General features: G+C 45.1%; 4 protein-coding genes across 6 annotated transcripts; 2 read left to right on the top strand and 2 right to left on the bottom strand.

Annotated features, from left to right (window-relative positions):
• Nucleotides 1-34888: 34888 nt before the first annotated feature.
• Nucleotides 34889-57452, bottom strand: SNAP47 (synaptosome associated protein 47). 2 transcript variants are annotated; one of them, XM_030944024.1, is made up of 5 exons: nucleotides 57431-57452; nucleotides 46380-46849; nucleotides 43702-44186; nucleotides 39407-39528; nucleotides 34889-37393 (listed from the first exon to the last, which is right to left on the bottom strand). In XM_030944024.1, exons 2-5 carry the CDS (start codon nucleotides 46788-46790, stop codon nucleotides 37125-37127), a joined length of 1287 nt encoding a protein of 428 aa, XP_030799884.1. In that variant the 5' UTR covers nucleotides 46791-46849; nucleotides 57431-57452; the 3' UTR covers nucleotides 34889-37124. The 2 variants fall into 2 exon arrangements, with proteins under 2 accessions (XP_030799884.1, XP_030799885.1); XM_030944025.1 differs by having other exon boundaries at nucleotides 37147-37393; nucleotides 46297-46849.
• A 114-nt stretch (nucleotides 57453-57566) lies between these two features.
• Nucleotides 57567-70351, top strand: JMJD4 (jumonji domain containing 4). The gene is made up of 7 exons (XM_030971745.1): nucleotides 57567-57672; nucleotides 59687-60190; nucleotides 61923-62088; nucleotides 63290-63415; nucleotides 65162-65429; nucleotides 67183-67329; nucleotides 68145-70351. The coding sequence occupies exons 2-7, from the start codon at nucleotides 59932-59934 to the stop codon at nucleotides 68454-68456; spliced, it is 1278 nt and encodes a 425-aa protein (XP_030827605.1). The 5' UTR covers nucleotides 57567-57672; nucleotides 59687-59931; the 3' UTR covers nucleotides 68457-70351.
• On the bottom strand, nucleotides 70041-115386 carry ALS2CL (ALS2 C-terminal like). Of its 2 annotated transcripts, none has more exons than XM_030971743.1 (26): nucleotides 115169-115386; nucleotides 106023-106140; nucleotides 105002-105194; nucleotides 104020-104085; nucleotides 102978-103143; nucleotides 101755-101883; nucleotides 100124-100243; nucleotides 98664-98740; nucleotides 98048-98114; nucleotides 97383-97582; nucleotides 93521-93586; nucleotides 92306-92404; nucleotides 91147-91305; nucleotides 90002-90113; nucleotides 88404-88481; nucleotides 84767-84885; nucleotides 82629-82802; nucleotides 81477-81570; nucleotides 80148-80305; nucleotides 79029-79091; nucleotides 77318-77491; nucleotides 76277-76319; nucleotides 76000-76061; nucleotides 74241-74390; nucleotides 71888-71984; nucleotides 70041-71648 (listed from the first exon to the last, which is right to left on the bottom strand). In XM_030971743.1, the coding sequence occupies exons 2-26, from the start codon at nucleotides 106135-106137 to the stop codon at nucleotides 71586-71588; spliced, it is 2844 nt and encodes a 947-aa protein (XP_030827603.1). In that variant the 5' UTR covers nucleotides 106138-106140; nucleotides 115169-115386; the 3' UTR covers nucleotides 70041-71585. The 2 variants fall into 2 exon arrangements, with proteins under 2 accessions (XP_030827603.1, XP_030827602.1); XM_030971742.1 differs by lacking the exon at nucleotides 115169-115386 and adding an exon at nucleotides 108568-109530.
• A 5189-nt stretch (nucleotides 115387-120575) lies between these two features.
• TMIE (transmembrane inner ear) lies at nucleotides 120576-131283 on the top strand. The gene is made up of 4 exons (XM_030943329.1): nucleotides 120576-120766; nucleotides 123725-123842; nucleotides 128502-128651; nucleotides 130913-131283. Exons 1-4 carry the CDS (start codon nucleotides 120680-120682, stop codon nucleotides 131281-131283), a joined length of 726 nt encoding a protein of 241 aa, XP_030799189.1. The 5' UTR covers nucleotides 120576-120679.
• Nucleotides 131284-142724: the final 11441 nt, after the last annotated feature.

Here is a 142724-nt window from a genome sequence, read left to right as displayed (position 1 = left end):
CCATCCTGAATTTTCCACAGATTCCTGGGCTGCTAAAAAATGGTCGAGTTCTGACAGGAAAATTGATGAAACCGGAAGTTCTCCCCAGCCAAAAGGAAGTTTCACCACCAGCTCTATTCCAATATTAGGATTATTTTCTCTGCGTGTGGATTTTATGGAAATCTGATTGAAAAATATTGAAAAATATTCACTGGATCCAGGCATTTCCTCATTCCTTATCCCACAGAAAATTGGGACCGATAGAATCATCTTCTTGTCTTTGAGGGTATGGAGGGAAAAACAAGAGCAGAATAATTTGTCATGGTGGGGAACGGCTTGAAAATGCCAGAGGTCAGGAATAGATGGGATTTTGGGAAGGAATTCCTGCCTGGGAGGGTGGGGAGGGGCTGGGATGGAATTCCCAGAGCAGCTGTGGTCTGCCCCTGGATCCCTGGAATTGTCCAAAGCCAGGCTGGATCACTCTGGGATGGTGGGAGGTGTCCCTGCCATGGCAGGGGATGGAATTTGATGATTCCTAAATCCCCTCCAACCCAACCCATCCTGGGATTCTGGCTCAGACATCACCTGCCCTCCAAATCAATTAGGATTCATTTACTTATTCCCAGATTTTTAGGCTTTGTGCGGAAGCCCAACTTTCCCATATCCCCGCTGAATTTTTATTTATTCACCAACCCCACATCTGCCCTCCAGCAACTCCAAGAGAACTGAAGGAAAAACCCCAAAAAAAGAGAGGAAAAATGAGTGGTTTGTCTGGAAATTTATAGGGCACAAAGCCCTGGCAGCTCATGGAACGAGAGCGGGTTTAACTCCACCCTGGGACTCGTGAGGAGAAATCAGAGACAAATCAGCCCTGGGAAATAAAGCAGGGACTTTTCTACCTGTGCATTCCACAATCTCCAGCCATTCCCGCTCCACCCAAAGGCTCCAGGTGGATTTTATGAGGCTGGGGATGGATTTGGAGCCTCGGGTCAGGAGTTGAATTTCCAGGGCTGATGGGATTTGCTGTCGGGACAGCCCTGAGGGGAATCCTCATTAAAACAGCTCCGAGCCACACGTGGAGCTTTACAGCTCCTGGAAGGAATTCCAGCCCTCCATCCAGAAAAAAAGGATTGCTCCATGCTGGAATGACAAATCTGCTGTGCTGCAGAGCCTTTGGAAGTTTGGGAAGCCCAACCTGAGCCGGTGATAATTAACACCGTGACTAATTAATGCAGTGATGTCACGCAAGGTTTGTGATGCCTGGGAAACGTTTGGAATGTGAGGAATGGGTGTGGCCATGATATTTTCTGAAAAATCCTTTTGCCAGGATTTTCCTCCTGAGAAGCTGAGAGGCCTCAGGAACGAAATGTAAACATTGATTATCTGCTGCTGTGGAATGCAACAGGCGCATCTGTGATTGGTCTCAGGTGGTTGTTTCTAATTAATGGCCAATCAGAGTCCGGCTGGCTTGGACTGTCTGGTCAGTCACAAGATTTTGTTATCATTCCATTCTTTTCCTTTCAAGCCTTCTGAGGAAATCCTTTCTTTTGTTCTTTTAGTATAGTTTAATATAATATATATCATAAAATAATAAATCAGCTTCTGAAACATGGAGTCAGGATTCTCATCTCTTCCCTCGTCCTGGGACCCCTGCGAACACCACCACAAATGGGATTCCACTCCAGCTGTCAATCCATGCTCCGAGGCTGGGAATTGGTGGGTTTTGAAGCTTTCACCCCAAGGATTCCTTTTCCAGGAAGGGAATTCCGTCTGGAATGGAGCCCTGAGGAGTTTGTGTCATTTAAATTCCAGCATGGATGGAGGATCCCAGAGAATCATCCAGAACTACCCCAATATCCAAGGGAATTCCATCCCAACCCTGCTTGGGATGTGAGGAATGGAGGGAGCTGCTCCTGGAGCTGATGGATGGCATCAAGCCAATGGCATCCCAAAATCTCTCTTTGTTTTCTACACTGAGGTAAATGAAGGGTTTGTGATGCCTCGGAAACGTTTGGAATTTGAGGAATGGGATTCCTCCCCAGCTGTCAATCCATGCTCCAAGGATGGAAATTTAAGGATTTGGAAGCTTTGATCCCAAGGATTCCTTTTCCAGGAAGGGAATTCAGTCCGGAATGGAGCCCTGAGGAGTTTGTGTCATTTAAATTCCAACCTGGGTGGGAGCATCCCAGAGAATCATCCAGAACTCCCCCAATATCCAAGGGAATTCCATCCCAGCCCTCCTTGGGATGTGAGGAATGGAGGGAGCTGCTCCTGGAGCTGATGGATGGCATCAAACCAACGGCATCCCAAAATCTCTCTTTGTTTTCTGCACTGAGGTAAATGAAGGCTTGAACTTTGGGGAACAATTTTTAGAGGGATTTTTTGTCCCAAAATTTTTATCCAAAAAATCAACCTGCCCGAATCCTCCAGATGCAGCAGCTGATTTTTATTCTTAAATTAAATATAATCGAGAGCATCCTAAGGAAATTCAGGAGGTAACTTAATGACCAACTACAATTTCTTACAACAGAGCTCCATCAATTCGGTCAACATTGGAATTTCCAGTTTTCCAGCTTGCTCGGAAGGAATTCCTGATTTTTTTTTGTGAGGGTGGGGAGGGGTTGGAGTGGATTTCCAGGAGAAGCTGTGGCTGCCTCGTCCCTGGATGTCCAAGGCCAGGTTGGAGGGGCTTGGAGCAGCCTGGGATGGTGGAAGGTGTCCCTGCCCATGGCAGGAGATTTGGGACTGAACAATCCCTAAATCCCTTCCAACCCAAACCATAAAATATTACGTTTTCCATAAAGAATTACGTTTTTCCTCATAAAAATAATTACAAAAATAAGCAGTGATATTAGCTTTATTAATTGAATTATCAATAAAATTAAGTCCTATAAATTATTTATATATAAATTATTAATAAAAAGGATTCCAGCCACTCCTTTCCTCTGAGCTCTACAGAGCTGCATTCTACCTACATTAAAAATTATCCTACACTATTATTAAAAATTATTAAAATTACTATACATCATTCAAATTAAAAAATCTATTCTACATAATTCTAATCAAAAAATTCTACAATTCTACATAATTCTACAATTAAAAACTTACAAGAGTTTTATCACTTTGTTCTACAAAGTGTAAAACCCTGAAAAACTGTGAGGGAAGGTGAGGCAAAGTTTTGGAATTTCTCTGAGCCTTTTAAATGGTTTTGTTACATTAATTAATCTCTGCACAGAGAATTAATTAATATCACCCCTAATCCGGAGTGCTTTGGATTTTCTGGGTCGTTTTCAGGCTCTTCCCGTCCCCGAGAGATTTAAATCTTGGATGTAAAACTAAAAATAAGAATAAAAAGTGGTCAAAATAAAAACAAAAAATGGAAAAATGGTAAAAAAAAAAAAAATGGAAAATGGTGAAAATTAAAATGCCAATATGGTAAAAAAAAAATTTAAAAAATTGTTAAATAGTAAAAACAAAAATTGTTAAAATAAAAGTAAAAATGTTAAATCATAACAAAATGGTAAAATGGTAAAAATAAAAACTGGGAAAAACAAAACCAAAAAGTTGTTAGATAGTAAAAATTAAAATAAAGAATTGTAAAAGTAAAAATGGTAAAAATGTAAAAGAAAAAATGGTGAAAATCGTAAGGATGGTAAAAATGACAAAATTGTCAAAATAAACACTTAAAACTGTCAAATGGTAAAACTAAAGCTAGAAATAAAAAATAGTCAAAATAAAATACAAAAATGGAAAAGTCGTAAAAATAAAAATTTAAAAAATAGTAAATGGTAAAACTAAAACTAAAAAATGGTTAAATTATAACACCAATATAAAAAAGGGTAAAAACAAAAGTAAAACCTTGTTAGATGGTAAAAATAAAACCAAAAAATTGTAAAAAAAAAATTTAAATGCTAAAATTGTAAAATTAAAAAATAATATAAATAAAAAAGGGAAAATGGTAAAAAATTTAAATAGCAACATGGTAAAAATAGAAAAAATGATAAGAACAACAAAAAATTGTTAAATGGTAAAAATAAAAGTAAAAATGGTAAAATAATAAAAATTATAAACATGGTAAAAAATTATAATTCTTATAATTATAAAAATTATAAGAATGGTAAAAATGGTGAAAATAAAATCTAAAAACTGTTAAATGGTAAAACTAGAACTGCAAATAAAAAATGGTCAAAATGAAAATGAAAAATGGTGAAATGGTAAAACCAAAACTAAGAAATGGTAAAAATGGTAAAAATAAACATTTTAAATTGTAAAAATTAAAATTAAATTGAAAAAAAAAAGATAAAATGGTGACAATTCCATCCATGCCATTAAATCCATCTGTGCTATCCAACCTCCAACCCCAAGAATTCCGTGTTTATTTCATGCTTTGTACATTATTTTTTTTATATCCCTGTCCCAACAGTAGGTTCTCCAATCCCCATTTTTATTTTTACCATTTTTAATTTTTATTTTTACAATTTTTCCACTTTCAGATTTTATTTTTACACTTTTTTTGTTTTATTTTTACCATTTTTTAGTTTTAGTTTTACCATTTCACCATTTTTAATGTTTCTTTTCACCGCTTTCTCATTTTTGTTTTTCTTTTGACTATTTTTTATTTGTAGTTCTGGTTTGACCACTTAAAAATTTTTAGTTTTTAATTTTAATTCCAGTGGTGCCAAGGCCTGGCAAATCCTTGGATTTCAGCTGCAGGATGCACAAATTTAACCCAGGCTCATCTTTTAATTGTAATGAATTCACAATTTCTCCCAGAGCAGCATTAGCAGGAGCTGTGCCATTGCCTGTTGGATAATCCAGGTTTAAATTATTCCATAAATTGCAGGAAATCTGGGTTTAATCCCCATTTTTTGCTTATTTCGGGCAGAAATTGGGATTCCCATCTCACACAGAGAGACCCAGGACGGGTCAGGTTGGAAGTGGAGAAGGAATTTACGACAGGAAATATTTGAAGGGAGCAAGAAAAATCTGGGAAGGAGAAAAACATTCCTGAAGAGGAGAGCAGAGAGATGCAGGACTCACTTTGTGGGTTCATTTTCTCATCCTTGAGAGGGAGATTTTTTCCTTAAATCCCAGTTTTTCCCACAAATTTCATCTCCAGCAATCCTGGTCAGGAGAGAATTTTCAGTTGGATCATTGGGAACCTTCTCACTCTCCAAAATTCCCTGAGAGGAGCAGGGATCCAGGTGGGATCTGGGATCCTCTCCCAAGGAAAAATGGACAGGATGAGAGCCTCAAGTTGTTCCAGAGGAGATTAAGGTTGGATTTTGGGAACAATTCCTTCATGGAAAGAGTTTTCCAGCCCAGGGCAGTGATGGAGTCCCCACCCCTGGGAGGATTTAAAATCAGTGGGAATAAATCTCTGCCTGGTGGGACATGAAATATTTCCCATTTAGAGGATGAATTCCCACTCCGAGGTCTGGGACCCTCCTCCAAATATTCCAGGGATCCAGGTGGATCTGCAGGAACTAATTCCACCTTTGGTTTTCCCTTGTATTTTTTTTGTTTTCCTAATCCAGGGAATACATTTATTCCTTGGAATAAAAATGTTTAGACACAGCAAAAAGAAATGTTTCTTTCCATAACCTTTTCCAACTTTCCAGTAGGAAAATTGAACCCAAAAGAAAATTGCAATTACTCTTTTAATTTGCTTTTTTCTTTTTTTTTTTTATTAAAAGTATCAATTTTGGTGGTGCTTCCAAGAAATTTTTGTTATGAGGGTTTGTTCCCTAAATGAAGGAATAAAGGAGTGGGAATTAGATTTTTGGGATGCAAAGGCTGCCAAAATGTCCCACATTTGGCGCAATTCAGATTTTGTTCGTTAACCACTTATAATTTCCTTGAGATGCAGATAGAGCCAACGGGGGCAGCCTGATGTCAGCCAAAACCAGCAAAACCAGAGGGTGCTCAGCGAGTTCCTGGTCTCCAGGGTTTGGATGAGAGCTGGGAGGAGGGAAAACCCTCGGGAAAACATCCTCCGTGCCTGTTGGAATGAGGAATGATCCTGCTTCCCACTGCCTGTCCTTGGTCGTGGCTCGTGTTCAATATCCCAACAGCTTCCATGGTTTTCATCTTCAGAGTTTCGGTGGAGCTGTGACGTCACAGCCCAGTCTCCATGGAATCCTGGAATGGCTTGGATCAGAAGGGACCTTAAGGATCATCCAGCCGGCCACGGGCAGGGACATCTCCATGGAGATCAGGTTGCTCCAAGCCCATCCAAACTCCTTCCAGTGCTGTTCCACCGACCTACAAACAGAATTCCCCTCGTTATCCGTTGGAAAATTGGTCATTCCAAGTAAAAATATTTATATAATTCCCCTCTTCAGGCAGAGTTTTTCCTAAAACCATCGGATTTTGGGCAGCATTGTTGAAAAACTTGGACCTGCTGTGGATTTCTTCCAGCTCTGGGGTGACCTCACTGTGTTTTTCCAAGACCTGAAGGAGGCGACAGGAAAGATGGAGAGGGAAGATTTCCAAGGGGTGGATGGACAGGACCAAGGGGAATGGATTCAAACTGACAGAGAGGAGGTTTGGATGGGATTTTGGGAAGGAATTCCTGGCTGGGAAGGTGATGAGGTGCTGGGATGGAATTCCCAAAGAAGCTGTGGCTGCCCCATGCCGGGAATTGTCCAAGGCCAGGTTGGAGCAGCCTGGGACAGTGGAAGCTGCTCCTGCCCATGGAATGGGATGATTACATTCCCTTCCATCCCAACTCATTCCATGATTCCATGACCTTGGACTGGAGCCCCTTGTACAGGTAGGATTTTCCTGTGCCGGTGGATGAGGTATTCCCATTTTTTCCCCCACTGGGGATGGAGAACATGGCCAGAAATGGACGCAAACCCTTCTGGATCCTGCAGAATGCAAACACCGGGAATGTGCTAATCTCTTCCAGAGGAGACAACACACACCCACCCCAAATCCCCCTTCCCAAGAGGAAATTCCTCATTATCTCCTGGTTGGATTTGCAAATCTGGAAAAAAAAAAAAAAACAAACAAGGAATATCGGAAAGGACGAAACTCTGCAGCGTGAGGAGCAGTGCCAGGAATTCCTTCCTTCCGAGGGCAGCTGTGGATGCAAACCACCGGCGGCAGCTCGTTCCTAGCAATAACAGCTATGTCATGTTTCCTGGAACGCGGGCGGCGCGGAATATCGTCGGAAAAGGAAAATAAACACAGCTTCGCTCCGTGAATCACCGGCCATAAATCCTCACCGAGGAATAAAAACAACTCACACAGCTCAGGGAGCCTTCGGGCAGTGGCAGAGGGGTTCGCTGATCCCTCGGTGATGTCCCACTGGAGTTCACATCCCGCTTTTCCAAGCTGGGATAAAGCTACAGCTCGATAAAGCAAAGACAAACCACATCCTCCTCCACTTTCTGAAGTGGGATGAAGTCTGACACCCAGTCTGTTTTTTCTGGGTTTAAAACTCACTTTAATGGGTCCTTTTTCTCTTTCTACCTCTTTTTTTTTCTCCCCTTTTTTTTTAAGGTTGCTTGCCTCAGAAGGGAGAGGGCAACTCCCCCAAAATCCCATCAAGGTGCCACTCCTGGTGGCCAAAAATTCCATTTATTTCTTTTAAAAATATTAAGGATCGAGTCTCAATGGGTGAAAATAAACTGAGCCCAGCAGAAGCTCTGCTGAGCCCTGTTCCCAAAGCCTCCAGACACACAGGGAGCAGCATCTCCAAATTCCTGCAGGATCTGGGGAAAAAATACGGAATCCTGGAATGGTTTGGGTTGGAAGGGATCTTAAAGATCAACTCATTCCTCTCCTCGGGACAGGAATGCAGCTGGGACCAAGAGACTTGGGAATTCCGCTTGAATCTCGTGTCCTGCATTAGAAATACCCATGGGATTATGGAATATCCTGAGTGAGCTGCAAGGATCATCCAGTGCAGCTCCCGATCCTGCACGGACACCCCAACAATCCCACCCTGAGCATCCCTGGGATGTCCAAACATTCCTGGTGCCTGTACCCTGGGGTGCCCAGCACCCTCTGGAAGAAGAATCTTTTCCTAAATCCAGCCTAAACCTCCCCTGGAACAGCTCCATAAATCTGGGGGAGTCTTTTGTTAACCATTTCCAAGCCTGTAGGACCCCCAAGGAGATTCTCATCCTGATGGAAGGTGGGACCTGGCCAAGGTGGGAATTTTTCTGGAGCAGCACAAGGATTATTCTGGTTGTCCAGATTTGGCCTTGGATCCATTCTGCTCAAGTCAGGACAAACATGGATAATTATCCAGGGAATTACATCCCTAAAACTCCCACCTGGCGTAGACAAATAAAGAAAAAACCCTCACAACGAGGAATTCCCCAATGAAACTTCTGCCTGGAGGGATTTTTGGGGAATATCCCTGCAAGTCAGAGCTCGGTGGTGTCTTTACCCAACACCTGCAGAGCTGAACGGGGCGTGGAGGCGGAGCTGAGGAAATTCCGGGAGGCTCCACATCCCTTTTGACATCCTACACCCTCTGAAGCCATTCCAGCAGGTCGGAGGAGTCCCGGAGGCTGGGATGGCTCTCCAGAGGGATGTGGAGATCCCTATCTCCCTCCTTCAGAGGCACAAATTGTTCACCTGGGCACCGGCAACAATGGAGGCTTTGAGGCCATCGGTGGCCCAGGCATGGAAAAAATTCCTTCCCGGCCGCTTCCCTCCTTTATATCCCTGCTAATCATCGCTCTGCTGTCAGCAGGGAATGTTATCAGCCTTCAGCCGGGCACAAAACAGAGACAGAGGGATCCCTAATCCTGCCTTGCCCTTCCCAGCAGCATGAAAGGGAAAGAGAACAGCCCTGGGAAAGGCCGGCGCAGGAATTTGGGAGCAGGGAATCAGGGATGGGCAGGTGTTGCCTCTCTTTGCCTGCTGCCGGCCAGTTTTGTTCTTCTCTTCATTATTTATTTCTTGATTAACAAATTCCGTTCTGCCCCAGAGTTTTGGGAAAATGTCCCATCAAAACTGGCTCCCAATGGGAAATTGGGGGTTGGGATTCTGGGGTTTGGATTGGGAATGCACCTGCTTCCTGTAAGAGGGAAAACAATAATTAAAAATAAGTAATTTTTAACTAATAAGAAGAGAAACACACATTGGGAATGTTTTTATAGGATCATGGAATGGTTTGGGGTGGAAGGGACCTTCAAGATCATCTCATTCCATGGGCAGGGACACCTTCCACTATCCCAGGTTGCTCCAAGCCCTGTCCAACTTGGCTTTTCTTCTGGATCTTGATTGATCCAGACTCAAACTGACTGATCTTGATTGAGTCAGATCCTGATTCCAGATTGATCCAGAATTCCAACCTTCCTTTACCTCTCCCTCTTCCAAGCGAAGGTTGGATTAGAGATCTCCCAGGAAAAATTCCAGCCAGCTCATCCATATTCCTGTAGCTCTGGTGTTTATCAGCTGGAAAGGAAACTTGGGACACCCTGGGATAAATCCCCATTTCTTATGTTCAATTATTTAATGTTTAATCACTCAATATTTCACCAAAGCAAAATCAGTTGGAAATATCCCTTCCTGTTTTTTGCTTTTTATTCTCCTTCTCTGATCCCTGCTCCTCTTTTCCAGTTATAGTCCAAACCAGATCCACAAAAAAAACCCACAAAAAAGGACCAAAAAACATTCCCCCAAAAAATCTTCAAAATCCTTCCTTTATTTTTTTTTTTAATAAATCATCACTGGTGGGACAAATCAGGAACTGTGAATTGCTTTAAAAATAGGAAATTAGGTTAAAAACAAAGGTCCTTCCAAACACGGACATTTTAATGGATGAAATTGGGAATATGAATCTGATAATTAATATTTTCAATAACTTGGTGAACTTTTGTAGCTGAATCCCCCCCAGGATTTATGAAGACAAAGATTCAGGAGTTTTTTCTGATATTCCAGTTGGTTTTCCACACCACTGGATGTAAAGCTGTGGAGCCCAGCTGGAAGTGAGCTGAAGCATTTCCTGTGCTCAAAAACCTAATTTTTAAATAATTTTAAAGTAAGTTAAAATTTTAATTTAAATTAAATTAGGCCTAATTCAATTTAAAGCCTAATTTTTAATTCATTTTAAACTAAGCTTAGAAATAAATTAGTGTGAACAGAATTCCAGCATGGCTTGGGCTGGAAAAGACTTCGGGATCATCCCATTCCATAGGCAGGGACCCATTCCAGTAAAACCAGTATTAATTAAATCTCACCCTCCAGGTTCTCAGTTTCTTTGATTTCCCTTTTTTCACGGGAAAATCCCAAAGCGTGGAACTCTTCCCTTGCTGGATTGTGCGCAGGGGAAACATTTGAAGGGAATGAGATTAAGGAAGGGGCTGGAAGTGGGGCTGGACCAGCTCCTGACTGGCCCCCGTCACACCTCAGCGCTACACAACAAAAATCCCGCTGCTTTGCACCCCCCCAGTTCCTTGGCTTCCCGCTGTTTGCATTCCAGAGGATTCATTCCAAGAGTGGAGGTGGCGGCATCAGGAGATGGAATTGCTCTGGTTTTCAGGAGCAGAACTATCCGTGGGTAATTTACAGCTGCGTAATTAGGCTCCAGATTTCGGGAATGTTTTCAAAAGGAAGCCAACAATGTGGGATCAGATTTAGGATGCGCAGCGGCTGAGGAGCAGAACCCCAAAATTCTGATCAGAAATCCCAAAAGAGTTCACCAGGAAGGGGTCTCCAATCCTGGAGCAGGGGTGAGTATTCCCAGAGAGCTTCCAGGACAATCCCAGTGGATGGACGGCTGTAACTTCCCCATCCCAGAGATCCATGGAGCAAAGGGATTTTTCCTTAAGAAAATCATATCCCAGGAATGCTCTGAGGTCAGATCGTGACAGCTGGTTCACCCCATGGTTCCATGATCTTCAGAGGTGGATTTGGGAATATTCATCTCCAGGAGGCATCATTAAGCACAAGGAAAGATCAACAATTTATCCTAGAATCCCAGAATTCCAGAATGGTTTGGATTGGAAGGGACCTTAAGGATCATTTTATCCCAGTCCATGAGAAGGGGTTTTACAATCCCAAGTTGCTCCAACCTGGCCTTGGACACTTCCAGGGATTCCAGGAACTGAATGACCCCTAAACCCCTTCCAAACCAACCCATTCCATGAATCCACGATTCCTTGATAATCCCCGTAAAATCCTCCCTAAAACAAGAGAAACACAAGGGAAAAGCAAAAAAATTCTGGGAAAAGCCGATTTACTGTGGGGAAGGAATGAATCCAGTTTATCCCCGATTTCCCTGCCACCCTGTGCTGGATTTATTGGACATTTTAAGCCGTTCCCCTTGGCTCCTTCCACACTCCAGGGAGTCAAAAAAGAAAACCCTGGAATTTTGATGATCCTCAAACATTTCAGGCAAATGAGCTCCAGAAGTTCCCGCTTCTTGGCTCTGGTTTTCCATGGATATCTGAGATGGAACCCTCAGCAGGATGAACCCCACTCCGTATTTCCATCAAAAACCATCATTTTCTCACCCGTTTTGGCAGAATTTGGCTTCGTTGAGGATTTCAAGACCCCAAGAGATTTAACAGCAAAATACAATCCAGACACGATTGATTGCCCCAATGATTCTGCTCCTTCCTGCTCCAGAAGGTTTTCCAGATTTCCTAAGGAACGACAGACAGGATATTTAATAGCTTGGCTTCTGTGGAGGCAGCTGCTAAATGACATCACTCTTCCCAATCCCAAACTGAACCATTTGCTGTCACCACAGAGAAAAAAAAAAAATAAAGGGAATATTTCTGTTTATTCAGAACTGATCAGCATAAAAATGGTGGGATTGAGGAGAGGGTTCTTTGTTATCCCAAAAATGCCAGTGTCATTTCCTTTATTTCTTTGTCTGTGATGAGAATGGATCTGCTGAGAGCCCAAGGAATAAAAAGTGGTTTTCCTGAGCACCTCACACTTTGCAGGGAAAGAGGGAAAAGGAAAATGGGTTTATTTGGAATATTTGAGCAGGAAATTCCAAAATTCAAGGTTTTTCATTGAACTGAAATTGATTGGAAAACACAGCCAAAATATTTCATCCCATAAATACAATTTTTTTAAACTTGCAGTTGTCAAAATTAAATGAAAATTGAGAAAAAAAATCAATATTTTCCGGGTCGAAAATGAAAATCTTTCAACAAACTCTCCCAAAAATTGTCCCTGAAACAAAGGATGTTTTCCAAAGTCTCAGATCCATGCCCTCCCCATCAGACCATCTTTCCCCAGGAATGAGCCCGACTGGAAAAGCAAACAGCAGCAACCAAAGGGTTGGGAATGGCGTTGGAGCAGCAGCAGGAGCTGATTGGTGGGATTTGGGAGCGGCCCTGGATGGCCTCCACGGTTCCCACATGTACATAAACCAGTGGGATCCATGGATCTGGCTTTTCCTTCTGGCTCTCCCGCACGTTTGTGGTGGATTTTGGATGGATTCCCATCCACAAACCCTTCCCCGCTCTCTCCATCCTTTGAGAGTTGCTCCCGTTGTCCTGCTGGGAAGTGTTACAGATTCCTGGGGGTGAGGAGAACAACCAGACACAACCAATGCTCCATGAGGATCTGCATCTGTATTTTTTCTTTATTTTTCATTTTGTTTTCATTAAACCTGCATCTTCTCAGTGTCCGAAGTCATCCCTGCAGCTCAAGGCAGGAATGTGCCATGAATGATTCAGCAAGCCAGGTTATCCTTGAAAAGAGACTTTTTTTCCCAGTTTTCCACTGGATTCCATGAGATATCTCCCAGGGTAGAGTCCAGAGGAGAAATAATAATAATAATAGTAATAGTAATAGTAGTAGTAATAGTAATAGTAATAGTAATAGTAATAGTAATAGTAATAGTAATAGTAATAGTAATAGTAATAGTAATAATAATAATATGTGACCAAAGATGGATGAGAACATGGAGGAGGTGGCTGAGAAATTTGAGGAAATCACAGAATCATTTTGGTTGGAAAAGATCTCCAGGATCATGGAGTCCAACCTGAGATGAAGATGGCTGAGAACATGGAAAAGGTGGATGAGAACGTGGAGATCACAGAATCACTGGATCATAGGATCATTTTAGTTGGAAAAGATCTCCATGAAGTCCCACCCATAACAAAGATGCCTGAGAACATGGAAAAGGTGGATGAGAACATGGAAGAGATCCCAGAACCACAGAATCATTTCAGTTGGAAAAGATCTCCAGGATCTTGGAGTCCAAACTCTGACAGGACAGATGAGAACATGGAGAAAGGGGTTGAAAACTTTGAGGAGATCATAGAATCACAGGATCATAGGATCATTTCAGCTGGAAAAGACCTTCGTGAAGTCCCACCTGTGATGAAGATGCCTGAGGACATGGAAAAGGTGAATGAGAACATGGAGAAGGTGGCTGAGAACTTTGAGGAGATCACAGAATCATTTTGGTTGGAAAAGATCTCCAAGATCATGGAAAAGGTGGATGAGAACATGGAGATCACAGAATCACAGGATCATAGGATCATTTTAGTTGGAAAAGATCTTCGTGAAGTCCCACCTGTGACAAAGATGCCTGAGAACATGGAAAAGGTGGATGAGAACATGGAGAAGGTGGCTGAGAAATTTGAGGAAATCACAGAATCATTTTGGTTGGAAAAGATCTCCAGGATCATGGAGTCCAACCTGAGATGAAGATGGCTGAGAACATGGAAAAGGTGGATGAGAACGTGGATCACAGAATCACAGGATCATAGGATATTTTAGTTGGAAAAGATCTCCCTGAAGTCCCGCCTGATGAAACCTGAGAACATGGAAAAGGTGGATGAGAACATGGAAGAGATCCCAGACCACAATATTTCAGTTGGAAAAGATCTCCAGGATCTTGGAGCCCAAACTCTACAGGACAGATGAGAACATGGAGAAGGTGGATGAGAACTTTGAGGAAATCACAGAATCATTTTGGTTGGAAAAGATCTCCAGGATCATGGAGTCCAACCTGAGATGAAGATGGCTGAGAACATGGAAAAGGTGGATGAGAACGTGGAGATCACAGAATCACAGGATCATAGGATCATTTTAGTTGGAAAAGATCTCCATGAAGTCTCGCCTGTGATGAAGATTCTTGAGAACATGGAAAAGTTGGATGAGAACATGGAGGAGATCCCAGAACCACAGAATCATTTCAGTTGGAAAAGATCTCCAGGATCTTGGAGCCCAAACTCTGACAGGACAGATGAGAACATGGAGAAGGTGGATGAGAACTTTGAGGAGATCACAGAATCACAGGATCATAGGATCATTTTAGTTGGAAAAGATCTTCATGAAGTTCCACCTGTGACGAAGATGCCTGAGGACATGGAAAAGGTGGATGAGAACATGGAGAAGGTGGCTGAGAAGTTTGAGGAGATCACAGAATTACAGGATCATAGGATTATTTCAGCTGGAAAAGCCTTCCAGGATCATGGTGTCCAACCTGTGACAGAAGGTGGATGAGAACATGGAGAAGGTGGCTGAGAACTTTGAGGAGATCACAGAATTATAGGATTATTTCAGCTGGAAAAGGTTTCCAGGATCATGGAATCCAACCTGAACTTCACCTCATCCTTCCCTTGTTCTCTGCAGGGAGTGACAGCTTGGTGATTCCCCTTCTCCCTGACAATTCCAGGCACTGGGAAAGACTCAAAGGAAAATGAGAAAACTGAAGGAAAATCAGAAAACTCAGAGGGAGCCCAAAGGAAGGGGCAGCCACGTTCTTCCCACCCAATTGTGAACCTTTACAAGTCCACCTTGGATAAATATTCCATTTGTCCTGCACCCAGCACATCCCAATTCCAAGCCCTTCCCAGCTGCAGGAATGTGCTGTGATCCTCTTTAGGACCAATCAGGGACGGAAACAAAGCTAAAATCCCATTTTCCAAGGGATGGGGATTTACCTTTTGAAAATTCCCGAGATCAGCTGGAGAGCCAGAGCCAAGGACAAGGAGGTGGAATCCGGAGGGAATTCCTGCAGGAGTGAACTCACAGGCTGTAAAGCAGCAAGTGCTTAAGGCCGGACCCCATAAATCCCCTAAATGAGATGCTGGTGACATTACAGACCCGGCTTGTTGGTTTTTCCAGCTGAGCTGCCGACCACAGCAAATGATTTATATTCCAGGAGCTGGGATCGGGGGAAAGGGAGAGCAGGAGGAGGGAAGGGGAAAAGGATGATGGTGGATAAATTCCTAATTAATTCTTTTCTTCAGGAAGGAGGAGAAAAAGGAAAGAGTGATTTGGTCTTGGTGCTGGGAAGTGAAAATTGAAAATTAGGGATGAGAGGGGAAAAAGGAAAAAAGGAGCTAAAAATCCTCTTTCCAAGCTGCATCCAAAGGGGAGAGAGGCACCAGCTCCTGTGGGAGGGGTACAGCACAAACTCTGGGAAGGAGAACGGAAAGAGAAGGGGAACACCTGTGAAAGGCTGGGAAATCTGGGATTGTTCAGCCTGGAGAAGCTCCAGGGAGAGCTCAGAGCCCCTGGCAGGGCCTGGAGGGGCTCCAGGAGAGCTGGAGAGGGACTGGGGACAAGGCATGGAGGGACAGGACACAGGGAATGGCTCCCACTGCCAGAGGGCAGGGATGGGTGGGAGATTGGGAATTGGGAATTCCCGGCTGGGATGGTATTTCCCAGAGCAGCTGTGGCTGCTCCTGGATCCCTGGCAGTGCCCAAGGCCAGGCTGGATGGGCTTGGAGCACCTGGGGCAGTGGGAGGTGTCCCTGCCATGGCAGGGGTGGGATGGGATGAGCTTGAAGGTCCCTTCCAATTCCTCCTCCTTATCCCAAAACCCGGGAACAGCGGTGGATATGGAGAAGATTCTGGAAGAAGAAAAAAAAAACACTTTGGTTTAACTCGACCAGAAAACCAAACTCTTTATGAAAAGCAGCGGTTTGAGAAAAGCTCCAGAAATCCACCCCAGCACTTTCTCCTGGATTTGATGGACAACAAAGGATTCGATGATCTTGGAGCCTTCTCCAACCTTAGGAGTGGATTTTAGGATGGATGGGCTCATTCCTAAATCACTCAGTTCTAGGATGGATGGGATTCTACCCATCCATTGAGGCTCCATTGACATGGAAGAAAACAGATTATTAGGAAAACGTAGATGTCTGCATTTAATCCAATCCATTTCTTGCTGGAATTCTGATCCTGACAGTTGCACGTAGGGAAAATATATTTAGCAATATTATGTAAAATATATTTAGCAATATTATGTAAAATATACTTAGGAATATTATGGAAAATATACTTAGGAGTATTATGGAAAATATACTTAGGAATATTATGGAAAAATATATTTAGGAATATTATGGAAAATATATTTAGGAATATTATGGAAAAACATCCTTAGGAATATTCTGAAATATATTTATTTATATCCTCTGATGCACACAGAGAAATGGAACAAGAAAAGGGCCAAACCAGAGCCAAAAGTCACTGAGATTTCCTCATGGAATTCCCTGAAACTCCCATAAATTTTTTTGAAATTCAAGGAATTTTCTTTGTGACTGAAATCTCCCTGGATAACAAGGCAGAACAAACAGAATTTGAAAGGTGTTTTTTTCTTGACAGAAAATGAAATGAGAAATATTTCCCCCCTGGCTGTTTGTCACCATCCCAGGGGAACATTTTGCCCTGATTTGAAGTCTTCTGACAAGCTGGGGTTGGGTTTTCCAGCAATACCAATCCATACAAGGAATTAGGTGGGATCCTGCTCCGGGAACGCCTCCAGGTGGAAATCTGGGCTGCATCCTGCGCCCAACCCAGAGCCAATGGATTTTGGAGATCCAGCAGGAAGCATTGGCTTTTATGAGGTGAAATATTTAATCCCAGACTTTAAACGGGAAGTATCATTTTTAAAATGGCTTTTAATTGTTATTTATGCAATGATTTACAGCTCACTTCACCAGGAAAAAGTTTATCCTTGCTGTGACCAACTGAAATATTCCTCGGATGTCACCTGTGTCCCCATTTTCCTCTTTTCCCTCCTTTCTTTCTTACCTTGGATCTTCTTTTTAGGTTCTTCTTTTAGGAATCTCCCCCCTCACTGCAGCAATCCAAGGATTTCCACATGGATTTCCTGCCCACTTTTCCAATCATTCTGCCCACCAGAATCACCAGTGCCTTTCCTCAGGGCGGCTTTCCAGGGATTTCAAGCTCAAATTCGGATAAGACACCAGTGGAAAAGAGGAGGGATGGAACTGCAGAGTGAAGGTTCCAGGGTCTCCCCAAATTTCAGGAATCATCCCAGGATCAGTTTTAAAGTCGATCCCAGCATCCACAGGCTGCAAAAATATAAATCCAGAGGGATGGATCCCTATGGGATTTGGGACAGAAACCCAGGAACGCGATAGGGAAAAGTGCTGCTAGTGCAGGTGGGAGGTCCCAGTGTTTTTACAGCTGGAGAACCAGGATGCTCCCACTTTTCCCTGGCTTTGAGGCATAATTCAGATTAAATAATTCCACAGCTGCTCTCCCTGAGGGCCCACAGCTCCAGGAGATTCTCCTGAGATCCATCTCTGCTGCCAGAGTTGGACTTTTCCAGAACTTCAGAGCAGGGAAAAGGATTTTCCTGGTACAGCACCTGAGGGGAGATTTAGGGGGGGAAAGTGGGAATGTTGAGCACTTTTCTGAGCACAATATTCCCATCTCATCCCCTGCTCACTGCAAGGCTAATTCCCACATTTTGGAATTCCAGAGCACAATCTTCCCATCTCATCCCCCTGCTCGCTCCAAGGCAGTGCTAATTCCCACATTCTGGAATTCCTGAGCACAATATTCCCATCCCATCTCCCTCTCTCACTCCAAGGCAGTGCTAATTCCCAAATCCTGGGATTCCTGAGCACAATATCCCCATCCCATCCCCCTGTTTGCTCCAAGGCAGTGCTAATTCCCACATTTTGGAATTCCAGAGCACAATATTCCCATCTCATCCTCCTGTTTGCTCCAAGACAGTGCTAATTCCCATATTTTATGATTTCTGAGCACAATATTCCCATCTCACCCCCTCTTCTCACTCCAAGGTAGTGATAATTCCCAAATCCTGGGACTCCTGAGCGCAATATCCCCATCCCATCAACCTCTGTCACACCAAGGCAGAGTTAATTCCCACATTTTGGAATTCCTGAGCACAATATTCCCATCTCATCCTCCTGTTTGCTCCAATACAGAGCTAATTCCCACATTTTATGATTTCTGAGCACAATCTTCCCATCTCATTCCCACTTCTCATTCCAAGGCAGAGTTAATTCCCACATTCTGCAATTCCTTAGCACAATATTCCCCTCTCATCCCTCTGTTTGGTCCAAGGCAGAGCTAATTCCCACATTTTATGATTTCTGAGCACAATATTCCCATCTCACCCCCTCTTCTCACTCCAAGGTAGTGATAATTCCCAAATCCTGGGACTCCTGAGCGCAATATCCCCATCCCATCAACCTCTCTCACTCCAAGGCAGAGTTTATTCCCACAGTTTGGAATTCCTGAGAACAATATTCCCATCCCATCTCCCTCTCTCACTCCAAGACAGAGCTAATTCCCACAATTTATGATTCCTGAGAACAATATTCCCATCTCATCCCCTCCACACTCCAAGGTTAATTCCCACATTCTGGAATTTCTGAACACGATGTTCCCACCTCGTATGCCCACTTGCCCCAAGGCTAATTCCCATATTTTGGGATTTCCGAGCACAATTCCCATCTCATCCCCCTCTCGCTCCAAGGTCAATTCCCACATGCCAGGAATATGAGGTCAGGCAAGTTCCCACTTGCAATGAGCTCGATTTCACCTGAGGCTGCAGCTGCTCCTGCTATTCCCGAATTTTATCCATCCAGGCACTGTGTTTCCCTCTGGAAGAGTTGGGTAATTCCCCACAAATCCTTGGGAAAGACTGACCCCTTCTGGGAAACCAACCCACAGCTGCTCGGGGAATCTGGAAACAGGCTTTTCTGCCCTGGAATTTCCCCCAGGAATTTTGGGCATCAAACCCTCTGCACGGTTTAACCCCCGTGAAACCTTCCCAAGGAATTTTCTGGAGATGTTTTCCTAAGGATGATTTTCCCTATTGGCTTCCACCAGTTAATTTCATATTCTCCCTCACATCCCCAGATTTTTAAGCTCAGTGATGTTCCCTCAAATTATTCAATTCTGCATCATCCTCCAGCTTCTTCCTAACATTCCAGCCTTTTTCCTAGTGTTATTGGGCATAATCCCACATGTCCCATGGGATTTTCTCCTGTTCCAGTCTCCAGGGCAGCCGGATCTGGGATAGAGCTGGGGGATGCTGTGGGATTTGTGTGGGATCCAGTCCTTGGCCACACCAGTGACTGGGAATTGTCCTTTCCACCTCCTTTGGAGATAATCTCATGGATCAGGCTGAGCAGGAGCAGGATTTGGAGTTGATATCCAGCTCCAGGACTATTGGGCAGATATTTAGGAATATTAAAATCCATTGGTGAATTCCTGGCCTGGAGAGTTGTCCTGTGGAGGATCCCCAGACAGGGATTTTAGGAGAGACTTGGCCTCTTTGCGGATTTGCCTTTGCGGGATTGACCACCGAAATCACAGAATTTTAGGACAATTTAGTTTGGAAAAGACCCTTCAAATCCTCAACTCGACATTCCCAAGTGCCTGAAGGATGTTTGGAAATCAAAGCGTCCCCCTGACCCTCCAGAACCACCGGATTTTTGCTCTCCAATACAATGAGGACAAAATTCCAAGTGCTGCATAAATTCCCAGTCATGGCTTGGATGATTTCACACTTCATGGATTCCAAGAGCCCGGATTTGATGTTTCATTGTCCCTTTTGGACACAAACTCCACGGGGGGACAAATGTCTGCTCCGGGAATGTGCTCCCTCTCCAACTGGGAGCAGTGCCAGCTCTTCCAGACACTATGGAAAAATCCGTGACCTCCTAAGGCTTCTCCCAGGCTGCTCATGGACAAAGATTCCCCCAATCCTAAAACCTTTCAGCCCACTCACATTTAGTGATGGAGTGGCTCTTTTTCCCGGATAGGGAAAATCCCATTCCTTGAATCCTGTGGCGTTCCTGTGGTGGTGCTCTCCATGCCCTGCTTCCATAGGGTGTGGAAAAGCTTTTCCTCCTCTCAGGGTTTCATTTCCCCACCGTTTCATTTGCGGTGTCTTTGCCGCGGGTCAAGTGTTAGTGGTGTGTCCAGAACATTCCCTGACCCAGGGATTTCACTCCTTGTCCCAGAATTACCAAATCCTACATTGGTTTGGGCTGGAAGAGACCTCAAGGATCATCTCATTCCAACCCTGGCACCCTCCACTACCCCAGGCTGCTCCAAGCCTTGTCCAGCCTGGCCTTGGACATTTCCAGGGCTATCCAGGGCAGCCATGGCTTCTCCAGGGCCTCACAGGAAGGAATTTCCTCCTAAAATCCAATCTAAATATTCCCTCTTTTAATTTAAAATCATTCCCATTTTTCCTATGACTACCTGCCTGTGTAAAAAATCCCTCTCCCTGTTTTTTTATAAGCCCCGTCTAAGCACGGGAAGACGACAAATCTCCCTGGAGATTCCTAATTCCATCTCCTCCCTCCAGCTCTCAAATCCACTGAGATCCTTAAATCCAGCTGGAATTTTTGGCCAAATGAGGAATTATCACCCAATGGAATCAAAAATCAGAGAGAGGTGGAGTTTTCAGTGGATCCAAGGGGAACAAGAGGATGGGGAACTGCCCAGGATCATCTCCATGATCCCTCCAGGAGCCAGTGGCATTGGACAAAGCCCCTCAGAGGCTGCAGGTGATGGGATGGGATAAATGGAATGCAATTTTTCCCTGTATGGAAAACAAACCTCCACGAAAAGCTGCTTTTCCCACATGATTGAGACGAAACTCCCAGAAGTTAATTAAAACCAAAGGTAATTAAAGCCAGATGCAAGAAAGGATTTTTGTTCCCCAGACTCCCTGCATGACTTCCCAGTGAGTCCAGGTGACTGGGAACATTCCCAAGGATTTTCTGGGATCATTAGTGGGGCTGAAGGGCCACAGCCATAAACTGGGAGTGGGTTCTGATGAGGAGCACAGCCCTTAACTCCTCTGGAAGGTAATGGGAGCTGTAAATCTCTGTATTCCCAGGAATGCCAGGGGGATCCAGCCAGCATCCCTGCAATCCATGAACCAAGGGAACAGGAGGGGGATTCATCCCATCCTGGAAGACCTGAGCCTCATGAAATGGGAATTATGGGCAGGAATGAGAGAGCTGAAAAGTCAGATTCTGGTCTGAAGAGCGTTGGTGGGAACCTTGAGGGATGGCACAGCATTCCAGGGATTTGCACCTCCCAGAGCAGAGCCTGGAATTTCCGATCTCCAATCCCTGAACTTGAACATCCACAGCTGTTTCCTTTCCTTTCTGGATATTCCAAGTGCTCCAGAGAGGAGATGGGATGTTCATAAGGAACTGCAGTACTGGGCTGCCCTGGGGTGATCCAGGTGTCAAATCCAAGGCTGGAATGACCTCCATGACCAATGATTCCCTGCCAGGTCTTGGCCATCCAGGTAGGAAATCCTTGGCTGGAATCATCTCGATGTTCAATGATTCCCATTCCAGGTCTGTGATGATCCAGGTGTGAAATCCATGTCTGGAATCATCTCCATGTTCAATGATTCCCATTCCAGGTCTGTGGCAACCCAGATAGGAAATCCAAGTCTGGAATGACCTCCACGTGCAAGGATTCCCATTCCAGGTCTGTGGTGATCCAGGTAGGAAATCCTTGGCTGAGATGCTCTCCATGTGCAATGATTCCCATTCCAGGTCTGTGGTGATCCAGGTGGGAAATCCATGCCTGGAATGATCTCCATGTGCAATGATTCCCATTCCAGGTCTGTGGTGATCCAGCAGGAAACCCAAGGCTGGAATGACTTCTCCATGCAGTGATCTCCTTCCAGGTCTATGTGATCCAGGTAGGAAATCCATGTCTGGAATGACCTTCATGTGCAATGATTCCCATTCCAGCTCTGTGGTGATCCAGGTGGGCAATCCACGCCTGGAATGATCTCCATGTTCAATGATTCCCATTCCAGGTCTGTGGTGATCCAGGTGGGAAACCCAAATCTGGAATGACCTCCATGTGCAATGATTCCCATTCCAGATCTGTGGTGATCCAGCCTCAACCTCCCTGACTTCAAATTAGGGCTGCTCATCTTCTGTGGGAGGGGGTGGATCATGAATAATAATTAAAATATGGTTCTTTTTCCCTAATATTAATTAATGTTTCCCTAATATTAAGGTAAACTGCTCAGGGATGAAAAGTAGGAAGCAACCAGGAGTCGGGAATTGTTCACAGACAATTCCCACTCTCTCCGAGCTATTTTGGCTTAAATCTATTTTAGTTGCTGAAAAACCTGCTTTAGGTGTTTCTGCAATTATCTAAAAGCTCATTTCAGCCCAAATTAATTGGGTTAATTTAGGCAGCTAAGCTTGGCTCGCTTAGGAGCAGCTTAAGGATGAGTTTTCCAACACCATCCACTGGGTTGGACACCAGGATTTCCATTTGCCTGGAGCTTTGGAATTGTTTAAAACCCCCAAATTTGAGACCTTCTGGCATTTCCCACTTTCCTGGTCAAGCATCCCTAGCCATTCCTGGTGTAACAGCTCCTGCCTCTGGCAAGAGGAGAATTCCCGAGATTTCTTCCAAATCATTGGCTCCAAACAGAGAACATCCCTGGAAGGAATTGCCAGCTTTTCTGGGCATGGAGCAGGAGATCCGGAGCCACCAGCAAATCCAGGCTGGTTATGAGCTCACCACCTCTCCAAGCGATCTCCATCTAAATCCCAGACTTCTTCCCACTTCTGGAATTGCCCACATTCCCCAGTATCCACTTCCACGAGCCATAAATCAGTTTTGTGCCTCCATTTGTTTTTTCTGTGTCCTAAACTTTCCCAGTTGAGGCCAATATCCATTTTTATCCATCTTTTATTAAATATTGAGCAGCTTTTAATTTCCAAAAATTCCCTTCTACGCTCAAGCCCAAATAAAAAAATTCCACTTAATCCTCGTTCCTCCAAATTCTTCCAGGCAACTTTTCCACTTTATCCATATTCCCTACCAAACAGAGGGAATTATTTTCCATTAAAATCTCAGACACAGAGGGTCAGTCTTGATAAACTTTAAATTTCTTCATTTTTTTCAAGGAGCAAAAAACTCCTTTTTTTTCTCTCTCTTTTTAAAAAATATTTCCAGAATATTCCCATGAACATGAATGCTTTTGTGAAGTTTTTATTATTTCCAAGCTCCCTCAGTTTGCAGGATAAATAGATAATTTATTTTCATGGTTCTCCCTTGCTGGCTCCCATTGGAATTGTTTTGCTTCAAGGCTCTTTCCCTCAGAGTTTTAATCCTCTTTTATAAAGTTTTGGATGTTTTCGCATTCCAGGAGTTGCACCAATATTTCCTCCTTGGAGAACAAGCCACACTTTCCCTTTCTGGACCCCGCCAGTGCCAACATTGGAATCTTTCACGCTGAGAAAGGAGCCAGGATTTGGGATTTGGAGAAAGGAGGTACTGCAAGGATGGGATTTGTGAGTGGATAAATTCCACTAAAATTCCAATGTGGCAGCAAAAAAATTCCTTCACCAAGTTCAAAATCTCTTCTCTCCTTTAGGGTTTTTTTTCCCCATTTCCTTGGCATCCCTGAATCCACCCCTTCAATCCTAATTCCACACAAACCAACCCTGTTCAAACCTTGTTAAACTTCTGCTTTAGCGAGGAGGGCTTGAGCCTCCCATCCTTTCTTCTGGAAAGAAATTTCCTGGCTATTCCCGGCATTGATCCCAAAAGATTGGTGGGTTTCCCTAAAAATACTGTAATGCCACGAGAATGGCTGATGGAATTAAGGTGTCAAGCCTGAACGTGGAAAAAAATCACGGAATTGTTGAGGCTGGAAAAGCCCTTTTTGGGTCCAATCATCCAGCACTGCCAAGGCCACCACAAAGTCCCCACAAAGTGCCACATCCACATGGATTTTCAATCCTTCCAGGAAGGGGAATTCCGCCACTGCCAGGGCTGGACAACCCTTCCCATGAGAATATTCCCAGAAATCCAAACCTGCCCTTGAGGCATTTCCCTGGGAGCAGAGCCCCCGGGGCAGGCTCAGGGTGGCTGTGCCAGGGAATTGGGATTTAGAAATGGAATGGGAACAGGATTGTCACGGAATTATGGAATTATGGGATTTCCTGAGCTGGAGGGACCCACAGGGATCATCCAGCCCCAATCCTGGCCCTGCATGGACACCCCAACAATCCCACCCTGAGGGCATTGTCCAAATGCTCCTGGAGCTCTGGCAGCCTTGGGAATGTGCCCATTCCCTGGGGAATCCCTTCCAGCGCCTCACCACCCTCTCCCAGCCATCAGGGACTAAATCCAACCCAAACCTTTCTCCAGCACATTTTGCTTCAGCTTCCTTAGAAAAAAATAGGGAAGGATGTTCCTGAGGTCGGGCCTTCACCAATAAAAACTCCTGAAGTTCAACCTGATTTAAAAAAAAAAAAAACCTAAAATTTTAAAAAATAAGACAAAAGAAGAAAGAAATTTTCCTTCCATTTTGGCAGGGGAAAAGGAGACAAAAAAGTGGAAAATGAGATGAAAAGCTTTTTGTTTCAGTGGACACGTGGGTGGCATGGGGTGGCAGGTTCTGAAATCCTTGTCAGCCAGCAGAATTTATTCTCAGGTTATTGGATTTTCCCTTTACCTTTGTTCCACAAAGCTTTTCCAAGCACGTGTGAGAGCCTCAGCATTCCCACAGAAATCCCTGGAACCACATGTTCCCAGATAAGCGAGGGTTGGAGACTTCAAACACTCGGGATTCCAAACAGAGCAGGGACAACAAAGCAAACACAAAATAAACAGAATTTCCCCCTCTTAAAAAAAAAAAAAAAGAAAAGAAAAGGTTTGGAATATTTATGTTTCGCTTTGTTCTTTTTCTGGGAAAATTCCAACTCTCAGAATCCAAGGAAAACCTCAGATTTCTTTGGGAGTCAGAAGCGTATTCCCAGCTGGTGCAACCACCGAGGAAGCTTTGGGAATGCTGTCACCAAACTCCAAAATCTTGGGATTTTTTTTGCTAAAAATTCTGATGGTTTTAAAGACAATCTTAAGAGTTCTGAAAAGAGAGATAAACCAACAGAATTCCAGGACACAGAGAAGTGGAATTGGAGATTCCAGCAAACACAGCATGGTTGTTCTCCTTGAGGGAATGAAGGAATGGGAGAGATGGGAAGGAGCAGGACCTCCAGTTTCCACCAGCGTGTCCAGGGAAGAGCCTGGAGAATTCCTGAGAAAGCTGGGAATGTTCATCCTGAAGAAGAGAAGCTCCAGGGAGAGTTCAGAGCCCCTTGCAGTTCCTAAAGAGGCTCCAGGAGATCTGGAGAGGGACTGGGGACAAGGGATGGAGGGACAGGACACAGGGAATGGGTTTGAGCTGGAAGAAGTAGATTTAGATGGGATTTTGGGAAGGAATTCCTGGCTGGGAGGGAGGTGAGGTCCTGGCAGAGGTGCCCAGAGCAGCTGTGGCTGCCCCTGGATCCCTGGCAGTGCCCAAGGCCAGGCTGGATCCCCCTGGGACCGTGAGAGGTGCCTCAGCCCAAGGCAGGAGGTGGGAGTGGATGGGATTTAGGGTCTCTCCCAACCCAAACCATTCCAGGATTCCCTGAGCAGATTAAAGTCTCCTCCGGCTGCCCCTGACTTTACAATCAGATGAAATCTCAAATATTGCTGATCTGGGATGTAACCAGCCTTTTCCTCCCCTCACCAAAGGCTCCCTGGGGTATCCATAAGGAATTTTAAGGCAAGAACGGTTGTGCTGCTCGTGCTCACCAAATGATGGACCCGAGGAGGCGCCGGATCTTTCCCACCCTCAGCCAAAAGTCTGGATGGCTGCACCAATTTTAGCAAATTGTTTGTGCCAAGGAATGTTCCGGACACTCGGCTCCAACTCCCAGTAAACTGTGAGAACAATCCATGGCACCGCTTTCCCCTTGGTCAACAATCACCTCCACAAAGCATTCCTGGAAAATCTTTGGGAATTTGTGGCTCCTGCCTCCAGGGGATTCAGGCTTGTGTACAAGCGAAGAAAACAATGGACTTGATTGGGATGTAACATTTTCATTTAATTAAATTTAATTAAAGGGTGGGGCTCTCTGCCTGCTCCATTAATCTGATTAAAGCAGGCTGGAATTTTGGGAATAGGGGCCAGTGCAGGTGTGAGCGTGTGGTGCCGACATTGGAATGGGATGAGGAAAACATCCCCTTTCCTGTCCGGATATTGCTGCCAAACATTTCTGGTCACAGCAGCTCCAAAAGCCAAACAAGGCCTGAAAACCACAATAAAGATGGAAAAATCATTTGGGATAAAGGCAAAGATTAAATTTAAAAAAAAAAAGGGATATGAGGAATTATTAACAATGGAAGTATTGAGGATGGATTGATGGGAGATGATGGAGGGTTATCACATCCAGGGGAAAAGACGAAGGGAAAAGGGATTGGTCATTCCTGGTTTCAGTGGAAGAACAGAGAGGTTCAAATTAAATCAGCAGCTGGAGTATCCAGCAGAGATTCCTTGCCAGAGAATCCATGGATGCCTGAAACCAGCAGGATTCCAAAAGCAGATCAATCTCCAGCTCCACCACCCCTGGACATGGATTATTTGGGAGAAGAGCAATGGACACCTGCCCTGTCCCATTCCCACTTCCAGGAACCAGCAGGGAAGCAAGGAGGGACCTCGGGCTGGGCCAGGGTGGCCATTCCATGGTCAGACACGGATTTGGGGAGAGAAATCCAAGCCAGGGACGGAGCTGGGACATGAAATTCCAGTCACTCATCCTGGGGGCTCCCCACTCCTTCTCCAAGGCTGGAGAGGGACTGGGGACAAGGCATGGAGGGACAGGACACAGGGAATGGCTCCCAGTGCCAGAGGGCAGGGATGGATGGGAGATTGGGAAGTGGGAATTCCTGGCTGGGAGGGTGGGGAGGGGCTGGGATGGAATTCCCAGAGCAGCTGTGGCTGCCCCTGGATCCCTGGCAGTGCCCAAGGCCAGGTTGGATGAGGCTTGGAGCACCTGGGACAGTGGGAGGTGCCCCTGCCATGGCACGGGATGGAACTGGGATGATCCCTAAATTCCCTTCCTACCCAAACCATCCCATCTATAAATGCACCCATCCCACTCAAGACCTCGGATGTCCTGCAGCTGAGCGTCCACCAATGAAACTCAAGGAAAATGACCCAACTTTTGGGCCGGAATCAGAAAAAAAAAAGTTTGAACTCATGAGTCCCTGTCATCCTGAACATTACAAGAAACAGAGATCAGCTTGGTTTTATTCCTCTGACAGTGGGAATTTTTTCCAAATGGATGAGCTTTAAGCAGCTGTCACCAGCCCAAGGCCAGGTTGGACAGGGCTTGGAGCACCGTGGGACAGGGGAAGATGTTCCTGCTTGGAGCAGGATGATCCCTAAAGGTCCTTCCAACACCAGCCTGGAATTCTGGGATTCCGTGATATTCCAACACCGGCCTGGAATTCTGGGACTCTGTGATACTCTCCATCCCACCAGGAATGCCATTTCCCACTCATCGTCCAATCTCCTGAGCTGCTCCCTTGGGGTGACATCCCAGAGATTCCTGCTCAGCTCCCACTGGCTCCAGATCCTCCATTCCTCCACCTGCAGAGGGACAGGGTGGATCTGATCTCCGGGAAGCACAGGAGACCTCAGGGATCGGCACCACTGGGATCTTCTCTGTTTGCTGTTTTCCCCCTCTGGATGAAGCTGAAGCCTTGAGGGAAAGGTCCCCTGCTCCCAGAGCTCTCCATGGAGCCATCCAGTCTTTTCGGGTTTTATTTGGAAAACGTGAGCACTTTGTGGCAAACGCCATTTAAAATTTCCCATTTTGTTGTCGTGGTTCCGGCCGATGCAAAAAAAAAAAAATCCCTGGATTTCTAATTGCCATTTATTAAACTCCATTAAAAAGGTAAATATAGCAACTCCCCTTCGGAATGGCTTCCTCTCCCTTTTCCCTTTTAATTGATTATTTCTCCAAGCTAAAACTTTTCATGCAATGGCCAAACATCAGTATTAATTAGATTAATTAGCGGCCGGGGGTGGAGCTGTTAATTATTTTTTTTTTCGAGGGCTGTAAAGTAGAAATGAAACAAAACTCACTTTATATTCCCAGACAAGTGTGTGTGTGTGTTTATATATTCCCTAATTCCTGCCAGTTTTCCTCCTTTTTTCTCCTTTCAAAGCACTCCAAGCAATAACCCTGGGGATGAGAGAGCCCTTTCTGTTTATCCTTGTTTTCCTTCCAATCAGGAATAAGCTCCAAGGGCATTATTTTAACAAGGCCCTCGTAATCCTTTAACGGGGTTTGTTGAAAATAAGACCCAGCACCGCCAGACACCAGGCAGCGAAAAGCCGCTTAGTGCCAAACTCCTTGGCACCGGAGGAGCTGGGAATTGGCAGAGTTTTCCTCCTGTTTTCTGTTGGAACCTGCACCTTCCTGGGAGCCCAAAAGGACGGGGGGTTCAGGCAGCGCCTGGTACGTGGTCCCCGCGCTCCGGGAGCGACCAGGATAGAATTCGCTCTGGTTGATTCCAGGATGGGATGAGCCTGAAGGAATTGGAGGGTCTCGGCGCTGCAGGGATGGAATTCTTGAAATGCCACGGAGACGTGGATCCCAGATCCTGGTGGGGAAATTCAAGGTGCCCACGCTGCTCTCCATGGAGAAACACTGGAAAGCACAAAGTCTAAAAATCCTAAACCAGAGAGAAATTTAAAAATGTCAAACTTGATATTAAACATGATCCCAGGAGTGTTTAAGGCAACAGTTTTGTTGGAAAAATGAGGATCCAAAAGAAAGGTGCCCAGGAGATCCAGGGAAGGGGGAATCCTGCCCCTGTGCTCAGGTGAGGCCCCACCTGCAGAGCGGCCCCAGCCCTGGATCCAGCATGGGAAGGAGCTGGAGCTGCTGCAGAGAGCCCAGAGCCTTCCCAAAAAATTGAGAAGGATGTTCCTGAAGTCGGGCCTTCCTCCATAAAAACTGCCAGGGATGATGCCAGGGATGGAGCAGCTCTGCTGGGAGAGCTGGGAATGTTCACCTGGAGAGGAGAAGCTTTGGGGTGAGCTCAGTGTGACCTTGCAGGACCTGGGGAAGCTGCAAGAAATATGGAAAGAGAGAAAATTTCCAAGGGATGGAGGAACAGGACACAGGGAATGGCTTTGAGCTGACAGAGGGGAAATTTAGATGGGATCTTGGGAAGGAATTGTTCCCTGTGAGGGTCGTGAAGGGCAGGGATGAAATTCCCAGAGAAGTGTGGCTGCGCCTGGATCCCTGCAGTGTCCAAGGCCAGGCGGGACACTTGGATCACCTGGGATAGTGGGAAGTGTGGATTTTCCCCTTCCCAACAGCTCCAGCAGCTGGTAGCTGATATTTTCCCTGTGATCCTGGATTCTTCCTCACCTCCAGCCTTCCAAATCTGAGCCAAAAGTCCAAACTTGCCCTCACCTTGCCCTGGCTGCTCCTGGCCCTGATGCAGGGAGCCGCCAGCTCCTCCTGATCCTTTCAATCCAGAGGAAAAGCAGCCCAAAGGGATGGGATGGGATGGGGCCCTCAATCAATCACATCCCACAGGGATAACGAGGAGCATTGATTGATAAACTTCACAAAATCCAGATAATCTCCCCTGGCTGCTTCCCCTCTGCCCAGAGCTCATCCCAGCGTTCCGTTTTCCATCAGGAAAAGCCACAGAGGGAAGGAGCCACCCAGGGAAAACAAACAGGGCCTGGAGATAAGAGCAGGTGGGAGAACAGGAGATAAGGGAAAGGATCAAACGCTCTTCCCTGCTCTTTTCTTCCTCCCTGCTTCCTGCCAGGAGCAGCTCTGCCCTCCCACCTGAACTTCAGGCGACAACAGAGCTGGGATTCGTGCCAGGGTCAAGTTTTTCCTGAGGTTTTCCAGTTTTTCCAGAGGCACCAGCCCTGAAATCCCAAATTCTCATGTTCTTATCCCATGCTGGAGACTCCGGGGTTTGTCAGGACATGCCACAAGAATTCCGAACATCAGGAACAGGTTGGTCCCTGATCCAGCTGACAAGGCCACAAGAAATGCAAATGTTTGAGGTTTTCCAGGTTTTCTAGAGGCACCAGCCCTGAAAACCTAAACTGAGAAGTTTTATCCAGGGCTGAAGTTGGAGAGTCCCAGATTTGCCCCAGGAGATGCCGCGGGAATTCCAAGCCTCGGGAACAGGTTGGTCCCTGATCCAGCTGACAAGGCCACCAAATATTCCAAATTTAATCATGCCAAAAGTGAGGTTTTCTGTGTTTTCCAGAGGCACGAGACCTGAAATCCTAAATTCTCATGTTCTTATCCCAGGCTGGAGAGTCCCATATTTGTCCCAGGAGAGGCCACAGGAAATCTGAACATCAGGAACAGGCTGGTTCCTGATCCAGCTGACACAGCCACAAAAAATCCAGAAGTGAGGTTTTCCATGTTTTCCAAAGGCACCAACACTGAAAATGAAAGTTGACAAGTTTTACCCAGTGCTGAAGTTGGAGAGTCCCAGATTTGTCCCAAGAAGTGCTACAGGAATTCCAAGCCTCAGGAACAGGTTGGTCCCTGATCCAGCTGACAAGGCCACCAAAAATCCAAACTTGATCATGCCAAAAGTGGGATTTTCCATGTTCTCCAGAGGCACCAGCCCTGAAATCCTAAAATCACATGTTCTTATCTCAGGCTGGAGAGTCCTGGAGACGCCGCAGGAATTCCGAACATCAGGAACAGGTTGGTCCCTGATCCAGCTGACAAAGCCACCAAAAATTCCAAATTCAATCATGCCAGAAAAGTGAGGGTTTCCAGGTTTTCTAGAGGCACCAGCCCCAAAAACTAAAATGGAAAAGTTTTATCCAGTGTTGAAGTTGGAGATTTCCAGATTTGCCCCAGGAGATGCCACGGGAATTCCAAGCCTCGGGAACAGGTTGGTCCCTGATCCAGCTGACAAGGCCACCAAAAAATCAGCTGGAAAAGCTGATCCAGGCTTCAAAAAAAAAAAAAGAAAACCAAAGAAAAAAAACCCCAGAAGAGTTTAAAGTCATTTCTGTTCCCTAATTTTCTCCACCCCTCAGGGAATCTCATCATAAAATCCTGGAATTTGAATTGGAAGGGACCAACCAGGATCATGGAAGTCCAAGTCCTGCCCCTGCATTTGGGTTTTCCATCCCGATTCCTACAGCCCGGACTTCAGGGGTCTCAGGGGTGGATTGGGATTGTCAGGGAGGTGATCCCGGCACTTCCACGGCTCCAGGAATGTTCCATCCAAATTCCGAGCCGGAGCCATGAGGGGAAATGGCTCCTCCACCATCCAAATCTCCTCCTTCCTTTGAAATTCCCAGCTTTTGGCACCACAAAGCCCAAACCCAGAAAAAAATTGGCACATCCAGGTGGCTCCAGAAAAGAGGGAATTTGGGATTGTGACTCTCCAGAAGTGGAGCTGTTTATCCAGAGTTTGGATGAAGCCTAAAATTGATCCCTCACATTAACACAAATCATCAAAACCACCAGAAACAATGGAAATGAACCCAATTCAGAGCTGCTCCACTTTCCAACGAAATCATTTCCCTCAGGATGGAGTTCAGGGACAGGGGACTTCCCAAAAAGCCTTCCCAGTTTATAAAACGGGATTACTGGAGATTTTGCAGAGCAGAAAAAAAGCTCCTCATCGTGGAATGATGGAATGCCAGGATGGTTTGGGTTGGAAGGGACCTTGAGGATCATCCATGGGCAGGGACACCTCCCGCTGTCCCAGGCTGCTCCAAGCTGGCCTTGGGATCTCAGGTGGGACGTCCCTGGTGGGATCCATCTCACAGAGCTTCAGCCATCAAATCCCACAGGGATGCTCCAAGGGCAGGAATCAGGCTGGGAGAGCTGGGAATGTTCCCCTGGAGAGGAGAAGCTCCAGGGAGAGCTCAGAGCCCCTGGCAGGGCCTGGAGGGGCTCCAGGAGAGCTGGAGAGGGACTGGGGACAAGGGATGGAGGGACAGGACACAGGGAATGGCTCCCAGTGCCAGAGGGCAGGGATGGGTGGGAGATTGGGAATTGGGAATTCCTGGCTGGGATGGAATTCCCAGAGCAGCTGTGGCTGCCCCTGGATCCCTGGCAGCGCCCAAGGCCAGGCTGGAGCAGCCTGGGACAGTGGGAGGTGTCCCTGCCCATGGGATGGGATCATCCCCAAGGTCCCTTCCCACCCAATCCATCCTGGAATTCCCTTATCCCCACAAACAGGAGAACATCTGAATTCCAAATCCATGCTCCCACTCCCACCTCCCCCAACCACTGATCCAGACTTACCCATACACAATTCCCAGCAGCCTTCTCTTCTCTTCTCTTCTCTTCTCTTCTCTTCTCTTCTCTTCTTTCTCTTCTCTTCTCTTCTCTTCTCTTCTCTTCCTCTCCTTTTCTTTTTCTCTTTTCTTTTTCTTTTCTTCTTTTTTTTTCTCTTTTCTTTTCTTTTTTTCTTTTTTCTTTTCTTATTTTCTTTTTTCTTTCTTTTCTTTTCTCTTTTTCTTTTTCTTTTTTCTTTTCTCTTCTTATTTTCTTTTTTCTCTTTTCTTTTCTTATTTTCTTTTTTCTTTCTTTTTCTTTTTTTTCTTTTTTTTTCTTCTTCTTTTCTTTTTTTTTTCTTTCTTTTTCTCTTTTTTTTCTTTTTTCTTTTTTTTTTTCTTTTTTTCTTTTCTTTTCTCTTCTTTTCTTTTTTCTTTTTTCTTTTCTTTTCTCTTCTTTTCTTCTTATTTTCTTTTTCTTTTCTCTTCTTTTCTTCTTATTTTCTCTTTTCTTTCTTTTCTTCTTTTTTTCTTTTTTTTTTTTTTCTTTTCTTTTCTTTTCTTTTTTTTTCTTTTTCTTTTTTTTTTTTCTCTTCTTTTCTTTTTTTTCTTTTCTCTTCTTTTCTTCTTATTTTCTCTTTTCTTTTCATTTCTTCTTATTTTCTCTTTTCTTTTTTCTCTTCTCTTCTCTTTTCTTTTCTCTTCTTTTCTTCTTATTTTCTCTTTTCTTTTCTTCTTATTTTTCTTTTTTTTTTTTTCTTTTCTTTTTCTTTTTTTTTCTTTTTTCTTTTCTTTTCTTCTTTTCTTCTTATTTTCTTTTCTTTTCTCTTCTTTTCTTTTTTTCTCTTTTCTTTTCTTTTTTTTTTTCTTTTTTAAATTTTTTTAAAGGAATTTGGCCCAAGGTATTTCCTTGTAAATTGGAGCACGATTTTTTTTTTCCATTATTTCCATGGATTAAAAAAAAAACAAAAAAACAAACCCCAACTGTGATTCCAACCAAGGAGAGAGGGGGGAAAAACCTCACCGTGCTCTCCAGGGTGTTTATGAGCTCAACTCTTCCCAACTTTTTTTTTTTTTATGGAAACATAGAAAAGGATGCATTTCAGGAGTTTTTCCCTTTTTTTTTTTTAATTTTCCTGGCCCCCCTTCACCCCTCCATCCCTAATGGCTCTCCCAAAAAACATCCCGTGGGCATTTGCTGCAATAAAGCACAAAAACGAGGCCAAACTGCCCAAGAGCAGCCAAACCCAAGCCGGAACGGGATTTTTCTCACTCCGGGAATTTGCTGTGCTTGGAAGCAGCAAAATCCATTAAAAAAACCAAAAACAGTGTGGAAAGCCAGGCAGCCCTAAGGCCACGGAGAGCAGCTGGCATCGGGATCGAGAGTTTCGCTCGGAGGATACAACAGGGGCGGCGCCCAAGATGTTTCCTCTTTTTTTTTGGGATGCGTTTTCCAAGCCTGATTCACCTCCGGGAGCTGGGAAGGCTCTGGAGAGGATGTGGGGAAGGAAGAATTCCCAAATCCAGGAATCTCCTCTGATGATCCATGGAGAATTTGGAGGTTGTTCCACAGGGAGCCGTCCCTGAGGTCTCCGGAACGTCCATTCTGGGTCCTGTTCCCACATCTGGCACCTGGGACACTGAATTCCCCTTTGGAATCCCTCAAATCCCTCAGATTTTGGGGTTCCCCTATGGAATTTCAAGCTGGCGTGGGATTCCAAAGAGCTTGGGATCTACAGCCAGCAAAAGGAGTCGGGAATAGGGCACAAAGAATCCCAGAAAATCCCAGAATGGTTTGGGATGGGAAGGATCCAGCTCTCATGGAAAAAGGGCTTGGAGCAACCTGTGAGTGTCTCTGGAACCTCCATTCTGGGTTCTGTTCCCACATCTGGCACCTGGGACGCTGAATTCCCCTTTGGAATCCCTCAAATCCCTCAGATTTTGGGGTTCCTCTATGTGGAATCCCACACCAGCTTGAAATTCCAGAGTTTGGGATCTACAGCCAGCAAAAGGAGTCGGGAATAGGGCACAAAGAATCCCAGAAAATCCCAGAATGGTTTGGGATGGAAGGGATCTTACGGATCATCCCATCCCAATCCACCTCTCATGGAAAAAGGGGCTTGGAGCAACCTGGGATAGTGCAAAGCGTCCCTGGGGATGGGCCTGGATGATCCTAAAAAATCCCTTCCGACCCAATCCATTTGGGAATTCCATCCAGCAGCACCTCCAGCTCCTGTTTTCCAGCTGGGTGTTCCCAGCACGTCCCAATTCCCAGGACTGCTCCCCACCCAGGGCAGAATTTCTTCTTGTTAAATCCACGAGGATCCCACCAGCCCGTTTTTTCCAGGATTTTGAGGCCCCTCTGGAATATCAGCCACTCTTCCCAGCCTTGGAATTCCAGAATGGTTTGGGTTGGAAGCTTAAAGTTCATCCAGGGCCACCTTCCAGCAAGGAATATTTTCCATATTTTGGATTCCAAATAAAGCCATCCTAAAGCCCAACCCCACAGAATCCATGAAATCCCATTCCACAGGAAAACAGGGATGGATTTTTCCCGCTGATTCCCAGCCAAGTGAAGACAGGAGAGGAAAATCACAATTCCAAGAGATTTAATACGAAGGAATTACAGGTGGAAAATCCTTCTGGCACATGGAATTCAGCCAATGTACAGCTCCAGGACGGGTTTCCCAAGGAATATTCCGAGGTTTTTGGGATATGTTGGACTCAACACAACCCACAAAATACGGAGTCGGTGCTAAAACCACACGACAATAAAAAATATGGCACAAAGAACGCCCCAAAACCACTCAAATCCAAAAGATTTCCTTTTGGGAATTCTGGGTTGGACTCAATCCACCCCCAGATCCCATCCCAGCCGCAACAAACACGGATTTGGCGCGAAATTCACTTGGAAATCCACGGAAAAATGAGGTGCAGGACGTTCCTTTTCCTCTCACGGTACACCAGCAGCGATTTGGGGTGGGAAACAACAGCAGAAACTCCAGGAGGATTTTATTCCCAGGAAATAACTGATGGATATGGAATTATCACCAGATTTTCCAATAAAGTGCATGCCAGGAAAAACTTGGAATAAATTTTACTCCAGTCCTAACTAAGCTGAAGGAATACAAACCTTGCAAACAACACCCTCGACATGTTTCGGGGTCTTTTTCTCCCAAAATTAGGCTGGATTCCAAAAAAAAAACTGGGAAAAATTCCCACGGAATCCAAGGATTTGAAGCTTCACTGTTTGAAAATATTGCACTGAAAGTGTCGGATTTGAAAGCGACACCAAAAATATTTAAATCAAAATCTAAAAAAATAACTTAAAAAAAAACATTTAACAGCAGCTCCTTGGAGGTAAAAGAGCTGGAAAAGGTAGGGATTGATGAAATGGGAATTTTTTTCCTATGGAATATCAAAAATTTAGGAGGGGAATCTCTGCAATCAACAGAGCCAAGTGTAAACTTCAGACTTCAATTGAAAATATTCCCTTTTTTCTTTTAGGAATTCTGGAAAAACCTTGAAATGTTTCATCACCACTGAGTGCAAATAAATCAAAAAAGTCAGGATCAGGTCCAAAGGGTTTCAGGGAAAGAGCTGGAGAGGGAATTCATGGATTGGAAAGCAGCAAAATGAAAAAGCACATGAATGAATGAATTAATGAATGAATTAAGTCAGGTTTTGTCACATCCCTTCCTATTTACAGCGTTTGGCCGTGGAGAACCCACGAGTTCTGTTTCATCCCAACTGGAAATTTGGATCTTTTCATCCAAAAAAAGCTTCCAAACTTCATCCAAGATCTGAACCTCACCCAAGGTCCAACTACCATCCAAGGTCCAATCGTGATCCAAGGTCCAGCCACCATCCAAAATTCAAACACTGTTCCAAGGTCCAACCATCACGCGCGATCCAACCAGGATCCAAGATCCAGCCGTCATCCAACATGCAAACCTTATCCAAGATGCAAACGTTATCCAAGGTCCAACCATCCAAGGTCCAACTATTGTCCAAAATCCAATCATTATCCAAGATCCAACCACCCAAGGTCCAACCATCATCCAAGACATAAACACTGTCCAAGATCCAAACCTCATCCAAGATCCAACCATCACCCAAGATCCAACCATCATCCAAGACCCAAACATGATCCAAAGCCCTCAACCAAGATCCAACTGCCATCCAAGATCCAAACATCATTCAAAATCCAAACACTGTCCAAGATCCAAACTTCATCCAAGATTCAACCATCATCCAACATCCAAACACTGTCCAAGGTCCAACCATCATCCAAGATCCAACTATCCAAGATCCAACCATGGTCCAAGATCCAAAGACTGTCCAAGATCCAACCCTCATTCAAGATCCAAACAGTGATCCAAGGTCCAGCTGTGATCCAAGGTTCAAACACTGTCCAAGAGCCAAACCTTATCCAAGATCCAACCCTCATCTAAGATCCAACCATCCAAGATCCAACCCTCATCCAACATCCAACCATCATCCAAGATCCAAACGTGACCCAGTGCCCTCATCTAAGATCCAACCATCCAAGATCCAACCATTATCCAACATCCAAACCTCATCCAAGATCCAACTGCCATCCAAAATACAAACACTGTCCAAGATCCAAACCTCATCCAACCGTGATCCAAGGTCCAAACACTATCCAAGATCCAAACCTTGTCCAAGATCCGACCATGATCCAAGGTCCAATCATTATCCAAGATCCAACCATCCAAGATCCAACCATCATCTAAGATCCAAACACTGTCCAAGATCCAACCATCACCCAAGATCCAACCATCACCCAAGTCCAGGAACCGCTTCAATCCTCTCAGGAGCTCACCCCCAGCAGCGCCATTTTCCAAACCTCATCCCAAACCCCTCCCAAAGTGTCTCTGGAAAAACCAGTCCCGAACATGCCGGCTCCCCCGCCCTCCCGCTCCGGCCGGGAAGCTACGTCAGCTTCCTCATCCTGCGGTTCTGCCGCTCGATGGTGAGCGTGGCGCGATCCACGGAGCTGCCGATGGAATCCAGGGCCTCGTCCTGCCGCTCCAGCTCCGCTTCTGTCTCCAGGGCCAGGCCCTTGAGCTTCTTCAGGATCTGCCAGAGGGAAACGCGGAGAGCTCACGGTGAGGGCTTGGGAGCAATGGGATAATTCATGGATGACATCCCAGAATCCCAGAATTAGGGGCTTGGGAGCAATGGGATATTCATGGACTGACATCCCAGAATCCCAGAATTTGAGGGCTTGGGAGCAATGGAATAATTCATGGATGACATTCCAGAATCCCAGAATTTCAGGGCTTGGGAGCAATGGGATAATTCATGGACTGACATCCCAGAATCCCAGAATTTGGGTGGGAAGGGACCTTAAGGAGCATCCAGTCCCAAGCAGGGACAACTCAAAATTCAAATAATTAAATTTTAAAAAAATTAAATAATTCAACAATTTAAATAATTAAATAATAAAAATATTTAAATAGATAATAAATTAATAATACATTAATAAAAACAATAAATAAAAATTAATTATAAATAATGAAATAATATTTAAACAATTTAATAATTTATAAATGAAATAAAAATAAATTAAAATAAAATAAATGCAATTTAAAAGTAACAAAAATTAAAAATTTAAAACAATTATATTTAAAAAATAAAATTACAAAAATAACACTAATAATATCAATAAAATAAAAGTAAATTAATATAAAATCAAATAAATAAAAATAAATAATATTTAAAAATAATTATTTAAAAAATAACATAAAACATAAATTGCATCAATAGAAAAATATAATAAAAAAGTATAATATAAATAAAATTAAATAACATTAAATAAGATAAAATAAAAATTAATAAAAAATTAAAATTAAAAATAAAATTAAATAAAACCAAAATAAATTCTTGTAAAATACCATAAAATACCGTCCAATAAAACAGCTGGAAAACTGCAGGAAAATGAAATAGCAAAGAATTCAGAAAAAATAAGAAGTCAGAGGGAAAAATTAAAAAGAGGCCCCTCAGCTTGGGAAGGACCTTGGGACACTGAGCACATCCAGAGGGGGCAGCGAGGCTGGAGAGGGGCTGGGAACACAAACCCTGTGAGGAACCCCTGAGGGAGCTGGGGGTGCTCAGCCTGGAGAAAAGGAGACTCAGGGCTGCCCCCATCACTCTGTGCAGCTCCTGAAAGGTGCCTGTGCTCAGCTGGGGCTGGGCTCTTTCTGCAGCAGCACTGACACAACCAGAGCACACAGCCTCAAGCTGCACCAAGGGAAATACAGGTTTTTGTGGAAACCCAGGGCAGTGGGAATATTTCTGTGTCTGCTCTGGGGTGCCCTGACCCCCAGGGCAGCACTGACTCTGACCCTCATCCATGGAGAAAGTTTCCCAGACCCCAAGGTAGACTGGAATCCACAAAGGTGTGAAATAGATTATAGAGAGCAGTGCAGGTGTGTCACTGGGTGAGAAATTGAGGTTTTGGGATTTTTAGTGTGTTGTGGATGGAAGCAAGGTGGAGGGCACAGGGTGTCATCCTGGGTTTCTTCTTCATGCTTCTTCTTCCTCCTTCTCCATGGGTTTGGGTGGCATTTTGTAATTGGGCAGAAAAGTCCCCACTGCAGCTCTGTGGGATCAGTTGTTGGGTTAAAAGGGAAAATAATCCAGGTGTCAGCTCTTAATTGGATAGTTTAGTCTGAAAAGCCCTTGGAACAAGAGATTGTTGGCCATTTTGTGCCTTCTCATGAAAAGCTGCTGAACTCCCAGCAGTGAGACTGTTTTACTGATAAGAAATAATAAACACCTGCGTGTGAACATGAAATAACATCTCCAGTGCCTTCAGTCCAGACCCAGAGAAACCCACAACGGGAACCACCACAGGTTGGATATCAGGAAAAAGTTTTTCACAGAAAGAGTGATAAAGTTCTGGAATGGCTGCCCGGGGAGGTGGTGCAGTCCCCATCCCTGGGTGTGTTTAACAAAGCCTGGATGTGGCACTGGGTGCCAGGGTTCAGTTGAGCTGTTGGGGCTGGGTTGGACTCCATGACCTTGAAGGTCTCTTCCAACCTGGTCATTCTGGGAATTAATTCTGGGGAATTTCATCCCCATCTTTACCTGTCGGAGCTCCTTGGCTTCCTCCTGGGATACTTTCTGCAGCTGCACCTGCTCCTTGTCCGGCCCTTCGGCGCTTCCCGCCGGCGATCCGGGATTCATCGCGGCTCCCAGCAATCCCGTGGCTGCCAGAGAAATTCCACATTAAGGAAAAACTCCTGCCTGGAAAGGAGGGGAAGCTTCAGGGAATTCCCAGAGAAGCTGGGGAATCCCTGGGAATGTCCAAGGGTAGCTTGGGATAACGGAATTGCTGCTCATGGAATCCTTAAGGATCGTGCTGAATTCTGGGATCAGAGTGGTTGAGTTGTGCTTTGCTCCATGGAAATTTGGGAATGCCCAGGATCCAATTCTTCCCATTAAATTCTGGTATTCTGGGAATACTCAAAGTGTATTCCTTACAATTGCTCTTTATTTTTCTCTTTTTTAAAATTTTCTCTTTATTTTTTCTCTTTTATTTTTTCTTCATTTTATTTCATTTCATGTTTTGTTATTTTATTTTTATTTTTTATGTTATTTACGTTATGCTATTTTCTTTTTTAAGTCTTTTTTTTTTTTTATTTCTTATTTAGGCAGCCTTTGGAAAACAGGATCATTTGGAATGTGGGGATTCACGGGAATTCTCAGCTGTTTTTTGGGATACAACTGGATCAAAGCTGCTCCAAAATTTCAGTGTTTATCCCAAAAAAAACCACTGGGAAAAAGTGTAAAGTAGCTTTAAAAATTCCAGAAAAAAATTATTCCAGAATAAAAAAAAAATTATTCCAGAAATTATTATTATTGTTATTATTGTTGTTATTATATAAATGATAATAAATAAATAAATAATATTTTAAAATAAAATAGCCAGTAATTATCAGATAAAAATAATTCCCTAAATTCTGTTTCCGCACGGAAGGAAGCCAAAATGGACTTTTTTGGGAATTTCTATAAATTTAGGCATAAACTGAAGGCAGAGTTGGTGTAAACAAAAGATCCAGGTGGGATTGTGGCAGTTTTGAGGGAAAATCCAGAATTTTCCCAGAGATTTCCATGCCCTGCAGGGATTTTTATCCCAAAAATCCTTGGATCAGTTCCCTATTGGAAAACACACAGGGGGGAACAGAAAAAACATTTTTTTCCCCTCCTGATTTGAGAAAAAGGGAAAAAAGAAGAAAAAATAAGGAAAAAAATTCAGTTTTCCATGAAAAAATCTCAAAGAATCCCACGCAGTCCGTGAGTGCCACCTTGTGACGGAATGGGAATGGTGACAAATCCAAGGAAAACACGAAAAAACCTGGAAAATCAGGATTTCCATCAGCTCCTCTCTGCTTCCCTAAGTTTTCCAAATTAACCAGGGAAGGAGAACAAAATCCAGCTGGAAAACAGCAGGAAAACCTCTAGAAAAGGGCTGGAGATCCAATTATTTCCTGGAATTCCGTCAGGAACTGGGAAATTTTTGGGACAACAGGAAATTCCAGAGGCCAAAATTTACTTCCTTAAAAATCCAGCAGCTTTTCCAAGCTGGAATATTCCTCAAAACCAGGATATTCCCCTTCCCTGCTGGAATTCCAAGCAGAAATTGGTGGATTTATGAATTTATTCCAGTTTTCCATCTTTGGTACTGGATCCATCTTCGATTGGTTCCTTTGGGATTAAAAATTAGGATAAAAAAAGGATTCAGGGATGTTGGGAGGAATAAATTCCAAGCTGTTGAAAATTCCCAAGGTTGGTTAAAAAACCAATCCTGGAATTTTAGGATTAGTTGTAGAGAATGTCAATTTTCTTCTTGGGAATTTTCAGTCTCCAAAGTTTTCTTAAAATTATTCCAAAATCTCTGGAATTCCCACACCTGGACTTGTCTAATATCAAAATCCTGGGGTTTTTAGTATGGGAAAATCAGGTTTATCCCATGTTTTAATTCAAGATTCCTGGATATTTGGGGAAAGTGTTCAGGATTTAAGGGAATTAAAGGTTTAGGATAAATACTGGATATGGGATATTGGATATGGGATATTGGATATTGGAAATTGGATATGGGATATTTGATATTGGATATGGGATATTGGATATGGGATACTGGACATGGGATATTGGACATGGGATATTGGATATGGGATATTTGATATGGGATATGGAATATGGGATATTTGATATTGGATATGTGGGTATTGGAAGATGGATATTGACATGGGATAAAGGATATTGAATATTGGATATATTGATATGGGATATGAAAAGGGATATTTGATATGATTGTGTGAGAATTTGTTGGATAATTTAAATAGGATAAGATAAAATTGATATGGGATATTAAAAATTGACTATGGAATTATAAAAAGATGAATATTGGATATTGACTACGATATGGGATATTGGATATTAAATCTGGGTAATTAGGATATTAAATGATTAATTATTGGTATTGGATATGAATATGGATATTAAACAGATATAGAATATGGAAATATATTACTGGATACCAGATATGAAATATTGGATATGGGATATTAAATGGGATAATATATGTTGGAGATATAATAAGTATTAACCAAACTTTGATATTAAAATAATATTTTAAATATGATATTAAACATTTGAATAAGAAATATGGAAATCCATTATTAAAAAAAAAAAATATTGAATACTAGATATGAAATATTGAAGTAGGTGGGGGAATTAACTCTAAAAAAGCGGACACCTGAATATTGAATATGGATCACATTGGATATTCCAAATATGGGTGAATAACCTCCCTGCAGATGGATGTTCCCAAATCCACCTGATATTAAATTGGTATACTGGGATATTGGATATTAAACATTGGATATTGGATAATATATGAATATTGGGGTATGATATGGGGATATTGGAACTGTTTTGAGGAAAAAATCTATAATCATAACCATACTCACTAGGGCCATTTGCCTGGATATCCTGGAATAATGGACTACTTGAATACTGACTACTGGATATGGGATACTGGATATTAAATACTAGTTATTATTTATTGGATATTAATTATTGGGTATTGGATAGCAATTATTGGGCGTTAATTATTGGCTATCGAATATTGGCTATTCCCTTCCAGCTGGGAATCAACTCCTGGAAAAGCAGCAGCAGTGCCAAAGGCTCTGAAGCCACCTGGAGTTTATTCCTTGGATTTATCATGGACTCACTCACCATGGCCTCTGGAATATTCCTTGGGAAAACCTTTGGAGCCTGGAACCCCCTGGCACCCACCTCCCTGCCAGATGGATGTTCCCAAATCCACCTGATATTAAACATCGGATACTGGATATGGGATATTGGATATTAAACACTGGATATTGGATATTAGATAAGGGATACTGCATATTAATTATTGGGTATTGGATAGCAATTATTGGGTATTAATTATTGGCTACTGAATATTCTCTTCCAGCTGGGAATTAATTCCAGGAAAAAAGGCTCTGAAGCTACCCTAGAGTTTATTCCTTGCATTTACCCTCACCATGGATAAATCCACCATGCATCCACCATGACTCACTGCAGGGCCAATTTGCCTCTGGAATATTCCTTGGAAAAACCTTTGGAATCCGGAACCTGCTGTCACCCACCTGCCTGCCAGATGGACGTTCCCAAATCCACCTGATATTTAACACTGAACACTGGATATGGGATATTGGATATTAAACACTGGATACTGGATATTAGATAAGGGATACTGCATATTAATTATTGGGTATTGGATAGCAATTATTGGGTGTTAAGTATTGGCAATTGAATATTGGCGATTCCCTTCCAGCTGGGAACTAATTCCAGGAAAAGCAGCAGCAGTGCCAAAGGCTCTGAAGCTCCCTGGAGTTTATTCCTAGAATTTATTCTCACCATAGACTCAGGGCCAATTTGCTTCTGGAATATTCCTTGGAAAACCTTTGGAGCCCGGAACCCCCTGGCACCCACCTGCCTGCCAGATGGACGTCCCCAAATCCACCCGATATTAAACACTGGATACTGGATATGGGATATTGGATATTAAACACTGGACACTGCACATTAAACACTGGATATTAGATATTAGATAAGGGACACTGGATATTAATTACTGGGTATTGGATAGCAATTATTGGGTATTAATTATTGGCTACTGAATATTCTCTTCCAGCTGGGAATTAATTCCAGGAAAAAAGGCTCTGAAGCTACCCTAGAGTTTATCCCTTGCATTTACCCTCACCATGGATAAATCCACCATGCATCCACCATGACTCACTGCAGGGCCAATTTGCCTCTGGAATATTCCTTGGAAAAACCTTTGGAATCCGGAACCTGCTGTCACCCACCTGCCTGCCAGATGGATGTCCCCAGATCCGCCTGAGGGGACTTCCTGGCTCCGGCAAATCCAAGAGCATCCTCCAAGAACTGGATTTTCTTGCTGAACTGCATCTCGAGGATGGGGATGGCCTCGGGCATGCGCGCGGCCAGGAGCCGGAAGGAGGTGTCGGGTTTGCCGATGAACCTCTGCCGCACGCTGATCTCGTAGGGAGTGTGCACCCAGATGTCGTCCACGTCGCGCGCCTCGAAGCGGTGCAGGAGCTGGGAATTGCAATCCTGGATCTCCAGGCCCGAGGGAAGCACCGTGAGTTTGCCGGGTTTGGCGCTGGAATCTGTCCTGTGCGTGATGATCACGGGGATTCGCAGCAGGATTCCCTCCTGGCTTCTGGCATCCGGAGCCGCGGGGGTTTCCTTGGGCTTCGCTTCCACAGGCGTTTTCCAGAGTTTGGTGCTGAAGGGCCACCAGGAGGGGGATTCCAGCTCTGTCAACAGCCTGGAAGAGGGAAGGGAGAGTTGGGAGAGGGAGAAGCTACGGATATTCCAGCAGTTCCAAGGAAATGCCCACAGCCACGGAAATTCCTTAATCCCTCCTCAAACGCATCCACGATTTCCCAGGATGCAGGTGGTTCAAACCCCACCTTCTCCTCATAATCCATTGGAAAAACTCCCAGAATCCCAGCTGGGAAGGAAGGAATGGAAGTGGATTTTTCCAGGCCCATTTCCACGTGTCTGCTCCTTAATATTCCCACTCCTGACCATCCATTACCATTTCCAAGGCCTTTTCCTGCTCCTTTTCCTTCACCCCCTCAGCCTGATGCCTCTTGCTTTGCTCCACACCCAAATTCCCAGATAAAACACTAAAAATTCCAGCTTGAGGCTCCAAAATCCAGCAGGAACTTCCCAGAAGTGTCCAGACCCCACCTTTCCAGCAGTGTTGGGGCAGCTCCCTAAGGAAAACATTCCCAGCAAACAGGGAAGGGAGCCAGGGCTGGAATTGTTCAGGTTCAGCTCCTGCTCTGAGGACAAGGAAAATATTCCCCTTTTTTTCAATGGAAAACTGACAACAATCATCCCTAAAATCCCAATTTAATTCTGTTTTCATTCCCCGTTTTAAGTCCATTAAAACCTTGGGATACTCCCAGGAATTCCCTGCTCCATAAATTCAATAAAAACTGGGAAGAGCCCTCTGGAATTCCCTGCTGCAGCTCCGAGCTGGGTAATGTTTAGCCACCCTTGAATCCGTGGAATTCCAAGTCCCTTCCCACACTCCGAGTCCTTTCCCATTCCTCTCCTCGTGCTCCAGAGCTGCATTCCCCTCACTCCTGATGGAATTTTATCCAGAGGGCTCCAAGATAAGGAAATACTTGGCACAAATATTCCCAGGGAGCCCCGGCTGTTCCCACTCCCGACAATTCCTGCTTTTCCCTGGGTGTTGGAATATTGGATATTCCAATCCTGCCACAAGCTCGCCCAGAATTCCCAATCCCAGTTTCTTTCCTGTTAAATCCAAAGTGTTTTAAAGGCTTGGGGATATTCCTAGAAAATCAAGGCAAATGATTTCCAGGGAAGCTGTGGGGAAAAAGGTAGGGAAGAAAAGAGGGTGGGAAAGGAAAAAGGGAAGGAAAAAACAGAGGGAAACAAAAATGGTGGGGGAAAATCATGAGGGACAAAAATGGTGAGGGGGGAAAAAGGGCGGGAAAGGAATAAACAGAGGGGAACAAAAATGGTGGAGAAAAAAATGGTGAGGGAAAAAGGGTGGGAAAGAAAAAAAGAGCAGGAACATAGGGAAGGGAAAAAACAGGGAAACAAAAATGGCGGGGAAAAATCATGAGGGGAGAAAATTGGTGAGGGAAAAAGGGCAGGAAAAAAGGGCGGGAAAGGAAAAAACAGAGGAAAACAAAAAAGGCGGGGAAAAAATCGTGAGGGAAAAATGGTGGGAAAAAGGGCGGGAAGGAAAAGGCAGGAAAGAAGCCGGCACAGCTCCGGATTTCCCAGGAATGGCAGCAGGGATGGGCACTGCAGACCCTGCTCTTATCCCAGTTTTATTCCTCTGGAGCAGGGCACGGGCAGGAGGAAGGAGATTGGGGCACTCCTGAATTCCCAGAGCTGAATTCCCAACATCCCCTGAGCCCACGGACACAAAGGTTTGGATTGGAAGGGATCCCAAGGATGATCCCATTCCATGGGCAGGGAATTCCCACCGCCCCAGGCTGCTCCAGCCTGGCCTTGGCACTGCCAGGGATCCAGGGGCAGCCACAGCTGCTCTGGGAATTCCATCCCAGCCAGGAATTCCCAATTCCCAATCTCCCATCCATCCCTGCCCTCTGGCAGTGGGAGCCATTCCCTGGGTCCTGTCCCTCCATGCCTTGTCCCCAGTCCCTCTCCAGCTCTCCTGGAGCCCCTCCAGGCCCTGCCAGGGGCTCTGAGCTCTCCCTGCATTTTCCCCTCCTCCAGCTGAGCATTCCCAACTCCCTCAGTGTTTCCTCATGGAGCTGCTCCATCCTTCCAACGAAAAATCCAGAGTTTCATTTCCCAAAGACCTCCCCCAGAAATTCCCGGCCCATCAAACCATTCCCAGCTGCGGGAAGGTTCCCATTCCAAACCTGTCAGCCACATCCATGTCCCCCTCGATCTTGTGAAGTCCCCTCATGATGTTGTCGAACTGTTCCCCCTGGGAATGCAGCACCTTGGCCGTGTCCTCCAGGCGTTTCTGGGATCCCTCCAACATTCCTGTTAATTCCCTGCCCTTGCTGGACTCCGAGGCCGCTCCCGCTCCGGCCTCCTGGCTGGACACCAGCTGCTCCCTCCAGAAATGCTCCAGGATGTTGAACACCACATTCCTGTTGGGATGCAGGGAGCTGAACCAGTGCTTGGTGCCCTTCTCCAGGACGGTGAGGGAGCTGAAGATTAAATGGGAAGATTCCTTCTTGATCTCGCTGATCCCGGAAAGATGGAAATCCACCAGGAGCTCTCCCGTTTTGTCAGCCGTGAATCTGATGGAAGTGGGAGTCAGGGAGAGCTTCCCAGGGATCCATTGTTTGCTGGTGTCCAGGTAGTAGGAGCAAGGCCAGGAATGGATCCGGATGTCCTCGTTCATCAGCTCGCTCTGCCCGGCCTCCTCTCCCGGAGAAACGCTCTCCAATCCAGCGGGAGACACTAAAATCCAAGGGGAAAAAAAGCAGGAATCCCGAATAAACACACGTGAATTTTTCCTGGCTCTGTTCAGCTGGATATCCAAGGAATTTGGGAAGCATTTCTAACCACAGGAATATTCGCTCTGGAAAAGATCGTCATGCATTTTCCCAAGAATTCCATTCATATCTTGGAATATTCCCATCCCCAGCTCATCCTTAGTTTCCCACAGATCAACAGGCACTGAAGAAAATCCACAATATCCCAAAATTCCAGACTTCCTCTGGAAAGAGGTATCGACATCCCTGGCCATGCATTTCACCAAGAATTCCATTCATATCCTGCAATATTCCCATTCCCAGCTCATCTCGGCTTCCCACAGACCAACAGACACTGAGGAAATCCCAAAATTCCAGATTTCCTCTGGAAAGAGCTGTCACTATCACTTGCCACCCCAGGTTCCCAAGAATTCCATCCATATCCTGGAATATTCCCATTCTCAGCTCATCTCAGCTTCCCACAGACCAACAAGCACTGAAGAAAATCCAGGATATCCCAAAATTCCAGATTTCCTCTGGAAAAGCCCATCAACATCACTGGCCATGCATTTTCCCAAGAATTCCATTCATATCCTGGAATATTCCCATTCCCAGCTCATCTCACCTTCCCATAGATCAACATGCACTGAGGAAAATTCACAATATCCCAAAATTCCAGATTTCCTCTGGAAAGAGCTGTCAGCATCCCTGACCATGCATTTTCCCAATAATTCCACCCATATCCTGGAATATTCCCATTCCCAGCTCATCTTCAGCCTCCCATAGATCAACACGCACTGCGGAAAATCCAGGATATCCCAAAATTCCAGCTCATCCATATTTACAAATCCCAGCTCCTTCCCCTTCCCCTCTGGCATCTCAACATCCAGGTACGTTAAACACATTCCAGGAATTCTCCAGGAATTGTCAATATTCCCCAGGAACTGTCAATATTCCTTCTAAATTCCCAGTATTTCTCCTATTTGTCAATATTCCCCAGGAAATCCCAGTATTCTCGACAAACTCCCAGTATTCTCCAGGAATTTCCAGAATTCTCTGGGATTTGTCAATATTCCCCAGGAATTCCCAGTATTCCCCAGGAATTATCAATATTCTTCAGGAAATCCCAATATTCTCCAGGAATTCACAGTATTCTCCAGGAATTCACAGTATTCCTCATGAATTCCCAGTGTTCTCCAGGAAATCCCAATATTCTCCAGGAATTCCCAAAATTCCCCAGGAATTCCCAGTATTCTCGAGGATTTGTCAATATTCTTCAGGAAATCCCAATATTCTCCAGCAATTCCCAGTATTCCCCAGGAATTATCAATATTCTTTAGGAAATCCCAATATTCTCCAGGAATTCACAGTATTCCTCATGAATTCCCAGTGTTCTCCAGGAAATCCCAATATTCTCCAGGAATTCCCAGTATTCCCCAGGAACTGTCAATATTCTTCAGGAAATCCCAATATTCTCCAGGAATTCCCAGGAATTGTCAATATTCTTCAGGAAATCCCAATATTCTCCAGCAATTCCCAATATTCTCCAGCAATTCCCAGTATTCCCCAGGAATTATCAATATTCTTCAGGAAATCCCAATATTCCCCAGGAATTCCTTCAGTCCAAACAATCCCAACTTTGGAATGGGCAATCCTGCCCCTGGAACGGTTTCTCTCCACCCTTCTAGAAGTTTCTTGGGTCCAAGGGTTGGGATTTTCCTGGAATATCTTCCTCATGGCTGTGGTTTCCAGCACCAAGGCCTGCCTCCATCCCATAATTAATTTGGGAATGCTGATGACATCACTGGGAATTCCTCCATGATCCATCATCTTCTCCAAGGTTCTGGCATTCCACGGGATCACGGATTCATTCCAGGAGCTCCGGAATTCTGCTGTGCCACTAACGAGATTCCCGCTAATTACCCTCACTAATTCCACACCAATCCACTCCCTCCAAGAAAAGTTGAGGAATTCTCAGGAAAACAAAAAATTCCTTCTTCAGGAATGCTGAATTCCTGATCCCACCCTGAGATCTCCCAGTTTTTTCAGGCTGCTGCATCATTAATTCCTTAAAAATTCCGGTTCCACAGATTTTTTATAATTATTGTTTTTAATAAATAATTATAAGTTAGATAATTTTAATTATTATTTTTAATAAATAATTTTAAGTTAAATTACCTTAATTTTTTATTTTAATTAAATACATTCAATATACCAGTATAATTAAGATAAGGATTAGTCCATGCTATATCCCAAAAAAATCCTTTATTTGGTTTCCATCCCTTATTTCCATGGATTTTAAGGACTTTTTTTCGTTATTAATTTTAGAGATGAAATGGGGAAAAAAAATCAGCCATAAATTGGAAAAAAAAATTGGAATTTAAAGTGAAAATTCTCCACCTCTTTTGATCCAACAAATCCACAACCCTGGAGAGAACTGTGGGAAAAGACTGGGAGCAAAATCCCAGGAAAATCTGATTTCAAGGAGTGGTTAGAGCCAAGTTTTCAGCAAGGAAAAAATTCCAAAGGAAAATACAACCAAGGCTGTTCTCAAAATGAAAATTCCTTTAAAAAATCAAGGATTTATATTTAATAAATTAAAATAAGCTCTTCTTGATCCTTAACCAAGGTTATTATCGGGATTTGTATCCATGGAATTCTCAGAGGGAAATTTTTCCCTCAGGGAGGAATTTTTTCCCAAGTTTTCACTCATGAAAAAATTCCAAAGGAAAATACAACTGAGGCCGTTCCCAAAATGAAAATTCATTTAAAAAATCAAGGATTTATATCTAATTATAAATTAAAAAACCTCTTCCTGAGCCTTATCCCAAGTTTCTTACCTGGATTTGGATCCATGGAATTCTCAGGGAAAAAAAATTTCCCTCCGTGTTTTTTTTTTCCAAATTTTCGCCAAAGAAAAAATTCCGAAGGAAAATTCAACTGAGGCCGTTCCCAAAATGAAAATTCCTTAAAATACAATGGATTTATTCAAGTATTTATTCAATAATCAATTCAAAGAAGCTCTTCCTGATTCTTATTCCAAGTTTCTTACCTGGAATTTCATTCATGGAATTCTCAGGAAATTTTTCCCAAGCTTTCACCAAGGAAAAAAATTCCAAAGGAAAATTCAACTGAGGCCGCTCCCAAAATGAAAATTCATTTAAAAAATCAAGGATTTATATCTAATTATAAATTAAAAGAGGCTCTTCTTGAGCCTTATCCCAAGTTTCTTACCTGGATTTGAATCCATGGAATTTTCCAGAAGCATTTTTTCCCCCTCAGGGATTTTTTTTCTGTTCAAGATTTGAAAAAACCCAAACTTGAAACTAAAGGAAAACACAACAGAGGCTGTTCCCAAAATGAAATTTCCTTAAAAAAAAATCAAGGATTTATATCTAATTATAAATTAAAAGAGGCTCTTCCTGAGCCTTATCCCAAGTTTCTTACCTGGATTTGGATCCATGGAATTCCCCAGGAGCATTTTTCCCCCTCAGGGAGGAATTTTTCCCCCTCAGGGATTTTTTTCTCTTGAAGTTTTGAAAAAAACAAACTTGAAACTAAAGGAAAACACAACAGAGGCTGTTCCCAAAAGGAGAATTCCTATAAAAATGGCCTGGCAGGGCAGCACAGGCAGAGCTGTCACTTCCTGGGGTTTTTATACCTGGATTTGTCTCTGCTCCTGGGATTCCTGACTCACCTGGCAGCTCCAAGCTTTACTCAGCTCCTTGCTGCGCCTCAGGGCAAATTTCCCAAAGAAAAATCCAGCTGGGAACGAAATCCTTTTTTATATTCCAAGGAAAAATCCAATTGAAATTTAAATCTTTTGTTTTTTCCCCAAGAAAAAGTCCAATTGGGAATGAAATCCTTTCTTTTTTTAACTTATTTTTCCCAAGGAAAAATCCAGTTGGAGATGAAATTCTTTTTTTTTATTCCAAGCAAAAATCCAGCTGGGATGAAAATCCTTTTTTCCCAAGGAAAAATCCAGCTGGGATGCAAATCCTTTTTAATATTCCAAGGAAAAATCCAATTGGGAACAAAATCCTTTTTTTTCCCTAAGGAAAAATCCAGTTTGGAACAAAATACTTTTTTATTTCCCAAGGAAAAATCCAGCTGAAAATGAAATCCTTTCTTGGTTTTTTTTCCAAGAAAAAATTCAATTGAAAATTAAATCCTTTTTTTTTTTCCCCAAGAAAAAGTCCAATTGGGAATGAAATCCTTTTTTTTTTTAATTTCTTTTTCCCAAGGAAAAATCCAGTTGGAAATGAAATTCTTTTATTTTATTCCAAGGAAAAATCCAGTTGGGATGAAAATCCTTTTTTCCCAAGGAAAAATCCAGCTGGGATGCAAATCCTTTTTAATATTCCAAGGAAAAATCCAATTGGGAATTAAATCCTTTTTTTTTTCCCAAGAAAAAATCCAATTGGGAACGAAATCCCTTTTTTCTTTAACCCAAGGAAAAAAAACTTTCATTCCCAATTGGATTTTTTCTTGGAGGAAAAAAAAAAGGATTTCATTTTCAGCTGGATTTTTCCTTGGGGGAAAAAAAGGATTTCGTTCCCAACTAGATTTTTCCTTGGGAAAAAGAAAAAAACCAGAAGAGTTTCATTCCCAATTGGAGTTTTCTTTTTCCCAAGGAAAAATCCAGCTGGGATGCAAATCCTGTTTTATATTCCAAGGAAAAATCCAATTGAAATTTAAATCCTTTGTTTTTTCCCCAAGAAAAAATCCAATTGGGAATGAAATCCTTTCTTTTTAATTTCTTTTTCCCGAGGAAAAATCCAGTTGGGAATGAAATCCTTTAAATCTTGATTTTTCCCAATAAAATGATATTTCTACTAGCAACAGATCTGGAGAATTCTTCTCTCTCGGAGAAGAAATTTAAATTTCCAATTAAAAGACAAAAGGATTTTTTTTCCCCAGCATTAAAGAAAGGAGATGGTTGGAATTCTTGGAAAACCAAGGGGCAGAATGATCCTGGATTTCAGGATGAGAATCAGGGAATGGTTTGGGGAGGGATCTTAAGGATCACCTTCCACTGTCCCAAATATTCCACAAGAAATTCCATTTCTTCCCAAAATTTCTTCCCTCACCATTTATTCCCAGATCAGATCTGCACTCTCCCATTATCCACATTCTTTTTTTAGGGAATAATTGGACTTTTGGCCACATCTGCCCCAAAATCCTGGAATTCCATCCACAGGAACTCCTGGCAGCAAATCCATGGAAAGGTCGGGATTGGTGGAAAAATAAAACAAAAAAAAAAATCAAATTCTTTGTAAATTCGGGAATGGGTTTGGAAACTTGGGAATGTCACAATCCTTCATCCAGGAGACACCTGAGGGATTCCACAAGAAATTCCTTCAGCTTCTTCTCAAAATGTTCCCTCACAATTTGTTCCCAGATCAAATGGGACTCTCCCATTATCCACACTCTTTTTTTTAGGGAATAATTGGATTTTTGGCCACATCTGCCCCCAAATCCTGGCATTCCATGCACAGGAACCCCTGGGATTTCTAACAGAGAGATGTGGATTTGATATCCATGGAAAAACTGGGATTGGCAGAAAAATAAAACAAAAAAAAAATCAAATTGCTTCTGAATTCTTTGTGAATTCAGGAATGGGTTTGGAAACTTGGGAATGTCACAATCCTTCATCCAGGAGCCACCTGAGGGATTTCACAAGAAATTCCTTCAAGTTCTTCCCAAAACATTCCCTCACCATTTCTCTCAGATCAGATCTGGACTCTCCCATTATCCACACTCATTTTTTTTAGGGAATAATTGAATCTTTGGCCACATCTGCCCCCAAATCCTGGCATTTCATGCACAGCAAGGCCTGGATCAGCAGCAGGGAGATGAGGATTTGGCATCCAGCAGTGTCACGGGGATTTTGCAGGAATTCTTTCCCTGAACATCATCCAGTGGCCGCTTCCATACAAAGGAGCTGATTCACCTTTGGTGAGATCACCCAATTAACCAGGAGCGTTACTAATTAGTTAATTAGGGGGAGGAGCTGGCACCGTCCCTGGGTGATGTTCCCATCAACATTTCATCCCCAGGTTTTTTGGGAATGGCGGCCAGAACATTCCTGTGCTTTTTCTTGTTTATTTTCTCTCCTCCTGCACGGCTGAGAATTCCACAGGGTGGTTTAGTCCCAGAATTAAATCTGGGAAATGCTGAGCTTCAAACTCCGGGAGCCACAATCAGTACATGAGTTTATAAATCCTATCCTTCTTTTTTAACTAAGACTCAATTCCAGGATTAATAAATCCACAAATTCAGGATTTTCCAAGCTGTGAAGAATCCAGGCCTGACCTCATTCCTTCATTCCCAAGCCTCACTTCTGTTTCCTCATCCCAAACTGGAATTCCTCCTTCCTGCCAAGGATTCCCATCCTCTCCTCTTCCTTTTTCCCAGTTTTCCTCCTCCCCACCCCAATGGGACAGAGAATTCCAATGTTTGGATTAGGAGGGATCTTAAGGATGATCCCATTAATGGATCCTCCACTATCCCAGGTGGATCCAAGCTGACCTTGGACATTTCCATGAAGGATTTTTCCCAACATCCAACCAAAATCTCCCTCTGTTCCCGTTCCATGGGAGCAGAGCCAGACCCCAGCAGTTCCCCCTGCGCCTCTTTTTCTCCAGGCTGAACATTCCCAGCTCCCTCAGGATTCCCCAGCCCAGCCTCCCACACAGCTCAGCGTTATCTGCTGAAACAGGAAAATTATCAATATGATTGCCTGGCAAAGGATTTTGAGAATATGGAAACTCTAAGTGAGATTGAAATGCAAGCAAGCTTTGAGATCCCTCAGTTACTGAACACCTGGCAAACAATGGTGTGGCTGGACTGAAGGCAATCCCCTTTTGATAAAACAACACCCTCTGCTTGCAGGCAGCTCCAAGGGGCAGAGCAGACCCTACAGCTTGGCAGAAGGGGCCCAAAGAGGAGATTTTAGGGTTTAAAATGTAGCACAGGATGGTGATGGAATGTGTTGCATTGCGGTATGGTAATGCAGGAATGCGCCCCCTGATGACAGAGTGACAGAATTATCCTTTGTCCCCTCACAAGGAAATCAGCCCAGAAGTTTCTGTGGGAACCCAGGAGATCCCTCTGGCTGCCCTGCAGGACTCAGCCCTGCCCAGGGGGCTCAGAGGCCTCGGCACAGAGCCCAGGACCCCCTGTGCCTTTGATTGAGCCCTTGGGAAAAACAATCACCAACCTTTCATGAAGGATTACAAGCCACGAGAGTTTAAGTGGAATGCTAGCGAATTTATCACGGGGTGAAAAAATAGATTTTTGGGGTTTTTAGAATGGGGGTTCAGGGGGCAAGATGGAGGAATCTGGGCGTGTCCAGCCTTTCTCCTTCTTCTTCTTCTTGGCCTCCATCTCCTGCTGTGCTGGTGGCACTTTGGGATTAGTTTAGAGCAGAAGCTCACTGTCTAACACAGGTGAAGGTATTGGAAGTAATTGTAAATATTGTACATGTAGTTTTTAGTATAAAAAGATAACACTGCCCAGGGGAGGCAGAGTGCCTCTGACTGTCATGCTGACCTCAGCTGGACAGGAGAAAGAATTTTATAGATAAGGAACAATAAACAACCTTGAGACTGAGAAATGAAGAGCTCTGACTCCTTCTTCAAGCACCGGGCTGGGAAAAGAGACTTTCCGACACATCTCGGGGTCACTGTGAGCAGCAGAGAACCAGAGAAGTTTCTCTCAGTGATTTAAGTGAAAAAGCCACCTCACAGGACCCTGGGGACTTCACCTCAGACTTAAGGATAGCTAATTAGACAGAAGCCAGAAAGTCCCGCCTGGCAATTAACTAGAAAAAGAAGAGAACAAAGAAACTGATCGCTTTTGTGAGGTGTTTTACCAAGAGCAAGAACACCTTGCACCTGGCTCAATTTTTCTCTGTTTGTTATTTTGCCTTTTATTAAACTTTTTTGTTTCCAACACTGCAACAGAAGCCATCCTGCTGATTTTTACACCTCCAAAGGTGGCTGAGCTACCTTGGGTGTGTTACAGACCTCCAAAAACTCATTACACCTGGCTCAAAGAAAATACCGTAACATGGTCATGCAATGATTCTTACAGGCTGTATGTAAATGCTGTAGGATTTGTAGCTTGTATTAGATTGGTGAGAATTAGAATATTCAACACAGAAGAAGATTTATTGTAGTATAACAGGAGCCTGGCTCTCTCATCTTCTTTTACTCTCTCCCTCTCTCTCATCCTCTTTACCACTGTCTTCTCTCCCGCAGGGCTGACCGGCCCTTTGCAAAACCCCATCCAAAGGCCCCTGCAACCCTTTGCAATAAACCCCAAGTTCCAAAAGGTCCCTGCACCCAGGCCCTTTGCAATAAACCCCAAGTTCCAAAAGGCCCCTGCACCCAGGCCCCTGTGCAATAAACCCCAAGTTCCAAGCCCTGGCTGCAGAGATGTCTCGTCTCTGTCCAGCCCCGCGTCGCTCCTACAATTACCAGGAATTTACTGATCTCCCCCAGTCCCTCACCCAGATCCCTTCCCTGTCCAGCAATTCCCTCTCCAAATCCCAGCCCAGCTCGAGCCTTCCCTCGGTGCCAGCTCGGCCCAGGATTCAACTCATGGAGTCCCCCCAGCTCCATCCCGAGCTCCCTCCATTCCCGGTCCCCGCTCCAAGCCCCGGCTCGGAGCCGCCGTCGCTCCCGGGTTCCCGGAGCGGAAACCGCCCCAGCCCCGTTCGAGCACACGCCAAGTCCCGACACAAAACCCGCCCCGAGTTCCCACACAGAACCCGCCCCGAGTCCTCACACGAAACCCGCCCCAAACCCCACACAAAACCCGCCCCGAACCCCACACGAAACCCGCCCCAAACCCTGACACAAAACCCGCCCCAAACCCCACACAGAACCCGCCCCGAGCCCCACACGAAACCCGCCCCGAACCCCACACGAAACCCGCCCCGAGCCCCACACGAAACCCGCCCCGAGCCCCACACAAAACCCGCCCCGAGTCCCACACGAAACCCGCCCCAAAAACCCGCCCGAGTCCCCACACGAAACCCGCCCCGAGCCCCACACAAAACCCGCCCCAAACCCCACACAAAACCCGCCCCAAACCCCACACAAAACCCGCCCCAAACCCCACACAAAACCCGCCCCCAGCCCCACACAAAACCCGCCCCCAGCCCCACACAAACCCGACCCCACACAAAACCCGCCCCGAGCCCCACACAAAACCCGCCCCGAGCCCCACACAAAACCCGCCCCAAACCCCACACAAAACCCGCCCCCAGCCCCACAAAAACCCGCCCCCAGCCCCCACCCCACACAAAACCCGCCCCGAACCCCACACACCCGCCCCGAGCCCCACACAAAACCCGCCCCAAACCCCACACAAAACCCGCCCCAAAAACCCCGCCCCGAGTCCCCACACAAACCCGCCCCAAACCCCACAAAAGCCGCCCCCCCCGGAGCCGCGCCTCCCGGCCGGAGCCGCCAGGCCTCGGCTCTAATTCCCCGGTCCCGGTGCAAGACCACACGGACCACGGCACCCTCCAGTCCCCTTTCCAACTCCAAGCTCCACCTCGAGCCCTTCCCACTCCATTTGGAGCCCCTCCTGCGCCAATTCCAGTCCCTCCAGCCCCATCCGGACACTCCCGGCCCAAGACCACGCCGACCATGGATCAGAGCCCCCCCTAAGCCCAAACCTGTGACCCCTCAGTCCCATTTCTAACCCCAAACTCCACCTCCAGCCCCTCCCGCCCCATATCGAGCCCTCCCAGCGCAATCCAGACCCCCCCGGTGCAGTCCGAGACCACCGCGGTCATGGATCGGAGCCCCCCCAAACCCTAAACTGTGACCCCCAAACCCCATTTCCAACCCCCAGCTCCACCTCGAGCCCCTCCCGCCCCACTGCGAGTCTTCCCGAGCTCAGTCTGAGATCACACCGACCATGGATCAGAGTCCCCCTCTCGAGCCTCAATTTTTGGCGCCCCAGCCCCATTTCCATCCCCAAACTCCACCTCGACCCTCCCGCCCCATTTCCAGTCCCTCCAGCCCCATCCGGACCTCCCTGTCCCGCTTCAAGACCACCGCGGCCATGGATCAAAGCCCACCATTCCCTGTCCGGAGCCCCCCAAACTCAAATTTATGATCTCTCAGCCCCAATTTCGACCCCAAGCTCCACCTCGAGCTCTTCCCACCCCGCTTTGAGTCTCCCCGAGCCCATCCGGACCCCCGGCCCCAGTCCAAGACCACGCCGACCATAGACAGGAGCCCCCCAAGACACAATTCGTGACCCCCCAGCCCCATTTCCATCCCCAAACTCCACCTCGACCCCTCCCGCCCCATTTGGAGCCCCTCTGGCGCCATTTTCAGTCCCTCCAGCCCCATCCGGACCTCCCTGACCCGGTCCAAGATCACCGCGGCCATGGAGCAGAGCCCCTCATTCCCTGTCCGGAGCCCCCCAGCCTCAATTTGTGACCCCCCCAGCCCCATTTCCAACCCCAAGCTCCACGTCCAGCCCCTCCCGCCCCATCGGGAGCCCCCCGGGCCCGTCCGAGCCCCCCCGGCTCCCCACGCACCTCCCTCAGTGCAGCACCGACCCTGCTTCCGCGCCTGCGCCCTCCGCGCGCTCTCATTGGCTGAGCCCAGGGCATCTGAGCCTTCCTATTGGCTAAACCCTGCGCCGCTGCGCTTCGCTTTTCACCTCCCCCCCGGCCCCCACCCGCCCGACGCAGAGGTTCCGGCGGCGCCCTCCATAGCCTTTCATTGTCGCCGCAGACGCCGCCATTCGCGCCGCGGGGCTGCCCCGAGGGGAGCGGGGGTGAGTGTAGCTCCCCTCGGGGTGCTCCCGTTTCCTGCGGGCAGCTACGGTGCGGGTGGGACGGGAGGGCGAGGCGGGGATGGCGTGTGCGGCGCCCTGTGGTGTCCGGGTCCTTCCCCAGCGCTGGGGATGGCCGTGGGGGGAATTCCCTCCTGGAGGTTCCCTAATCCCGGTGTCCCCATGGAGATCTCAGAGGGGGAATTCCCTCATGGATGTCCCATAATTCCCAAATTCCCTTGGAGCTCTGCGAGGGAGGAATTCCTTCGTGGATTTCCCTTCATTCCGACATCCCCTTGGAGCTCCGGGAGGGGAGAATTCCCTCATGGAAATCCTTTAATCCCACTGCCATATCCCGGTGTTCTGGAGCTCTGGGGAGGGGGGAAATTCCTCATGGATGTCACTTAATTCCAATATTCTCTTGGAGATCTCTGAGGGAAGAATTCCCTCATGGATGCTCTTTAATTTTGATATTCCCTTGGAGCTCTGTGGAGGGGAGAATTCCCTCACAGAAATGCTTTAATCCCACTGCCATATGCCAGTGTTCCCTTGGAGCTCCATGAGCGAGGAATTCCCTCATGGATGTTCCTTAATTCCAATATTCCCTTGGCACTCTGTGAGAGAGGAATTCCCTCATGGATTTCCCTTAATCCTGGTGTTCCCTTGGATCTTTCTGAGGGAGGAATTCCCACATGGAAATTCTTTATTCCCACTGTGTTATCCCAGGGTTTCCTTGGAGATCCATGAGCGAGGAATTCCCTCATGGATGTTCCTTAATTCCAATATTCCCTTGGAGCTCTGTGAGGGGAGAATTCCCTCATGGAAATCATTTTATCCCACCACCATATCCCAGTGTTGCCTTGGAGATCTGTGAGGAGAAATTCCCTCATGGATTTCCTTTAATTCCAATATTCTCTTGGAGCTCTGGAAGGAAAATTCCCTTATGGATTTTCCTTAATCCCGGTGTTCCCATGGAGATCTCTGAGGGAAGAATTCCTTCGTGGATGTTCCTTAATTTCAATATTCCCTTGGCACTCTGTGAGAGAGGAATTCCCTCATGGATTTCCCTTAATCCTGATGTTCTCTTGGAGATCTCTGAGGGAGGAATTCCCTCATGGATTTCCTTTCATTCCAATATTCCCTTGGAGCTCTGTGAGGGGAGAATTCCCTCATGGAAATCATTTAATCCCACCACCATATCCCAGTGTTTCCTTGGACATCTCTGAGGGAAGAATTCCCTCATGGATGTCCCTTAATTCCAATATTCTCTTGGAGCTCTGTGAAGGAAACCTCCCTTATGGATTTCCCTTAATCCCGGTGTTCCCATGGAGATCTCTGAGGGAGGAATTCCCTCATGGATGTTCCTTAATTTTGATATTCCCTTGGAGATCTCTGAGAGAGGAATTCCTTCGTGGATGTTCCTCAATTCCAATATTCTCTTGGCACTCTGTGAGAGAGGAATTCCCTCATGGATTTCCCTTAATTCCAATATTCCCTTGGAGATCTCCGAGGGAGGAATTCCCTCATGGATTTCCCTTAATCCCGGTGTTCCCATGGAGATCTCTGAGGGAGGAATTCCCTCATGGATGTCCCATAATTCCGATGTTCCCTTGGAGCTCCATGAGGGAAAATTCCCTCATGGACATTCCTTAATCCCAATATTCCTTTGGAGCTCTGTGAAGGAGGAATTCCCTCCTGGAGATCCCTAAATCCCCTTTTCCCTCAGGGTTTCCCAAATCCCATCCCTGCAGCCTCTTTGCTTTATCCCCTCTGTGCTCAGCCTTCCCCTTCCCTCTTTTTTTTTATTTCTTTCCCGTTTTTTCCTTATTTTTATTCAGCAATTGCTCCAAATCCTTGGGAAAAGCTCTGCAGGAAGTGGGAGGTGCCAGACCTGGGGACAAAGGGATGATCCCAGAGCATTCCCAAATATTTCAGGAATTTCTTTTCCCCCCACCCCTTCAATTCATTAATTCCTTGGGAATATCCCACTGACATTTTCTTTTCCTGCTTTTTTTAGGACAGAACCAGCTCTGACAAGAGGAAAGAACATCCCTAAAAAACATCCATTTCCCAGCTAGCCCAAAAACCATGGAAAATCCAAATTATCCCAACACTCATTCCCCCTCAATTTCCCCGTGATTTTCCACACGTTTAAAGCCTCAAATCCCATTTTTAGCAGGGATTTTTTTTTTTTTTTGGGGGGGGTGGGGGGATTATTTTTCCAAATTCCTTGGCTCAGCCAGGAATTTTTTTCCAGCCTGCATGGACAGAGCAACCTTTGCCTGTTCCACCGCTTTTTTCCGGGATTTTGGGAATTCTTCTCCGGGTGCTCTCCCCGGGGGCCATGTGGATTTTATTGACAAAGCCGATTCCTTCACTTATTCCGATTTTTTCCGGGATTATCTCATTCCCAACCATCCCTGCATTTTCTCGGCCAAGTTCACTGAGGATTGGGGCAGCAGGAAAAACTGGGTGACGTGGGATGGGAAACCCAACTTTGAGCATCTCCTGCAGAACTTTGGTAAGTCCTGGGATTTTTTCCCAAATCCTAAAAGATTTGGTGTTTTAGGATTGAATTTTAGGGATAAAAACAATAAAAACCTAAAATTCCAAAAATGTTTCCCCGGCCCAAAAAATCTCCATTATTTTGGAAATCCTGATTTTCCCAATCCTAAAGTCCTTTAGGATTGAATTTTAGGGATAAAAGCACTAAAAACCCCAAAATTCCAAGATTTTCCTAAACTAAACATTTAAACACATGGTTTTTTTTTTTCCATTTATTCATTCCTAAATTTTAATTTTTATTTATATTTAAATAAATTTAAAATCTTGGACAATTTAATTATCCCAAATCCTAAAGGATTCAGCTTTTTAGGATTGAATTTTAGGGATAAAACCACTAAAAAAAACTAAAATTCCCAAGTATTTTTATTAATAAATTAATCATGGATATTTATTTATTCCATGGAAAACAATCGAACTTTAGGATAGCACTAAAACCCCTACACGAAGTTTTTTTGGTAAGTCCTGGGATTTTTTCCAAATCCTAAAGGATTTGGTGTTTTAGGACTGAATTTTAGGGATAAAAGCATTAAAAACCCCAATTTCCAATCTTTTGTCCAAAATTAATCCATGGATTTTTCCCATTTCTTTATTATTTAAATCAATTAAAAACCTTGGATAATTGAATTATTCCAAATCCTAAATCATCCCAATCCTAATCAACACCTCCCTCCTAATGCATTTAAGGGGAAAATTCCCTTTAAAAGAACAAAACTGAAACATTCAGGTCACAGCAAAGGAAAACCAGGAAAATCTGGGACACGTGGAATAAACAGCAGGAAAATCCAGGTCACTTAAAACAAATCCAGCTCTGGATTTGGATGGTGTTTCCCTGGAATATTGGGATGGATCCTCTGGAATATTTGTAGCCCAGAATTCCGTGGGGATGAGATAGAGGTGGAGATGATTTGATGAATCCTCCTCATTCCCAAGGGATTTGTAATTCCTGGATTATGTTTCCCTGGAATGATGGCTCTGGGATATAGAATATTCCTCTGGAATATTTGAAGCCTGGAATTCTGCAGAGATGAACTTTAGGGAGATGATTTGATGAATCCTCCTCATTCCCGAGGAAAATTCCTGAGGGATTTTTAATTCCTGGATCATGTTCCCCTGGAATGATGGTTCCATGATTGGGATGGTTCCTCTGGAATATTTAAAGCCCAGAATTCCATGGGGATGAGTTTGAGGTGGAGATGATTTGATGAATCCTCCTCATTCCCAAGGGATTTGTAATTCCTGGATTTTGTTTCCCTGGAATGATGGCTCTGGGATATCAAATATTCCTTTGGAATATTTGAAGCCTGGAATTTTTTTCCCATGGGGACGAGCTTGAGCAAGAGATGATTTGATGAATCCTCCTCATTCCCGAGGAAAATTCCTGAGGGATTTTTAATTCCTGGATCATGTTCCCCTGGAATCTTGGTTCTGGAATATCAGGATGGTTCCTCTGGAATATTTGAAGCCCAGAATTCCACAGGGATGAACTTTGGGAAGGTGATTTGATGGTTCCTCCTCATTCCTAAGGGATTTGTAATTCCTGGATGGTGTTTCCCTGGAATGATGGTTCTGGGATTGGGATGCTTCCTTTGGAACATTTAAAGCCTGGAATTCCATGGGGATGAGATTGAGATGATTTGATGGGTCCTCCTCATTCCTGCGGAGAATTCCCGAGGGATTTGTAATTCCAGGAGAAGCCGTGGTGCCCGTTGCCAACTGTGACGTCAAGGAATACAATTCCAACCCCAAGGAGCAGCTGCCCTTCAAGGAATACGTGGAATATTGGCGGGAATACATCCGGAACGGCTACCGCTCCCCCCGGGGCTGCCTCTACCTCAAGGACTGGCACCTGAGCAGGTCGGGGCTCATTCCCAACCCTCCGGCAGTGGGAATGTTCCTCTGGAGAAGGGAAGGATCCATGGAATCCTCGGAGCCCCTTTCAGAGCCTGAAGGGGCTCCAGAAAAGCTGGAGAGGGATTTGGGATAAGCATGGAATGACAGGACCCAGGGAATGGCTTCCCACTTAATTTGAGAAGGAATTCCTGGTTGGGATGGAGTTCCCAGAGAAGCTGCTCCATCCCTGGAAGTGCCCAGAGGCAGCTTGGAGCACCCTGGGGTAGTGGGAAGTGTCCCTGGTGTGAGGTTGGGACTGGATGTTCTTTAGGATCCCATCCAACACCAAAAATTCCATGATTCCATGATTTCCAGTTGTTCCAGTTGGGTTTTTGAGGCAAAGCAGACGAGCTCGGCATCAGCGCAGAGGGAAAATATTCCAACGTTCCCTGAGGGATTCCAAAGCCTTGGCCCCCAGCTCCAGAAAGAGCTCAGAATTCCTCAAATCCCCGATATTCCAGGCTGATGTCATTCCCTCAGCCAGTTCCCAGCTTTTATTCCGAGCTCAAGATCCATTTAAACTCAATTTGGGCAGGAATTCCTGGCTGGGAGGGTGGGCAGGGGCTGGGATGGAATTCCCAGAGCAGCTGTGGCTGCCCCTGGATCCCTGGAATGTCCAAGGCCAGGCTGGAGCAGCCTGGGACAGTGGGAATTGTCCTTGGCCATGGAATGGGATGATCCTTAAGGTGCCTTCCCACCCAAAGCATTCCATGTTTTCTCCCTATGGAAAATGGCACTGGAACAGTTCCTACAGTCACACCTGGAGTGGGATTTGAGCTGGGATTATTCCATGTTGGATTTGGGATCCTTTCTTATCCATTGGCTTTTCTGGGAACATTCCCACCCCTCCAAGTTGCCTTCCCCCTGCTCTGCCTTTCCTTCTCCAGCTGGAAAAGAACCTTGGGAAGGAGTTTTCCCTGTGGGAATGGGGAGGGGTTGGGATGGAATTCTCAGAGAAGCCATGGCTGCTCCTCAATCCCTGGAAGTGCCCGAGACCAGCTTGGAACAATCCGGGATAGTGAAAATTTGGGATAAGCTGCTCCTTCAACTCCCTTCCACCCCAAACCCCTGGAATTCCATCCCAAAGGATCCACCTTGCTCTTCCCACTGCATTTGGGGGATCCTGTTTTCCCAGGCTGCTTTTCCAAGCGTTTGTGTTTTCCAGGGCTTTTCCAGAGCACGATGTTTACACCACTCCCGTGTATTTTTCCTCGGATTGGCTCAACGAATATTGGGATGCCGTGGCCGTGGATGATTTTAGGTTCGTCTACATGGGACCCAAGGGATCCTGGTAAGGCTCTCCTCTTCCCAAAAACACTCCTTTTCCACCTAAATATCCCAGGGAATTATCCCATTATCCATCAGGATAACCAGGCAGGTCTCCCGGTGTCCCAGCTGGCTCCGGATGGGAGGGAAAAGGGAAAACCCCAAATTGTGCCCACAAAAAAAAAAAAAATATCTGGGAGATTAGAGGAGAAATTCCCTTGGGATCAGCCACTTGGAATGTGCAGGGATAACTCCGGTGTTTTCCAGGTGAAAATTCCAGCCCAGTGATGGTTCTAAAGTTGCATTTGGGGTGTTTTTATCAGAATTCCCTGCCCTTAAGGGATTTTGGGGATAAATTAAAGAGGAGAAGCCCAGAGGATATAAAACACTCCATTATCCAGCCAGAATTCCATCAGGAATTTTGGGATCAGTATCCATATAATGGCCTTTAAATAACCAAAGCTCCCATCATCCAACCAAAATTCCATGAGGAATTTCAGGACCAGGATGGATACAGTGATTTTTTAATAGCCAGAACTCCATAATCCAACTGAAATTCCATGAGGAATTTTGGGATCAGTATCCATATAATGGCCTTTTAATGGCCAAAACTCCATAATTCATCTGAAATTCCATAAGGAATTTTGGGATCAATATGGATACAGTGGCTTTTTAATAGCCTAAACTCTACAATCCAGCTGAAATTCCATGAGGAATTTTGAGATTGGTACGGATACAGTGATTTTTTTCATGGTCAAAACTCCATCATCCAACTGAAATTCCTTATGGAATTTTGGGATTGGTATGGATATAATGGCCTTGTAATGGCCAAAAGTCCATAATTCATCTGAAATTCCGTGAGGGATTTTGGGATCAGTATGGCTACAGTGGCTTTTTAATAGCCTAAACTCCACAATCCAGCTGAAATTCCATGAGAAATTTTGAGATTGGTGTGGATACAGTGATTTTCTCATGGTCAAAACTCCATCATCCAACCGAAATTCCATGAAGAATTTTGGGATCAGCATCCATATAATAGCCTTAATAGCCAAAACTCCGTAATCCATCCGAAATTCCATGAGGAATTTTGGGATCAGTATCCACGTAATACCCTGTTAATAACCAAAGCTCCCATCATCCAACCAAAATTCCATGAGGAATTTTGGGATCGGTATGGATACAGTGGCTTTTTAATATCCAAAACTCCCATCATCCAACCAAAATTCCATGAGGAATTTCAGGATCAGTGTCCACACAATGCCCTATTAATAACCAAGACTCCCATCATCCAACCGAAATTCCATGAGGAATTTTGGGATTGGTATGGATACAGTGGCTTTTTAATATCCAAAACTCCATCATCCAACCAAAATTCCATGAGGAATTCTGAGATCAGTGTCCACACAATGCCCTATTAATAACCAAAACTCCCATCATCCAACTGAAATTCCATGAGGAATTTTGGGATCAGTATCCATATAATGGCCTTTTAATAACCAACACTCCCATCATCCAGCCGAAATTCCATGGGGAATTTTGGGATGAGCATCCATTAATAGTCTTTTAATAACCAAAACCCCATAATGCAACTGAAATTCCATGAGGAATTTTGGGATCAGTATCCATATAATGGCCTTTCAATAACCAAAACCCCGTAATCCAGCTGAAATTTCTCATGGAATTTTGGGACCAGCACCTCAGCTTCTCAACGACTCAAATCCCTGTTGGAATCTTTCGGGATTGATTCCCGCCCATCCGTGATTTTTCCCAGGACGCCGTTCCACGCCGACGTCTTCCGCTCCTACAGCTGGTCAGCCAACGTCTGTGGCAGGAAGAAATGGCTCCTGTATCCCGCGGGACAGGAGGAATTCCTGAAGGATCGCCTCGGGAATCTCCCCTTCGACGTGACGGCTCCGGATCTTCGGGACAAGAGGATTTATCCGCGCTACAGCCAGAGCCAGCCCCCTCTGGAAATTCTCCAGGAAGCCGGAGAGATCGTCTTCATTCCCAGCGGGTGGCACCACCAGGTTCATAACCTGGTGAGGGCATGGATCCCGCTGGGAATTGCTCCTGGATGGGGAAGTGGGATCCCAAAGGTTTTGTTGGGATGGATGGAAATTGGGAATTCCAGGGAAAAGGTTGAGCCGTTCTCCTGGGTGAGGTTGGGAGGTTTGGAATGGTTTTTCCAGAGAAGCTCCGTCCCTGGAAGTGTCCAAGGGTAGCTTGGATGAGGCTTGGAGCGCTCTGGGAGAGTGGGAATGGGATGATCCCTAAAGCCCCCCACCCATGATGGGGTAGGAGAGACAATGATATTGCATAGAATGGGAAGAAGGAGGAACATGGGGAAAGGAAAGGAAAGAAATCCAGGAAACCATTACCCTTCCCCCCAACACCAGATCCATGGCATAGAATTGGGGGAGGAGAAAAAAAAAAGTGGAAACCACCCAGGAAGGAGATTCCAGCTTAGCTTGGCTCTGGGATAGTGGGAATGGGATGATCCCTAAGGTCCTTTCCCACCCAAACCATTCCAGGAATTCCATGGCATAGAATTGGGGTGAGGAGGAGGAGGAAGATCATGGGATAAAGGAAGAGGAAAGGATGGAAATCCTTCCCAGGAAGGAGGAATTCCAGCCTGGAGCACCATGCACCATGGATAATGGGAAGCGTCCCTGCCCATGGAATGAGATGATCCTTAAGATCCTTTAAGATGGGATTTTTTGGAGTGGCACATTCCATATCATCATCCCTAATAACTTAATTAGCTACTAATTAGTAATTATCCATGGATTATCCCAAACTTTTCCCTCAGGAAGGCACCATCTCCATCAACCACAGCTGGGTCAGTGGCTGCATTTTGGGAATTAGGGACATTTTGGGAATTAGGGACATTTTGGGAATTAGGGACATTTTGGGTTTCTCAAGAGGGAATTGGGTTTTTGAAGCACCACATTCCATATTATCATCCCTAATAATTTGATTAGTGATTAATTACTAATGATCTGTGGATTATCCCAAATTTTCCCCTCAGGAAGACACCATCTCCATCAACCACAGCTGGGTCAGCAGCTGCATTTTGGGAATTAGGGACATTTTGGGTTTCTAAAGAAGGAATCGGGTTTTTGGGGAAGAACATTCCATATTATCATTCCTAATAACTTAATTAGTTGCTAGTTACTAATTATCTATCGATTATGCCAAATTTTTCCCTCAGGAAGACACGATTTCTGTCAACCACAGCTGGGTCAGTGGCAGCATTTTGGGAATTAGGGGCATTTTGGTTTGCTCAGGAATACGATTTTTGGAGCAGCACATTCCATATGATCATCCCTAATAACTTAATTAGCGACTAATTACTAATGATCTGTGGATTATCCCAATTTTTTCCCTCAGGAAGACACCATTTCCATCAACCACAGCTGGGTCAGTGGCTGCATTTTGGGAATTAGGGACATTTTGGGAATTAGGGACATTTTGGGTTTCTCAAGAGGGAATTGGGTTTTTGGAGCAGCACATTCCATATGATCATCCCTAATAATTTGATTAGTGATTAATTACTAATGATCTGTGGATTATCCCAAATTTTCCCCTCAGGAAGACACCATCTCCATCAACCACAGCTGGGTCAGCAGCTGCATTTTGGGAATTAGGGACATTTTGGGAATTAGGGACATTTTGGGTTTCTAAAGAAGGAATCGGGTTTTTGGGGAAGAACATTCCATATCATTGTCCCTAATAATTTATTTATTGACTAATTAGTAATTATCCATGGATTATCCCAAACTTTTCCCTCAGGAAGACACCATCTCCATCAACCACAACTGGGTCAACGGCTGCAACGTGGCCGTCATGTGGTGCTTCCTGCAGGATGAGCTGGCGGCCGTCCAGAGGGAGATCAGCCAATGGAAAGATCCCATGGATGACTGGCACCTCCAGTGCCAGGTACTCCCCAATCCTGGATTATCCAGGGAGCCGGAATTCCGGGATTCTTGGAGTTCTCACGGCAGAATTTCCGCGGGTTTTAAGGAAGTAGGAGTTGGGGACGGCTTTGTTTTGTTGGGAAATGTTCCTCCATAAAAGTTTGGGAATGCTGCCTGTAAAAGTCTGGGAATTGCTTCTGGTTGTTGGCTGTGTCCAGGTTGGGATGTCGGTTAGAAAGATGGAAAACTTCAGGATCAGGAGAGCTGGGAATGTTCACCTGGAGAAGGGAGAGACCTCAGAGCCCCTTCCAGAGCCTAAAGAGGCCCCAGAAAAGCTGGAGAGGGATTTGGGATAAGCATGGAGTGACAGGACACAGGGAATGGCTTCCCTTTGGAAAAATGGGGATTTCAGTGGGATTTTGGGAAGGATTCCTGGCTGGGATAGAATTCCCAGAGAAGCTCTGGCTGCCCCTGAATCCCTGGAGCTGGGAAAGAATCCAGAAGACCAAACTCCATAATCCAACCAAAATTCCATGAGGAAGAGGATGGGTGGGATTCCTTCCAAAATCTTCTGGATGAGAAAAATTCCAATTTATTTCTGGAAGCTGTTCCCTCTCCTTGGGTTGATTTGCTTCCAAAAATGAATATTTGGGAAAATTCCCGACGGTAATATTTGGGAAAAACAACTCAGTGTCTTTGGATCCAGAACCAATTCCAATGAAAAAATTATTAAACATAATTATTTATGATTCCAAAGAACTCCTAAATCAAATTTTAGGGGTTTTTCCTGGATTTTTCCCGCTGTCATTCCCATTCTCGCTCCATTTCCCCCTTTAGCTGATCATGAAATCCTGCACGGGCATCGACTACAAGGAATTCTACAACTTCCTCAAAGTCATCGCGGAAAACCGGATTTCCGTCCTGGAGAAGGGCCTGGATGAGGAATCCTCATCCCAGAACAATTCCAAAGCTGCCATTTCCACCCTGGGAATGCTGCACGCCGTCTTCGACCTCAAGAGGACGGTGAAGGTGCTGAGCTCGTTAAGCGCTAACGAGGATTTCCGGAGGCTGGACCTGACTTCCCTGTCCCCTTCTCCGGAGGCTCTGCTCCAGCACCTGGAATCAGCCATAGACACGGCCCTGCTCTGAATTCCCGCTTTTCCAGCTTTTTTCCAAAGGGTTTGGAGGAAATGGACTTGGATGAGAGCTTTACTCCAGAGAGAGGAGGGAGAATGGAAGGAGGGAGAACATTTGGGAAGGAGGGAGAACATTCCCAAAGATTCCGAGTGGTTTGGAGGAATTAAGGAAAAAACCATCTCAGCCAAAGGAAAATCCAAAATTTTTTTAGGATTCTGAGCATCACTCAGGGAAAAAAAAATTCCCTGTGGATCACCTGGCATTGGAATGATGCAAATTCCCTGTGCTTAAGCTCAGCTTTGTTAAAACCTCTCCTCTTCCAGGTGCAACTCAGCTTTTCCATCCTTTTTTAGGGAATTCCAGCTGCTGAATTCCATGGAAGCCTGAGCTGGAGCCAGCACCTGGAATCGGCCATAGACACGGCCCTGCTCAGAATTCCCGCTTTTCCAAGGTTTTTTCCAAAGGGTTTGGAGGAAATGGACTTGGACAAGAGCTTTACTCCAGCGGGAGGAGGGAGAATGGAAGGAGGGAGAACATTTGGGAAGGAGAGAGAACATTCCCAAAGTTCTGAGTGGTTCGGGAGGAATTAAGGAAAAAAACATCTCAGCCAAAGGAAAATTCAAAATTTTTTAGGATTCTGAGCATCACTCAGGGAAAAAAAAATTCCCTGTGGATCAAGTCTGGAAGTGGAATGAAGCAAATTCCCTGTGCTTAAGCTCAGCTTTGTTTAAACCTCTCTACTTTCAGGTGCAGCTCAGCTTTTTCCATCCTTTTTTAGGGAATTCCAGCTGCTGAATTCCATGGAATTCCATGGCAGCCTGAGCTGGAGCCTGGATTTGGGAATGTTTATTCCGTGTCTTCCAAATTGGGATTTCCGAAGCTGAGACGCTCGGGATTAAATTCAATTTAACTCCAAACAAAACCTGCCTTGACTCAGGCAGCAATGGGAATGTGCTCCCAAAATTCCACGCTCTATCCCAAGCCCCAGAATTCCCTCTAGGAAAAATCAGGAAAGTTCTGAGTGGTTTGGAGGAATTAGGGAAAAAAAAGCCCATCCCAGCTAAAGGAAAATCCCAAATTTTTTTAGGATTCTGAGCAGGCACTCAGGGAAAAAAAAATTCCTTGTGGAATTTTTTTGTGGATCCAGCACCTCCTGCACGCTTCCACAGCACAATTCCCACCCAGAATATTCCCAGTGGAACCTCCCCCTGCTGCTTTTCCTTGGAAAAATCCAAAAACCTGGAAGCACAAATGGCTGCAACACTGTTACCTTCAGGCCTCGCTTGAATTCTTCCCGAAATCAAAGCCGAGAAAAACTTGGAATTTCGGGAAGTTTTAGGAAGTCAAACTGAAAATCCACCTCGTTTTCCTTGAATTCCTTGGAATTTTTACCCCCCCCCCCTGCACTTTGCATGTCCTTTTCCAGTAGGAATTTTGAATTTTTTTCCTTCATTCCCAAAAAATATCAAGGAGCCGTTTTTCCTTAATTTAGGAAATTCCCGGATTCTTGAAGACGACAAAGATCGGAATGAGGAGCACGCAGAGCCTGGAATCTTCAAAATTCCAAAGTTTTATTTAAATAAAAATTCCTGGCAAACTTCCAGTGAGATTCTCTCGTTAATATATTAATTCTTAATTAGTTAATACAGTAATGAATCTGTTATTTATTAAAAGATAAAATTTGGGGGAAATGGGAGGAAAAAACCTGGGGGGTTTTGTTTTCCCAGAGTCACCCGGATAAGGCAAAAAAATTCCTTGGAAAAATGAAAAAATTCCTGGGAAAAATGACAAAAATCCCATTTACTTAAAAAAAATCCCATTTAGTTAAAGCTTTGGACTTCCAATTTTTCTTCATTCCCAAAAATATCAAGGATCCACTTTTCCTTCATTTAGAAAATTCCCAAATTCCTGAAAACACAGAAGATGGGAAGAAGGAGCACGTGGATCCTGGAATTTCTTCAAAATTCCCTTAATTTTATTTAAATTAAAATTCCTGGCAATCTTCCCATGGGATTCTCTCATTAAGATATTAATTCTCGTGATTAATCTGTTATTTATTCAACGATAAAATTCAGGAAAATGGGAGAAAAAAACCTGGGGGGTTTTGTTCTCTTGGAGTCACTTGGATAAGGCAAAAAAATTCCTGGGAAAAATGAAGAAATTCCTGGGAAAAATTAAGAAATCCCAAGGGAAAAATGACAAAAATCCCATTTTTAGAAAGCTTTGGATATCCAATTCTTCATTTCCAAAAATATCAAGGAGCATTTTCCTTAATTCAGAAAATCAGGAAAATTTGGGAAAAAACAGCGGGAAAAAGCTTGGGGTGTTTTATTGTCCTGGATAAGAAAAAAAATCCCAGGAAAAATTAAAAAATGGGATGAAAACTGTCAAAAATAAGGTTTTTTAAGCTATTTTTAAATTATTTTGGGATGCTGGGAACAGGATCCCAAATATCCATTGGGAATATCCCAAAGATTCTTTTTCCAAAGGGAAATTCCAGCTCAGAGCACGAATCCAGTTGGGATTGGAGCTTTTATTCCATAATTTCTGGTTGTTTTCCTGGGATTTCCCAAAATCCGGGAGAAATCCGTGTTTTTTCCAAGCCCTCCAGAATTCCAAGGTGTGCGATCACCCCTGAGGTCTCCCAAGGATAAATAAAAATCTTGGAGCATGGGAAAATTGGGAAATTTGGGAATAGCAGCTTCCAAATGGAATTGGCAAAGTCCTGAGTTGGGAAAAGTAGGAAAAGGAGTGGTGGGAAAAATCTCCTCTCATTCCAGAATTTTTAGGGGTTTTGGGATGAGCTCTCCTTCCCAGCCCAAGAAATCCCATTAAAAATCCGGTTTTCCCAAAGAAATTCTTTCTTTTTCTGGGAATTCTCCAGTGCAAAAATAAAAACCCCATCCTGAGCAGGGAAAGGAGATTTTTCCTGGGAATTATTTGCAGGAAAAGGAGATAAAACTTAAAAAAAAAAAAAAACCTTGGAGATGGAAATTCCAGCCCTTCCAGTGTTTTTGGGATCAGGAAAACCTCGGCTGGGGAGGAATTCTTCCCTTTAAAGGCATCCAGGGATAAAATTCCCGCTTTTTCCAGCGGGGTTTGGTCCAGAAAATTCGGGAAAATTCGGATTTTCCCCATGGATCAGGAGCTGTGGGAGTTTTCCTTTGGATGGAGCCGGATCTTCTGGATGTGTTCATAGCACGACTGGGGAGGGAACAGAGCAAAAATCAGGGAAAAAATTTGGGAATTCTGGGATCAAATCCAAGCTCCTGCAGGCAGAGAATCCCTGCTGATCCCAAGGAGAATTCCAACAGAATTCAATCTGACCAGAATTAAGGATTAGGCTGGATATTTTTCCAGCCCATCAAGGGAATGAAATCCCAAAATTTCCATTCTAGAAAAACTGGAATTTTTCTGGAATTCCTATAAAAAATCCCCTTTACCTCCAGTGCCGTCAGCAGGAAATCCAACATTCCTCCCTGGTTGGTCGGATCCATCAAATCCCGGATCAGGTGGATTTCAGCTCCCAGGTGTTGGATCCTGGGAAAAAACAAATCCCAAAATCCAGGAAATATCTCAGGGGTGGAGGGGTTGGAATTTGGGAGAGGAGGAGGAAAACTCTGGAATTCCAGTGCTGGTGCAATCCGGATCTGCTGGAGGGATCTGGGATCTCGGAATTCCAGAATCCTGGAACTCCGGAGTCCCAGAATCCCAGAACTCCAGGTTTCCAGAATCATAAAATTCCAGAATCTCAGTATCCCAGAATTCCAGAATCCTGGAACTCCAGATTTCCAGAATCATAGAATTCCAGAGTCACAGAATCCAAGAATCTCGGAATCCCAGAATCCCAGCATTCCAGAATCCCAGAACTCCAGAATCCCAGAATTCCAGAATCACAGAAATCCAGATTTCCAGAATCGTCGAATTCCAGAATCAGAGAATCCAAGAATTTCAGAATCACAGAATCCCAGCACTCCAGAATCCCGGGATCCCAGAACTCCAAAGTGTTTGGGGCTGGAAAGCTCCTTCAGGATGATCCATGAGCAGGGATTTCCCATTATCCCAATTTTTTCCAAGCGCTTCCCACCGGGAACACTTCCAGGGATGGAGCAGCCCACAACTTGCTTGGGATGCTCCATCCCAAGACAATTCCAGATCCATCCATAGGAAATTCCAGCTGCTGGATGGAATTTTGGATTCCTTATCTCCCTACAGAATCCCAGTCCCCGCTGAGGATGGAATTCCAGAATCCCAGAATTCCAGCGTGTTTGGGGTTGGAAAGGCCCTTAAAAATGATCCATGGGCAGGGACTTCTCACTATCCCAACTTTCTGTGGGATAAGAGATGGACACTCTGGAATTGTGGGATAAAATGAATCTCATTTTCCATGAAAACCCTGGAATATCATCTGGGATAAGAGCTGAAAATGCTGGAATTCCAGGATAAAAGGAATCACTTTTTCCATTAAAACCCTGGAATATTGCCTGGGATAAGACATGGACACTCTGGAATTCCAGGATAAAAGGAATCTGATTTTCCATGAAATATTGTCTGGGATAAGACACAGACAGTCTGGAATTCTGAGATAAAAGGAATCTGATTTTCTATTAAATATCCTTTGGGATAAAATACGGATGCTCCGGAATTCTGGGATAAAAAGAATCTGATTTTTCCACTAAAACCCTGGAATTCCTCTGGGATAAGACATGGACACTCTGGAATTCTGGAATAAAAGGAATCTGATTTTCCGTGAAAACCCTGAAATGTCCTTTGGGATAAGAGCTGAAAATGCTGGAATTCCAGGATAAAAGGAATTCCAGGGATTAAAACCCTGGAATATTGCCTGGGATAAGACATGGACACTCTGGAATTCCAGGATAAAAGGAATCTGATTTTCCATTAAATATCCTTTGGGATAAGGCACAGACACCCTGGAATTCTGGGATAAAAGGAATCTGATTTTCCATTAAAACCCTGGAATAGGGTCTGAAATAAGACACAGACTTCAAAATTCTGGGATAAAAGGAATCTCATTTCCATGACATAGTGTTTGGGATAAAACATGGACACTCTGGAATTCTAGGATAAAAGGAATCTGATTTCCATTAAATATCCTTTGGGATAAAACACAGTCACTCTGGAATTCTGGGATAAAAAGAATCTGATTTTTCCATTAAAACCCTGGAATATTGCCTGGGATAAAACATGGACACTTTGGAATTCTAGGATAAAAGGAATCTGATTTTTCCATGAAATATCCTTTGGGACAAAACACAGACACTCTGGAATTCTGGAATAAAAGGAATCTGGTTTTTCCATGAAAACCCTGAAATATCCTTTGGGATAAGAGCTGAAAACGCTGGAATTCCGGGATAAAAGGAATCACTTTTTGCATTAAAACCCTGGAATTCTGCTGGGATAAGACATGGACACTCTGGACTCCCGGGATAAAAGGAATCTGATTTTCCATTACATATCCTTTGGGATAAGGCACAGACACCCTGGAATTCTGGGATAAAAGGAATCTGATTTTCCATGAAATATTGTCTAGGATAAGACACGGACACTTTGGAGTTCTGGGATAAAAGGAATCTGATTTTCCATGAAATATCCTTTGGGATAAAACACTGACAATCCAGAATTCCATCCGCACTTTACATCCCAAAAACCCAACCGCTCCTCTGGAAAAAAAAAAACCAAAAAAAACCAACCCAACCCATCCAACCCCAAATCCCAAAAGTTCTCATTGGAATTCTTCCACCTGGAAACATTCCAGAGGGAGCAAATCCCACTCACTTGGCGCGGGACACGACGAACATGAGGAGCGGCAGGAGGTCGTCCATGGGCAGCCGGGAGTGGGCGCCCGGCAGCCGCGACACCGTCAGCTCCAGCTCCTGGAACGTGCGCCGCAGGATCTCCAGCTTCTCCCGGGGATCCACCGTGGTGCTGCCGGGATAAAAGACCCGTGGAAAAGCTGCGCCCAGAAAAACGGGATTTAGGGGAAAAAAATCAGGGGTGAAAGGATTGATGGGATTGGGGCCAAAGGGTGGAGGAAAGAGGAGGCACCAAGGTTTGGCCAGGAGATGTTCCAGGGTGGAATGGGACATTCCTGGTGTCTCCAGTATTGGATGGGACATTCCTGGTGTTTCCAATATCGGATGGGACATTCCTGGTGTTTGCAATACAGAATGGGACATTTCTGGGGTCTCCCAAGTGGAATGGGACATTCCTGGAGATCCTCTTCCAAAGGATTTCCAGCTTCTCCCGGGGATCCACCATGGTGCTGCCGGGATAAAACAGCCGTGGAAAAGCTGCGCCCGGAAAAACGGGATTTAGGGGAAAAAAATCAGGGGTGGAAGGATTGATGGACTGGGGCCAAAGAGGAGGCACCAAGGTTGGGCCAGGAGATGTTCCGGGGTGGAATGGGACATTCCTGGGGTCTTCAAAATTGGATGGTACATTCCTGGTGTTTCCAACATGGAATGGGACATTGCTGGTGTTTCCAACATGGAATGGGACATTCCTGGTGTCTCTCATATGGAATGGGACATTCCTGGGATCTCCCAAGTGCAATGGGACATTCCCGTTGTCTCAAATATGGAATGAGACTTTCCTGGAGATCCTCTTCCAGAGGATTTCCAGCTTCTCCCGGCGATCCACCGTGGTGCTGCCGGGATAAAAGACCCGTGGAAAAGCTGCATCCGGAAAAGTGGGGTTTTAAAAAAAAAAATTAGGGATGAAGGGATTTCAGGAGATTTGGAGTTCATGGATTGGCTCCAAAGGGTGGAGGAAAGAGGAGGCACCAAGGTTGGGCCAGGAGATGTTCCAGGGTGGAATGGGACATTCCTGGGATCTCCAGTATTGGAATGGGACATTCCTGGTGTCTCCCATGTGGAATGGGACATTCCAGGTGTTTCCAATACAGAATGGGACATTCCTGGGACCTCCCATGTGGAATGGGACATTTGAGGATTTGAGGAATTCTGAGCTCTTTTGGGAACTGGAGACCAAGGCTCTGGAATCCCTCAGGGAATGTTGGAATATTTTCCCTCTGCGCTGATGCCGAACTCGTCTGCTTTGCCTCAAAAACCCAACTGGAACAATTGAAAATCACGGAATCGTGGAATTTTTGGGGGTTGGATGGGATCCTAAAGAACATCCAGTCCCAACCCCATGGCAGGGACACTTCCCACTGTCCCAGGGTGCTCCAAGTGTCCCGCCTGGCCTTGGGCAATTCCATGGACCCAGGGGCAGCCACAGCTGCTCTGGGAATTCCATCCCAGCCAGGAATTCCTTCCCAGGGAATATTCTGTGGGAAGTGGAAGACACTGAGCAGGGAATTGCTGGATTTCATTATTGACGTCCTCATGAAAGTTTGGAGGGAAAAATCCCATGGAATTCGCTTTGAACCAGAAAGCGAACGTCCCAAACAACTTTTCCTTAAATAATGAACGGAATGGCCCAGGAATGCTTTTGAAACAGGTACAAATTCCTGGCATTTCCCAAAAAAAAACCCACCCTGGATTTCAGTGGGAAGAGCTGGGCAGGCACTCACATGAGCTTCTGCAGGCACTCGGTGGCAGACAGGAAACATTTATCCTTGATCAGGGAGCGCCTCTGGAAAAGAGACAGGGATACCTCTGGAATATTGGGGGCAGAGATTCCAGAGCCATCCCACAAAATCTCCGTGGAAATCCACAGGCAGCGCCTCTGGATGGGAACTGATCATGGAGCTCGGATTGCTGGGATTCACTGGGAGACGCTCTGTCCTCATCCAAGCCCAATTCCGTGCCCCATTCCCATTCCTGGCTGGCTCTGAGGGTTTTCCTTACCTGGTTGGAGGTCAGGGGGAGGTCTTTGAGAGGCCACAGGTGCCTGGAAAGGGAAAAGCGGGATTTAGGATGGATTCCATCCTGAATCCCGTTGGTTCTTCCATCTCCTCCTCCAAGGTGCTGCCAAAGCCTCGGAGCCTCCTCTTGCTCCTCTCCTGGTCCTGCTCCAGGTGGGATTTGCCTCAGGAACCTGGGAGCTCCCATCCCATGGATCCACTTCCCTGGGAGGTCCTATCCCATGGATCCACTTCCATCAGAGCTCCCATCCCATGGATCCACTTCCCTCCATCCCATGCATCAACTTCCCTGGGGGCTCCAATCCCATGGATCCACTTCCCTCAGAGATCCTATCCCATGGATCCACTTCCCTCCATCCCATGGATCCACTTCCATCAGAGCTCCCATCCCATGGATCCACTTCCCTGGGAGCTCCCATCCCATGGATCCACTTCCCTCAGAGATCCTATCCCATGGATCCACTTCCCTCCATCCCACAGATCCACTTCCCTGGGAGCTCCCATCAGAGTTTGCGTTCCTCAGGGATGATCCTGGGATAATCCATGAGAAATTTTGGCACTTTTTGGATCCAATTCCTCTCATTTCTTTTGGATGGAATCCAATTGAGACCCTGCATCTGCTGTGCTCCTGAAATCCCAGAGGAAGATTCCCAAGCTGCTTCCCATCACTTCCAGAGGTGGATCCAGGAGCAGGAACGGACGAGGGAAACATCTGCCTCCACTTTTTCCATCTTTTCACATTTCCACATTTTAACAGGGAATGCCCTGGAATGAACATCCCTTTTCCAAGACATTTATCAATTCCAGATGATTTGGAGCAAAAAATTTGGGTATTTTCCACACAAAAGTGAGGATTAGTAGGAATAACAGCAGTTTTCCAGTACCAATTCTCCTTCCAACCAAACATTCCCAAGTAGGAATTCTGGGAGAAACTCCAGCAAAAAACTGGGAAAAACCAATGACGAATCCAACAACAACTCAACCCTCCCGGGATTTTCCCTGGGGATGGAAAAATCCCGCTTACTTCTGCACATCCAGGAATTCCAGGAGCTGGATATCCGGGAAGAGGCTGAGCTCCACAATTCCCTGGCAGTAGAGCTCATCCTCCCGCTGGTGCTGGAGCATGTAGAGCATGGAGAGCTCGGGATAGAATCCAGGCAGGATCAGCGGCAGCACCAGGCTGGGGCCCTTCCCGAGACTGGAAAACAGGGAAAAAAACCCTGGGATTTTCCAGGGAAATCCATGTGGATATTCCCAAACCCATGGAAGAGGCATTTCCAAGGGGTTCTCCTTGTTTTCCGCTCCTCCGAGCTTGGCACGGTTGGGTTGTGGTGGCCACAGGAGGGTCTGGTGCTCCAGGAGATCTCCAGGGAATTCAATGGGAAAAACTGGGAGCTCCTGATCTCCAGAGTCACCAGGAAAACCTGGAGCTCCAGGAGATCTTTGGAGTCCCTGGGAAAACCTGGAGCAGCAGGAGACGTCCAGGAAATTCACTGGGAGAAACCTGGAGCTCCAGATCTCCAGAGTCACCCGGAAAAACCTGGAGCTCAGGAGATCTCCAGGAAATTCACTGGGAGAAACTGGGAGCTCCAGATCTCTGGAATCACCAGGAAAACCTGGAGCTCCTGATCTCCAGAGTCACCAGGAAAAACCTGGAGCTCCAGGAGATCTTTGGAGCCACTGGGAAAAACCTGGAGCCGCAGGAGACGTCCAGGGAATTCACTGGGAAAAACCTGGATCTCCAGATCTCCGGAGTCACCAGGAAAAACCTGGAGCTCCAGGAGATCTTTGGAGTCCCTGAGAAAACCGGGAGCAGCAGGAGACGTCCAGGAAATTCACTGGGAAAAACTGGAACTCCAGATTTCTGGAATCACCCGGAAAAACCTGGAGCTCAGGAGATCTCCAGGAAATTCACTGGGAGAAACCGGGAGCTCCAGATCTCTGGAATCACCAGGAAAACCTGGAGCTCCTGATCTCCAGAGTCACCAGGAAAAACCCGGAGCTCCAGGAGATCTTTGGAGCCACTGGGAAAAACCTGGAGCCGCAGGAGACGTCCAGGGAATTCACTGGGAAAAACCTGGAGCTCCAGATCTCCAGAGTCACCAGGAAAACCCGGAGCTCCAGGAGATCTCTGGAGCCACTGGGAAAACTGGGAGCAGCAGGAGACGTCCAGGAAATTCACTGGGAGAAACCTGGAGCTCCAGATCTCTGGAGTTACCAGGAAAACCTGGAGCTCCAGATCTCCAGAGTCACCAGGAAAAACCTGGAGCTCCAGGAGATCTCCAGGAAATTCACTGGGAAAAACTGGGAGCTCCAGATCTCCAGAGTCCCTGGGAAAACGTGGATCTCCAGATCTCCAGAGTCACCAGGAAAAACCTGGAGCTCCAGGAGATCTTTGGAGTCCCTGGGAAAACCAGGGCACTAAGCTTGGCTCAAACAGACAAAGGCTGAGCGCTAAGCCTGGCTCAAAGACACAAACACAAAGTCTGGGCACCAAGCCTGGCTCAAACACAGAGCACTAAGCCTGGCTCAAACACAGAGCACCAAGCCTGGCTCAAACACAGAGCACTAAGCCTGGCTCAAACACAGGGCACCAAGCCTGGCTCAAGGACACAAAGTCTGGGCACTAAGCCTGGCTCAAGCAGACAAACACGAGCTCAGCACTTCCTGAGTTTCAGGACCCCTGGTAAATCCCACCGGGATCTGAACACGGAACCTCCGGAGGTGCCACCAACCTGGGATCCGCATCCTCCGAGGGCGTGTGGCCCTTCCGCTCCAGGGCCACCCGGAGCAAACCCCTGAGAGAGCAAAAACAAGGATTAGTTCCTTCCCTGGTTTTATTTAGGGATAATTTGTTCCCACAGGAGGAGCTGTCCCAGCACCCAGTGGGAGATCTGTGAAAATCCCTGGAATTCCGGCAGAGTCGTTGCAGCGTTTGAGGGGTTTCTGCTCGAGCAGCGGCCGCACCAGGAATGGCTGAGAATTCCAGAATTTCCATGGATTCTAAAGAGCACAGTGCTCACAATTCCTGATCCTACTCTGGAAAAGCAGCTGGGCTTTGATTTCCCAGAGAATGCTGGAATGGTTCGGGTTGGATTTTAGGAAGGAATTCCTGGCTGGGAGCGTGGGGAGGGGCCAGGATGGAATTCCCAGAAAATCTGTGGCTGCCCCTGGATCCCTGGAAGTGTCCAAGGAGAGGCTGGATGGGGCTTGGAGCAGCCTGGGACGGTGGGAAGGGATTGGAGCTGGATGAGATTTCCAACCCAGAGCATTCCATGATCCCATTTTTCCTTCAGTCATGGATTTCCAGCCACAGGGATTTGTGCTCTGATTGACATCGTCACCTCAAGGAAGCAGCTCTGCCAGGAACTCCCAGGAACTCCCAAAGACTCCCAGGAATTCTCAAGAACTCCCAAGAATTGCAAAGATCTCCCAAGAATTCTCAAGAATTCCCAAGAATTACAAAGGACTCCCTAGAATTCAGAAGAATTCCCAAGAATTACAAAGGTCCCCCAAGAATTCTCAAGAATTCCCAAGAATTACAAAGAACTCTCAAGAATTCTGAAGAACTCTCAAGAACTCCCAAGAACTCCCAAGAATTACAAAGAATTACAAAGAATTACAAAGGATTCCCAAGAACTCCCAAGAATCCTTAAGAATTCCCAAGAATTACAAAGAACTCCCAAGAATTTCAAAGAATTCCCATGAATTCCAAAATACTCCCAAGAACTCCCAAGAATTCCCAGGAACCCCCAAGAAAACAGGAACACAAATATGGCCCAGCTCCTAATCCCACGATCCCAAGGATCCATTCCACGCTCCCACCCCATGGAAGAGCTCCAGGCTGGACTCACTGGTAGAATTCCCAAATTTTCTTGGAGTAGAACTTGACCTCCTCCTGCGCCATGGCCAGCAGGTGCCGGTTGGCCCCGATCCCGGAATACGTCGCCTGGAACGCCACGGTCAGAGCCCTGAGCAGCTTTCCCAAGGGATGCAGGGAAGATTCCAACGCCTGGAAAATCCGATTTCATGCATCAGGAGGAGAGGGAAAACCCCAAAGGGCGCCTGGATTTCTCCAAGAATTCCCAGCTGGAATTTGGGATCTTTTGGATGCCGTGAATGCTCTCTGCTCCCTTTCCCAGTTGGGATTTGCTGGGATGTTCCAGAGGGAACAAAAGGTGCTCCAGGAAAAAGTGGATGAGGGAAAAATAACCTTGCTATTTATTAGATAAATTCTTTATTATTAATTTTTGTATTCTATAAATTCTCTGGTTTTTAAACAAATTATCTACTTATTATTAAATTCTTTTCTATTAAATGCTCTATTTACTAATAAATTCTCTATTATTAAAATCTCTATTCATTATATAAATTCTTTATTCTTGAATTCTCTATTTATTATTAAAGTCTCTATTCTTAAATTCTCTGTTATAGAAATTCTTTATTTATTCATAAATTCTCTACTTAATAAATTTTATTTAATATTTAATATATAATATTTAATATATAATATTTAATATTTTAAATTAAATAAAATCAAATATTATTATTAAATATTAATGTTTATTATTAATGTTTAATATTCATATTAATATTTAATTTAAATAAATTTAATTATTCCAGCACTGGAATAAATCCCTCTCTATAATTAAATTGTCTATTATCAAATTATCTATTCTCTATTATTAAATTAGTTATTATATTAAATTCTCTATTATTAAAATCCTGATTTATTATTTAAATCTCCATAACTAAATTGTCTGCTTATTATTAAACTATTTATTATTAAATGCTTTATTATTAAATTCTCTATTATTAAATTCCTTATTATTCAATTTACTGATTATATAAATTCTCTATTTATTAATAAATTCTCTGTTTATTATTAAATTCTCCATTATTAAATTCCCTGTTCATCATATAAATTTCTTATTTCTTATTAAATCCTCCATTATTGAATTTCCTTTAATATAAATTATTTTATTAGTAAATTCCTTATTTATAATATAAATTCTTTATTATTTAAGTCTCAATTTATTAATAAATTCCCTACTATGAAATTATTTCTTCTATAAATCCTCTGTTATTCAATTATTTATCATCAAATCCTGGATTTTGATCATTTTAATAATGCAAAATTTTATTAATTTCTGATAATTTTATTGAATAATTTCAATCCTCACCTTCTCCAAGTAACTCTGGAGCGACTCGGGCTCCTGGTGCTCAACGAGATCTTCCAGGATCTCCTCAATTTTCCAGGAAATCTCCTCCGAGCCTCTGGAAAAATGGGAATTGAGGAGCAAATGGATAAATCCCAACTGGCAAATTCCAAAGGGGCATTAAAATAATTTCAATAAATTAATTTTTCATGGGTGCGGATTAATCTCAGCAGCAAAAATTCCAGCTGAGGTGGGAAATCCCTGCTCCTTTTTCCTGAGCGGGAACAACTGGAAAATTCTTGGAATTACACAACATTCCTGGGTGGGAATGAAGGCTGAGTTCCCAAGAGGAATTTCTGGGATTTCCTCTTCGACAGAACAGGAATTCCCAGAATTCCCTCAGTAAAAGTTCCTGTTCCTTTGGCAGAACAGGAATTCCTGGGATTCCCCCTTTGGCAGATCAGGGATTTCCGGGATTTTCTCTTTGGGGGAAAAGGAATATCTGGGATTCCCTCATTGGCAGAACAGGAATTCCTGGGATTTCCTCAGTACCTTTGGCAGACCAGGAATTCCCGGGATTTCTTCTTCAGCGGAATAGGAATTCCTGGAATTCCCTCAGTAAAAGTTCCTGTTCCTTTGGCAGAACAGGAATTCCCGGGATTCCCACATTGGCAGAACAGGAATTCTTGGGATTTCCTCAGGGATTCCTGGGATTTCCTCAGTACCTTTGGCAGACCAGGAATTCCCAGGATTTCTTCTTCAGCAGAACAGGAATTCTCGGAATTCTCTCAGTAAAATTCCTGTTCCTTTGGGAGAACAGGAATTCCTAGGATTTCCTCAGGGATTCCTGGGATTCCCTCATTGGCAGAACAAATATCCCCAGGATTTCCTTGGGAATTCCCGGGATTTCCTCAGTACCTCTGGCAGAACAGGAAAAAATTCCTGGGATTTCCTCAGGGATTCCCAGGATTCCCTCATTGGCAGAACAAATATTCCCAGGATTCCATGGGAATTCCCAGGATTTCCTCAGTACCTTTGGCAGAACAGGAATTCCTGGGATTTCCTCATTGGCAGAAGAGAACATCCCCAGGATTTCCTCAGGGATTCCCAGGATTCCCTCACTGGCAGAACAGATATTCCTGATTTCCTCAGGAATTCCTGGGATTCCCTCGGTACCTCTGGCAGAACAGATATTCCTGGGATTTCCGCAGCTCCTTGCTGGTTTGGATGTGGAATCCCGTGAAAGATTCCTCCATTTCCTCCTTGCAGCCGGAATGGAGGAATTCCAGGAATTGCTCGAAGATTCCCGTCCATCTCTTCTCCACGGGGAATTCCTTGAGGCCCAGCTGGCTGGAAAACAACACGGGATTGGGATTTTCCATGGTCTTCCCAAATTCTTGTGGATTTCCCCCTCAAATATGGGAATGTTCTCTGGGATTTGATGGAAACACAGAGCTGGGAGAGCTGGGAATGTTTTCTTGGAGAAGGGAAAATTCCAGGGGCTCCAGGAGAGCTGGAGAGGGACTTGGGATAAGGGATGGAGGGATAGGACACAGGGAATGGCTTCCCATTGGAAAAATGGGGATTTAGATGGGATTTTGGGAAGGAATTCCTGGCTGGGATGGAGGATCCCATCCCAAGGACCCCGTTCCCAAGGATCCCAATGATCCCATTCCTGAGGACCCCATTCCTCAGGATGCCATCCCAAGGACCCCGTTCCCAGGGATCCTGAGGATCCCATTCCAAAGGACCCCGTTTCCCCAGGATCCCATTCTGAGGATCCAATTCCGAGGATCTCTTCCCAAGGATCCTGTTCCTGAGAACCCTGACGATCCCGTTCCTGAGGACCCCATTCTCCAGGATCCCAAGGACCCCATTCCCGAGGATCCTGAGGATCCCCTTCCTGAAGACCCCATTCCCCAGGATCCTGAAGACCCCATTCCCCAGGACCCCAAGGACCCCGTTCCCCAGGACCCCAAGAATCCCCATTCCCCAGGACCCCACTGTTCCCCAGGACCCCCAGGACGCCAAGGATCCCCATTCCCCAGGACCCCATTCCCCAGGATGCCAAGGACCCCGTTGCTCCCCAGGACCCCAAGGACCCCATTCCCCAGGACCCCGCTGTTCCCCAGGGCCCCACTGTTCCCCAGGGCCCCCAGGACCCCAAGGATCCCCAGGACCCCAAGGACCCTGCTGTTCCCCAGGACCCCATTGTTCCCCTGTTGTTCCCCACGACCCCATTGTTCCCCAGGGCCCCATTCCCCAGGACCCCGCTGTTCCCCAGGACCCCCAGGACCCCAAGGATCCCCATTCCCCAGGGCCGCGCTGTTCCCAGGGCCCCAAGGATCCCCATTCCCCAGGACCCCAAGGATCCCGCTGTTCCCCAGGGCCGTGCTGTTCCCAGAGCCCTGCTGTTCCCCATTCCCCAGGGCCCCAAGGACCCCGCTGTTCCCCTGGCCCCGCTGTTCCCCAGAACCCCGCTGTTCCCAGAACCCCGCTGTTCCCAGGACCCTGCTGTTCCCAGAACCCCGCTGTTCCCCAGGACCCCAAGGATCCCCATTCCCCAGGGCCCCGCTGTTCCCCAGGACCCCCCTGTTCCCCTGGCCCTGCTGTCCCCAGGACCCTGCTGTTCCCAGAACCCCGCTGTTCCCCAGGATCCCAAGGATCCCCATTCCCCAGGGCCCCGCTGTTCCCCAGGGCCCCAAGGACCCCGCTGTTCCCCAGGACCCCGCTGTTCCCAAGGACCCCGTTGTTCCCCAGGCCCCCGCTGTCCCCCAGGGCCTCACTGTTCCCCAGGGCCCCATTCCCCAGGATCCCAAGGATCCCTATTCCCTGGGGCCCCATTCCCCAGGGCCCCAAGGACCCCACTGTTCCCCAGGACCCCGCTGTCCCCAGGACCCCAAGGATCCCCATTCCCCAGGACCCCGCTGTTCCCCTGGCCCCGCTGTTCCCCAGGACCCCGCTGTTCCCCTGGCCCTGCTGTCCCCAGGACCCCGCTGTCCCCAGGTCCCCACTGTTCCCCAGGATCCCAAGGATCCCCATTCCCCAGGGCCCCGCTGTTCCCCAGGGCCCCAAGGACCCCAAGGATCCCCATTCCCCAGAACCCCGATGTTCCCCAGGACCCCACTGTTCCCCTGGCCCCGCTGTTCCCAGGACCCCACTGTCCCCAGGACCCCGACATGTTCCCCAGGACCCCGCTGTTCCCCAGGACCCCCCTTTCCCCCCAGGACCCCGTGTTCCCCAGGTTCCCTGCGTCCCGGCCCGCTGTTCCCAGGTCCCCGCTGTTCCCAGGTCCCCGCTGTCCCCGCTCTCACCCGGGCTGTCTCTGGGGCTCGGGGGCCGTGCTGAGCACGCCGTGGGTGCTGAGCCCGCGGCCGCCCCGCGAGCTGAACGTCCCCTGCAGCACGAAGCCGTTGGCCAAGGAGAGCTTCCCCTGCGGGAAAAGTCATAAATTCAATTAAAATTGTACATTCTATGCATTTTTAATCAAAAATTAAATTATTTCTTTCCATTTCTCAGTTATTAGTACATTCCCTTTTATTATTGAATTCTCCATTTATTATTGAATTCTCTATTATTAAATCCCCTTTTTATTATTAAATCCTCTATTTATTGTGAGATTCCCTTTTTATTATTAAATTCCAGACAGCTTTCTCTGTGGAAAAATCTAAAATTATAAATTAAACTAAAAACTGTGAATTTTAAAAAATTTAATTTTAAAAAATTACTTAGTTCAGTTTCTCTGCATCAATTCTCTATTCAATTCTCAATCATTATTAAATTCTTTGTTCTTACATTCTCGATTTTTATTAAACTTTCTATCATTAAATTCCTTTTTTATTATTAAATTCACATCTATTATTAAATTCTCTATCATTAAATTCCCTTTTTATTATTGAATTCTCTATTTATTATTAAATTCTCTATTTATTATTAAATTCTGGAGAGCTTTCCCTGTGGAAAAATCTGTAATTATAAATTAAATTAAAATTTTTAATTTAAAAAAAGTATTTATTTCAATTTCTCTACATCAATTCTCTATTCAATTCTCTATTATTAACTTCTTTGTTCGTTATTAAATTCTCTATTATCAAATTCTCTCTTTATTATATAAATTCCCTATCATTAAATTCTCTACTTATTATATAAATTCACTATTGTATAAATTCTTTATTATTAAATTGTCTATCATTAAATTCTCTATTTATTACATATATTAATTATTATTAAATTTTCTACTTATTTTTAAATTATTTATTAAATTCTTTGTTATTAATTTTTCTATCCTTAAATTCTTTATTATATAAATTCTTTGTTATTTAATTCTCTGTTTATTAATACATTCTTCGTTATTAAATTCTTTATTATTAAATTGTCTATCATTAAATTCTCTATTTATTACATATATTAATTATTATTAAATTTTCTACTTATTTTTTAATTATTTATTAAATTCTTTGTTATTAATGTTTCTATCCTTAAATTCTTTATTATGTAAATTCTTTGTTATTTAATTCTCTATTTCTTAATACATTCTTCATTATTAAATTCTTTATTTTTAAATTATCTATTTACTTTAAAATTCTTTATTATTAAATCCTCTATTAATAAAGTCTCTATTTATTATTAATTCTTTCATTTTAAATTCTTTCATTTTAAATTCTCTATTTATAATTCAATTCTCAATTATTATTCCACTCTCCATTACTCAATTCTCTATTCATTATTCAAATCCTGAAAATGAAATCCAACTCAATATCCCAAATCTGGCTTGGAATTCCAGCCAGAAAAGCAGGAAGCTCATAAATCCCGGATTTCTCTGGATTTGCCACTAAATCCAAACAGGAATTTTGGAGGGTAAATATCCCAGCACTGGAATCGATCCCTCAAAATCCACCCTGGAGATTTCCCAGGGATTCCCAGATTTTCCCCATCCTGGGGATTCCCAGATTCCAAGGAAATCTTGGATTCCCCACCATTTGCTCAGCATGGAATGTCCTTGGAGGAGGAAGGTGATGACGAAGTCTTCCTCAGGTGCCAAAGCTCATTAGCATTAATTAACGAGCATTAATTGTGCCATCTCCCAGAATTCCTGCCACGCTCATCCCAGATTTCTGGAAAACTCGTTTTCCCTGCCCTGGGGATTTTCTCAACACTTTGGAGCAGGAATTTCTGTCGGAATCCAACCACAAAAGCTGGGAAGTGTCAGGGCAGGGCCCGGATTGCGAAATCCCAAATTTCCGCTGCCTCGGTCACGGCAGCTCCGGGTTCTGCATCATTTCCTGTGGCCCCAACGCCTGGAATGTTCTTTGTTTAAAAATAAAAAAGGATCTCGGGTGCAGCTGCAAAGCACAGCCAAAAATCCCAAAAAAAAACCCTGATAAAAACACTCAAAAAAAAGAAAAAAAACCCCAAAAACTCAATCAAAAATTGAGTCCCATAAAACCCACTAAAACTGTAAAAATTCAAGCAAAAATATCTCATAAAACTCAACTAAAAACCCCCAAAAAATCCCCAAAAAATCCCAAAAACTCAACCAAAAATTTCACTTAAAACCCAATAAAAACCAAATCAAAAAACTCCAATAAAAATGTCCCATAAAACCCAATACAACTGTAAAAAATCAAGCAAAATTATCTCATAAAACCCAACTAAAAACCCCCAAAAAATCCCCAAAAAATCCCAAAAACTCAACCAAAAATTTCACTTAAAACCCAATAAAAACCAAATCAAAAACTCCAATAATACCATCAAAAATTGAGTCCCATAAAACCCAATAAAACTGTAAAAATTCAAGCAAAAATATCCCATAAAACCCAACAAAAACCCCAAAAAAATCCCAAAAACTCAACCAAAAATTTCACTTAAAACCCAATAAAAACCAAAACAAAAAACTCCAATAAAAATGTCCCATAAAACCCAATACAACTGTAAAAAATCAAGCAAAATTATCTCATAAAACCCAACTAAAAACCCCCAAAAAATCCAAAAAATCCCAAAAACTCAACCAAAAATTTCACTTAAAACCCAATAAAAAACAGATCAAAAAACTCCAATAACACCATCAAAAATGTTGCATAAAACCCAATAAAACTGTAAAAATTCAAGCAAAAATACTCATAAAACCCAACTAAAAACCCAATCAAAAAATCCAAAAAAAATCCCAAAAACTCAACAAAAAATTTCACTTAAAACCCAATAAAAACCAAATCAAAAAACTCCAATAACTCCATCAAAAATGTCCCATAAAACTGTAAAAATTCAAGCAAAAATATCCCATAAAACCCAACAAAAAACCCCCCAAAAAATCCCAAAAACTCAACCAAATATGTCTCGTAAAACCCTATTAAAACCCAAGGGAAAAAAAAACTCAACCAAAAATGTCCCATAAACCAAATGAAAACCGAAACAAAAAAATCCCAGTAACTCAATCAAAAATGTCCTTCTGAGACCCAATTTTAAAATCCCAAAAAAAGAGAAAAAAATCCCAATACCTCAACCAAAAATGTCCCGTAAGACCCAATAAAAACCTCAAAAACTCAACTAAAAATGTTCCATAAAACCCAACAAAAATCCAACAAAAAAAACCCAGAAAACTCAACTAAAAATGTCCCATAAACTCAATAAAAAAACCTCAAAAAGAGTTAAAAAATCCCAAAACCTCAACCAGAAATGCCCCGAAAAACCCAAGAAAAACCCAAGAAAATAAACCCCAAAAACTCAACCCAAAAAACCCAAACCAAGCAAACCTGAAGTAAATAAAACATGAAAATGCCAAATTATGCTCAAAATTCCCAAAATCTCCAGCTGCGGCTTTTTTTCTGTGCTAAATATTCCAGAAATTTGGAAAATGGGGTTTTATAGGAAGCTGGGGGAAGCGGAGCAGGAAGGAATAAAGTTTGGGAGATGAATCCATGAGAAATTCCAGGAGAAGAGGGAGGAAATTCCAACCTTTCCAACAAATGTCAGCTCTTCCGTGAAGTTCCCTTCGTAGACGGAGTCGTCTTCCAGGAGCAGAATTCCCGAGCCCTTGGGATGAAAAGAAAAAATCAGGAATTTGTGGAATTAACTTTCCCACCTGGTCCAATTCATCCCGGAAAAATTGATGGGATGCAGATTCCAAATTTTTTTTAAGCCAAACATCTCCAGGGAAAACCCACGGAGAAGTCCTGTAAATTATCCCATGGATTTTCCATGGAAAAAGAACAAAAAGCCAGGAAAAGCCACCAAGGATTGTCACAGGGTTCAACTGGTAGCGCTCCCAATCCTGGGATATTTTAGGGAATAATCATTCTTTGGGAAATGATTCCAAGGAAACAGCAACTGCGTGGAATTCCCTGTGGGAAAGGGATCCAGAAGGATCAAAATCCAACTCCTGGCACAGGAGGCATCCCAAAAGAATCCCTGGAAAATCCCAGAGCTCTGGCAGTGTTGGGAATGTGCCCATTCCATGGGAAATTATTCCAGGGAATAATTCCTGTCCGTAGGGAATTTTCTGCCCACTGGGATTTGTTCCATAGCTTAAGCTCAAGGGTTTCTTTGCCCCCAAACCAGCTGGGATCACTTCCAGAGCTGGAATATTTTCCTCTGGAATGAAAATACCCTGAAAAACTCAACCAAAAATGTCCCATAAACCTCAATAAAGAACCCAAAAAAAAAGGAGAAAAAAACCCCAAAACTCCATATAAAATGTCCCCTAAAACCCAAAAAAAAAAAACCCACCAAAAAAGAAAAAAAAAAGATCCCAAAACCTCAACCAAAAATGTTTCACAAAACACAACAAAAACCATTTTTCCCTAATTCAGGAAGTGGCAATGGGGTTGTTGTTCCTCTTTTTTAAGGATGGATTTTTTTAGGGTTGGTTTTTCTTAGGGATGTTTTTATTCCAATGCCAATTCCCTTTGCTTTCCCCACCAAATTCCCAACGTTCCGTGAACTGGACGGGTGAATTGCCACTGGAAAAGGAAGGATTTCATGATTTCCAGGAAAGATGGAATGTTACGGAATTCTTGGAATGGTTTGGGCTGGAAGGGGCCTTCAGGATCCATGGGCAGGGATCTCCCGCTATCCCAGGGTGCTCCAACCTGGCCTTGGACATTCCAGGGACCCAGGGGCTGCCACAAATCTCTGGGAATTCCATCCCAACCCCTCCAATCCAGGAATTCCTTCCCAATATCCCACAAATCCCTCTGGAAGGGGAGAAAAAACAAAGACCTTGTTCTTCCAAACCGTGGCTATGGAAAAATCATGGAATATCCTGAAGGGCCCGCAAGGATCCAAATCCAACCCCTGGCTCTGCACAGACATCCCAACAATCCCACCCTTTCCTGGAGAGTTTTCCAGACATTCCCGGAGCTCTGGCAGCCTTTGGAATGCGCCCATTCCCTTGGGAATGTCCATCCCGAGCACCCTTTGGGGGCAGAACCTTTCCCTGACCTCCAACCCTCTTTGTCCTCCGGGATGAGTTCGGGAATGAAACCTCGATCCCACCCCGGCGGTGGATTCGCCATCCCAGGGATTCCCAGATTCCACGGAAATCTTGGGCTCACCACCATTTTATCTGCATGGAATGTCCTCTGGTAGCAGAGCCCCGACTGCATCACCACGATGCCTTCTCCGTGTCTGTGGTCATCCAGCCACATCCCGATGTACCTCTCCCCTCTGGAATGCAAGGAAATCCCAAGTGATGGATTTTCCCACTTTTCCCAGCTCTCAATCCATCGGATTTGTCCTGCTCAGGGTGGTTTTTCCTGACACAACGCTCCAGGCTGGATGTCCCGCACAAACTGAGCTCTGGGAATGCTTTCCAAGGAATTCAATCCTTACAATCCCCCCCATCCATCCCAGATCTCCAGGATTTATCCCACCAAACCCAAAACTGTCCCATGTCACAGACATATTTTATAAAAAATCCTTTTGCCAGGATCTTTTCCCTTGAGAAGCTGGGAACTTTCAGCTTTGGAATGTGATTTGGAGAATTGTTTACCCAGCACGTGAAGTTGTTTTTACTTGGTGACCAATGGCAGCCACCTGTGTCAAGGCTGTGAGCAGCTGCAAGATTTTATTTTCATTCCTTTCTATTCCTTGCTCGCTTTCTGATGAAATCCTTTCTTCTATTCTTTTAGTAGAGTTTTAATATATCATTTTCTTTTAATATAATATATATCATAAAATAATAAATCAGCCTTCTGAAACATGGAGTCAAGATTCTCATCTCTTCCCTCCTCCTGGGGATCCACAGCACCACAACAATTAATAACCACACCCCTGTGTCACGGACATATTTTATGAAAAATCCTTTTGCTAGGATTTTTCTCCTGAGAAGCTGAGAGGCCTCAGAAATGAAATGTAAACAATAATTATCTGCTGCTGTGGAATGCAACAGGTGCATCTGTGATTGGTCTCATGTGGTTGTTTCTAATTAGTGGCCAATCACAGTCCGGCTGTCTCGGACTGTCTGGTCAGTCACAAGATTTTATTATCATTCCTTTCTATTCCTTGCTAGCCTTCTGATGAAATCCTTTCTTCTATTCTTTTAGTGTAGTTTTAAAATATCATTTTCTTTTAATATAATATATATCATAAAATAATAAATCAACCTCCTGAAACATGGAGTCAAGATTCTTATCCCTTCCCTTGTCGGGGTTGCCTGCAAATTCAGCGGTCCCACACCTCAGATCCATCCCACCTTTACCTCTCCTTGTCCTCCCAGACTCCGTATCCGTTCTTTTTGTCGTTCTCCCACTGTCCCGTGTATTTGAAGGGATGCTCAGCCGAGAAGTTCTCCAGGATCCCAAAGCCTTGGCGCACGCTGTCCTTGAAGTAGCCTCTGTAGACCAGGTCATTCCCGTACCTGCAGGAAGAGGGATGGAATTCCAGCCTGGGAATATTTGACAGCCACTCCCGGAGTAGAAAACCAGGGAAGTGAGGAGATCAGGCTCATCCATCTCTAAATATTCCAAAGATTTTCCCCACAGCGTTGAATTGGATCCTTGCTTGCTGTTGGGAACGTGCATCACCCAAAGCGGACATTCCAGAGCTCCCCAAATTATCCAAGGACTCAACACATGGGCTTGGAGTTGTCCTGGGAGAGGCCACTCAGGCCTTGACCTCTCACCAGCCTGGGCACAGGAAGCTCTGGAAAATCGGATCCATAGGAAGGAGGCCGAGCTTGGATCCAGCTCTCTGCGGTGGCCGCCGCAAAGCCCTTCCCTGGACTTGTCCCTCTGGGAAGGGCAGCTCTGAGTTGAACAAAGGAGCAGAACACCCAGGTTGCAGGACAGGCCTATCCCATGGGCCTATCCCAGCTGGAATGCTGAGTCCGTCCCACTTGGCATGGAGAAATCAGGGATAGGGATGAGCAGGAACCAGGGGCAGCCCAGTGTTCCCAGCAGCCAGAGCATTTGGGGTGACCTCAGAGGAGAAAATTCCAAGGAAATCTCAAAGCCACTTCCAGGGCCTGAAGGGGCTCCAGGAGAGCTGGAGAGGGACTGGGGACCAGGCATGGAGGGACAGGACACAGGGAATGGCTCCCACTGCCAGAGGGCAGGGATGGATGGGAGATTGGAAATTGGGAATTCCTGGCTGGGATGGAATTCCCAGAGCAGCTGTGGCTGCTCCTGGATCCCTGGAAGTGCACAAGGCCAGGCTGGAGCAGCCTGGGACAGCGGGAGGTGTCCCTGCCCATGGAATGGCATCATCCCTAAGCTCCCAAACAATTCTGGAATTCTAAATGCCCACAAAGCATTTCCAGACCAGGCTCCAAAGATATCAGGGAACCTTTCCCCCTTTAAATCCCTTTTTTCTTTCCCCTAATTCCCTTTTCCCTGGAACCCATCCTGGATTTCACTTACTCACAGATTCCATAGCCCCTCATCTTGCCCTGGTACCAGTGGCACTTGTAGCAGTCGTAGCGATCCTCGGAGGGCCGCGGGACCAGGCAGATCCCAAACCTGCCGGGGACACGTGGGAAAGGTCAGCATGGAAAAAAAAAGTTGGCATGGAAAAAGTCGGCATGGAAAAGGTCGGTATGGAAAAGGTCGGCATGGAAAAGGGCGACTCCATTGTAGTGGATGAACTTCAAAAACCAATTTGAACTTCGTGGGATTGATTATTTTTTTTTTTTCTGTAAAAAACTTCTCATTTAAATGAGGTCTTAAAGAGATCTAAAAACAACCTTAAGATGCTTTCCGTGAATAAATTCCCACGGATTTGAGGATCTGGGATCAGATTCCAACCGGATGGAAATGTCTGCATGGGAAAGGTCAGCGCAGAAAACAGCAACTCCATTGTAGTGGATGAAGTTTAAAAATCAATTTGAATTTCATGGGATTGGGGTTTTTCCTGTAAAACTCCTCTTTTAAGTGAGGTTTATAAAAGGATCTAAAAATAACTTTTAAGGCTCTTCCTAGGAATAAATTCCCGTGGATTTTGGGATCTGGGATCAGGTTCCAGCTGGATGGAAATGTCTGCATTGAGAACAGCAACTCCATTGTAGCGGATTAAATTCAAAAACCAAGGATTGTCCAAATTCCCAATGTTTATGTGCTTGGATCAGCCCTACCTGGGACACTTTTCCCAGGTGCTGCTGGACTTTTTCCAAAGGAAAACTCATCCCTTTGGGAGCTGTATTCCCAGATCCTCATTGTTCCTTCTCCGGAGTTTTTTTCAGTGCTGGTTTTCCCCTTTTTCTTCCTTCCACAAGGTAGGGGCAGAGTTAAATGTTCTGGGATTCCCAACAAAAATGTTTGGGATTTTTTCCCCCCCTCGTAAAAATGAGGAGTCCTAAAGTCCTATTTCCAATAAAATTGAGATAAATAATACTTGAGTTTCATGGATTGTTTTTTTAAATCATGAGGAAAAACTCATTTAAGTGAGGTTTTAAAGGGATCTAAAAATAACTTTAAGACACTTCCTAGGAATAAATTCCCACGGATTTTGGGATTTGGGATCAAATTCCAGCCCCGGGGTCAGTCAGTGTCAGTCTCCTCTCTCCAGGTTCCAATCTCTGGCGGGAACCATTCCAGGTTTTTTTCAAAGCAGGGAATATCCCGTTTTCCAAGGCTTACCCGTGCTCCAGGCCCTCCTGGAAATCCCCGACGTGGTTGCGTCCATCGCGCCACTTCAGCGTCCCCCTGGAACCCAAGGAATTCTCTCACAAGGGACAGCACAACATTCCCAGATGGAACAGCACCATCTAAAGCCCAGCCCAAATATTTAGGCCGGCTTAGACGGAGCTTGGAGTCCCGTGGAAGGTGCCCATGGCAGGGGGGTGGAACTGGATCTTTCCCAAAGTTCTTTGCAACCCAAACCATTCCCAGATTTTATGGCAAACATCCAAAAAATCCCTCGGAGGGCAGGGACACAAAAGGCACCCCCAGGCCTTGCTTTTCAGCAGGAGGATTTAATCCCATAATGTTTTCCTGCTCTGGGCCGAGTGGGAAGAATCCATTCCATTCCCTAATCCCAAAAGTATTTTCTGGAGGTGCTGCCTCGTGCCTCTGGGACCTTGCACCTGATCCCGAATTAATTACAGGGATTAACCCAGCTGGAGTTCCTGCCTGGCACATCCCCGTGGACGCGGTGACACCACAGCCTGGAATTCCAGCGGCTCAGCCGCCGGGAAAACAGAGAGGAAAACCATTCCCAAGGGATCCTTCATCCCGTGTTTTGTGGGGGCTGGAAAAGCGATTCTGGGAGCTGATCCCGCAGCAAGGAGAGCCAGGAATGGGCAATGCCAGGGAAATCCCTGCCCGGCCGTGCCCGGCTCCGGAGCGATTTCCCTCCCTCCCAGAATCCCACTCCACTCACATCCACTGAGAGCTTTAACTCCGGCCTCATCCCAGAAAATCGGATCCCTGCACATTCCCCAGCCGGACACAATGGAATTACAAAATCCTGGAATTCTTTAGCTTGGAAGGACTTTGAAAATCATCTCATCCCATGGGCAGGGACACCTCCCACTGTCCCAGGTGCTCCAAGGGTCCAGCCTGGCCTTGGGCACTGCCAGGGATCCAGGGGCAGCCACAGCTGCTCTGGGAATTCCATCCCAGCTCCTCCCCACCCTCCCAGCCTGGAATTCCTGCCCAAAGTGAGTTGACATGGATCTTGAGCTTGGAATTAAGGGTGGGAATTAGGCGGAGGAAATATCAGGGATTTGAGGAATTCAGGGCTCTTTTGCAGTTGGAGGCCAAGGCTTTGGAATCCCTCAGGGAATGTTGGGATATTTTCCCTCTGTGCTGATGCTGAGCTTGTCTGCTTTGCCTCAAAATCCAGACTGGAACAATTCAAAATCATGGAATTGTGGAATTTTTGGGGTTGGATGGGATCCTAAAGAACATACAGTTCCAACCCCATGGGCAGGGACACCTCCCACTATCCCAGGGTGCTCCAAGTGGCCAGCCTGGCCTTGGGCACTTCCAGGGATCCAGGGGCAGCCACAGCTGCTCTGGGAATTCCATCCCAGCCCCTCCCCACCCTCCCAGCCAGGAATTCTTTCCCAACATTTCATCCAAACCTCCTCTGGGTCAGTTTGCCAGGAGATGGTGCAACACCAAAACCGTGAGGAGGTTGTTTGGCTTTCACCCAGGTTGTTTCAAACACCTCCACGAGAGTGGCTCTTTTCCAAGTTTTCCAGAGGATTGGTTGGATGTGTTTGAAATTCCAATATTTTTTAATTTTAAGGTAAATCTCCTTTGGCTCTGTGGGTCTGAATGGAAAAGGGGAGCAGCCAAAGGGGTGAGGGAAGAGCTGGAGCTAGGCCAGGTTTAAGTTGGATTTTAGGGAAAAGTTCTTCCCCCAGAGGGTGTCGGACACTGAACATTCCCCAAGGAATGGGCACAATCCCAAGGCTGCTCCAGGAGTATGGACAGGGTGGGGTTGTTGGGATCTGTACAGGGCTTGATCCCTGTGAGTCCTTCCCACTCAGGATATTCCATAATTTCATGTCTGCTCCCGGCACAAGGATGTTTAAGCCACAGGTGAGTGGGAGTCTGGCCTTCTCCCAGCCCAGGTCACCCCAAATTCCAGGACAGCCGCTGGAGAACTCTGGAATTCCAGGACAGCCAGTGGAGAACACCGGTGTTTTTGCCAAAGAGCCCAAATTCCCACTCCCACAGCTCGGCTCACGTGCTCCTCCCTCGGAAATCCCAGAGCAGCCACCAAGGCCAGGATGCTGTTCTGGAACCTTCCAGCAACCAAATCACAGCAGAGGAATTCCAGGAGTGGGAATAGAACTCATATCCAAGGAATTGAACACCTGAAGTCCCTGAACTCTGCCAGAAATCTCCTGGGATGCCTCATCCACGTCACTCCATGGGCAGGAGAGCTTTGGATTAATCCCGGTTTTCCAGCCCTGAGGCAGGAGAGGACAAAAACCTGGAGATGGTTTTGAGGGAGGGAAGGTGGGGATGACCCAAAGGTCTCCTGCCCTAAACGCTCCTTTGAGGCTGTTCCAGGGCACGGCACAATCTCTTCCACGGAATATTCAGGATTCAATTTTGTACTTGGGGTTGGAACCGGATTCAAATCCCTCCCAAGCCGTTTATATACTGGATTCTTTCATTATTTTAAGGCTCTCTCAAACTGAGTTTCTCCCCATCCTTTTTGCTTCCAGAGCAAACTGTGTAAAACTCAAGGAAAATAAAATTTCCCAATGTTTTGGTGGCTGAGGAGCTTGGTCATATTCCAGGTTTCTTCCCAAAAAAAACCCCAGAGTGTTCTCTATCCTATGTCCAAAAAGTTTTGGTTGGGATCTTTGATTTAGACATTCCCTCACTTAAACTTGGATTTATTGAACATTTCCCAATGTTCCCCTTTTAGCTCCTTTTGGATTTGAGCTTTTCTTAATTCCTCGGACAAAAGTTTGGATGTTCAAGTTTGGATAAAGTTCAAAGAGATTTTGCTAGCAGAGAATAAAATAAAATAAATATAAATAAAATATAGAAATAAAATTCTCCCCAATGGGTTTTTATTGGGGATTTTCCTTATCATGAGGGTAAGCCCCCTGAGCATGCCCAGAAAAGGAGCAGCCCCTCCATGAGTCACCAGGACAAGTTTGGGTTGACCTTTGAGATCTTCTCCAACCTTCACGGAAACGCCAAACCAGCACTTCCAACCTTATTCCCGCTTGGAAAAGGTGCCCAAAAGGTTCCTTACTTGCCATGGGGCTTCCCCCAGAGCCACTCTCCCCTGTAGGTGGCCCCCTGAGCCCACCCAGAAAAGGAGCAGCCCCTTCATGATGCGGTTGAGTGATCTGGAGAAGTTCGGGTTGAGCTTGGAGATCTTCCCCAACCTTCACAGCAACTTCCAACCAGCACTTCCAACCTTATTCCCACTTGGAAAAGGGGCCCAAAAGGTTCCTTCCCAGAGCCACTCACCCTCATAGATGGTTACTCAGAGCCTGCCCAGAAAAGGAGCAGCCCCTTCATGAGTGACCTGGAGAAGATTGGGTTAACCGTGGAGATCTTTCCCAACCTTCACAGAAACTCCAAACCAGCACTTCCAAGCCTATTCCCACTTGGAAAAGAGACTTAAAAGGTTCCTTACCAGAGCCACTCACCCTCATAAGTGGCTCCCCTGAGCCTGCCCAAAAAGGAGCAGCTCCTTCATGAGTGACCTGGAGATCTTTCCCAACCTTCACAGAAACCCTAAGCCAGCACTTCCATCCTCATTCCCACTTGGAAAGGGGGCCCAAAAGGTGCTTCCAACCTTATTCCTGCTTGGAAAAGAGGCCTAAAAGGTTCCTTCCTAGTGCCTCTCGCCCTTGTAGGTGGCCACCCTGAGCCTGCTCAGAAAAGGAACAGCCCCTCCATGAGTCACCAGGACAAGTTTGGGTTGACCTTTGAGATCTTCTCCAACCTTCACGGAAACGCCAAACCAGCACTTCCAACCTTATTCCCGCTTGGAAAAGGTGCCCAAAAGGTTCCTTACTTGCCATGGGGCTTCCCCCAGAGCCACTCTCCCTCGTAGGTGGCCCCGCGGAGCCGTCCCTCCATCTTGCGGAAGACGTAGGTGAAGAAGCGTCGGGCCGGGGCCTCGCTGCCTTCCCCGCTGCGGCCCCAGAGAGGGAAATCCCGCTTCCCGTTCAGCGCCTGGCGCACAGCCTGCTCCAGCTTCCACCTCCACACGGCCTGCGGGCACGGAAAACAGGGAATGAGCGCAAATCCCGGGAGAATCAACCGGAGACAACTGCAGGAAAGCAGCGAGGAACCTGTGGGTTCCCATCAAAGCCCTTCTGCAGCTTCCACAGGGGTTCTCCTGGAAGGTGGACACTGCAGCAAGGCACAACAGCTGTGAGGGAGGAATTTCCACTTGGATGTTAAAAAACAGGGAAAAATTCCACTTGGATATGAAAAGAAAAAGAAATACAAATTTCAAGTTGATTTGCCTAGGGGATAGGCGTGTCCTTCAGGAAAAGCAGCAAGAAACCGGTGGGTTCCCACCAACATTCCTCACCAGCCATCAACTCTGAGCCACCTCTGGCCATCTAATCCAGGATTTTTTTTGGAAAAGGAGCCAGAAATCCCAGCCCACCCTCACCAGAATTATTATCCGGTTTTAAATAATAAAGAGATGGGAAAATCCCAAAGCCTGACCTTCATCTGAGGGTCCTTGGTGGAGAGGATGAACGTCTCTTCCGGGGTTGTGATGCGTAGGCTGTGCCTAGGAGGGGAAAAAAGGATGGAAAACACAATTCCCAATCCATCAGCTCTTCCCATTCCCCCTCCTGGAGATCCTGGTGCTTTCCCAGGTGGTTCTTCCAGAGAGATCTCAAGTTCTCCAGGGCTGGATTAAGTAATTTTGGGATTCATTGGCAATGAATGGGATGAGAGGGAACGGCCTCAGGTTTTGCCGGGGGAAGGTCAGGTTGGACAGCAGCAGGAATTTTTTCACGGAAAACGTGGTCAGGCATTGGAATTGCCCAGGGAGGTCTGGAGTGCCCATCCCTAGAGGTGTCCAAGGAATTCTGGGCTGGGAACAAGGTGGGGATGGGACACAGGTTGGATTTGACGATCCCAGAGGGCTTTTCCAACCTCAAAAATTCTGGGATTTCAATCTGGCAGCAAATTCCAAGCTGGTGAGATCCCATTATCCACATCCCAATCCCACGGCTCAGAAAGGAGATGGGACAAAGCTTTGGATCATTGTCCCATCAACCTGAACCATTTTTATTCCTTTCTTTTTAACTCCCAGTGGGAATTTCTCACTCACAGTCCTGGAGCCGATTTCTCGCCACAGTTTTCATCCACCCACACCAGCTTCAGGTCAAAACTCTGGAAGCTGTTTCCCTGGAAAAAAAATGGGAAAAGATGGTTCTGTTATTGCTGAAAAAATCCATGGAATGGCAGAGCTGGAGTGGCAGCACAAATGCTGGGAATGGCAGCACAAATTCCCAACTTTTTGGTGCATCCATTCCACATTGGGAGGAGACACCTTGGAGATGGAAAAGCCACCAGAAAATGAGGGAGATTCTCGTTTGGACACTCCTAAAGCTCTTCCAAAATTCCATGGCCACATCCAGGAGTAAAACATTCCCACATGACCGTGATCTCCACAGGAATTCCTCCCCTATCACATGTCAACGTTCCCAAATCATTCCAGCCGATATTCCCAGAGATTTGTGGTTGCCTATCCCTGGAAGTACCCAAGGAAAGGCTGGACAAGGCTTGAAGCAACCTGGAACCATGGGATGGGGTGGGAATGGATCATCCCTGAGCCCCCTTTCCATCCCAGTCCATTTCAGGATTTATTTAGGATTTGGACTCCAAGTGGCACCGCCAGAAATATCCCAGAAATCCCAAATTTAAGGAGTCACTTTTGGGATCGGCAGCACCCAAACAAAACGAACTCCAACGATTGGAATAAAAGGAAAATTTTAATTTCTCATCTCCTTTCCCTGCCTCACACCCAGGCGTTCACACAGAGCTGCTGCCTGGAGGGAATGGAGTTTTCCAAGGAATTCCACAGTGTTTTCCCAGATTTGGGAGACCAGAAAAGGAAGGGACATCAAAATTCCCAACCAGGCCAATCCCAATTCGGTTGGAACTCCCAAACCTCCATAAAGCTCGGCGGCAGCAGGTGAGACACAGATGGAAATGATGGATGGAACATGGAGATAATTCCATGGATTTGCTGATCCTGTGTTCCCATCCCAGCCACTGGCACAATCCAAGCTGGAATTCCCTCATGGGAACACATCTCCACACCCCAAAATTCCCAAAATAGCCCCAAAACCACCTCCAATGTCTGCAGACGTGGCACAAACATGGAAAATCCCATTTATCCCAATGCATGGGAGCTCATGGAATGTCACCCTTGATCCATGAAATCCCTTGGGATAACCAAGGGCCAAAATTCCCTGTGGAAAAGGGTGTGGGTGACTCAAAAGGTGCCTGTGATGGTGGACAATCCACATTTCCTGGGAAAATGTTCTCTGGATCTCCTCTACTCCTCCCCAGATTTCCTTTCTTTTCCAGAGCCAACCACACGCAGATGGATCTGAGACAAAGTTTTCCCAACTTTTCCCAACAGCCAAACTCTGCTGTGTGCTCAACATCAAAAAAATGGAATTTTACCACCATTCCTATGGAAATTCCCGTCATTTCTGCCATTCCACTGGAATTTTAGCTCCATTTATCCATGCTCCCTTCCCAGGAGGATCCCGGACCCACCTGGATGAGCACCAGGACATCGTCGAAGAGCAGGAGCCGCTCGGAGCGGGCAGTGCCGGATGCGATGGGAAGGTTCCTGCTGTCCTCCAGGAGCCTCCTCTCGGGGACACACAGCACATCCTGGAGCAGCAGGAAAAACCAGGATTGGGAGAGGACATGGAATTCCAGGCAGGAATTCCTGCAGGGATCAGCTGGCTCGGGGTTCCAGCGACAGTGACACACTTGGGAAAAAACTCGGCTTTGAAACCCCAACTGAGTTTCTCCAGGTCTTCCACCCAGCTCTGCTCTGTCAACTTCAATCCTCAATTCCTTGATCCACATCAAATCCATATCACATCCATATCAAATTCCCAGTCAAAATCAAACTCCTGATCCATATCAAATTCCCAATCCATACCAAATTCCCTCTGGCTCGGGGTTCCAGTGGCAGTGACACACTTGGGACACAAACTCGGCTTTGAAACCCTCAGGGAGTTCCTCCAGCTCTTCCACTCAACTCTGCTCTGCTGAATTCCAGCCTCAAATTCCTGATCCATATGAAATTCCTGATCCACATTAAATTCCCTCTGACTCAGGGTTTCAGTGACACCACTGGGCACAAAACTCAACATTAAAACCCCCAGGGAATTTCCCCAGGTCTCCCACCCAACTTTGCTCTGTCAACTTCAATCCTCAAATCCTTAATCCATACCAAATTCTCAATCAAAATCAAACTCGCGATCCGTATCAAATTCCTGATCCATATCAAATTCACAATCCATATCAAATTCCCTCTGACTCAGGGTTCCAGTGACACCAGACACAAAACTGACACTGGACAAAAAATTCAGCATTAAAACCCCCACTGAGTTTCTGCAATTCTTCCACCCAGCTCTGCTCTGTCAACTTCAATCCTCAATTCCTTGATCCATATCAAATCCATATCACATCCATACCAAAGTCGCAATCAAAATCAAACTCCTGATCCATATAAAATTCCCGATCCATATCAAATTCCCAATTCATATCAAATTCCCAATCCACATCAAATTCCCTCTGGCTCGGGGTTCCAGTGACAGTGACACACTTGGGGCACAAATTTGGCTTTGAAACCCTCAGGGAGTTCCTCCAGCTCTTCCACCCAGTTCTGCTCTATTGAATTCCAGCCTCAAATTCCCAATCCATATCAAGTTCCCAATCCATACCAAATTCCCTCTGACTCAGGGCTCCAGGGACAGTGACACCACTGGACACAAAACTCAACATTAAAACCCCCAGGGAGTTTCTCCAGGTCTTCCATCCAGCTCTGGTCTATAACTCCAGCCTCAAATTCCAAATCTATATCAAATTGCTCATCCTTATCACAATTGAGATCCATACCAAATTGCTGATCCATATTAAATCCCCAATCCACTTGAAATTCCTGACCCATACCAAATTCCCAATCCATATCAAATTCCTCATCCTTATCAAATTCCCCATCCACTTCCAATTCCTGATCCATACTGAATTCCCAATACATATCTAATTCCTCATCCTTAACAAATTCTGAGTCCACTTCAAATTCCTCATCCTTTTCAAGTTCCCAATCCATACCAAATTCCTCATCCTTATCTAATTCCCGATCCACCCCAAATTCCCTTGGGACTCACGGTGAATTTGTAGCCCAGGGATTTCCAGAGCTCCTTGGTGAAGACGGCTTCATCCAGGACCTGGCCGATGAAGGATTCCAGCTTCCCGAATTCCTGCACCACAGTGGCCACCACATCCCCCTCCGAGCCCTGGGAGAGGACAGGAAAACTCCAGGAATGCTTCAAATTTGGGTCCAGGCTGGATTTTAGGGAATTTTTATCCATTTAAATTTAAATATTTATTTATTTTATATTTAGCAATGTCCAGGCAGGATTTTCAGGAATATTCAGTATCGTGTCCCTCCTGGAATGAGGGGGGTCCAGGCTGGATTTTTGGGAAAATTCAGCAAAGAAGGTCCAGGGTGGATTTTTGGGAATATTTAGCAGCATGTCCATCCTCGACCAAAAATGGTCCAGGCTGGATTTTGGGGAATATTTAGGAATGGAGTCGTTGCATTTTAGGGAATATTTAAAAAAAGGTCCAGGCTGGATTTTTGGGAAATATTTAGCAAATGTCCACGTGGTTCCAAAAAGGTGGATTTTTGGGAATATTCAGAAATATTTAAAAAGAGGTCAGGCTGGATTTTGGGAATATTTAGGAAGTGCCATCCTGCATCAAAACAGGTCCAGGCTGGATTTTGGGGAATATTTAGGAAAGGAGTTCCAGGTTGGATTTTTGGGAATATTTAGCAGCATGTCCATCCTGCATCAAAACAGGTCCAGGCTGGATTTTTAGGAAATATTTAGGAAAGGAGTTCCAGGCTGGATTTTTGGGAATATTTAGCAGCGTGTCCATCCTGCATCAAAACAGGTCCAGGCTGGATTTTAGGAAATATTTAGGAAAGGAGTTCCAGGCTGGATTTTTGGGAATATTTAGCAACATGTCCACCATGGATCAAAAAAGGTCCAGGCTGGACTTTTGGGAATATTTAGGAAAGGAGTTCTAGGCTGGATTTTAGGGAGAATTTAGGGAAGGAGTTCCAGGTTGGATTTTTGGGAATATTCAGCAACGCGTCCATCCTGGATCAAAAAAGGTCCAGGCTGGATTTTTGGGAATATTTAGGAAAGGAGTTCCAGATTGGATTTTTGGGAATATTTAGCTACATGTCCATCCTGCATCAAAACAGGTCCAGGCTGTATTTTTGGGAATATTTAGGAGAGGAGATCCAGACTGAATTTTAGGGGATATTTCTTCCCACAAAACCCATTGAGAGGGTCCCCTGAGCATCCCAGGGAATTCCCACCTCCTGGAGCTGCTCCTGGAGCTGCGAGAGGAGCTGCAGGTAGCTCTGGACGTGCTCCCGGAAGGGTTTGTGGAGCACCAAGTGCAGGGCCAGGCCCAGGGAGCTCTCCGAGGTGAAATCCCGCAGGAATTCCTTCAGCACCGCCTTGTGCAGCTTCCAGGCCTCGCTGGAAAATTGGGAATGACGAGAAAGGGTCATTAATTATCCCAGAATTCCCGCTCTTCTGTTTTCCAAACTTTCTGCGCGGTGAGGGTGGAGAAAGGCGTGAAAAATCCTGGAATGTGCTCCTTAGAAATTCCTGTTTGCAGTTGTTGCTTCCATGAAAATCTGGGATTAGTGGGAATTCCCAGCCAGATTCCCACCCCTTCCTTAAATCTCCAAATCCTAAATTTCCAACTCTGGAAGGAGCTGGGGGTGGTTGGAAAGAGGGAATTGGGAAAGAGGGAATCCATCCATGGATAACAGGAGCCATGGAAAAATTGGGAATGTGCTCCTTAGAAATCCATGTTTCCATTCCCTGCTTCCAGAAAAATCTGGGATAAGTGGGAATTCCCTGCCAAATTCCCATCCCTTTCCTAAATCCCCAAATCCTAAGTTTCCAGCTCCAGAAGGAGCTGGGGTGGTTGGAAAGATGAAAATCCAATCCTGGAATTGGGCAAGACTTGGAGCAACCTGGGATAGCGGGAGCCATGGAAAAATTGGGAATGTGCTCCTAAGAAATCCATGTTTTCATTCCCTGCTACCAGAAAAATCTGGGATAAGTGGGAATTCCCAGACAAATTCCTCCCTCCAATTCCATCTTTTCCCTAAATCCCAAGTTTCCAGCTCCAGAAGGAGCTGGGGGTGGCTGGAAGAGGAAAATCCAATCCTGGAATTATCCAGGGTTGGAAAGGGCTTGGAGCAACCATAGCGGGAGTCGGCCCAGGATAGGATGCGAGGATTTTTTGGGGAATTTTCCAAACCATTCTGGAATTCTGGGATTCTCTGGTGTCCCCGTATCCCAAGGATTCCCAAAATTCCCAAGGATTTTCCGCCCACTGACCTCTTGCTCCTGGCAGCCTGCTCGAAGCCCTGGACCACGACAAAGTTGGCGAAGGTGACGAAATACCTGGAAAAAATTCCAAGGATGAGTTCTTGGGATGAGTTTCAAGGATGAGAGGGAAATTCGGGATGAATTTACAGATTCCAACTTTTTGGGAAGTTCCCCTAATCCCACAAAAGCACCTCTGGAAAAATGCAGGCCCAGATGTTTGATATATTGGGATCAGAGGTTGGATCAGATCTTGGAATTCTTTCCCAATCTTAATTCCGGGATTTTTTGGCAGACTTGGATAAGGCAGAAGTGCTGATAATCCCGGGATCCATTTCCATCGGATTTTACAGAATAAAATTCCATAAAGGAATCTTCTGATCCGAGCTGTTTATTCACAGACTCTTCACCACAGAATTCCCAAGGGAACTGGGAAAATTTGGGAATTCTGGGATGGACATCATGGAGTTGTCACACTCCAGATCTGAGCTTTCTTTTCCCAAATAAAACTTGGAATTTTCTTTTTTTTCCATCTCATATTTCCCAAGATTTTCTTCCAAAATCGGCATTTTCTGTACCTAAAATTCCCAGCAAATCCTACATTTTCTCCCAGCAAATCCCACATTAAACCTGGGTTTAAGTCCAAAAAAAAAAAAACAGGAATAAAATCTCAGGAAAATTCCTCTGGATCATCCAAAACTTCATCCACCTGGAAAATCCCAAACTGGGAAATCCCAAACTGGGAAAGCTTTGGCCGCTTCCATTGAGAAGCAAAAATGCGGAATTGAAGACTTTTAATGGAATTTCAGCTCTCCATAAAATTTCATTCCTGCTGGGATCTCCGATCCCAACCCAAAACCACAAAATCCTGGAAAAAAATCACACCCAACCCATTTCCCAAGGATATTTTCCCTCTGTGGGTTCTCATCCCAGTTTTCCCCGATATTCCCAATGGGATCAACTCAATCCCATTTTCCCGAATACTCCGGCTCACTGGATGTAGAGGCTGAGGAAAACTTCTCCTTTCCAGAGGATGTAAAAATCCTGGATACAACCGGAATCTTCCAGCTGGGATTTCCCCCTCAGGATCCGGGAATTCTCCTCCGTGAAATTCCAGAGGGTTTGGAAGCGATCGTTGAGGAGCACCAAGAGCTGGAAGTTCTCCTTTTCCTTCGGATCCTGCGGCTCTGGGAGGGAAAAATTGGGAAAATCCTGTGGGAAAGGTGGAATTCCCAAGGGATTTTGTGGAATTTTGTGGTTGAGAAATTTTGGGAAATGACAAATTCCAGGAATTTTCAGAGGCCAAGGAGCCATTTTGCTGGAATAAATTGAATCATTTGGGAAAATAAAAAGGAAAAAAAATGGGAAAAATGGAAAAAATTTGGAACATTCCAGGAATTTTTTGGAGTCCACGCAGCCATTTTTCCTAGAGGAAATAAATAATTTGGGAATATAGAGGGGGGAAAAAATGGGAAAAATCGATCTGAAAACAGGGAAATTCCGGGAATTTTTGGAGCTGTTTTGACAGGAAGGAATTGAATAATTTGGGAAAATAGAGAGGGGAAAAAAAGTGGGAAGAATGGGGGATAAAAGGGGGAAATTCCAGGAATTTTTGGAAGCCATGGAGCTGTTTTTGCTGGAATAGGACAAACTCTATCCCAAACTCTCTGGACACTCATCCAGCTGCCCCAGAGTGAAAGTTCCCGCCCTTTTCCCAAGGAACCATTCCCAGTTTCCTTGGAGCCATCCCAAAAAGAATTCCTGGAAAAGCCCCAGCTGGGAAAATCAGGGCCAGGAATTTCCCTGGATTTGGAATTGCCCTGGATCAGGAAGGCTGATCCAGATGAAAACACGGATTGATCCCAAAAAACCACCCTGGCCTCACTCCCTATTCCCAATTTTAAGGAAAACATTCCCACAAAACATTTCCTCTTCCCAGCAGGAATTCCAGCTGGAAATCCCTTCCCAGATTCGATTCCAGGTGGAAATTCCAGAGAAAAATTCCCGGAATTTACCTGCCTGGAGCAGAGGTTTGAGGATGAGGGCGTCGATCCGGGCCAGGCAGGAGGAGAAGCTTTCCTCCAGCTGGAGCAACGATCCCAAAATTCCCGAAATTCCAGCTGTGGACATGGCCTGGAAAACAGCAGGAATGAATCAAATCCCTGGAAATCCACTGGATTCCATCTCCAAGGTTTTTCCTTGGATTTCCAGCAAAATTTCCCTGCCCTTGGTGGTGTTCCCGAGTGGAGCCGATCCCAAAAATCCTCAGGAAAAGTTGGAAGAGGAGCAGAAACCAAACAGCTCAAGCAGAGACAACCCAGCCCAGTTTTCCTGAATTTTCCCAAATTTTCCCAAATTCCCAATGATCTCAGTGCTGGAAAAGCCTGGAATTAATTCCTTGTGTTAATCCTGATGGGGATTTTCCCATTCCAGAGGAGTTTTTCCAGGAGAAAATTCCAGAAATCCCAAGGATGAAAGAGAAATCTCTTCCCACCACTCTCATTCCCAGCCCTCTTTTCCAAAATTCCCAATAATCAGGAAAAGCCTGGAATTCCTTGTGTTAATCCTAATGGATTCCAGAGGGGTTTTCCCAGGGGAAAATCCTGGAAATCAAGGGATGAAGGAGAAATCTCATTCCCATCCCACCCATTCCCAAATTCCCGATGATCTCAATGCTGGAAAGCCTGGAATTCATTCCTTGCGGTTATCCTGATGCATTCCAGAGGGGAAAATCCCAGAAATCCACGGGATAAAGGAGAAATCTCTTCCCACCCCTCTCAATCCCATCCTCATCCCTCTTCTCCCAAATTCCTGATGATCCCAGGGCCACAAAATATTTGGAAAAGCCTGGAATTATTTCCTTCAGGAATTAATGGAATCCAGCGGGATTATTTTTCTTTTCCCAAAGAAAATTCCCCCCAATTCCTGCAGAAAGTTCCCCCAATTCCCAGAGGAAATCCCCCCAAATTCCCAGAGGAAATCCCCCCCAGTTCCTGCAGAAAATTCCCCCAATTCCCAGAAAGAATTCCTACAATTCCTGGAGGAATTTCCCACAATTCCCAGAGAAATTCCCCCCGGGAGCTTTCCAGCCCAAAGCCTTTCCCAAGGGAATTCCAGGCGCTTTGCATGAAGCCTTTTCCAACACCTTTGGAATGTCAACATTCCCAAACAGGTCAGGCCTGTGGCTCAGCTAGGCTGGGATTAACTAGAGCTGGTTTTAGCAACCAAACCTAAACCCAGGAGGCTTCCCGAGGTTTATTCTGTCCTATTCCCAAAAAAACAACTCTGGAACCAGCAATCTCCAAATTCCCAACTTTAGTCCCTGTCCCTCCCTGTTATTCCTGAATTTCTTTGGAATTCCCAGATTTTTTGGCCTCCAAAAGCACTCCAGGCTGGATTTTTGGGATAACCCCACCCACATTCCCAAAAATTCCCATTTTCCTGCTCTTTGGGATTGAAGCCATTCCAGGGAGCAGCTGCACATTCCAAAGGGTTTTCCCTAAACAGCCTCAGCTTTAGGCCAGGCCTAATAAACCCAATTTAAACCCAGTTTAAACCCAGCTCCAAATTAAACCCAAGTTTAAAACATGCCCCAAAGTAAACCAAAGTTTAAACCCAATTTAAACCCAGTCCCAAATGAAGCCAGTTTAAACCCAGCCCCAAACTAAACCACGGTTTAAACCCAGTTTAAACTCAGCTCCAAATTAAACCCAAGTTTAAAACGTGCCCCAAACTAAACCGAAGTTTAAACCCAGCCCCAATTTAAACCACAGTTTAAACTCAGCCCCAAACTAAACCACAGTTTAAGCCCAGCCTCAAATGAACCCCAAGTTTAAACCAAAGTTTAAACCCAGCCCCAAAATAAATCAAAGTTTAAACCCAGCTCCAAACTAAACCCAAGTTTAAACCCAGCTCCAAACTAAATCAAAGTTTAAACCCAGCCCCAAATGAAACCACAGTTTAAACCACAGACTAAACCCAGCCCCAAAATAAACCCAAGTTTAAACCCAGCCCCTCCTCTGCCTTTAATTTTTTATTATTTTTCAAAAGCCTCCAAAGCGCCGCTTTCCACCCAAAACCGAGCCTTGAATCCCGACTTTCCATGGAATTCTGGAGCTCCTGGAAGGGTTTTTTTGGGATCACCTCCCCCCGGACAGAAACCGGCTAAACCGAGCTTATCAACCAGGCTTTAATTCTTGATCTCTTGGCACGGCCGCGGCTTCTCCAGCTTTGTTTCATCCGCCCTGGAATTCCCGGCGAGGCTGGAAAATCCCTCCCTGCAGGAGCAGGATCGGGGAGTCCCGCCTGGAAAAGCCGCGGTGGGAGCAAGGACCGGGTTTAGATCGGGGCTGGTTTCATTCCGTGAGTGAAATTCCTTAAAAAGAACTGAAATTCCTTAGGGGAAAGCGGGGCTCGGTGGGAAAATCCGCTCCGGGATTTGGAGTTTGATCCCGGTTCTACCTGGGGAAAACATTCCCAAGTTTCCTCCGGACTAAAGCAAACCGATCCCAAAACCAAGCAGGAAATCCCAAAATTTGCTGGATTTTTGGAGCGACCCACCTGGAATGAGGCAGCGCAGGAAAATTCCCGGCTGGGAAAATCTCCGGGAGGCGCAGAAATCCGGGAATTCTCGGTGTTCCCGAGGCTGGAATTTTTCCCTCCCATCTTTCCCTCCCACATTTGGAGGCAGAACCCCAAATCCCAAACACCCACGGGAGTCGGGATTACAAAATCCCAAATCTTGGCTCCCCAAAGTTCCTGCTCCTCCTCTTCCCCCTCCCCGACTTTTATTTATTTTTAATTTATTTATTTAAATAATCCCGGATTTTGTCAGGCCGGATTTTGTCATTCCGGATTTTGTCAACGCGGATTTCGGGGAAGTCGAACTTTCGGGAAGTTGAAATTTCGAGAAGTGAAAGGAAAAAAAAGCTCAGGAGGGGTTTGGGGCAAGTTTCGCTTCTCAGCCTCGCTCTGTTCCCACAGCGCTTCTCCCAAAAAAAAAAAAAAATTGGGATTTTTTTCTTCCTCCTTCCAGGCTCGCTCCCATTTGTTGGGAATTCCAGGAATTCTTTGGAAAAGGAGATTTTTTCCTGCCATTCACATGCGCCACGAGCCGCTTCCCTTCCGCATTAAAACCCCAAAACCAACCCCAAACTTCCCGAATCCCTCGGGCAGGAGCTCCCAGAGTTCTCTGCTGCACCTCAACCTTTAACTCTTTCCCTTCCTCCTAAAAAAAAAATCCTAAATCCGACCCTAAAATTCCCAAATCCATCGGTCAGGAGATCCCAGACACCTCAGCCACATTTAACCATTTCCCTTCCTCCTAAAACCCCTAAACTCGACCCCAAAATTCCCAAATCCGTCCGTCAGGAGATTCCGGAGTTCTCTGTGCAGCTCAGCCACCTTTAACTCTTTCATTCCTCCTAAAAATTCTAAATCCAACCCTAAAAACCCCAAATCCATCCCAGACACCTCAGCCGCTTTTAACTCTTTCCCCTCCTCCTAAATCCAACCCTAAAATTCCCAAATCCACCGGTCAGGAGATCCCAGACACCCCAGCCACTTTTAACTCTTTCCCCTCCTAAAACCCCTAAACCCGACCCCAAAATTCCCAAATCCATCGGTCCGGAGTTCTCTGTGCAGCTCAGCCACCTTTAACTCTTTCCCTTCCTCCTAAAATATTCTAAATCCAACCCTAAAAATCCCAAATCCATCCCAGACACCTCAGCCACTTTTATCTCTTTCCCCTCCTCCCAAAAACCCTAAACCCGACCCCAAAGTTCCCAAATCCTTTTCTCAGCGGGTCCCGGAGTTCTTTGCCGCACCAGAAATTATCTCCCGTCCTCCTAAAAATCCTAAATCCGACCCCAAAATTCCCAAATCCACCGGTCAGGAGATCCCAGACACCTCAAACACCTTTAACCATTTCCCCTCCTCCTTAAAACCCTAAACCCCGCCCCAAAATTCCTAAAACCTTTTCCGGAGATCCCAGACACTTCAGCCCCAGGGACCATTTCCCTGCCTCCTAAAAAACCCTAAAACCAGCCCCAAACTCAAATCCTGCTCTCAGGAGCTCCCAGAGTTCTCTGCTGCACCTCAACTTTTAACTCTTTCCCTTTCTCCTAAAAACCCTAAATCCAAAATTCCCAAATCCTCTCAGGAGATCTGACACCTCAGCCGCCTTTAACCATTTCCCCTCCTCCTGAAAACCCAAAAAAACAACCCCAAACCCACAAATCCATCGGTCAGGCGGTCCCACAGTTCTCTGCTGCACCTCAACCTTTAACTCTTTCCCCTCCTCCTAAATCCAACCCCAAAATTCCCAAATCCATCCCTCAGGAGATCCCACACACTTCAACCCCAGGAACTCTTTCCGCACCTCCTAAAAAAATCCTAAATCCGACCCCAAACCCACAAATCCCTCGGTCAGGCGGTCCCGGGGTTCTCTGTGCAGCTCAGCCCCCTTTAACCATTTCCCTTCCTCCTAAAAATCCTAAATCCGACTCCAAAATTCCTAAAACTTTTTAAGGATACCCCAGACACCTCAGCCACCTTTAACTCTTTCTGTTTCCCTAAAAATCCTAAATCCAACCCCAAAATTCCCAAATCCATCCCTCAGGAGATCCCAAAGTTCTCTGCAAACCTCAGCCACCTTTAACTATTTCCCTTCCTCCTAAAAAATCCTAAATGCAAGCCTGAAATTCCTAAAACCTTTTCAGGAGATCCCAGACACCACAGCCCCAGGAACTCGTTCTGCTCCTCCTAAAAAAACCCTAAAAACAACCCCAAACCCACAAATCCATCCCTCAGGAGATCCCAGAGTTCTCTGTGCACCTCAGCATTTCCCTTCCTCTTAAAAAATCCTAAATCCAACCCCAAAATTCCTAAAACCTTTTCAGGAGATCCCAAACACATCAACCCCAGGAACTCATTCCTAAAAACAACCCCAAACTCCCAAATCCTTCTCTCAGGAGCTCCCAGAGTTCCCTGCTCCAGCTCAGCCACCTTTAACTCTCTCTCCTCCTCCTAAAAAACCCTAAACTCAACCCCAAAGTTCCTAAAACCTTTTAAGGAGACCCCAGACACCTCAGACACCTTTAACTCTTTCCCTTCCTCCTGAAAGAATCCTAAATCCAACCCTAAAATACCCAAATCCATTCCTCAGGAGATCCCAGGCACCTCAGCCCCAGGAATTCTTTCCGCTCCTCCTAAAAACCCTAAATCCAACCCCAAACCTACAAATCCATCCCTCGGGAGGTCCCAGAGTCCTCTGCTCCAGCTCAGCCACCTTTAACGCTTTCCTTTCCTCCTAAAAAACCCAAAAAATCCCAAACCCATCTCTCAGGTGGTTCCGGAGTTCTCTGTGTACCTCAGGCTCCTTTAACAATTCCCCCATCTCCTACAAAACCCTAAACCCAACCCCAAAGCTCCCAAGACCTTTCAAGGAGACCCCAGACACCTCAGCCACATTTAACTCCTTCCTTTCCTCCTAAAAAATCCTAAATGCAACCCCAGAATTCCTAAAACCTTTTCAGGAGATCCCAAACACATCAGCCCCAGGAACTCATTCCACTCCTCCTAAAAAAACCCTAAAAACAACCCCAAATTCCAAAATCCATCCCTCAGGAGCTCCCAGAGTTCCCTGCTCCAGCTCAGCCACCTTTAACTCTCTCTCCTGCTCCTAAAAAATCTTAAACCCAACCCCAAAGCTCCCAAAACTTTTCAAGGAGACCCCAGACACCTCAGCCACATTTAACTCCTTCCTTTCCTCCTAAAAAATCCTAAATGCAACCCTAAAATTCCTAAAACCTTTTCAGGAGATCCCAGACACCACAGCCCCAGGAACTCGTTCCGCTCCTCCTAAAAACCCTAAATCTGACCCCAAACCCACAAATCCATCCCTCGGGAGATCCCAGAGTTCTCTGTGCACCTCAGCATTTCCCTTCCTCCTAAAAAATCCTAAATCCAACCCTAAAGTTCCTAAAACCTTTTCAGGAAATCCCAGACACCACAGCCCCAGGAACTCGTTCTGCTCCTCCTAAAAAAACCCTAAAAACAACCCCAAATTCCAAAATCCTTCTCTCAGGAGCTCCCAGAGTTCCCTGCTCCACCTCAGCCACCTTTAACTCTTCCTCCACCTCGTAAAAAATCCCAAATCCAACCCCAAAATTCCCAAACCCTTTTAAGGAGTCCCCAGACACCTCATCCCAGGAACCACTTCCCTTCCTCCTAAAAAATCCCAAATCCAGCCCCAAAATTCCCAAATCCTTTTAAGGAGACCCCAGACACTTCAGCCCCAGGAATCATTTCCCCTCCTCCGAAAAACAAATCCTAAATCCAAGCCCAAAATTCCCACATTTTTTGCCTTGCAAGTCCAGAATCCTGGGATTTTCATGTTCCTGGAAAACGGGGGATGTGGAGCAGCAATCCCAAAACCCAATCCCGCTTTTTTTCACCGCGACAACGCAAACCTTTCCCTAAAGGATGAGGGAGGGATTGGAAAACAAATCCCGAGAAAAAAACAGGATCAGCAGTGGGAATTTGCTTTGAAGAGCTGTTGGAAACCAGGACGGAATTCCAGGGTTAGTTTCGGAAAATTCCCTTCTAGGAAAATCCCGTTGGGATGAGCAGGAGGATTTAGGGAAGAGTGGGATGGAATGGGACAGGAATGGGCCAGGAGACACCAGAATTCCATGGGAATTCCTGGGGCAGTTCCCCCACCCGGCTGCCGCTGGAATTTCTCCCGGAGGTTCTCCAGGCGGTTCCAGAACTGGTCTGGCTCGACTGACAGGTCCCAGGAATATTTTATTCCCAGGGAATTCTTAACCCTTGGATCGGGATCAAGGGTTTGTCCCTTCCTTTGGAGGGTTCCAGGTTGGATCCGTCCCGTTCCAGCTTTTCCAAGGGCGCTGTCCAAACCTTCCTTGAGCTCCGTCACCACCAGGATGGTTTTTCCTGTGGCCTTGGGAGTTGGTGGCCTTGGAGTGACCTTTCCATCCACATCCGACCCTTGCCAACCTTTCCATCCCTATCCAACCTTTCCCATCCATCTCCAACCTTTGGATATGGAGGAGACAGGAGAGATGAAGTCTTGGAATTGGTTGCTCCGGAGAACCTTTGGAGGTGCCTTCCATGCCAAACATTCCAGGACTTTTTTCCTTTTTACCACACGAGTTGGTGGCCTTGGAGTGACCTTCCCATTCCTATCCAACCTTTCCCATCCCCATCCAACCTTTCCCAACCATTCCATCCACATCCAACCTTTCCCAGCTCCATGGGGGCAACCTGGCCCTGTCCCACTGGCCTGGAAGCCACTTCCAAAGGTGAGGGACATCCATAATGATCCACAAAAAACGGGATCTGGGATCATCCCGCTTCTGCTCCTGCCCAGGACATCCCAAAAGATTTCTGTGATCATCACCCATACATTTCATGGGCTCCATCAGCACCCGGAGCCAAGCAGGAGAGACGGAATCTCGGAACTGGTTGCTCTGGAGAACCTGCAGAGATCCCTTCCATCCCAAACATTCCAGGACTGTTTTCCTGTGGTCGCACGAGTTGGTGGCCTTGGAGTGGCCTTTCCACCCCTATCCAACCCTTCCATCTGTATCCAGCATTTCCCAGCTCCATGGGGACAGCCTGGCCCTGTCCCCACCTCCAAAGGACAGGGACATCCATAATGATCCACAAAAAACGGGATTCTCCAGGATCATCCCGCTCCTGCTCCTGCCCAGGACATCCCAAAAGATTTCTGGGATCATCATCCAAACATTCCTTGAGACCTGTCAGGACTTGGAGACACCAAGTCCCCTCATCCAAGGGAATCCCCCTTTTGTGTCCCATTCCCGACATTCCATCAGGGCCGGCAGGGAATTTGGGAATATTTATCCCACCATCATATCCCATTCCTGATACTTCATCCAACTCAGGGAATTTGGGAATATTTATCCCACAATTCTATCCCATTCCCAGTGTTCCATCCAACTCAAGGATTTTGGGAATATTTATCCCACTGTTCCATCCCATTCCCAAAATTCCATTGGGACCGGCAGGAATCTGGGAATGTTTATCCCCCCATTCTATCCCATTCCCAAAATTCCATCGGGATCAGCAGAGATTTGGGAATATTTATCCCATTCCCAACATTCCTTCCAATTTAAGAATTTTGGGAATATTTATCCCACTGTTACATCCCATTCCAAACATTCCATTGGAACCAGCAGGGATCCAGCAGAGATTTGGGAATATTTATCCCATTCCCAATGTTCCATCCATCTCCAGGATTTGGGAATATTTATCCCATTCCCAGTGTTCCATCCAACTCAAGGATTTGGGAATATTTATCCCATTCCCAGTGTTCCGTCCAACTCAATGATTTTGGGAATATTTATCCCACTGTTGCATCCCATTCCCAACATTCCATCAAGACCGGCAGGATTTGGGAATATTTATCCTATTCCCAACTTTCCATCCAACTCAGGAATTTTGGGAATATTTATTCCACAGTTCCATCCCATTCTCAACATTCCATAGGAGCCAGCAGGGGAATTTGGGAATATTTATCCCACCATCATATTCCAATGATCCATCAGGACCAGGAGAGATTTGGGAATGTTTATCCCATTCCTGACGTTCCATCCAACTCAGGGATTTGGGAATATTTATCCAATTCCCAATGTTCCATCCATCTCCAGGATTTGGGAATATTTATCCCATTCCCAGTGTTCCATCCAACTCAAGGATTTTGGGAATATTTATCCCATTCCCAATGTTCCATTCATTTCAGGGATTTGGGAATATTTATCCCACTGTTCGATTCCATTCCCAGCATTCCACAGGAACCAGCAGGGATTTGGGAATGTTTATCCCATTCCCAATGTTCCATCCATGTCCATTATTTGGGAATATTTATCCCATTCCTGATGTCCCATCCCTGTCAGGGATTTGGGAATATTTGTAGGAAATGAGGCACAATTCCCATGGAACAGCGTTTTCCAGAATTCCCAGCTCCCCATCCTCCCTTGCGCCTTCGGATCCGTTCCTAAAGCTCCAGAACATCGGCACAGGCATTCCCAAATCCCAAAAAATTCCCGAGCTGGAACCCCTCGATCCCCACAAAACCCAACAGGAACAATTCCGGGAGCCAAAAATTCCCTTTTACCTCGGGATCAGCCGGGATCCGGATTCATGGGAACGGGGATTCGGGGATTCGGCTCCGGCTCCTCTCCAGCCCCAATTCGAAAGGGAAGGACGCGAAATTCTTGGAATTCTTTTCTCCCAAGGTGCAGCACAACATTCCCGGTCTCCATGGAAACCTCGGCCCTGGAAAATTCCATCGGCTGCAACCCGAGCCGGGAAGGGCTCGGGGAGGATTTAAAGGGAAACGGCACCGAATTCCCGAATATTTCCCAAGATTCCCGGATTTTCCCGGATTTTCCCGAATTTAATAAAATTAAGTAATAAAGTAAAATAAATAAAATTTTAAAATAAAATACGATAAAATTTAATAAAATAAAATAAATTAAATTTTAGAAATTAAAAATAAAATTAACTCTATTCAAACAATAAAATTAATTTTTGTCTTGCCTCGTTGTTAAAATAAAAAAATGGAATCAAATCAATTAAAATGGAATTTAAAAGTAAAATAAAATTTAAAAATCCAAATAAGAATAAATAAAAGGTAAAAATTACATAGAAAGAAAAACAACAATGAAATAAAATAGAAATTAAGTAAAATTAAGTAAAATTTAATAAAAATAAAGCAAGAATTAAATAAAAAATAAAATAAAACAAAATTTAAAATAAATAATTAAAAGTTTAAAAAATAAAGTTTAAGCTAAAATAAACAAAAACAAAAATAGAGAGATAAAAATTAAAAAAAATTTAAAAAAGAAGAAATAAAACAAAATAAAAACTGAATAGATAAAAGAAAAATTAAATTAAAAATAACATTAAATACATTTGAAATTGTAAAAATTACAAATAAAAAATAAAAAAGTTTAAGATAAAATAAAAATTGAGAAGAAAAAATAAAAATTGAATAATTAAAATTAAAAAAAAGTATAAAATAATTTAAAAAATAAAATCTATGAAAAAATAGTTTTTAACAAATAAAATAAACATAAATACATAAAATTAAAATATGAGAAAATTGAAAATAAAACCTCTGGTAATAAAAGGAATGACCTGGAATTCCCATCCCAGCATTCCCAGAGTTGATATTCCAGCGCCTGGAATGGATTCCCAGGAAAATTCCAACTTTCATTTCCAGACCTCTGAGAATAAAAGGGTGGAAGTTGGAATTCCCAGCTGATGGATGGGAATGACCCGGAATTCCCATCCCAGAATTCCCATCCCGGAATTCCCAGTTGATATTCCATGCGCCTGGAATGAATTCCCAGAAAATTCCCTGAACCAGATCCGGGATTTCCATAACCTCTTCCAAAAGGATAAAATTCCATTCCCAAAGCTGTGGGAATAAAAGGAATGACCTGGAATTCCCATCCCAGCATTCCCAGAGTTGATATTCCAGCGCCTGGAATGGATTCCCAGAAAATTCTCTTATCCACATCCCAGATTTCCACAGCGTTTCCCAGAATTCCATTCCCAAAGCTCTGGGAATAAAAGGAACGAGCTGGAATTCCCAGCTGATGGATGAGACACCAGGAATGACACAGAATTCCCATCCGAGAATTCCCATTGATATTCCAAGCCCATAGGATGCATTCCCAAAAAATCCTCTCAACCAGATCCTGAAGTTTCCATTCCCAGAGTTCTGGGAATAAAAAGGAATGACCCAAAATTCCCATCCCAGAATTCCCAGAGTTTAAATTCCCAGCACCTGGAATGCATTCCCAGAAAATCCTCTTATCCACATGCTGGGATTTCCATCCCCAAAGCTCTGGGAATAAAAGGAAGGAGCTGGAATTTCCACCCCAGAATTCCCAGAGTTGATATTCCAGCACCTGGAATGCATTCCCAGAAAATCCTCTTATTCAGATCCCAGAATTTCCATTCCCAAACCTCTGGGAATAAAAGGATGGAGCTGGAATTTCCATCACAGAATTCCACGCCCATGGCATGCATTCCCAGAAAATTCCCTGAACCAGATCCCAGGATTTCCATAACCTCTTCCAAAGGGATAAAATTCCATCCCCAAAGCTCTGGGAATAAAAGGAAGGAGCTGGAATTCATGGCTGAGACACTGGGAATGAACGGGAATTCCCATCCCAGAATTCCCAGATTTGATATCTTGAGCACCTGGAATGGATTCCCAGAAAATTCTCCAAACTAGATCCCAGATTTCCACACCATTTTCCAGCATTTCATTCCCAAAGCCAAGGGAATAAAAGGATGGAAGTTGGAATTCCCAAGTGATGGATGGGAATGACATGGAATTCCCATTCCAGAATTCCCAGAGCTGATATTCCAGCACCTGGAATGGATTCCCAGAAAATCCTCTTATTCAGATCACAGAATTTCCATTCCCAAACCTCTGGGAATAAAAGGATGGAGCTGGAATTTCCATCGCAGAATTCCCAGAGTTTCAATTCCCAGCACTTGGAATGGATTCCCAGAAAATTCTCTTATCCACATGCCGGGATTTCCACAGCATTTCCTAGAATTCCAAAATTCCCAAACCTCTGGGAATAAAAGGAAGGAGCTGGAATGCTCATGCCAGAATTCCCAAAGCTTATATTCCCAGCACATGGGATACATTCCCAAAAAATTCCCTGAACCAGTTCCTGGAGTTTCCATTCCCAAAGTTCTGGTAATGAAAGGAGTGACCTGGAATTCCTGTCCCAGAATTCCCAGAGTTGTTATTCCAGCACCTGGAATGGATTCCCAGAAAATCCTCTTATCCACATCCTGGGATTTCCATTCCCAAACCTCTGGGATTGAAAGGATGGAGCTGCAATTCCCAACTGATGGATGAGACACCAGGAATGACCTCGAATTGCCATCCCAGAGTTCCCAGATTTCATATTACAACACCTGGAATGAATTCCCAGAAAATCCTCTTATCCAGATCCCAGATTTCCACAGCATTTCCCAGAATTCCGTTCCCAAAACTCTGGGAATAAAAGGATGGAGCTGGAATTCCCAATTTATGACTGAGGCAGCAGGAATGACCCCGAATTCCCATCCCAGAATTCCTGGAATTTATACTTTGAGCTCATGGGATGCATTCCCAGAAAATCCTCTGAACCACTTCCCAGAATTTCCATTCCCAAATCCTCTGGAATTCAGGATTTCCCCACATTTGATCCCTTTCGCTTCCAGAGGGAACTTTTTAACCAAACCCAAAAATCCCGGGAATTCCTCGAGATCTCCCCGAGTTTTATCCCGATTTTTTTGAAAACCAGGAAATTTGGGATATGCGGGAAAATAAAGGAGGAGAGAGCAGGAGAGGAACAAGGAAAATCTTGGATGCAGGAACCTCATTCCCAAAAACCAAAAATTCGGCGGGAAGAATTCCTTAAAATCTTGGAGCTCCAGCTTGGAATTCCAGAGGAAATTCGGGAAGCGGGAATTCCCTGTCTCGCTGCTGCCACCACGTGGCTCTTCCCGCATCCCGAATTCCCGAATTTCCAAGGGAAAATTCCCTCAAATCCAAAGATTCTGAATTCCTGGAATACTCCCGGGCTGATCCAGGATTAAATCTTGGAGCTGCTGGAATTTCCCTTCCCCATGGGAATGGTTTGATCCTGGAATTCTCTCGGATTCCCTAAAAACGTTGGGATACTCCTGGATCCCTTTTTGTGCTGCCTGAAATCCCAAAATCTCGGGAATTCCAAAATCGGGGAAGGTTTTGTGGGATTTTAGGATGGAATTCCCAGAAAAGCTGGAATATCCCTGGAATGTGCCGTGGGATCTTGGGAGCTGTTGCTGCCCATGGAATGGGATGAGTTTTAAATCCCAAAAAATTCAAAGAATTCCACAAAATGCAGGTGCAGGGACACATCCCTGAAATCCCAGAATTCCAAACACCCAGCTTGGCTTGAATCCCAGAGGTTTGGGTTTTTTGGGGTTTTTTTTTGTTTTTTAAGGAAAATAAAATCAAGAATTTCGCTCCCTAAAGCAACAGGGTTTGGGGGGGGGCGGGGGGATGGGAAAAAAAACCTGGAAAAATGGTGGGAAAAAGATGGTGGGGAAAAGGGTGGGAAAAAAGGGGGGGGAAAAAAAAGGGGGAAAAAAGGGGGGAAAAGGGTGGGAAAAAAAAAAAAGGGGGAAAAAAGGAGGGGGAAAAAAGGGAGGGGAAAAAGGGGGGGAAAAATGGGGGGAAAAAACTGGGGGAAAATTGGGGGGAAAATGGGGGAAAAAGGGGGGGAAAACAATGGGGAAAATAATGGGGAAAAATAATGGGGGAAAAATAATGGGGGGAACTTGAAACAAAAACTGGGAAAAAACAACTGGAAAAAACAAAAAAAAAAAGGGGGGGAAAGGGAAAAGAAACGGGGGTAAAAAGCTGGAAAAAACCTGGGAGAAAAAAAATGGAAAAAAAGGGAAAAATGGGGGGGAAGGAAACGGGCGGGAAAGGGGGGGAGAAAAATGGGAGGGAGACCCATTTTTGGAAATGGAAAAAAGCTGGGAGGAAAAAAAGTAGTAAAAAAAACTGGGGGGGGGGCAAAAATCCTGGAAAAAAAACCCAAAACACTTTGGGGAAAAAAAGGCAAAAAAACTCCAAAATACCAAAAGGGAACAAACCACTGGGGGGGAAAAAAATTAAAAAACACCAAAAAACCCAGAACAACACCAAAAATAAACCCCAAACCAAACCAACAAACAAAATATCACTTGGAAAAATCCTGGAAAAAAAAAGCCTGGAAAAACCTGAAACAAAAAACCTTGGGAAGAAAAAAAAAAAAAAAAAAAACTGAGAAAACCTAAAAACAAAACAAAAAAAAAAATCTAAAAAACACCTGGGGATAAAACTGGAAAAAAAACTGGAAAAATTGAATCAAATCTAAAAAACACCTGGGAAAAAAAATGGAAAAAAACCCTGAAAAATTGAATCAAATCTAAAAAACACCTGGGGAAAAAAAAGGAAAAAAATAACCTGGAAAAACTGAATAAAATCTAAAAAACACCTGGGAAAAAAAACTGGAAAAAACTGAATAAAATCTAAAAAACACCTGGGGAAAAAATGGGAAAAAAAAACTGGAAAAAACTGAATAAAATCTAAAAAACACCTGGGAAAAAACTGGGAAAAAAACCTGGAAAATCTGAATAAAATTGAAAAACACCTGGGAAAAAAATGGAAAAAAAACTGGAAAAAACTGAATAAAATCTAGAAAACACCTGGGAAAAAAAACTGGGAAAAAAACCTGGAAAAACTGAATAAAATCTAAAAAACACCTGGGGAAAAATTGGAAAAAAATGGCGAAAAAGAAACAGGGAAAAAAAGAAAACTGGAAAAAAAAAACAGAAAAAAACCCCAGCAAACCCTGGAGCCGCAGGAATTCCTCCCGGTGCTCCCGATCCCCCCTCCCGGGGCTCCGTCATCGACACCGCCTCATTAATTTAATTAATTAATTAACGGTTCGCGGCGCTGCTCCGCTCGGAGGGCGCCGCTGGAAAAGCCAGGCCGGGACTTTTCCCGAGATCCCCCCAAAAAATTCCAGGCTCGGCAGGCGAGGGGGAAAATCCCGGCAGGAGAAGAGAAGAGAAGATGGCGTGGGATCCGAGCTGGGAATTTTTGGGATTTTCCTGCCTCGTCCTGCTCCGATCCCGACTTTCCCTGGCGCAGCTGATCGAGGTGAGGAATAAAATCCCGCTGGAAAAGTGGGAATGAGGGCCGGGAATGGGGGATTTCCCTGGAAAACAACCGGCCGGGGATTTAAGGTGGATCCAAGGAGGATTTTTTGGGGGAATTTTTGGTGCTTCCTGAAAGTGCTGCGTTGGGAATTTCGGGTTGGAATCGCAGGGTTTTTCCCGGTTTTTCAATGAGTTGAGGAGCGCGGCAAAAATGATCCCAAAAATCCTTTTCCTGATGGATGTTCCCATGGAAGATTCGGAAAATTTTGGAAATATTTGGGATGGGTTTTGCTTCTCCCACCTTCCCTCGTTCCCGGTAATCCTGAAAAACCTGGATTTCATGGAATTGTGGGATTCCATGGAATTCCTGCCCCTCTGCAAGACCTTCCCCCTGAGGATGACTCTGCATTCCCAAATTGATGGAAAATCTGGGAATGATCCGGGAGGGAAGAGCGGCTCCTGAGCCCTGGCTGCAATTCCAGAGGGAAATTCCTGCCTGGAACACAAATCCCAGCTCCCAAAAACTTTCACTTTTCCCCCTCTGGATCCTTTTCCCTGCTCCACCTGAGAATTCCTCAAGCAGAATTTAGCTGCGATTTCTGGGATTAGAAAATTCCAGGAATTTCCCAGGATTTCAAACTTCTCATCCTTTCCATTTTCCATATTTTTTTCCCCAAGATTTCTGGCCTCTCATCCCTGACCTTATCCAGATTCTTCTTTTCCAAAGATTTCCAGCCTCTCATCCATTTTCCTGATTTTTCCCAGGATTTATGGCCTCTCATCACTCCCTTTCCATATTTTTCCCAGAATTTCCAACCTCTCATCCCTTTCCCAGATTTTTCCCAGGATTTCCAGTCTCTCATCCTTTCCCTTACCCTATTTTTTCCAAGATTTCCATTTCCACATTTTCCCCAGGATTTTCAGCCTCTTTTCCCTCCCTTTCCCATATTTTTTTAGGATTTCAAACCTCTCATCCCTCCTTTCCCATTTTTCCCACAATTTCCAGCCTCTCAGGCCTGCCCTTATCCTGATTTTATTCCAGGATTTCTTTTCCATACTTTTTCCAGCATTTCACACTTCTCATCCCCGTCCTTTTCCATATTTTTTCCCAGGATTTCCGGCCTCTTCTCCCTCCTTTCCCATTTTTTTCCAGAATTTCCCTTTCCTGATTTTTCCCAGGATTTCCAACCTCTCATCCCTCCCTTTCCCATATTTTTCCCCAGGATTTCTGGCCTCTCCTTCCTGCTCTTTTCCTGATTTTTTTCCAGGATTTCCCTTTCCCATTCTTTCCAGGATTTCAAACTTCTCACCCCTGCCCTTATCCTGATTTTTTTTCCAGGATTTCCATCCTCTTCTCCCTCCCTTTCCAATTTTTTCCCAGGATTTCAAACCTCTCATTCTTTCCATATTTTTCCCAGGATTTCCAGCTTCTCATCCTTTCCCTTTTCCTGATTTTTTCCAGGATTTCCAGCCTCTCATTCCCAACCGAATCCCTGCTTTTCCCCCATCCCATCCTACCTGAGCATTCCATAAATCCAGGAATCCTCTCCAAGGCCAGGCTGCTGCTCCAGGAAAAATTCCAGGTTTTCTGAGCTGTCCAACCATCCCCAAGGGGAGAAATGAGGCAGAACTTCCCCTGACAGTGCAGAATTCCCAAATTATCCTTCCCTGAATCCCAAGGACGACCTACCCAGCCGGAAAATTTCCCATTTTATTCCAGACAATTCCCAGAAAACAAAAATAAAACATCCAAGCCCCAAAAAAATCAGGATAAACAGCGAGAATTCCTGGATCTGCTTTGTTTATTCCAGTTTTTTTTTTTTTTTCCTGGAAAAGCAAAAGCTCTGTGAGGAGTTTATTCCTGGAAATAATTGGATAATGGAATTATCCTGAATAATTCGATTCCGGCTCAGCCAGGCTGGAGCAAACAGAGGAGGAAGAAAAAGGTGGAGAGGAAAATAATTCTGGCAGCAGAAAAAATTCCCCAAAAAACCCAAAATAAGGGAAAAAATAAAGGGAAAAAAGCAAGGAAATATTTGAGAATGAGACAAAAAAATCTCTTAAAATATTGGATTTGATTGAGGAAAACTTTGCTGGCTCCCAGGCCTTTGGAAAAATTCCCAGGGCTGGAAGTTCTCCCAAAATTTGGGAAGAGAATCAGAAAATCCTGGGATGGGTTCAAAATCCCAAAATCCCAGGATTAGCCCTTTAATCCCAAAAAAATCCCTAAATCCCAGGATGAGCCCATGATCCCAAAAATCCTTCCCTGCTCCTGATCCCAGAGATCAGCAAACAATGGGATATCGAGGGATTTCTCTGGGAATTGGATCCCGGATCTGAGCCAATCCCAGGAGGATAATTTGGGAATAATCCTTTATTCCCAGTTCGGGATAAAATTCCTGGAGAGATTGCTCAGGAATTCCACTTCTCCAAAAATCAGGAATTTTTTTGGGCACCAGGTGTATTCCAGCTGTTTTCCAGCTGCTGCTCCGAGGTGTTCCCTAAAAATCCCCTGGAATATTTCATAGGATTTCCATCCTTTAGGTTTAGGCTGAGTTTATCTTTCGGTTAAAAAATTCCGCAATTTTTTATCCCAGAATTTCCTGGTGATTCCATCCTGCTTCCTCCTGGATCCGCAGCTTTCCAACATCCCGTGGTTCCATTAAAATTCATTGGAAAAGTGAATTTTCCCAGGAATTTTCTCATTCAGGCCCTCATTGATGGAAATCCCGATCCTAAAAGTCCATTGGAAAAGCAAGAGAAAGGAATTCCAGAGCGAGCCAAGGAATGGCTGGAAAAGGAGAGATTCCTTAAAAATCCCTCCAACATTCCCGAATCCTTGAGGCCTCACCAACCTCTCCGCCATTTCCCGTGCTCTCATCGCCTCCTGGAGTATTTTTGGGAATTTTGCCCTCCTGATCCACCTTTTCCTGCTGGTTTTTCCCTGTCCTTTCCGCAGGCCACCACGGCGCCTCCCAAGAAGAAGCCGGACCCGGTGACGTCGGAGACCGTGGTGATCTGGGGGCTGCGCCTCTGGCAGGTGGTCGGGATCTTCGCCCTCTTCGTCCTCTCCATCAGTGAGTCCCGGAATCCCCAGGGATTTTCCTCTGGGAAACTACCCAGGGCGCGCTCTGGGATCCCGGGAACGCGCAAGGAGGGATTCTCTGGTGGGAATCGTCTCGGGAGCACCCGGAGATGTTCCAGGGATGGGAATTGGCTCCAGCGCCGCATTCCTGCCCCAATCTGGGATGGAGCCATGGGCTGTGGAGTGCTGGGGGTTGGGAATCATGGAATGCTTCAGTTGGGGAATTATGGAATTATTTGAGTTGGGAATCGTGGAATGCTTCAGTTTGCAAATTATGGAATGATTTGGGTTTGGAATTGTGGAATGCTTCAGTTTGGGAATTATGGAATTATTTGATTTGGGAATCGTGGAATGATTCCATTTGTGAACCATGGAATGATTTGAGCTGGAAATCCTGAAATTCCTTGGACTGGGAATCCTGGAATGCTTTGGGTTAGGAATCATGGAATGTGTTGGGTTAGGAATCGTGGAATGATTCCAGCTGGAAATCCTGGAATTCTGTGGGTCAGCAATCATGAAATGCGTTGGGTTGGGAATTGTGGAATGCGTAGGGTTGGGAATCATGGAATGATTCAAGTTGGAAGTCCTGGAATTCTTTGGATTGGTAATCATGGAATGTGTTGGGTTGAGATTTGTTGAATGATTTGGGTTGGGAATCATGGAATTATTTGAGTTGGAAATCCTGGAATGCTTCAGGTTAGGAATCATGGAATGTGTTGGGTTGGGAATCATGGAATGATTCGAGCTGGAAATCCTGAAATTCCTTGGGTTGGGAATCCTGGAATGCTTCGGGTTAGGAATCATGGAATGTGTTGGGTTGAGATTTGTGGAATGATTCATGTAGGGAATCATGGAATGATTCAAGTTGGAAATCCTGGAATTCCTTGGGTTGGGAATCGTGGAATGCTTCAGGTTAGGAATTGTGGAATTCCTTGGATTGGGATTCATGGAATGATTCGGGTTGGGAACCATGGAATGATTTGGGTTGGCATTCGTGGAATGATTCAGGTTGAGAATTGTGGAATGATTCAGGTTGGGATTCCTGGGATTCTATGGGTTGGGAATCATGGAATGCATTGGGTTGGGATTCAGGGAATGATTCAGGTTGGGAATCGTGGATTCCCTTCAGGTGTCTGGAAATTCAGGATTTCCTCTGGGCTGGAATTCCCAGCTGAGTGTGGGAATTCCTAAGGATTTCTTTCAGGCGTCTGGGAATTCAAGGAGAATTTCTGTGGGATGGAATTGGGAATTCCTGAGGGATTTCCCAGCTTGAAACTGGAGATTCCTTTCTGGAATCTCTTTCCAAGACAATTCCATCCCTGGGAGTGATCCCAGAGTTTTCCTGGATTCCCCTCAGGTATCCAGGAGTTCAGGAATTCCTCTGGGTTGGATTTCCCAGCGGGAATGCAGAGGAGGAATGGCCCAAGCTCCACCCCCATCCCTGCTGGGAATGGGATTTGGAGAAAATCCATGGAAAACAGGGAATTGGGAAATGGAGTGAAATGGAAAAGCAGAGAATTAAAAATAAAAACAAATATAAAAATAGGGAAATAAAAATAGCAATAAATATTAAAGCATAGAATTAAAAAATAAAATAAATAGAAAATGAGAACATTTTAAAGTATAATTAAATATAATAAATATATTGCATTACAGTGAATGAAATATGAAAATAGGATATTAAACAAGAGAAATAAATAGAAAAGTAAAAAATGAAATTAGACAGAAAATAGGAAATTAAAAAATAGAAATAAATACAAAAATGTAACATTTTAAAACAGAATTCATATAGAACTATAAAATTCAAAATAGAATTAAATATAAAATATAAAGTTAAAAATGGAAATAATTGTAAAACCAAAACTAAAACAAGAACTAAATATAAATCAAAATTAAATAGAAAATATAAATGAAATAAAAAATATAAATCTAAATGAAATAGAAACACAGGAATTATGCTTTAAAGGTAATGAATTGTTAATATTATTCTAATTAATATTATTGTATTGCTTTATTAATGGCCTATTAATTTTAAATAACAATTTTTATTATTATAAAGTATTAGAGTTAATAAAATTATGTTAATGGAATAACCTATTTCTATGTTATAAATAATAATGTTGATTGTAATTATAGTTGTCATTAATAGCTTTATTTTCACTGTTATTACAATAAATAAAGAAATAAAATGAACTAATTTAAATTTTATTTATGGAATAACATATTAATATTTAACACAAATATTTTGTTATGAAGAATAATTTCTATAACATTATAATCAATAATAATTATATTTTATTGATTGTTTAATAATATTAATATTAATTAATATTAGTATTAAAATTATTTATTGGCTTATTAAATAGCCAATAAATATGTTTATATTAGCGTTAATATTAATAAAATTAAACTAAATAAACCAAATAAATCCAGGAATCTGATCCGAGTGTGGATCCCACCTCCCAGCACATCCCACAAGGTGGCACCATCCCATAAAAAACGGGGGAAATTCCAAATTCCAGGTTTCCCATTCCCAGGAAACTCCCCCACATTCCCATGTTTCCTGCTCCCATTCCCAGTATCCAACCCAAATCCTCATTTCCCGTTCCCAGGAACTCCCCCAGAATTCCATATTCCCCTCTCCTATTCCCAATAACTCCCCCAGAATTCCATGTTTTCCATTCCAAGGAACTCTCATTCCCAGATAAATCCTCATTTCTCCCTTTCCATTCCTAGTAAATCCCTCGGATTTCCATGTTTCCCATTCCCAGTAACTCCCCCAGAATTCCATGTTTCCCATTCCCAATAACTCACCCAGAATTCCACGTTTCCCATTCCAAATAACTCCCCCAGAATTCCATGTTTCCCCCTCCCATTCCCAGTTAAATTCTCGTTTCACCCTCTCCATTCCCAGAAATTCACCCGGAATCCCTTTTTTCCCCCTTGCCATTCCCAGTTACCCCCTGAATTGCTTGCTTCCCACTCCCATTCCCAGGAACTTCCTCAGATTCCCGTGTTTCCCATTCGCAGTAACATCCTCTTGTTTCCCACTCCCATTCCCAGGAACTCAGCCCAGAATTCCACATTTCCCACTCCCATTCCCAGTGACCAATGCAAATTCTTGTTCCCATCTTCCATTCCCAGAAATTCCCCCAGATCCTCATTTCCCATTGCCATTCCCAGAACTCACCCAGAATTCCTCATTTCTCTCTCCCACTCCCAGTTAAATCCTCGTTCTCCCTCTCCTATTCCCAGTATCTCACCCAGAATTCCACATTTCCCACTCCCAGGAACTCACTCAGAATTCCACATTTCCCACTCCCAGTCCCTCACCCAGAATTCCACATTCCCATTCCCAGTCCCTCAGCCAGAATTCCACATTTCCCACTCCCAATAACTCACCCAGAATTCCACATTTCCCATTCCCACTCCCAGGAACTCAGCCCAGAATTCCACATTTCCCACTCCCATTCCCAGTGACCAATGCAAATTCTTGTTCCCATCTCCCATTCCCAGGAATTCTCCCAGACTCTTGGTTCCTATTGCCATTCCCAGGAACACACCCAGAATTCTGTATTTCCCTCTCCCGTTGCCACTTAAATCCTCGTTTCTCCTTCTCCATTCCCATAACTCACCCAGAATTCCTCATTTCCCATTCCCAGGAACTCAGCCCAGAATTCCTCACTTTCCTCTCCCAGTACCATGACAGTACCTCACTCAGAATTCCCTATTTCCCACTCCCATTCCCAGCAACCGATGCAAATCTTTGATCCCCTCTCCCGTTCTCTGAAACTCACCCAGAATTCCACATTTTCCTCTCTCATTCCCACTTAAACCTTCATTTCTCCCTCGCTGTTCCCAGTACCTCACCCAGAATTCCACATTTCCCATTTCCAGTACCTCACATAGAATTCCATATTTCCCACTCCCATTCCCAGTTAAATCCTTGTTTTCTCCCTGTCTATTCCCAGGAACTCACCCAGAATTCCTCTTTTCCCATTCCAAATACCTCACCCAGAATTCCACATTTCTCATTCCCAGGAACTCACCCAGAATTCCACATTTCCCATTCCCAATAACTCACCCAGAATTCCACATTTCTCATTCCCAGTCCCTCACCCAGAATTCCACATTCCCATTCCCAGTCCCTCACCCAGAATTCCACATTTCCCATTCAACTCCCAGTCCCTCACCCAGAATTCCATGTTTCCCATTCCCAGGAACTCACCCAGAATTCCACATTTCCCATTCCAAATTACTCCCCCAGAATTCCACGTTTCTCATTCCCATAACCCCCCCAGAATTCCACATTCCCATTCCCAGTCACTCACCCAGAATTCCACATATCCCACTCCCAATAACTCCCCCAGAATTCCACATTTCCCATTCTCAGTCCCTCAGCCAGAATTCCACGTTTCCCATTCCCAGTCCCTGACCCAGAATTCCATGTTTCCCATTCCCAGTCCCTCAGCCAGAATTCCACGTTTCCCATTCCCATTCCCAGTCCCTGACCCAGAATTCCACGTTTCCCATTCCCATTCCCTCAGTCAGAATTCCACGTTTCCCATTCCCATTCCCAGTCCCTCAGCCAGAATTTCACGTTTCCCATTCCCATTCCCTGACCCAGAATTCCACGTTTTCCCATTCCCAGTTATCACCCTGTGCTGCATCTTCAAGTGCCGGATCCCGCGCACGCGGAAGGAGATCGAGGCGCGCTACGCCCAGCGCCAGGCGGCCAAAAACTACGCGGACAAACTGGAGACGGTGCCGCCCCTGGGAGAGCTCACCGAAATCCCCGGAGGTAATTCCCGCTTTTTTGTGGGGGATTCTGGGAGCACAAAGTCCCTCAATGAGCTCAGCAACATTCCCGGAGCCAATTCCCACTTTTTGGGGGGATTGTGGCAGTGCAAATTCCCTCAATGAGCTCGGAAACATTCCCAGATGTAATTCCCACTTTTTTGGGGATTCTGGGAATGCAAAGTCCCTCAATGAGCTCAGAGACATTCCCAGATGTAATTCCCACTTTTTTGGGGATTCTGGGAATGCAAAGTCCCTCAATGAGCTCACCAACATTCCTGGAGCTAATTCCCACTTTTTTTTTGGGATTGTGGGACTGCAAAGTCCCTCAATGAGCTCACCGACATTCCTGGAGGTAATTCCCACTTTATTTTGGGATTCTGGGAGTGCAAAGTCCCTCAATGAGCTCACCGACGTTCCTAGAGGTAATTCCCACTTTTTTGGGAGATTGGGCCAGCACAAATTCCCTCAATGAGCTCAGAAACATTCCCAGATGTAATTCCCACTTTTTTGGGGATTCTGGAAATGCAAAGTTCCTCAATGAGCTCAGCAACATTCCTGGAGCTAATTCCCACTTTTTTTGGGATTGTGGGACTGCGAAGATCTTCAATGAGCTCAGAAACATTCCCAGATGTAATTCCCACTTTATTTTGGGATTCTGGGAGTGCAAAGTCCCTCAATGCACTCACCGACATTCCTGGAGGTAATTCCCACTTTATTTGGGGGATTCTGGGAATGCAAAGTCCCTCAATGAGCTCACCGACATTCCTGGAGGTAATTCCCACTTTTTGGGGGGGGATTGGGGCAGTGCAAATTCCCTCAATGAACTCAGAGACATTCCCAGATTTAATTCCCACTTTTTTTGGGATTCTGGGAGCACGAAGTCCCTCCTCTGGTGCCACCACCAAGTTCAACCCTCCCAGTGTGGACTCAGGATATTGGGATAAAATCCTTTGGATAAGAGGGAACTTTTCCATCAGTTCGAGTCGGAGTCATTCCTTCATTCCCAAATTAAGTTTGGAAAAGCCCCTCAAATCCATCAAATCCTATTTTGAACCAAACCCCACTAAAAAATCCTGTGAAATTCCACATCTCCTGGTTTTTGGAACCCATCCAGGGATGGTGATTCCAACACTTCCCGATCCTTAATCTCTCTTCCAATCAGGATTTTTTTTCCCCTAATATTCAATCCAAACTTTTCCTGAGACAACTGGAAGCCGTATCCCATTTTCCCATCAACTTCCATCCCTCACCCTCCTTAGTTAGAAGGAGAATTCCATGCTGAAAATTCCCAGTGTGAATTAATTTAATTTCAGGGCCTGCACATGGGCTGGGGAATACCAGGAGCGAAATTGGAGTGGTTGGAATTCCACATTCCCGGTTTTTCCTTCTGGAATATTTCTTCTCCGCTGCTGTCACTCTCCTTTCCTGCTTCCATAGGCTCTCCTGAAAATCTCCTCACTCTCTCTGGCCATGGCCAGTCCAGACCTCTCCACTCCCTGCCTGTGCTGAAGGAAGAGGATGAGATGGTTCTCCAAGGAATTTAGGGAATTTCGATTCCTGGCCGCCTGTGGCTTCTCTTTTCCAAGGGGATCCGTCAATCCTTGGATTTGCTGCTTCTCCATTCCTGGATTTTTCCTGTTTCCTCAACACCTTTCAATGCCTTTTTTCCTTCTTTCCTGTGTCTCTCCGGGAGTTGTAATTCCATAAAAAAGGCATTTCCAAAATTTGGGATGTGCTGCTTCAATCCATGGGAAAAGAGGCAGATCCCAACACTCTAGGAATTTAGGAATTCCTTGGAGAAATTCAATCCTACACCAGCAAAATGCAGAATAACAAGTTGAACAATGGGAATTTGCACAAATCCCAGGATTTCAGGGATGCCTGAACTGGGAATTCCCAGCCCTCCCTGTGGAGCTGAACCCAATTCCATGAATAAATCCTTGTCCTTCCACTGAATCCTTGTCCTTCCGGTTAATCCTTATGGGATGAGATGGTTCTCCAAGGAATTTAGGGAATTTCGATTCCCAGCTGCCTGTGGCTTCTCTTTTCCAAGGGGATCCATCAATCCTTGGATTTGCTGCTTCACAATTCCAAAAAAGCCTCACTGGGCGCAATCAGCTGGATGGGAAAATCCCCAGTAGGAATATTTTCCTTTTATCCCAGGTTTCTAGCAGGGAGCTGGAATTTTGACAATTCCTGGGTTGTTGAATCCACATCAATTCCTTTTCCTTTTTTTTTTTTTTTCTCTATCCTTGGAAACAGCTCAGGTTCCAGAAGAAAAAAAAGAGGAAGAAGTTCCCACTGTGTCTGGAAAAGTGGACAAGGCTCAGGGAAAGAAGGATGGATCCAAAGACTCCAAGAAAAAGGATGGGGAGAAGGAGCAGAAGGAAGAATCCAAGAAGGAAGGGAAGGACGGAGCCAAAAAAAAAGACGGAGAAAAGGGGGAGAAAGGGGAAAAAGGAGGAAAAGAGGAAAAAGGAGGGAAAGGAGAAAAGGGGGAAAAGGAAAAGGACACAAACGACAAGAAACAAGGGAAAAAGGGGGAAAAAGAAGGTGAAGCTGGAAAATCTGGAGGTGCCAAAACCGATGGAAAAGCCGGTGGGAATTCCAAAGCTCCAGCAAAGAAGAAGTGACCTCCTGGAAGGACTGTGCTGGAATTTTTGTTTTGGGAATGCTCCAGCAAATTGCTGGGGGAGGAGCACTTGGAGCAGGATGTGCTTTTCCAGATATCCCTGTGGGATGCTGTTGGATGCACGGATTTCTTCCCATTTGGAGACGGAGCTGCCAGGATTCGGCTCTGCGAAGGAAAACTGGGAATTTGGTTGGATAATCAAGAAAAATGTCCAGTGGGAATGAGATGGAATTGACCTGGAAGCTGGAATGGGAATGAGGACTTTGGATAAACATGGGAATGCTCAGGGAGGAGGATCCGAGAATGAAGAATGGGATTCATCCCAAATTTCTTCTCCTGGAGAAGTTGGAGAAAGATTTCCTGGCACTCAGCACATCCTTGTGGGGAATTTTAGGGATTTTGTAAATTCCGGGAAAATCCCAAAGGATGGAATTCTCCAAAGTGTGGGGTCCTTGGATTCCAAGAGGTTTTTGGACACATGGACATTTTTCCTTCCTTCTCTGGTGCCTCTTTTCCTGGATTGCTGCAGGAAACACCAGGAATTCCATCTTTTCCAGCAGATTCATCCACATTTTCCCGATTTTTTGCTGAAGAAAGCCAGTTCTGAGACCAGGAATTCTGCTCCACTTCCATGTGTCTGCTATTCTCTCCCTTCCTGGGAATTCCTGAGGAGTGGATTTATCAGGAGCGGCGTTTTCCAGCTGTTTGGGGAATATTCCAGCAATTTCTGCCTTAAATTTTCCAGCTGAGGGGGATTTAACTCCAGATTTTTGGGGCACAGCCTGGAAAATCTTGGGATAATTAAAATTCAGGATATCCTGGAACTGTCTGCTCCATAGGGAGAATTGCCTCCAATCTTTTATTCCTAGGAATGGGATTTATTTGATATTTAATTGATAGAAATTATCAATTTTCCTGCTGGTTTTTCAACTCAGATTTATCAGTGCCAAGATATTTCCCATTTTTCTTTTTCCCGATTTTCCTTTCCCTTCTTTCCTACCCAATTCATCCTGGTGGGAAACGAGCCTGGAAAAATGAAGGAAATTTTCTACCTGAGTGAGATCGCTCAGCTCCAAAAAGTCCCAAAATTCCAGAGCACCCTGAAAAGGTGGAAAACTTAAGGAGAGACGTTGGGAATGACATCCAGAACCACGGGAATGTTTGGGAAGAGAATGATCCAGGGAAATCTGGAATTCCAATGTTGGGAATTCTGCCCCTGGAAACAGAGGAGCCCTAAATCTCCATCCTTGGAATGGCATCGATGGAAAAGTGGGAATACGGACACAAAGATTGGATTTCTTTGGAATTTCCATCCCAATCCCAATTTTTCAAGGCCCTGTTTAATCAAGAATCATGACAATAAAAAAGATTTTTGCATTGGATTCAGGCTTTGCTCCCTGGGATCTGCTGAATCCATGGGAATTTTGGGAAGGGATATTTATGCCTTAAAAACTCCAGGATGGGATCCAGCTGGGAGTGGGGCAGGAAAACTCAGATTTCCTGTCCTGCAGTTGGAATTGTGCTGGAAATTTGGGATGTGGCTCCGTTTGCGGAGGGAAGAGGAGTGGATTTATTCCCAATCCAAAGGTTTCCAGGAGGAAAGTCCACTCCTTTTCTTTTCCATAGAATTCCTTCTCCCTCATCCAACTTCCATTCGTTCATTGTTAAAAATAATCAAAATCCAAAATAAAATATTCATTGGGATTGGGGAATCCATTAAAATCCACCTCAATCCCTTTTTTCCAAGCAAATATTCCAAATCCTGTGGGTCAGATCTGAAAGATTTGTGGGAATGTCTTATTGATTTTAAAAAAGGGATTTTCTGTTTAAAAAAAATTGAGTTTATCCTTTGGGAATAATTGGGTTTGGAATTTTCAGGATGGGGGTGAATGCAGGGAATTAATTTCTGGGATTAGGGAATCTGTTCCTAGAGTTTCCAGGGATCATCCTGCCCATAACTCATCCCAATTCCTGAAGTGGAAGCAGAGGGAAGAAATTCCCAGCCCTGATCCGATGTTTTCCCTGTTCCAGTGGGATGTGGAAGTCAAGAAGTGAAAAAAGGTGGAAAATCCCAGCCCGGAGCAATTCCAGCAACTTTGGGAGTTGCTTTTCCACCAGCAGATGGAGAAATTGCCTTGGAAAAGCCACAGCCACGGGAAGGAATTTTTAGTGGAGAATGAGATTTATTGTGCCGAATTTGGGTGGAAATGGAATTCCAGAGGCCAAAAGTTACATTTAATTCCCAGAAATCCCAGGAACAATGGCAGGATCACTCATTTCCTTGGATTTGGGTGATGCTGGTCCTGGAGGAGGAAAAATCACCCAATCATGACCAGGAATAAATTCCAGGATTTCCACATATTCCAGAAATTCCCACTAGAGGGGATCGTGTCTGGAATATTAGACCCAGTTTTAAGGAATTTGGGCTTATTTGGGATTAAGGAAATTAAGCCCGGATTTGGGAAATCTTCCATCTTAAGTTGCTCCTGGCGTTGATTTCTCCTGATTTTCTCCCTGGATTGGTTTTCCGTGGAAAATAGAAGGGGAAATTGCGTGCTCCAGCATTTGTTAGACACATTCCCAGCCCTCCTGGAAAGGGATTGTGCTGTTCCCCCTGTCCTGCCCCAGCGCCCAGGAATGCGGAGCCCATGGAAACACCTGGAAAGGGGGAATGGTGCTGGCTGAGCCCTGGGGCAGCGGGAGCAGTGACCTGAGTCCCGGGCTCCTGTGGGACACTTGTGGGACATTTGTGGGACATTCATGTTCCCCGTTAAACAGGTCCTGGAAAATCCCCCTCGGGAATACCAGGAACCTCCTGACCCCTCTTGGACCGAATCCAGGGAAGCAAATCCATGGAAAACACACCCCAGCAAGGTCCTGCTGTCACCTCTGGGAACTTCCCAAGGGCAAAGTCAGGTTTGTGCCTTTTCCGAGGTAATCTCAAGGAAAAGGAATGAGGGGTGAGTGTGGGTGAGCAGGAAAACAAACTCCATAGGATTTTGTGGAATTGTCACCTGAGCCGGATTTTGGTGTCAGGATCATGGATGTTTCCAGAGAAATCCACCTTATCCCTCTCCATAAAATCTATGTGGAGAAATGAACATTTTGGGAATAATTTTGAATCGCCCTGGTGTTGGTATTTGCTGTGGGAAGAGAGGAATCTCTCCCTCGCTTCAGGAATTCTTCCCTTAATTCCATCAAGGATCCTTCTCTCTTAGACTGAAGCCAGGGAAGCAAATCCATGGAAAACACACCCCAGCAAGGTCCTGCTGTCATCTCAGGGAACTTCCCAAGGGCAGAGTCAGGTTTGTGCCTTTTCCGAGGTAATTCCAAGGAAAAGGAATGAGGGGTGTGTGGGTGAGCAGGAAAACAAACTCCACAGGATGTTGTGTAATTGAGACGGATTTTGGTGTCAGGATCGTGGATGTCTCCAGAGAATTCCATGTTATCCCTCTCCATACAATCCATGTGGACAAATGAACATTTTGGGAATATTTTGCATCAGCCCAATTTCAGTGTTTGCTGTGGGAAGAGAGGAATCCCTCCCTCACTTCAGGAATTCTTCCCTTGATCCCAGCAAGGCTCTTTCCCTCTTAGACTGAATCCAGGGAAGCAAATCCATGGAAAACACACCCAGCAAGGTCCTGCTGTCATCTCAGGGAACTTCCCAAGGGCAAAGTCAGGTTTGTGCCTTTTCCGAGGTAATTCCAAGGAAAAGGAATGAGGGGGGACTGTGGGTGAGTAGGAAAAGAAACTCCACAGGATGTTGTGGAATTGTCACCTGAGCCGGATTTTGGTGTCAGGATCATGGATGTCTCCAGAGAAACTCACGTTATCCATATAACCAGTTGGAGAAATGAACATTTTGGGAATATTCCACATCAGCCCAATTTCAGTGTTCGCCATGGGAAGAGAGGAATCTCTCCCTCCGTTCAGGAATTCTTCCCTTAATCCCATCAAAGATCCTGGAGAAAAGGAGGCTCAAGGTGGGGACCTTCTGGCTGTGACAGGAGGGGACAGCCAGGGGGAAAATTTGGGATCTGCTCCCTGGCAACAGGGACAGGAGGAGAGGGAATGGCCAGGAGATGTTCGGGTTGGACACCAGCAGGAATTTCCTCATGGAAAAGGATTGGAGCTGCCCAGGGAGGAGGTTTGGTGTCCCCATCCCTGGAGGGATTTATTATCCATGTGGCACTTGGGGCTTAAAGTGTGGACTTGACGATCTTAGAGGATTGAAACCAATCCGTGATTCCAAAAAAAAAAAAAAAAAAGCAGGAGAAGGGCTCTGAAGCCACCTGGCTTCCAGGAATGGAAGATGTAAAGTTCAGGTATTCCAGGATTTCCTGAACATCCATGGATTTTCCAAAGGGTCTCCAGACATTTCCATGCAGATGGATCCCAGAAGGGTCTGGGGAGGATAAGGGAGTGCTCAGGAAAAACCAGGAATGACACGAGAATCCCAAATCTCTGAAACTGAGGGGAATTTTTCAAAGCTTTTCTTTCTGCCAGCTGTGTGTGAATTTTATTGGAGGATCTATTCAAATCCCAATTTATTTTGGTTTCTTCATTTGGGCAAAGTAAAGCACTTTTCTTATTTATGGAAACTTCTGGATCGTGCTCCCATTTTCTGTTGGAATAAGGAAGCCAAACTCCTCCAAAAGCTCTTTCCTTGCACTCAGTTCAGTGTCAGCATCAGGAATGAGGTGTTTGGATTGAAATCCCAAAATCCTGGAATGGTTTGGGTTGGATCATCTCATTCCAACCCCCTGCCACGGCCAGGGACACCCTCCACCAGAATCAAGGATCAGGGCGCCTTATCCAGGTTGGAACCATCCAAAACCAGGGAAGCACTGCAAGAAAGAGTGGTTTCCATGGCAACCGTTCATCCCTGCTCCCACCATTCCCGTTTCCATTCCTGGGTTTTTTTCTTCCAGCTTCCTGCACTTCTCTGTCCCAGTCTGGCAGCTCAGGAAAGCCAAGGAAAGGAGATGTTGGAATCCGAAATGCTGGGAATTCCCAGAACTTTGGGCCTGGAAGCCAAAGCTGAGAATTAAACCCAGGATTTGATCTGAGACCTTGGAAAAGGATTCCCAAACTGAGGTGCTGGAAACCAGAATGTGGATTTGTAGTTTGAAGCAGAGACACGTTGAGATGAGAAAAGTTTAGTGTTTTAGAGTTTAAGATAAATAATCATTTATATTTCATTATTATTATTAATAATAAAGATTAAAAGTAGTTACAGAGGTAAACAATGAGTTTAGAATGCAGCACTGTGGGTTTGTGTGCCATGACACAATTGGCTAAGAAAGCTCACACTGTAGCTTGGGTCCATAAGATGAAATATTTAAGGATTCGGTAAAAACCATAAGTATCCTTGTTGGCAGTGTTTTATTGGTCAATAAATCCTTAAAAGATCTTTAACTGAGGGTTTTGTGACCCTGTGAGCCGTGCAGTGAAGGTGTGAGCCGAGCTCGCCCTTCCTGCCTGTGTAGAAGACAAGAAAATAAATCACATCATCAAAAACAACTCAGAGGTCCTGTCTCTAACTCATCCAAAATTCTTTCCAAAATCCCCATAAGAGGCTCCCCCAGCACTGCTGCTCTTGGAGCTTTTCCTTTTTCCTTTCAGGATTTGTCACCAGGAACTCGGGATATCGCCGGGAACAGAGCAGGTTGAGCTTGGGGAGCAAGAAAAATTCATCCTGGGAGGGTGGGGAGGGGCTGGGATGGAATTCCCAGAGCAGCTGTGGCTGCCCCTGGATCCCTGGAAGTGCCCAAGGCCAGGCTGGACACTTGGAGCAGCCTGGGACAGTGGCAGGTGTCCCTGCCCATGGGGTTGGAACTGGATGTTCTTGAAGATCCCATCCAACCCTAAAAATCCCAGGATTTCGTATTTTGAATTGTTCCAGTCTGGATTTTGAGGCAAAACAGACAAGCTCAGCATCAGCACAGAGGGAAAATATCCCAACATTCCCTGAGGGATTCCAAAGCCTTGGCCTCCAACTGCAAAAGAGCCCTGAATTCCTCAAATCCCTGATATTTCCTCAGCCTAATTCCCACCCTTAATTCCAAGCTCAAGATCCATGTCAACTCAATTTGGGCAGGAATTCCAGGCTGGGAGGGTGGGGAGGGGCTGGGATGGAATTCCCAGAGCAGCTGAGGCTGCCCCTGGATCCCTGGAATGTCCAAGGCCAGGCTGGACCCTTGGAGCACCTGGGACAGTGGGAGGTGTCCCTGCCCGTGGGATGAGATGATTTTCAAAGTCCTTCCAAGCTAAAGAATTCCAGGATTTTGTAATTCCATTGTGTCCGGCTGGGGAATGTGCAGGGATCCGATTTTCTGGGATGAGGCCGGAGTTAAAGCTCTCAGTGGGTGTGGGTGGAGTGGGATTCCGGGAGGGGGGGAAATCGCTCCGGAGCCGGGCGCGGCCGGGCAGGGATTTCCCTGGCATTGCCCATTCCTGGCTCTCCTTGCTGCGGGATCAGCTCCTGGAATCGCTTTTCCAGCCCCCACAAAACACGGGATGAAGGATCCCTTGGGAATGGTTTTCCTCTCTGTTTTCCCGGCGGCTGAGCCACTGGAATTCCAGGCTGTGGTGTCACCACGTCCACGGGGATGTGCCAGGCAGGAACTCCAGCTGGGTTAATCCCTGTAATTAATTCGGGATCAGGTGCAAGGTCCCAGAGGCACGAGGCAGCACCTCCAGAAAATACTTTTGGGATTAGGGAATGGAATGGATTCTTCCCACTTGGCCCAGAGCAGGAAAACATTATGGGATTAAATCCTCCTGCTGAAAAGCAAGGCCTGGGGGTGCCTTTTGTGTCTCTGTCCTCCGAGGGATTTTTTGGATGTTTGCCATAAAATCTGGGAATGGTTTGGGTTGCAAAGAACTTTGGGAAAGATCCAGTTCCACCCCCCTGCCATGGGCACCTTCCACGGGACTCCAAGCTCCGTCTAAGCCGGCCTAAATATTTGGGCTGGGCTTTAGATGGTGCTGTTCCATCTGGGAATGTTGTGCTGTCCCTTGTGAGAGAATTCCTTGGGTTCCAGGGGGACGCTGAAGTGGCGCGATGGACGCAACCACGTCAGGGATATTTGGGATTTGGAGGAATACTGGGATCAGCAGCTCTCACTAGGAGGTTATTTGGGATTTTGGGTAATTCTGGGATCAGCAGCTCTGACTGGGAAGATATGTGGAATTTGGGGTAACTCTGGGATCAGCAGTTCGTACAGGGAGAATATTTGGGATTTGGCGTAATTCTGGGCTCAGCAGCTCTGTCTTGGGGGATATTTAGGATTTTGGGAAATTCTGGGATGAGCAGCTCTCAGGGGGAAGATATTTGGGATTTTAGGTAATTCTGGGATGAGAAGCTCTGACTGGGTGGATATTTGGGATTTTGGGTAATTCTGAGATCAGCAGCTCTGAATGGGAAGATATTTGGGGTTTTGGGGTAATTTTGAGATCAGCTGCTGTAATGGGGAGGGTATTTGGGATTTGGGGTAATTTTGAGATCAGCAGCTCTGACCAGGAGGATATTTGGGATTCTGGGGAATTCTGGGCTCAGCAGTTCTGGTTTGGGAGATATTTGGGATTTTGGGTAATTCTGAGATCAGCAGTTTGTACAGGGAGGATATTTGGGATTTTGGGAAATTCTGGGCTCAGCAGCTCTGGCTTGGGGGATATTTGGGATTTTGGGAAATTCTGGGCTCAGCAGCTCTGGCTTGGGGGATATTTGGGATTTTGGGAAATTCTGGGCTCAGCAGCTCTGGCTTGGGGGATATTTGGGATTTTGGGTAATTCTGGGCTCAGCAGCTCTGGCTTGGGGGATATTTGGGATTTTGGGGTAATTCTGGATTCAGCAGCTCTGGCTTGGGGGATATTTAGGTGGAAGATCATTTCAGTTTCACTGTCCCACCCCCACTGGCGTTCCCAAAACTCCACTTGGGCTTTGCCGCAGCTTTTGGAGGCGACTCCAGCGGAGAATAAAGAAGACCTTGAGAGAAGACAGTGGTGTGATTATGCCCCAGCTAAATCCAGTTTTAATTCCCTCCAAGTGCAGGCCCTAATTTGCAAATTGCCGCTCTGGGATAACGATCCCAAATCCCACGTGGAGCTCAAATAGAAACAAATCCCCGGGGATCAGGTGGGAGCTGATGAAAAGCAGCAAACCACAAAATTTTGCTTTTTCCTCGCATTCATCACTTGGGCTGAACTCTAGGTTTGGTTTTGCCTTTCCAAAAAAAGAGGCTCCCACAGCGGCTGAGTTGAGTTTTTTATTTCTGTAATTTTTTTTTCCCCTTCTGCCTGGAAGGATCCTCGCCTCATTTTTGGGTGGTCAAATATAGTCTGAGCACCTTGGGTTGTTTTATTTTCTTTTTTTGGGGTTTGTCTTCCAGAATAGCCCAAATCTCCCCCAGCGCTGTCTGGAATTTAATTGTGGGGTGCGCACGGAACGTTCTTCCTGGAAAAACGAGGAGGAGGTGGAGTAGTAAAAATGGTTAACCAGAAAAGCAAACCAAAGCTGCCAGAGCCGTTAATTAGGATTGAAAATAGAGTTCTGTGGGATATTCTGTGGGATCGTTCCTGGGAGGGGATCAGGGGCCTTCGGAGCTGGGGTTTGGGAAGGGAGGAACATCCAGGTGGGGGAGAACAGAGCCAAGCTGCAGCCTGTAATTTTCCAAAATGAGAAAATTTGGAGCAGGAGCCGTGGGATTTGAGGTCAATTCCCCAGGGGATGGAGAGGCTGCGTTAAGCTCAGCTCAGCATTTTCACCCGGCTTTTCTCCAGGAAGCAAATTTGGGATAAAACTGAGATTCAGCTGTTCAAAAAACTTGTTCTGCTTCTTTTACCCCAGCAATAATCCTGTCATTAATAAATCTCTTCTTTATTAGAGAAGAATTAGTTTCTTATAATTATTATTAATTAGCTCTTCTTTATTTCCTCCTAGAAACTCTTGGATCAATGCTAAAATCCATGGGCTCAAAAATAACCCGGGAAAGGACAATTTTCCTACAAACCAAAAAAAAAATCAGCCAAAAATTAATGGAAAAATTTGGCCAAAAATAAAAAAGCTTTAATAAGATTTTGGGTGAATGCTTTGGGTGTTTTTTTTTTCCCAGAATCAAATTTCCAGGAGGTTTTGATTGAGAGGTTGATAAGAAGGGATTGTGATTTGATAGGAGGTTGTTAAATGTGAATTGATAAGAGGTGATTGTGAGGTCGATAAGAGGCGATTGGGAATTGATAACAAGTTAATTGATAACACATAATTGTGAGGTTGATAGGAGGTGATTGTGAGGTTGATAAGAGGTGATTGTGAATTGATAAGAGGTTAATTGATTACTGGTGACTTCGAGGTTGATAAGAACTGATAGTGCAGTTGATAAGAAGTGATTGTGCGTTTGATAAGAGGTGATTTGATAAGAGGTGATTGAGAGGTTGATAAGAGGTGATTGTGAGCTAATAAGAGGTTAATTGATAAGATGTGACTTCGAGGTTGATAAGAGCTAATAGTGTGGTTGATAAGAGGTGGTTGTGTGGTCAGAAAGAGGTGATTGTGCTGTTGATAAGAGGTTAATTGATAAGAGGTGATTGTGAAGTTGATTAGAGGTAATTGTGAATCGATCAGAGGTGATTGGGAGGTTGATAAAAACATGATTGTGAATTGATAAGAGGTGATTGTGCCGTTGATAAGAGGTAATTGTGAATCGATCAGAGGTGATTGGGAGGTTGATAAACACGTGATTGTGAATTGATAAGAGTTGATTGTGAGGTTGATAAAAACGTGATTGTGAATTGATAAGAGGTGATTGTGAGGTTGATAAGAGGTGGTTGTGCCATTGATAAGAGGTGGTTGTGTGGTCAGAAAGAGGTGATTGTGCTGTTGATAAGAGCTTAATTGATAAGAGGTGGTCGTGCCGTTGATAAGCGGTGGTTGTGCCGTTGATAAGAGGTGATTGATCTCCTCTGCAGCCGGTCTGGAGGAGGAAGAGGGAGCGCTGAGGTGGGAGAAGCCGCGGGGCCGGCAGGGAGCTGAGCTGGCGGTGGGACACACACGGAACAAAACGGCCTTTGGCACCGGCAATTCCCAATTTTCCCTTTGGCCTGCTCCTGCCTATCCCTGCCCCTCTGCCTCTTCTGGCCCCGTCCCACAAATCCTCCATCCGCTGGGATTTTTTGGGCGCTTCCCACTTGAGTGAAATCCATGAATTTCATTCATGCCTGTGCTCAGATCTCTGCCAGATCGCAAACAGGGATGTTATCTCCCACCGAATTGTGGCCCTGCCATGCCGTGGGATATCAGGGATGATTCATTACCCTCAGCTCTTTATTTGCAGCATTTTTGGCCTGGGCAGCTGCTCAGGGAGAGGCTGGTTTTAATTTCTGCGGCAAGAAGAAGTTTGTGGTGCGGATCAGAGATTTTCTATCTGCTGGAATCCCTTTAATCCGCTTATTCCATCATAAAAAGGGATGAGCTCCATGTGCATCTGAGTTTAATCTGTTCAAGCCCATGCAAAGTTCATCAAAGCTCACTGAAAGCAGCAGCTCAGCCCCGCTTCTGGCTGCGGAGAACGGCAGGTTGAGGCTTAAATTAACACAGAATCATGGAATTCTTGAGGTTGGAAAAGACCTTTAGGATCAACAAGTCCAAGCATTAATCCAGCACTGCCAAGGCCACCACTGAGATCGTCCCCAAGTGCCACATCCACGGGGCTTTAAATCCCTCAGGAATTGTCTCCAGCCCTGGACAACCTTTTTAGTGAAGGGAATTCTCCTTACACCCAATTTAAGCATCTCCTGGCACAAATTCCCTCTCTCCTTTTCCCTGGGGGAAGAGGTTGACTCTGCTCAGCTCCAGGAGATTTTGGGAGATCCTTCCCAGATCTGAAAAATAAACCCAGTTCAAGGCGCCTCAGGAGCCAGGCCAGGGAAATCCAGGAATTCCTGTTTGGAAATCCAGGAATTCCATCCCATCACTGAGCAGTGGCTCTGCACCTGCCTCAGACAAACTAATCCATAACCCCCTCTCTCAACTCTTCCCAAGGGATTAAATCCTGCTTTTCAAAAGGGGATTAAATGAAATCCAAGTCAATTTTTGTGTGTGGAGAGAGTTGAGCAAAGAGATAAAAGAAACCACGGTTTGTGAGGGAAAGGGACGTTAGGAATAGTTTTAAATTTTGTTTAAATATCTGGATTTCTTTGTTTTTAAGGGAAAACCATTTCCTGCTGCATATCCACACTTTTCCCTTTCCTTCAGCTGCCTCCACACGGTGTCAGGGATTGAATTTAATTGGACACCCTCTGATTTTATCAAGCTGAGCTAAATGATTTCCTACGCTCAGTGAAAACTGCAAAATCCCTGGAGTATTCTGCAAAAAAAATCCAGAGAGGAACTGTTTGTAAAAGCTTGGAGAGACAGAACGAGGGGGAATGGCTTCAGCC

This window comes from Camarhynchus parvulus, chromosome 2 (genome assembly GCF_901933205.1).
Source record: "Camarhynchus parvulus chromosome 2, STF_HiC, whole genome shotgun sequence".
Classification (NCBI taxonomy): domain Eukaryota; kingdom Metazoa; phylum Chordata; class Aves; order Passeriformes; family Thraupidae; genus Camarhynchus; species Camarhynchus parvulus.
This window is presented reverse-complemented; position numbering and strand designations above follow the sequence as displayed.

What these genes read in the sequence shown, in the direction of transcription:
- JMJD4 (XM_030971745.1), top strand. Translation starts at nt 59,932, where the DNA reads ATGGACAGAGCAACCTTTGCCTGTTCCACCGCTTTTTTCCGGGATTTT. An exon ending in ATGGGACCCAAGGGATCCTG is followed by an intron (nt 63,416 to 65,161) that starts GTAAGGCTCTCC and finishes GATTTTTCCCAG; the next exon opens with GACGCCGTTCCACGCCGACG. An exon ending in ACTGGCACCTCCAGTGCCAG is followed by an intron (nt 67,330 to 68,144) that starts GTACTCCCCAAT and finishes TTCCCCCTTTAG; the next exon opens with CTGATCATGAAATCCTGCAC.
- SNAP47 (XM_030944024.1), bottom strand. Translation starts at nt 46,790, where the DNA reads ATGAACGAGGACATCCGGATCCATTCCTGGCCTTGCTCCTACTACCTG. An exon ending in GCCTGGAGGACACGGCCAAG is followed by an intron (nt 44,187 to 46,379) that starts GTGCTGCATTCC and finishes TCCCTCTTCCAG; the next exon opens with GCTGTTGACAGAGCTGGAAT. An exon ending in AAGCCAAGGAGCTCCGACAG is followed by an intron (nt 37,394 to 39,406) that starts GTAAAGATGGGG and finishes TCCCTCTGGCAG; the next exon opens with ATCCTGAAGAAGCTCAAGGG.
- ALS2CL (XM_030971742.1), bottom strand. Translation starts at nt 108,687, where the DNA reads ATGTGGGAGGGAAAGATGGGAGGGAAAAATTCCAGCCTCGGGAACACC. An exon ending in CCTGCGCTGCCTCATTCCAG is followed by an intron (nt 106,141 to 108,567) that starts GTGGGTCGCTCC and finishes GCTGTTTTCCAG; the next exon opens with GCCATGTCCACAGCTGGAAT. An exon ending in CAGGAGGGCCTGGAGCACGG is followed by an intron (nt 92,405 to 93,520) that starts GTAAGCCTTGGA and finishes TGTCCCCGGCAG; the next exon opens with GTTTGGGATCTGCCTGGTCC.
- TMIE (XM_030943329.1), top strand. Translation starts at nt 120,680, where the DNA reads ATGGCGTGGGATCCGAGCTGGGAATTTTTGGGATTTTCCTGCCTCGTC. An exon ending in CCCTGGCGCAGCTGATCGAG is followed by an intron (nt 120,767 to 123,724) that starts GTGAGGAATAAA and finishes TCCTTTCCGCAG; the next exon opens with GCCACCACGGCGCCTCCCAA. An exon ending in CCTCTTCGTCCTCTCCATCA is followed by an intron (nt 123,843 to 128,501) that starts GTGAGTCCCGGA and finishes TCCCATTCCCAG; the next exon opens with TTATCACCCTGTGCTGCATC.